Source organism: Oryzias latipes, chromosome 7 (genome assembly GCF_053564925.1).
Source record: "Oryzias latipes strain Hd-rR chromosome 7, Olatipes_Hd-rR_3.1".
NCBI classification, from domain to species: Eukaryota; Metazoa; Chordata; class Actinopteri; order Beloniformes; family Adrianichthyidae; genus Oryzias; species Oryzias latipes.
The window spans coordinates 2030811-2174989 of NC_136243.1; the positions used below are offsets into that span (position 1 = coordinate 2030811).

The 144179-nt window shown below is 43.6% G+C and overlaps 5 long non-coding RNA genes across 6 annotated transcripts; 2 read left to right on the plus strand and 3 right to left on the minus strand.

Annotated features, from left to right (window-relative positions):
- Positions 1-2334: 2334 nt before the first annotated feature.
- LOC110015399 (uncharacterized) lies at positions 2335-3716 on the minus strand. The gene is made up of 3 exons (XR_002873492.2): positions 3599-3716; positions 3160-3221; positions 2335-2528 (listed from the first exon to the last, which is right to left on the minus strand). It is a non-coding gene; the product is annotated as an uncharacterized LOC110015399 (long non-coding RNA).
- Positions 3717-9369: 5653 nt separating this feature from the next.
- LOC144993966 (uncharacterized) lies at positions 9370-78393 on the minus strand. Of its 2 annotated transcripts, none has more exons than XR_013657282.1 (2): positions 77487-78393; positions 9370-13731 (listed from the first exon to the last, which is right to left on the minus strand). It is a non-coding gene; the product is annotated as an uncharacterized LOC144993966 (long non-coding RNA). The 2 variants fall into 2 exon arrangements; XR_013657283.1 differs by lacking the exon at positions 77487-78393 and adding an exon at positions 13810-14630.
- A 13-nt stretch (positions 78394-78406) lies between these two features.
- Positions 78407-83793, plus strand: LOC144993965 (uncharacterized). Its single transcript, XR_013657281.1, has 2 exons — positions 78407-82266; positions 83601-83793. It is a non-coding gene; the product is annotated as an uncharacterized LOC144993965 (long non-coding RNA).
- Positions 83794-89689: 5896 nt separating this feature from the next.
- Positions 89690-95744, minus strand: LOC105354480 (uncharacterized). Its single transcript, XR_909090.4, has 3 exons — positions 94678-95744; positions 91243-94106; positions 89690-91159 (listed from the first exon to the last, which is right to left on the minus strand). It is a non-coding gene; the product is annotated as an uncharacterized LOC105354480 (long non-coding RNA).
- A 3542-nt stretch (positions 95745-99286) lies between these two features.
- LOC111947690 (uncharacterized) lies at positions 99287-106823 on the plus strand. Its single transcript, XR_013657289.1, has 2 exons — positions 99287-106634; positions 106710-106823. It is a non-coding gene; the product is annotated as an uncharacterized LOC111947690 (long non-coding RNA).
- The last annotated feature ends 37356 nt before the right edge of the window (positions 106824-144179 follow it).

Here is a 144179-nt window from a genome sequence, read left to right on the forward strand (position 1 = left end):
TCAAAAGGGGCCTCACCATTGCCGTTTTACAGGCAGCGGGGAAAACACCCGTCTGAAGAGAGCAATTTACAATGTTTAGAAGCACCAACTTAAAGATTCTAAGATGTCTATAAAAGTGACGTGGGGATAGGATCTAAAAGGCAGGTTGTTGGGTTAACTTGGGAAAAGACACCTTTAAAACATCTTTGCATCAACCAGGACTGCGTTCTCCAGGGTTTCCTCAGGTACAGTGCTTGTGATTTATTGGGATAATACTGTATTTGGGTACAGATAAATGGTTAGATTCTGTAGCATTGATTTTGCCTCCAAAGTGCTCTGCAAACTTTTCACATGCCACTTGTGAGTGTAGCATGACATACTAATTTAAAACTCTGTTAATTAAATAATCGTATGTTTTATTATCTGTGATGAGTTTTATGAAATAGAATGCCCTTGCCTGTCTGACAGAGGACTTGTAGAGTTTCAATTGGTCTTTAAAATAATTAGAATCTCCTCTTAATTTGTTTTTTCTTTTATTTTCTCTCTGCTCTCCTGTAGTTTCTTCTTAATTTTCTAATTACCTAATTTCTCCAGGGTGTTTTAAGCTTTGGCATAAAAGTTTTTGTTTTTAGGGGAGCTACTGACTCGATAGCAGACCTCAGTCTACTGTTAGAATAGTCAACAATAAAATCACATGGAGGTAATGTTTGTACAGGAGTTTGTTTAAGAGTATTAGTGAAACTTGCAGCCACTTCACAGATGATAGACCGTGTCCGCACAGTTCTCACCAAGGTCCTCTGCTGGATAAAGGCAGTCAAGGTATCCCTTGTTCTATCTTAGATGACCCACCCTTCCATTGACGTGTTCTCCCTACCATGACAAAGGTGGATAAAGGTGGAAAGATTTCATGTAATCCATGGACACCAGTGAAGATCACAAATCATTGAAGAAAAAAGGTTCAGAGCACTGTCTAGTGGGTCTAGATGACCCAACTCCCAACGTTAAAGTGCCTAGGATAGCACAAGGGTTAAAACATATACAGTAGAGGTTGGAGAGTGTAATGTCCACAACAAAGGGCACTTCAGCATACAGAGTAGGCTGTGTGACATGCTGCCTAAAACCCACAGTGCTTAAGAGACATAAAAATCATTCCTGTTGTCAACGTGTAGGTTAAGGTCACAAGTTTGTAAAATCTTATGTCTTAAAAGACCTATTGATAAAAACTCAAAAAATTCCTTCATGAAACAGGAGAGAGGATTTGGTGGTCTGTTAAATGTGGTTGATAAAATGTGTGGGCAGCTTAACAGGAAGGCATTATGCTGAAATGAAGAATAATCAGTCAATGTATTAACTTACATTTTTAAGGCATGTCGCCACGCGCCCAGGCCAAATACAGGGATCACTCCCCGGTTGACATTACTGACACCTATCCTGACCTTTACAGGTTTTCATCACAGTATTTGGATTACAAGTAGGTGTTAAACAAGGACAGGGCCACTTCCCCCTCCTCTCCATCCACCTTTTGACTGTGCCACCTATGTTGTTTTGGTAACGCTTTCTTTTACAGTACAGTACTTACAGTGTACTTAAGTGGTATTTACATGGTACTTATTGTGTAACTACTGGGTACTTTCAGGGTACTTACATGGTACTTTTTATGGAATTTACTGGGTACTTACAGTGTGTTTACATGGTACTTTACTGGGTACTTTCATGGTACTTTTTGTGTCTACTCTGTACTTACATGGTACTTACTGTGTATTTATATGGTACTATTTGGTTCATACCTATGTGGTACATACTGGGTATTTATAATATTCTTACTGGGTATTTACATGTTGTTTAAAGGTTTCTTTTATGGTACTTACCACATGTAAGAACAAGGTAAGTACAAATAAAGTACCTTGACCTTTAGGTCTGCACTCGCTGCATGTTTCATGGTATCTACCATGAATTTACCACAGAAACTACCCCTTAAGTACACTGAAACTGTACTGTAAAAGAAAGTCAGCCCTATTTCCACTCAACTACATGGCACTTTCATTACTAAATACCGGGTATGTTCACTTGAATATTACTTGGTACTTACCCCTTAAGTACAATGAAACTGTACTGTAAAAGAAAGTCAGCCCTATTTCCATTCTATTACATGGTACTTTCAGTAGTAAAGGCTGGGTATGTACACGTATTACCTTCCTGTGCAGTGTACATACATACACACTTGATCTTCTGACCTCACCAAATGAGACAATGCTAAATTGTTGGTAAAGGTCAAATAACTGCATTGTAAAAACATATTCTGGCCTGATTACTTCTTGTAACATGAGGCAAATTTAAAGAAAAACAAGACAGCAGTGAAAACAACAGTCTTTAATATGATACATGTTTGCAGCATACAGTGTCATCACAATGAAACATGTTTTACGTACAAAACAGTACAAAGGAGCATTCCAAAAAACACATTATTGGCCTGAGGGTCGTGCTTTTTGTCCATCCAAATTCTTTCAGCAGAGTTTGTTAGCGGTGCAGGACTTCTTCAGGGTTTGTAACTGCAAGAAAATTCACAATAAAAGCTCAAATGAAAATAAAAAGCATAACGACTTTGATGAAATACAAAATAAATTTTACTTATTTAATCATTTCTGTAATGAGTTTGATAAATCTCTGTGTAGTCTTTATCGCTTTGGCTGTAATACTTGAAATTAATCAATTATCCTCATTTATAAACATGATAGATTATTCACAACTTTAAATTTTAGTTATATAAACAAGAACAAAAAAGAAATCAAAGACAAAAAAATCAAAATTGCCATAAAAAAATATAATTTGTTTAGACAAAGAATGACAAAAGTAATGTTTTAATTGCCAATTGCTGTGTGTATTTCTTCTTTATAAATATTATTCGCACCTACAATTTGCATTAACATGAAAAACATGGCAGTGTAAAAGAAAAGGAAAAAGAAATAAATAGGCAATTTCAAATTCAACACAGTTATTCACAAAAATACGTTTTAATTTTCAAACAGTTACATTCACTTTTGGGTGGTATTGTTGTCTCTATCATATTTGAAAATAAATAAATAAATAAATAAAATAGAATAAAAACGGAGAAAGAAAAGAAAATGCAGTTAAACTCTTCATTAATGTAAATAATATGTCCACTTGGTGGATTTAACTTACTTTAGCTTACTCTCCTGTGGCTTCACGGATTCGTCTGGAATGTCTTCTTCACCATAGCTGATCTAAAGCGGGAAAAACACGGAAGTACGTCATCATTATTTTAAATGAACGCCTTTCTTTGATTTTCCCAGAAAGACGTGCGCTCAGTCAAAAGAGCACAGAACAACAGACTTTATCATTTAGGCTCCGTGCTTGTTTTACAGGTGCCCCTCTCCTGGTAAGTAACAACGTTTGTAGATTTTCATTACAAACTTTGAAAATTTAAACATTTTGAAATAACTGAAATTATTGCAGTAAGGTAGACATGCTCTTACGTCACGTTTTAAACACAGAGATAGCGGTTTGAAATCACGAGGTTAGCTTCTTTATAAAGTTTGATCAGTTTAAATATTTACATGTAATTTATCCAATATTTTAAAAAACACAAACACTGGCTTACCTGCCAGATGAAGAGAAATTCAAACTGTTGCGCACGCCTCGAGGCTCTCCGGATTAATGCACGCTCACTTTGGGGGTTGTTGTGCTGCATTCAAGTGCGCTGGTAATTTGCAACTTTACTTGCCCCGACCTACTTAACAAAAACACACACTCGGGGTGTTTTTAGTATTAAAAGTAAATATTTAGCCTTGTTGTTTTACATATTTTCCTGACATTATATATTAAAAAAGTTCGTTTTTAGAACAATATTTAAAAAAAGTTAAGTTTTGAATAATTTATTATCATGTTTATAAATGAGGATAATTGATTAATTTCAAGCATTACAGTCAAAGCGATAAATAATACACAGAGATTTATCAAACTCATTACAGAAATGATTAAATAAGTAAAATTTATTTTGTATTTCATCAAAGTCGTTATGCTTTTTATTTTCATTTGAGCTTTTATTGTTAATTTTCTTGCAGTTACAAACCCTGAAGAAGTCCTGCACCGTTACCAAACTCTGCTGAAGGAATTTTGACGGACAAAAAGCACGACCCTCAGGCCAATAATGTGTTTTTTGGAATGCTCCTTTGTACTGTTTTGTACTTAAAACATATTTCATTGTGATGAAACTTTGTATGCTGAAGACATGTATCATATTAAAGATTGTTGTTTTCACTGCTGTCTTGTTTCTCTTTAAACTTGTCTCATGTTACAAGAAGTAATCAGGCCAGAACATGTTTTTACAATGTAGTTACTTTACCCTTACCAACAAGTTACCATTGTCTCATTTGGTGAGGTCAGGAGACCAAGTGTGTATGTATGTACACTGCACAGGAAGGTAATACGTGTACATACCCAGCCTTTACTACTGAAAGTACCATGTAATAGAGTGGAAATAGGGCTGACTTTCTTTTACAGTACAGTTTCATTGTACTTAAGGGGTAGTTTCTGTGGTAAATTCATGGTAAATACCATGAAACATGCAGCGAGTGCAGACCTAAAGGTCAAGGTACTTTATTTGTACTTACCTTGTTCTTACATGTGGTAAGTACCATAAAAGAAACCTTTAAACAACATGTAAATACCCAGTAAGAATATTATAAATACCCAGTATGTACCACATAGGTATGAACCAAATAGTACCATATAAATACACAGTAAGTACCATGTAAGTACAGAGTAGACACAAAAAGTACCATGAAAGTACCCAGTAAAGTACCATGTAAACACACTGTAAGTACCCAGTAAATTCCATAAAAAGTACCATGTAAGTACCCTGAAAGTACCCAGTAGATACACAATAAGTACCATGTAAATACCACTTAAGTACACTGTAAGTACTGTACTGTAAAAGAAAGCGTTACCGTTGTTTTCTGTTGCGAGTGCTGTTGAGTGGGGGATTGGATTCTTATAAGCATAAGCTTCTTCCATTCCCCTTTCAAATCATATTGTCAAAGTCTTGCGTAGACTTATATTTCATTTCATGTAAATGTTGATTTGATTTGAAACAAATCTTGTACTACTACTACCTGGTACCAGTCCACCATGAAAAAGGTTGTATTCTCTCTCCAATTCTGAATGAAAGGACATTTATGCATACTGAATACTCAGAAATACAATTTCAATAAACATTACTTTTGTTTTGTCCAAGTTAACAGATAATTTGTTGCAATTCATCCATGTTTTATTTTATATAGCTCTCTACTTACGACAATATAAAGTTCCTTATTATAATCAGTTGAGTAAGATATATTAGTGTCATCAGCAAATAATATGAATTTTAATAGTAGTGGTATAGCAAACATGAAGCTGTGTCCATGATTTTGGTTCAGTTGCTTTTTCTGTTCCTCCTCTTGACCACGAGAGGCCCTCTCACGCTATTCTTCTATCCCGGCAGACTGACTGACAGCCGTGGAGGGAGACAGCAGAAGAGGCGCCGTTTGTTCCCTGATCTCTGCCTGAAAGGCCATGACAGCCGGAGAGAAGTCCTGCTGGCACCAGGCACCCCCATGGTGGTGACCTTGAGACCCTTTGGACCCCCTGCCCCACTTATTGATGTCTGCAGATGTGCCTGCCTGCATGATAATGGTCTCCATTGGGGGCGGCGTCCCCCACAGTGCCTATCAATAAATCAGGCAGGGGACGGAGTGAAACTACCCTTTCAGTGTGTTTGTGTGTGCATGTACTGGAGAGGTTCCATGTTGCATTATTGATGGTCCTGGGGAGTGGGAAGGGGCAATAGTAGCAGCAGTGTAAGGGGGGCTGCTAGATGCTGTGGGTGGGAGGGACCTGGCTTTCCCTCCTTAAAGTTTTACCTCAGCCTTAAAGTACATGTAGGTGTGCGTGTGGGGGGCTCCTTCGCTGAAGCCACAGAGGGTTTCAGGTAGTGAGAGTGACACTGGCATATCGTCTGGAACCTACAGAGACCTGACCAGGGCGCAAATTGGCAGATTAGGCTTCCGGTAGCCACTGCATCTGTGAAGCTTCATGCTAGTGACTGCTGTCAGAGACTGCATCCCCACCACCCCCAAGCCTGTTTATCGATCTTCTCTTAGTTGGATCAGCTCCTTTCCTGGACCTCCACAAAGTGATAATTCTAACCTGAGCAACGTCACATGTCCTCTGACTCACTTTGAGACCAAAGTCTGGTTGGTTTGTCTGCCATGGTTCTGTTCTGACTTTGTTGGGTGAACCGAGTCGAGGTCAGCTGGCAGAGTGATTGTATGTGGTTGCAGTTTGATCAGGGGAACAATAGTGTTTCAGTGGGGATTGTTGTGAGCTGACTGCGGTTCACAGAACCTCACAAAACCAAACATGTCGATACTGACGGAAACTGTTGCATGAACATTCATCATGGTGGTTTAATGATTTAACCCTTTCACACTGGACATATTGCAGACAACACCTATATAACACTTGCTCTTGAACATACTGTGACTCTTCGATTGCTCAAACGATCAACATGAATCTGTCTCAAAGAAAAGTGGCTTTTTATTTTGCCCTGTTGTGCAACGCTTTAAGTTAAGCTGGAATGCGCCAAAATGCAACACATAACTAGCTTAAAGTGTGACGTAATGAGCTGGAATTATGTCAGTTGTGTAAAACGACTGAAGAGTCACAGTAGCGGAAAGAATGAAAAGGTAAAGCAGCCCGTTGGTCAGACAACAGCAAAAAGACATCTGATCATTCCAGATTGAGGAACTGACCTCCTGGAAACCACTACTGGTGGAAAGGTCAAATTTACGAAGGGACTTTGATTTTTTTACTTATGCTTAGTCAAATTGTTTTATTTTACAAAAGCTGCTGATGCTGGAGAAACACAACAGAGGATGCGAGTCCAAGTGTCAATAGGATCCGTGTCTCAGGAACAGAGAAGCAGCAGCAGAGTAGCAACCAAAACTGTGTGCACAAACTTCAATTTTTCAAGTCAAATGCAAATCTCTATCTGCTAAATTAGTTTTTGACAGTTCATCTTTTTAATTGTTACGTCTCAGCGAAGATATTACAAATACAGTATTATATAGTTGCTGCGTTCCGTGGTCAGTTATGAACTAAAACCATCTGACTATATTTGCAAACATGACAATATCCCCATTTTCTCATATTTGTGTTTAGTCACTTTTATCAAAAGATACAAAAGACTAAAGCAAAACTCAGCTAGCCTATTGGCCTAAGAACTGTAGAGATCAGCAAAAAGAAACAATGCGTTGATGTCAACACAGTTTTCACAATCATTGTTTTATCTACCTTTTCCTCCCATCCACCACAGCTCCCCTATCAGTTGTGAGTATGGTTGCTGCTGCACACAGGCGTGTGGAGGACTCCAGGTGGAGAGCAGAGCACTGCTAGCTTCATGCTAACCTCTGCAGTTTCTGGTCGCAGAAGGATGCAGATGCAGTTTGCAGTTTGCACACTGCCAAAGAAAGAGTGGAGACTCCAGGTATTTACCTGCTGTCAAATGAGCATACTCATTTGCCGTGAGGGAAGCATCGGTGAGCCACCAGCAGAGGGGACCGGAGCTCCTTTCTTTCGTCTGCAGTGCTGAGACACGCCACAAGGCCCATTCTGCACACGCATGTAAAGCACACATGTATTCATCAGCTGGAAACTAAGCCACTTTGTGAACTGCCATCTCTGATGTAGTATGCTAATGTGTAACCTCAAGGGCGCTCAGAATAAAACCCAAACATGGAGACCCAGCTTTGAGCCCGTCCTCCGGGTTTCCTGCCTGCGCTGTCATTGAGCTTTATGCGAACATTCACAGTTCATGCTGAAAAGCGGACTTGAATGCGAGTTGTGCCGCATGAGGCTCTGCAGGGCGCTGAATGGGCCTGATTACACATTGAAATCTTCTTCTATATAACAGGTGGTGAATCAAAAATGGTGGAAGGAGATGACGTCTTCAAGGCAGTCCAGCGCTTTCTATGCTGAGACAAGAAGGAAACAGGACAACAGGTGACAGACAAAGGAGCCGACCCGCTGAAACAGAAGAAGTGAAGACATGAGAAAGGAATCCACATCCCACGAATGAGCTGTACTTTCTGTGTGCAACACAAGAATTTACACCATCTGAGACATTTGTAAGTGAAAAAACTCCTCAAAGATGGACGTCAATAATGAAAATGAAAATCTAATCATGAAAATGTTCAATATTGTAAGACAAACATGTAAACATGTTGTACAATCAATAATTTTCATGAAAGGAACAAATAAATAAAGGAAAATGAAATATGACTGTTGTTTAAGTCTTTTTTTATTTCCTGTTTTGATTGGAAAATCTGATGCGCAGCAACTGAACATTGTCATTCTGTTCAGTGTTGGTGTTTTCTCCTGAAGGCAAAAGAAATATCATGTGTCACATTTGACAGCAGAAAGTTCTGGATCCCTCATCCATCCAAATGTCGTCCATCTGTCTATCTTCTAGGTTAAGGTTGGTTTTACCAACCACAGCTCGTAGTTTTTGGTGAGAACATAGAGATTTGATGATTAGAAGTCTTTTTTGCCTTCAGAGTCTGCTCCTTTTCACATAGGACTGACGTGTTAAAAACACAACCCCAAGCTAACATTAGTGGAGCAACAAAAACAGCAAACGATATTGGAGCTATCCAGCTGTGCAGTTTAGATCTAGAGTCCAGCTCAGGCAGGGAAAACAAAGACGTTGATGGATCTTTTTGTCTGCAAGTGGATGCAGGGGAATGGAGCAGAGAAGGGAGACTTTGGCCTGTGGCAGTTAATGTGTCACAAACCCGAGCTTTTTCTAACCGCAGGTTTTTAACTGCTCCTGATTTATCATGATTTGCACATAAAAGACCATCCTTTTCTGTATTTTTTTGTTTTTTATTTTTTTTTAATTCTTATTCTCTTTTTACTTGTTCTGTCCATCAGCTGAGCAAACAGATTAGAGCTGAAGGCCTTTCGATCTGAACACAGCTTTAGACTGTTTTATGCAATTAACATTATTTTAACAGATTTGTCGCTAAAGCTCCACTATTAAATGGCCAAAACCCTAAAGAAGCTTCCATCCACAGGTGCTTTGGAGCTCTGAGCTGAGAATGAGGTGAACTGTCCATGTCACTCTTGAGTCCTGCTGTAATCCCACAGATTTATTCTGGAGTAGGTGGATCAAAATCCTGATTTTTTTTTCTTTTTTTTTTGTGTGGGGATTGGTTTTAGCCAAAAACCATTAGAAAAGTTCAGTTCAGTTCAAGGCTCGGGAGCTTTTAAAAGAGCGTTGGATAAAATAGATTTAAATTTGAGTGAATGATGACATTTTCTGGATAAAAGCAGTTGACTTCTGTAGGGATCAAACGGGTTTTGACATGGATCCACACTCCACAGAGGCTAGCCAAGAAGATAAAAGAGTGCGGCATCCAGAACCCCTTGTAGGAGATAACATTCATGTAGACACTACTGTCCCTGCTGGATACCTGACAAAATCCCCCCTCAGTATGATCATTCAGGATGGTTTGATTCCAGGATGGAGCATCCCTTCAGGCCCACACTCCGTCAGCTTGAATGCCTATAAATCCATGAGATCCGGTGAACAAACGTTTATGTCAGGAAAGAATGGACCTGCATTTGATGCTCTGCCAGAGGAGAGCTCCTACGCTGTTTGCATGACTCAAAGGCTGAAACAAAATCTGTGTGTGAAGCTCCAGCAAGTTCGTCTGTGATGGCGTCTTTTTTTAGCCAGGGATGCTTTCAGACTGTAATCCGGTGTATGGCTTCATGCTGCTCTGAACACCCCCGAAAGAACACCATATTCTCTGGCTTCTGTCTGGTTCCTCAGAGGGGTTTTGAGAAGATTTAGCACAGAACACGTGTGACCGACTTAGACCACAACAGTGGAAACAGGGTAAAAATGTCACTGGTTTACACCAACGTGTCAATTATTTTACCAATACAACAGTTTCTTCTTGACTAAAAAGTTCAAATAAAAACTCTGACCTGAATCACGTGGTTCTACTGAGAACATCTTAGCTCAATATATATATTAAACTGTGTTTTTAGTTTCTGCTACCAAGCCTGGTTGGCTGCTTATTGGATCCTACACCTCCAGTTCCTGACATCTCCAGTTCTTTGATTCCCTGGTAATTCTCCAGTTTGTCGTGCTCCTTCCGCTTTCCATCGCTTGGCACTGCCACATCCACAACGGCTTTTCTCTGTTCTTTATCCACCACTACAATGTCTGGTTGGTTCGCCATTACCATCCAATCAGTCTGGATCTGGAAGTCCCACAGGATCTTTGCCCTTTCATTCTCTACCACCTTCTGAGGTGTTTCCCATTTTGACCTTGGGGTTTATGTTTCATATTCTGCACACATTGTGCGGTATATTATTACAGCCACTTGATTGTGGCGTTCCATGTACAGTCAGGACCATAAAGATTTGGACAGAGACACATTCTTTCTAATTTAGTTCTAAAATTTACCACAGTGATTTTTATATAAAACAACTCAGATGTCATTGAAGTGCAGACTTTCAGCTTTTATTCCATGGGTTGAACAAAACAATTGCATAAAAATGTGAAAAACTAAAGTATTTTTTAAAAAAACAATCCCTTCATTTCATGGGCTCATAAGTAATTAGACAAATGAAATAACTGAAAACCAAATGGTAATTCCTAATATTTGGTTGAAAAGCCTTTGCTGGCAATGACAGCCTGAAGTCTTGAACTCATGGACATCAGCAGATGCTGGGTTTTCTCCTTCTGAATGCTCAGCCAGGCCTTTACTGCAGCGGCAAACAGTTGCTGTTTGTTTGTGGGCCTTTCTGTCTGAAGTTTAGTCTTCAACAAGTGAAATGCTGCTCAATTGGGTTAAGATCAGGTGACTGACTTGGAAATTCAAGAATATTCCACTTCTCTGCTTTAATAAACTCCTGAGCTGCTTTGGCTGTATGTTTTGGGTCGTTGTGCATCTGTATTATGAAACGCTGTCCAATCAGTTTGGCTGCATTCACCTGGATCTGTGCAGACAGTCTGTCTCTGAGCACCTCAGAATTCATTGGGCTGCTTCTGTCCCGTGTCACGTCATCAATAAACACTAGTGTCCCAGTGCCACTAGCAGCCATGCACGCCCAGACCATCACACTGCCTCCACCGTGTTTTACTGATGATGTAGTGTGCTTTGGATCAGGAGCTTCTCCACGCCTTCTCCATACTTTTCTCTTGCCATCATTCTGGTAGAAGTTGATTTTGGTTTCATCTGTCCAAAGAATGTTTTTCCAGAACTGTGCTGGCTTTTTTGGATGCTTTTTAGTAAAGTCCAATCTAGCCTTCCTATTCTTGAGGTTTATGAGTGGCTTGTATCTTGCAGTGTACCCTCTGTATCTACTTTCATGCAGTCTTCTTTTTATGGTAGACTTGGATATTGATCCGCCTACCTCCTGGAGAGTGTTGTTCACTTGGTTGGCTGTTGTGAACGGGTTCCTCTTCACCATGGAAATGATTCTGCCATCATCCACCACTGTTGTCCTCCATGGACGTCCAGGTCTTTTCTTGCGTTGCTGAGTTCACCAGTGCTTTCTTTCTTTCTCAGGATGTACCACACTGTTGATTTTGCCACTCCTAATACTGTAGAAATTTCAGGCATTTCTGTTTTCTCAGCTTAATGATGGCTCCTTTCACCTGCATGGAGAGCTCCTTTGACTGCATGTTGTCTTCTTCTTCTTACTGCCTTTTTATTTTTATTTTTTTAACTTGTCCTGTCCAACAGCTGGGCATACAGATGAGAGCTGAAGACCTCTTGTGTTGGACATATTTTACTTTTACAACAGGGGTTATGAATCTTCTGACAAACCAGAGGTATGTCTGAATAAACCCCTTTTGTAATCGAAGCCAGACTTTATTCATTTTAATTATTTTTTAAATTCTTATGTGTTGGACCGGACGGAAAAGGAAAGAAGGGAAGAAGAGAGAGGGATGTCAGAAAGAGGGGGGTGGGATAGGAGGGTGATCATAGGATGGGGGAGGGGGGTAAAACCATGAAGCAGCATAAAGCAACAAGCTATTGGATGTTTATCATTACGGCAAGGTACAGATAGAATACAAATCTCAAAGAGGCGGGGCCTGTCCACACACACACTCAAATGTTATAAACACACCTTTTAGCTGCAAAAATGACCACATGTCAACATGTACACAATACAGATAGTGTTCACACACGCATACTTATGCCTACTTGCCAACTAGTGCGAGATATTTCATTCATTCACGCAATTTGGTTCTTACTGCCTTTTACGCCTTGAGACGCTTAGGGCAGCAACGAAATCATTCCACTTCTGACGGTCGTGGGCCAGGGTGACGATGGTTCCCCAGGTGTGTCCAAATTCTTTCAGCCCGGTTTCTACTGTTCGGCGCCAGGTGATCTTCGGCCGTCCTTTTTTTTTCTTTTTCCATCTGGTGTCCAGTGTAGTGCTGTCTTTATTATTGTGTTGTCTTCACTCCTGAGTACATGTCCAATCCATGTCCAGCATCTTTTGAGGATTGATGAAATGTCTTCTTGATTGCTGCGGAAGAATAGATCTTCATTGGAGATCTTTTGGGGCCAGAAAATTCTTAACATCCTCCTTAAATTTTTGGTGTGGAAGGTCGAAAGTTTGGTCAAGTCCTGCTGTGTCATTTTCCAGCACTCTGCTCCATACAGTAATACTGACAGAACACAGCTGCTGTAGAGCTTCAGTTTTGTCTTAGTGCTGTACTGTGATGTCTTCCAAATATTGTTCATGCTTATGAATGCAACCCTTGCTTTATTAATCCTGTTCTGTATGTCCTTATTACTTCCTTCTTCTGATATGATGATGCATTCCAAGTAAGTAAAGGTTTCAGTAAATGGTAAATTCTGATCATTGACCTTGATGGGGGGCTGTGACGTAGTATTCAAGGTCAAAATCGCTGACTTGCTTTGGTTGATTTTGAGACCAACCTGGGATCCAAATCGGCTTAATCGGTCAGTCTTGTCTTGCATGTGTCTGTGAATATGAGAGATCAGTGCCAGATCGTCAGCAAACTCGAGATCCTCGTGGGTGGAGAAGAGTGTCCATCTGATGCCAGTTGGTCCTGCTTCAGTCGTGCGCCTCATCACCCAGTCTATCACTACGTTGAAGAGGAGAGCTGACATCACACATCCTTGACGGACTCCAGTTTTCACTTCAAACCAGATGTCACTTCCTCCCACACAGCATCTGTAGTTGTTATAGAAGCTTCTAATCAGTTTTATCATGTGGGTCGGTACTCCATAAGCCCTCAAGATTCGCCACAACATGACAACATGCAAGATCTTGGCGAATCTTGCATGTTGTCTGTTAACAGCAAAATCTTCAAAATGCAAGCACGAGTGTCATGATTCTGATGCGAGACAGACCCAGATGCTGGAACCCGGAAGGAACACACAGATAAGTGGAGAGGTAAGTAATGGTTTTATTTTCCGGTGTGGGAGTCTGGCAAGAGGTAGGTCTTTGCGTGGGCAGACTCTTGGCGTGGCTGGAGATCTTGGTGTGACGTCGCTGGAGATCTTGGACGTAGCGTGGCTGGAGATCTTGACGTGGCGTGGCTCGAGGTAGTAGCGCGGTAGTACTCAGGATTTCTTTGGGAATGCAGAAGCTGCTCGTGGTAACATCCGACTCAGGTGACACTCGTAGAACGAAGTCCTGGGACAGGGAAACAGGATTAGCATGGCACAAAGGATAAAGAGCAAACATAAGCTTGACACGACCAGGTATAGTCACCATAAGGGGCAACGAACTGGTGATGAATGCTGGAGCTGGGTCTCCTTAAGTAGAGCAGATTCTTGATGAGGTGAGTAGTCACAGCTGGTGGTCAGGAGCAGAGCAGAGCTGGGAGGGGGAGGAGAACTGACAGAGGCACCATGACAACAAGTCCTCTAATCAACTCCAGGCCCTTTATCTGCTTCACTCATAATGACATAACAAGGGAATTGCCCACACCTGCCCATGGAATAGCATGGAAGTCAATTGCTCATGAGCCCATGAAATGAAGGGATTGGGTTTAAAAATTGCTTTAGTTTTTTGACATTTTTATGCAATCTTTTTGTTCAACCCATGGAATAAAAGCTGAAAGTCTGCACTTCAATGGCATCTGAGTTGTTTTATTTAAAATTCACCGTGGTAAAGAAAAAAAATTAGAAAGAATGTGTCTCTGTCCAAATATTATGTGCTGGATTGTTTCAGGTGCCTCTTTGCACAGCCTACACCTTGGGTCTTGTCTGGTGTGGACAATCTGGGCCTCTATTGCTCTGGTGCTCAGGGCTTGTTCCTGAGCTTGGTGTCGCCTTGGTATTTGATGGACACTTTAGAGTCCTGTTGATGTTGTGTTGCATGGTATATATATATATTACAGAGGGAAGAGAGAGGGGGTAAAAGTGCGAAAAGAAGAGAAAAAAGGGGGCAGGTAAAATAGAAGAAAAAGAGATAGAAAGAGGAAGTGAGAGGATCCAAGTGCTCAGTTGCCATGATTGGAGATGGTTATGGTTTTGATACAAGCACAACCTTGGGCTAGGTTGGAGACTTCCTGGAGCTCAGCTTTAGTTTTTTTTTATTTCTTCATAAGGGTGCCCGAAGAAATAAAAACGTTTGTGAATCGGACTCTGAGCCAGTGTCTCATATGCAAAAAACCTTACTGCACACAACTGGTCTGTAGTGAAGGGATTTAACATCCAGACTTTACCTTAGATTTCTTGTCATCTCCAGGTTCCCACAATTCCATTTATATTTTTGTTTAACCCTCTGAGCCAAAAACCTTCTGGCAGCCTCTCCTTGTTCGTAATATTTCTGTTTACATTAAAACAATGCAGATTCTACCTTTTTCTGCAGTAAGGAATTCAATTCTAGTCCATTCCTGTGGTGACTTATGATTCTTTAAAGAAATAAACGAAATGCGAACTTCTGTCACTAGGGGGAGCAAAACAGGTGAAACAGCTTATCTCTGCACGTGCCAAAAGCAAAACCCAACAGCTCTGCCTCTGGGTAAGCTGCAGTTTGATTCCTCTTGAGCTTCACTGCTGTTACGTTTACGTTAAGGTTTTAACAGTACTACTACTGTTATTGATACTGCTTGTTGATCTGGTATTTTAACGATGCTCTTATCTATAGTTTTTGAGGACGAAAAAAAAAAATAACAAATTAAGAACATAAAGTGTTTTATTTCCTCATTGTGCAACAACATTGTTTTTTTTTTAACAAAACATTTTTCTTTATAGATTTTTCCTACTTGAAAGTAAAATACGTGAAAAAAGAAGTCATTAAAAGAAAAATATACAGCAATGTTTTAATAATAATAATAATACATTTTATTTCAAGCGCCTTTCAGGTCACCCAAGGTTGCTGTACAAGGTTAAAAATAAGAAAAACAGAATAAAACATCAATAAGAAATTATCAGAGTAAAACATGAGTAAACATAAAGACATAAAACAGGATAAAAACAGGGTAGAAAAACAGACAAGAGGTTGTGTTAACTGAATGGATTAACTGTATGATTGTTTGAAGAGATGAGTCTTGAGTTTGGATTTGAACAGTGGCAGCGAGTCGGTATTGCGTAGATTGGGAGGAAGAGAATTCCATAGCTGGGGGGCGGAGCGACTGAAAGCTCTGCCCCCCATGGTGGCAAGACGGGCAGGTGGGACTTGGAGTTGGAGAGAGGAAGTGGAGCAGAGAGATTGGGAGGGAATAGACATGTGAAGAAGATCAGAAATGTAGGGTGGAGCCAGGTTATGGAGTGCTTTGAAGGTTATGAGGAGAATACTGAAACTAACCCTTTGTTTTATAGGAAGCCAGTAAGTTTTGGAGAGCTGGTGTTATGTGGTGGGATGACGGGGTCCCGGTGATGATGTGGCCTGCAGAATTTTGGAGAAGCTGCAATTTCTTCAGAGTTTTTTGGGCAAACCAAACAGAAGGGAATAACAATAATCTATACGAGAAGTGACAAGACTATGAACAAGTACAGCAGTTGTATGAGGAGTGAGAGAAGGGCGGAGACGAGATATATTGCAGAGATGAAAGTAAGCAGAACGGTGATGTTATTGAAATGAGATTAGAAAGAAAGTGAGCCGTCGAGGATGACACCCAGACTCTCTACCTGAGGGGAAGGAAGAACAGAGAAGTCGTTGATAGAGATGGAGAAGCTATTGGATTTGGAAATAGTGGATGAAGTGCCTACAAGGAGGACTTCAGTTTTGGAACTGTTGAGTTGGAGAAAATTGGAAGAAAACCAGGAATGGATTTCTTGCAGACAGAGGGTAAGGGAGGAGGGAGGAAGTGATGAGGAGGGTTTAGTAGAAATGCAGAGCTGGGTATCGTCAGCATAGCAATGGAAATTAATGTTGTGTTTATGGAAGAGAGAACCAAGAGGGAGGATGTAAATGATGAAGAGAAGGGGACCTAGGACAGAGCCATGGGGAATACCAGCAGAGAGTTGTAGGTGTTTAACATATGAGGTTTAATCTGGATAAAATGCTTCTTATGAAGGAACTCCTTTGTTACCCGGGCAACGTGTGTTTGGGATCGTTGTCATGGTGAAAGACCCAGCCACATTTAATCTTCAATGCTGATGGACGGACGTTTTCACTCCAAATCTGATCAAACACAGCCCCATTCATTCTTTCCTTTACACAGATCAGTTGTTCTGGTCCCTTTGCTGAAAAACAGCCCTAAATCATGATGTTTCCACCCCCATGCTTTACAGTAGGTCTGGTGGTCTTTCGATGCAGCTCAGCATCCTTTCCCCTCCAAACACGACCAGTAGAGTTCTTACCAAAAAGTTCTGTACTGGTTTCATCTGACCATTGGACATTCTCCCAACCCTCTTCTGGATCATCCAAATGCTCTCTAGCAGACTGTAGACGGGCCTGCCCATATACTGGCTTTAGCAGGGGGACACGTCTGGCCCTGCAGGGTTTGAGTCCTTGGCAGCGTCGTGTGTTACTGATGGTAGCCTTTGTTACTTTGGTCCCAGCTCTCTGCAGGTCATTCTCTAGGTCCCCTTTGTGGTTCTGGGATCTTTGCTCACCATTCTTGTGATCACTTTAACCCCATGGGGTGAGATCTTGGGGGGAGCCCCAGATGGAGGGAGATAATCAGTGGTCTTGCATGTCTTCCATTTTCTCATAATTGCCCCCACAGGTGATTTCTTCACTCCAAGCTGCTTACCTGTTGCAGATTTAGTCTTTCAGCCTGGTGCAGGTCAACAGTTTGGTTTCTGGTGTACTTAGACAGCTCTTTGGTCTTAGCCATAGTGGAGTTTGGAGTCTGACTGTTTGAGGTTGTGTACAGATGTCTTTCTATAGATAACCAGTTCAAACAGGTGCCAATAATACAGGTAACCAGTGGAGGACAGAGGATCCTCTGCAGAATACGTTACAGGTCTGTGAGAGGCAGAAATCCTGCTTGTTTGTTGGTGACCAAATACTTATTTTCCAACATAATTTACATAATTTACTATGGGTTAATGAATTAACCCATAATTTACTAATGGTCTTTAAAAATCAGACCATGTGATTTTTTGAATTTTTTTATTTCACATTTTGTCTCTCATAGTTGATAAAAATTACAGGCCTCTCTTATCTTTTCAAGTGGGAGAACTTGTACAATCGGTGGTACACTAAATACTCTTTTGCCCCACTGTAACAGCCCCTTCCAGGAAGAGTCTGGGCTGCTAACACACCCCCACTCCCTCCACAGAGATAGCAGTGATTGGCTTAACACTTGAATTTTATACGCACAATATTCACATCCATCTTTGCAAAAAAGTTTTGACGTTTGTTTTTGGTGGGGAAACGCAGACACGCTGTCAAGGTCGGCTCTAGGTTGACGTCATCAAATGGGCGGCACCCACAAGGAACAAAAGTCGGTGCTTCAGAGATCGAGGCTTCTTATATTCTGGGTGGAAAAGAACTAATATTTAAAAAAAATTGGTCCTTTTGTGTTAATAAAGGTAATATATAATCAAATACATGGATATTGTTTAGTATAAAAGGCTTAAGAATAGCATGATATAGGTCTTTTAAAGGTTAAAATTGATTGTCTTTGTCTGAATGACAATTGTCTCTTTAGCTTGACCTGAAGACGGACCTGAACTACGTTTTTAAAGATTTCGCCCTGAGAAACAAAGTTCGTGGAGGAAAAGGTTCTGGAATGTTTGGTTGAACACAGAACTTTGACAAAGTTCAGAGGCGCTAAAATAAATGAATTAACTTAAAGTTTCTTTTCAAAACTCTTTCATATTTTGAGACCTAATAGGAAATGTTGTTTGAATCCAGGCAAAACCTTTACCAAGGCATTTGGGTCATGAAATATGAAAGGGGAAGAAAGGAACTCCTCTTTTTGGTTTCTTTTCCCCTCACACTATCTGCATTTTCAGTGTTGTTACTTTTTTGGGCTTTTGATGAAGAGAGAAATGTAAAGTTACAAGAGCATCATAAAAACCAGAAGGGTTTGTCTGTGTCCCACTCTGGCTTTGTGTTCGGTCATAAACACTCAGGGAAACCTTTTCAGGATTTGTTTCAGGAAAGAGAAGAGGCCAGTTTGAAGGTGTAAAACAGAAACACACTACTGAGGCACAAAAAGTCATCACAAACCACCCCCACGTCAGCGGGGCCACACCTTGGACTTTGGCATTTCTCACAGCCTCTTCCACATAATTTCCTGGTCATAATGAGTTCTCAGCCTTGGTCCAGGGTTCAGGTCACAGTATCAACTGGTCTTCAGCTGAACTTTTGCCCCAGCTTTGTTTTTCTCTTGTTTCATAAATCAAGCTTCCTCCACCCTGGTTCTCCAGACTAGCAGTCCCTGTTTTGTTTAATAGTCGGGTCAGATGAATCCAGGTTTTGGTTGAGGAAACACACCTGATCTAGCAGTTATTGGAGCAGGGGCCACCTGAAATCGGCCAGTTAGATCTCCAGGACTCTGTCATGGACGGTATGAGCTTTCCTGCTTCTGCTCCACCTGCTGGGGTTTCTAGACTCTGCTGTACTTTAAAACTGGAAATGCACTAGGTCCCTGATCTGGATAAATGACACAACATGCCCCCTCAGGCTGCACTGCAGACAAGTGCAGAAAGGACAAACAGCCTTAGGGAGGGGGTTAAAGCGCTGCTACATGCTGACATATTCTCAGATCATCATTTTTTATCACAGTGTTTGGGGGGGGCTTGCTCATATGATTACATCTTAAGTCTTGAACATTATCCTGCCTCGTTCTGCACAAACCCATCACAGACGGCTACACTACACAGCCAGTCTACCAGTTGACCACGATCTCACGGTCAACACAAGACAATAGTGCTGTTCTGCACTGCTGCATCTCAGCCAAAATAACAACCTTTTAAATTGACTTCATATTGCCTCTCTGGATTCATAAAACACAGGGCAAAACCAACAAATGCCAAAATACCAACTATCCACCAATTTCTTGGCTCGGCCAGTTTACCTGCACTTCTAGCTTAACCCTTGTGCTATCCTAGGCACTTTAACGTTGGGAGTTGGGTCATCTAGACCCACTAGACAGTGCTCTGAACCTTTTTTCTTCAATGATTTGTGATCTTCACTGGTGTCCATGGATTACATGAAATCTTTCCACCTTTATCCACCTTTGTCATGGTAGGGAGAACACGTCAATGGAAGGGGGGGGGGGGGGGGTCATCTAAGATAGCACAAGGGTTAAAGGAGCTTCAGGTCTTTCTCCTTGTTTTTTAAGATCACATCTGTAGTTTGTTAAAATGATTTTTGTCCTTACCCACCTCAGACTTCCCATAATACCCCACAAAATCATCAAGAGGAATAAAAGTAAGGTGGAAAAGACTTTGATTTGATTTAATTTGAAATAGTTTATTTCAAACAACTAAAGAAAGAATAGAGATAGATAGATAGATAGATAGATAGATAGATAGATAGATAGATAGATAGATAGATAGATAGATAGATAGATAGATAGATAGATAGATAGATAGATAGATAGATAGATAGATAGATAGATAGATAGATAGATAGATAGATAGATAGATAGATAGATAGATAGATAGATAGATAGATAGATTTTATATAATATATTTAAAGATTGCTTCAAAGGGAGTGGAAGGAAGTGAATTTATATAACCCACCCCTGTTCTACCGTAACCATTTTATTACATGATTTATAAATATCTGGTTCATAACTTCCTATCAGATATCAATGCCTTACCAACACTGTTTCAGGTCATTTAGAATGCTTATGTATCAATGCATCACATAACAATGATGAATTACTTAATAATTATTTAAAATAGACATAGCTATTTTGCATATTAACATACCACATACAGAACAATTATATGTATCGGTCTGACAGCGGATGCATCAGAATGGAGTAGTAGTAGTAGTAGCTTTTATGTCACTGCTAAAAGCTTGTTTTAATCTGCTCCTATTATTATTAAAGATTCTTAAAGTTGTTTGGGTCAGGACCAGGTTTTTTCAAAACTGGATAGAGGTGATTTTTAGAGAATGTGGAACAATAGCCGACATGAGAGAGGAGTGAATAGTGTTGGTTATTGATGGGAGAAGAGAAAGGAGACAGGATTTAACAAGAGATGAAGGAATGGGATCCAGTTGACAGGTGAAAGTTCACAGTTGGTAATGAGGTCAGAAATGGTTTGGACAGAAGGAAGGGAAAATCTTGAAAAGGTTGTCAGAACCGAGGAAGGAGTGAAGGTGTCCACTCCAGAGACTGTATCTTGGCTTGTGAGCTGTTGACGGATTGTAGGGATCTTTGAAACCAAGAAGGACAGCGTTACAAAAGTCAGGTGAGGAGAGATGATTAGGAAGAGAATCAGGGTTTTTTGTTATATTAGAAAGAAGTGAGTAAAGGGTCCTAGAGCTATGTCGGTTTGAGTGAATCAGGCCAGAGTAATATGAAGTTTTAGCAGAAGCTATAGAATATTTATAGAGGATAATGTGGTTTTTGTACATGTCCTTATGAATTGTGAGTCCAGTTTTATTTTGAAGTCTTTCCAGTTTTCTGCCTTTAGCTTTGATCTGACGTAGAGCAGGTGTGAACCATGGTGCAGAGCGGGTGAAGGAAACTGATCTTGTTTTGAGGGGTGCATGAGTATTTAGAAGTCACTGCAAGTCATTGTTATACTGTAAAACCAGCTCGTCAGGTGTGGCATCAGGATTTACTCTCGGAAGGTTGTTGATATCGGCTGAAAAACTACCAGTATTGATGGCTTGTGTCTTATGGAATGATATGATGCGTGGAAGTTTGAGTTTGGATAATGTGAGCAGGAGATTAAAGGTGATGAGCTTATGGTCAGTGAACAGGAGTGTGTGAAGTTTGCAATCAGAGGGAGTAAGTCCAGAGCAGCGCACTAAGTCCAGAGTGTCTCCTTTGCAGGGAGTTGGAAAATGAATAAATTGCTGCAATCCAAGGCTATCTAAACGGGATAAGAAGTCTTTGGCAAGAGGATTATTACAGTTATCCATGTGGAAATTAAAATCACCAAGAGTAACGATGTTCTGGAATTGAGAAGTGAAATGGGTCAGGAGATGCAAAAAGTCATTTAGAAAATCCTTGCTGTATTTGGGTGGACGGTAGACTATAGCAACTATTGTGGGGGCAGGACCAGGAAAAAGTAATGCAGTATATTCAAATGAGCAGTAAGTAGGAACAGAGACAGGAAGGACTTTCCAGGACTCACGATAGATCATCAGGACACCACCACCTCGTGCATGTGTGCGCAGCTCACTGGTACACAAATCCAGGTGGAGTTGCCTCATTGGGTGCAGTGAAATCCCCAGGTTGTTGCCAAGTCTCTGTGAGGCATAGAAAGTCCAGCTTTCGGTCGGCAAGAATGTCCTGGATCAGCTAGCCTTTATTGGTGAGCGAGCGGATGTTGAGGAGACCAAGGATGACTGTAGTGGAGTTAGTGGAACAGAGAGGATCTGGAGTAGAGCGGGGGAGAGAGGAGAGCACGCTGTGGTCAGCGCCTCTGGCCGGCGCCTCTGGGAGGCAGTGAATGTTTGTTTTTCTCCCCGCATGTCCCTTCACAGAAGACCTGACTGTAATAATAGTCCTAATGGGATAGACTGGGGGGGCAGCAGGTCTTGGAACGGAAGCAGTGATGATGGTTTGTTGGGGGATGTGGGAGGAAACCAAATCTAGTCAGTCACTTCCACAAACTGATGTCTGTACGGATGAAGAGGAGGTTTAGACTGGTGTGGGCATGATGGGGGCCGGTGATGTCTGGACAGAGTGTCTGATGTTGGCCGCTGAAACACTACTGCCCAGTGGACTGGGGTGAATCCCATCAGTTTTATAGAATGAGGTTCTGTTCCAAAACAGGTTAAAATTGTCAATAAAAACGAACTTGTTCAGACTGGAAGCAAACTGGAGCCAGGTGCTCAGGCTCAGCAGCCTGCTGAACCGGCTCTGGGACAGGGAGGGGAGGGGTCCCGAAAAAAACACAGTCAAAGGGCAGGTCTTTAAAAAATTAAAAAGTCTGATGAAAGCCTTTTTGTCACGGTGAGGTGGCTCGAGAGCCGGTTGGACCCAGATGCAGAGGCAGGAGGCAAGGATCAGGGCTAGTGGGTTTTAATGCACAAAAAGAACAAACAAAAAGCGCTGCAGAGCAGGATGACAAAACTAAGCAAAACTCACTGTGGCGTGGAACAAGAAACGAGGAACATGGCATGACAAGGACAACCAGGACAGGAATAATGGACCAACACAGGAGGAAGGCAGAGACAAGACTTAAATACAGACAGGGCAGACAAGACACAGGTGGACACGATCAGGGCTGATGGGGACCAAAGGAAGTAAAACTCAAGAAAACAGACAAGACAGGAGACTTTCAAAATAAAACAGGAAACAGAAACAAGACAGAACAAGGACCAAAAACAAGACAAGTTCAAATCATGACACTTTTTAATCGTTTCAGTCTCTCTATAGGAGGTGTCATGAAAACCGACGTGTAAAATCAGCCTCCTGACTGTGGAAGGGAAAGATCGCAGCAGGTCTGGGGTTTTTTCCAGAATATCCAGATCCGTGGCTCCCGGAAAACAGTGAGTGACCGCGTTGAAGAAGCGGACCTTCCTTATTATAGAATCAACGATTATCGCCATTGTCGGGGCAAACAGGGGAGGAGGAGACGCGGGCGAAGGTGCAGCGCCTACAGGCATGAAGATATGACGACAGACATGACGTCAGTGGCAGCCTCACCTTTCGGCCGGTAGTCTATCTGCAGCGGCGAGGCCGGGGCCTTGCTGGAGTGGAAGCGGACAGCTTCCCTCAGGATCTGACGGCGGGAGGAAGATGCTGGAGCCCGCGAGGAGGCGGGGAGCTCCAGCCGCAGACGCTCGTCTGATCCTGATGAGCCTTTAGCTGTAATCCTCGCGGCCCGAGCCGGGTTTCTGCATGCTGCGATGCTTCCTTCCTCCTCCAGGATCACTGTGGCGTCTCTCCGGAGAGCTGGGAAATCAACGGTGAAGCCCAAGTCTGGTGGAGTCTGTGCCGCTGTAATCGCTGAGGAAGGAGCGGGAGAATCCGCGGCCAGACTAGCAAAGCGGTTGGAGAGACTCAGGACAGGAGGCTTCCGGGTCTCATCAGAACTCTTTTAGTTGTTTTGCTTTTATCTAACTGGTCCGGCCCACTTGATCAGACGGGTTGAATGTGGCCCCCGGACCAAAATGACTTTGACACCCCTGCTATAGTGCGTTTGTGAAACCTCATGCATTGGACCCTCCGTGTTCCCCTGCCCCCCCATGTATAACTCAACTACGCCAACATGTGTAGCATGGGATTGATTTAACACTGAACTAGAAAATTACTTTTAAACATTTTGTTTATAGTTGTCCAAATAACCTTGGAAATAAAAAGAGCTATTGGTCCTTTCAATGTTAACAGTCTCAGAGAAAGAGAGGAGAGAAATGATTAAATAAATAAAATAGTAATAAAAAAAATTACACATCCTGAATTTTAACCCCTTCATCTTTCTCGGAAATAAAACATAAATGGAGAGGCTTATTAAAAATCTCTTTCTGTTACGAGGGGAAATGAGGGAAGCACCCAGGGGCAGAGAGGAGGGGTTGGCAGAAGGTTCCAGGAACAGGCTTTAATAACTAAACAAAAACTACAAACCAACACCACTGCTGAGCAGGCTAGAAAAACTCGGAACTGGAGACCCTCGAAAAAGGGGGGACATCAAACTATGGAGCAGCACAGGAGGAAAGGAAGGACAGGACTTAAATACATTCAGAACAGATGAGAGTTCACAGGAAGTGAACTCAAAACATGAAGAAACAAAAGAGAAGTAGAAAACAAAAGTAAAGAAACTAAAACCGTGACATTTTCTGCCCTCGGCAGATAAAACACCCTCTTTAAACATCCGTTTTCTGTTATTTCAAAAGGCATATTGACTCTCATATCAATCCGATGTGGAATACTCTTATCCTCAAAATACCAGTCGACCGTTATTTTTATCCATCTTCAAGGACCTGCTTGAGTAAGGCCCCCGCTACCTCAGGATAAGTGAAGGTGTGACAAATATTTTCCAGGACACACAGCATGGCCGGATGAAGCATTGAGTAGTGCACATTCTTCTACCTCAGACGTCTTTCACCCCGTCAAACTTTTTGCCCCCTTCCTGAGAGGGATCCTGGAAGATCATGATCTGCTTTCCTTGCGGTTCCAATCTGCCCTTCTCTCGAGCCGCTCAGAGATCTTCCTCCCGGGCTCTGAAAACCTCCTCCCGGGTTTAGAGAACCTCTTTCCGAGCTCAGAGAACCTCCTTCCGGGCTCTGAGAACCTCCTCCCGGGTTTAGAGAACCTCCTCCCGAGCTCAGATAACCTCCTCCTGGGTTTAGAGAACATCCTCCCGGGCTCAGAGAACCTCCTTCTGGGCCCTCTAAGAACCTCCTCCCAGGCTCAGAGAACCTCCTTCTGGGCTCTGAGAACATCCTTCCAGGCTCAGAGAACCTCCTCCCGGGGTCAGAGAACCTCCTCACGGGGTCAGAAAACCTCCTTCCGGGCTCAGAGAACCTCCTTCCGGGCTCAGAGAACCTCCTCCCAGGCTCAGAAAACATCCTCCCGGGCTCAGAGAACCTCCTCCCGGGCTCAGAGAACCTCCTCCCGGTGTCAGAGAATCTCCTTCCGGGCTCTAAGAACCTCCTCCCGGGTTTAGAGAACCTCTTTCCGAGCTCAGATAACCTCCTCCTGGGTTTAGAGAACATCCTCCCGGGCTCAGAGAATCTCCTTTTGGGCTCTAAGAACCTCTTCCCAGGCTCAGAGAACCTCCTTCCGGGCTCAGAGAACCTCCTCCCAGGCTCAGAAAACATCCTCCCGGGGTCAGAGAACCTCCTCCCGGGGTCAGAGAACCTCCTCCCGGGCTCAGAGAACCTCCTCCCAGGCTCAGAGAACATCCTCCCGGGGTCAGAGAACCTCCTCCCGGGCTTAGAGAACCTCCTCCCGGGCTCAGAGAACGTCCTCACGGGGTCAGAAAACCTCCTTCCGGGCTCAGAGAACCTCCTTCCGGGCTCAGAGAACCTCCTCCCAGGCTCAGAAAACATCCTCCCGGGCTCAGAGAACCTCCTCCCGGGCTCAGAGAACCTCCTCCCGGTGTCAGAGAATCTCCTTCCGGGCTCTAAGAACCTCTTCCCGGGCTCAGAGAACCTCCTTCTGGGCTCAGAGAAGCTCCTTCCGGGCTCTGAGAACCTCCTCCCGGGCTCAAATAACCTCTTCCTGGGCCCAGAGAACCTCCTTCCGGGCTCAAAGAATCTCCTTCCGGGCTCAGAGAACCTCCTCCCAGGCTCAGAGAACATCCTCCCGGGGTCAGAGAACCTCCTTCCGGGTTCTGAGAACATCCTCCCGGGCTTAGAGAACCTCCTTCCGGGCTCAGAGAACGTCCTCACGGGGTCAGAAAACCTCCTTCCGGGCTCAGAGAACCTCCTTCCGGGCTCAGAGAACCTCCTCCCAGGCTCAGAAAACATCCTCCCGGGCTCAGAGAACCTCCTCCCGGGCTCAGAGAACCTCCTCCCGGTGTCAGAGAATCTCCTTCCGGGCTCTAAGAACCTCTTCCCGGGCTCAGAGAACCTCCTTCTGGGCTCAGAGAAGCTCCTTCCGGGCTCTGAGAACCTCCTCCCGGGCTCAAATAACCTCTTCCTGGGCCCAGAGAACCTCCTTCCGGGCTCAAAGAATCTCCTTCCGGGCTCAGAGAACCTCCTCCCAGGCTCAGAGAACATCCTCCCGGGGTCAGAGAACCTCCTTCCGGGTTCTGAGAACATCCTCCCGGGCTTAGAGAACCTCCTTCCGGGCTCAGAGAACCTCCTCCCGGGCTCAGAGAACCTCCTTCTGGGCTCAGAGAACCTCCTCCCAGGCTCAGAGAACATCCTCCCGGGCTTAGAGAACCTCCTCCCGGGCTCTGAGAACATCCTCCCGGGCTCAGAGAACCTCCTCCCGGGCTCAGAGAATCTCCTTCTGGGCTCAGAGAACCTCCTCCCAGGCTCAGAGAACATCCTCCCGGGCTTAGAAAACCTTCTCCCGGGCTCAGAGAACCTCCTCCCGGGCTCAGAGAACCTCCTCCCGGGTTCAGAGAACCTCCTTCCGGGCTCTAAGAACCTCCTTCCGGGCTCAGAGAACCTCCTTCTGGGCTCAGAGAAGCTCCTCCCGGGTTCAGAGAACCTCCTTCCGGGCTCTAAGAACCTCCTTCCGGGCTCAGAGAACCTCCTTCCGGGCTCAGAGAAGCTCCTCCCGGGTTCAGAGAACCTCCTTCCGGGCTCAGAGAACCTCCTCCCCGGCTCAGAGAACATCCTCCCGGGCTCTAAGAACCTCCTTCCGGGCTCAGAGAACCTCCTTCTGGGCTCAGAGAAGCTCCTCCCGGGTTCAGAGAACCTCCTTCCGGGCTCAGAGAACCTCCTCCCCGGCTCAGAGAACATCCTCCCGGGCCCAGAGAACCTCCTTCCTGGCTCAGAGAACCTCCTCCCGGGCTCAGAGAACCTCCTTCCGGGCTCAGAGAACCTCCTCCCGGGCTCAGAGAACCTCCTCCCGGGGTCAGAGAACCTCCTTCCGGGTTCTGAGAACATCCTCCCGGGCTTAGAGAACCTCCTTCCGGGCTCAAAGAACCTCCTCCCAGGCTCAGAGAAACCTCCTTCTGGGCTCAGAGAACCTCCTCCCAGGCTCAGAGAACATCCTCCCGGGCTTAGAGAACCTCCTCCCGGGCTCAGAGAACCTCCTCCCGGGCTCAGAAAACCTCCTTCTGGGCTCAGAGAACCTCCTCCCAGGCTCAGAGAACATCCTCCCGGGCTTAGAAAACCTCCTCCCGGGCTCAGAGAACCTCCTCCCGGGCTCAGAAAACCTCCTTCTGGGCTCAGAGAACCTCCTCCCAGACTCAGAGAACCTCCTCCCGGGCTCAGAGAACCTCCTCCCGGGTTCAGAGAACCTCCTTCCGGGCTCTAAGAACCTCCTTCCGGGCTCAGAGAACCTCCTTCTGGGCTCAGAGAAGCTCCTCCCGGGCTCAGAGAACCTCCTCCCGGGCTTAGAAAACCTCCTCCCGGGCTCAGAGAACCTCCTCCCGGGCTCAGAAAACCTCCTTCTGGGCTCAGAGAACCTCCTCCCAGGCTCAGAGAACCTCCTCCCGGGCTCAGAGAACCTCCTCCCGGGCTCAGAGAACCTCTTCCCGGGTTCAGAGAACCTCCTTCCGGGCTCTAAGAACCTCCTTCCGGGCTAAGAGAACCTCCTTCTGGGCTCAGAGAAGCTCCTCCCCGGCTCAGAGAACATCCTCCCGGGCTTAGAGAACCTCCTTCCTGGCTCAGAGAACCTCCTCCCGGGCTCAGAGAACATCCTCCCGGGGTCAGAGAACATCCTCCCGGGCTCTGAGCTTTACAAATCGCACAACAATGTGGCGGTTTCCGCTGCGGCTCAGTCTGACTCTGTAGGAGTGCTTGATTTCAAAGTCCAGCATAACATCTATATTGAGTGTTTTAGAAATATATTTTCTTATCGATGTGTTTAAATCGTTGCCTTCAGCTCCTTCCTCCACAACGATGTGAATGTTGTTGTGTCGTCTTGTGTCTTCCAGACAAGCCACTCTCTCCTGGAGCTGCCTTACGGTTGCCGCCACGGCCTCCGACGCGCTGCCTCTCTTTTGGCCCTCATCTTCCTGAGCAGAAATTCGAGTTTCCATGGTTGTCTGTACTGCATCCATACCTGACTTTAACTCGCTCAAATCCGAGGCAACACCCTGTAATAGAGCCTTAATGTGGCTCGTTCTGCTGCTACACCCGCTTGTGATGGATCCTCCGCCGCCATGCTTCCCTCCTTGTCGTTGGAAGCCTTTCGCTGATTATGGCTTCTCAGGCCATGTTGTTGTAAGGTTTTCTACCTGCTGCATTTTCTTATGTTAATACGTTATCACACACAATTCGAGAATATTTTGAATAAAAATCACACATTTTTAGGGGGGGCGCTGAGAACGGTTGTGGATAAAACTTTTATACAGCCATCTTTGTTGCCTAGTACCCCACTCCACTGGAAGTCATGATTTTACATTTTTTACTAATAAATACAGTAAATAAAAGCATGTATGGTCTGAGTAAATAACATTACTCTGTTGTTGAAAAGAACTTTCAATATTCAATGACTTCAAGGTGACTTGAGACTGGTTGTGCCTTGACTTGGGATGCAGCTTGGACATGACCAGCTTTTGACTCGACTCAGGACTTGAGGACAAAGACTTGAGAATTGTAAAACAATGACAATGATAATTTTAGAAAGAGTTTTCACGTTGAAAAGTTCATCAAAGAGGTAACTAGTTCTAGTAGTTTAAGGTCATTTTTATTGTATTTAAACATTTTAGTAATTATAGATTTAAATTGCTGATATTCCAAGAAGTTATTTATTCCATGTTTGTGTTGTAGTTCCTTTGGTGTTATGAATCTTCTATCAATAATTAAGTGCTCTAGTAGTGTAACGCCCCCTGCTTGCCAAGCTGGGAAATGTATTATTTTTTTGTTTATAAGGATGTCTGGATTGTTCCAGATGGGTGTCATTTTGCACTGTGGAAGTGAAGAGTCTGATACTTTGACAAATTCCCACCAGGCTGTTAAAGTGGTGTTTATATTAATACTTTGGAAACAGTACTGTTTTTTTTAAATGTTTGACTCAGTGGCAGTTCTATTACTCTCCAAGCAAGACCCCCCCCCGCAGGCATCCCAACACACAAACGTCAACCACATCGTTTTGGCTTCACTATTTAATTTGGCCAATAATTTTGGCTGAACAGGATAAACATTTAGTGAACACACTAAACTAACTTTTTGAACATACATTGGAATAAAAACAGACAGGAATAATAATCCAGATTAAATCAATTTAAATAAGGTATTTTGTGCTTTTCAACAAAAACAAATCGTATCATTCTGTTTTCTTTGCTCTTTTATCAATGTTTCAGAGCTGGCGTCCTGGCATTATAGTTTAGCATCAAGTTCATTTCTGTTAGGTGTGTGAGGTCCTGTGTCTTTGTGAAATGTATCAGAGTGATTTGATTTGGAAAAACCTGTTATTGTGTGTCAGGACAGAATTCAGGGCTGGACTCAGATGCAGAGTTTAGACCCTTCAACCTCAGATAAAGGCTTTTGCTGTGGCACAAGATAAGACCAAACACACTGGCACAGGACAAAGGGAGACTCACGATGTAACCCTTGTGCTATCTTAGATGAGCCCATCCTTACATTGACGTGTTCTCCCTACCATGACAAAGATGGATAAAGGTGGAAAGATTTCATGTAATCCATGGACACCAGTGAAGATCACAAATCATTGAAGAAAAAAGGTTCAGAGCACTGTCTAGTGGGTCTAGATGACCCAACTCCCAATGTTAAAGTGTCTTGGATAGCACAAGGGTTACGACATGAGGGAGGGAATCCCAGGTGGAAACAACAACAAACAGAGAAGATTAGACAGTAACACCTATAGGGAAACACACTAGGGCAGGAAGTAACAAGGCTTGAAATGAGAGGAGAGTTAATGTTTCAAAATAAAACAGGAAGTGGAACACGAGACAACACAGGTGACAGACACTGACCGAAAGTACACAACTCAGGACAAAACATAAGACTGACAAGACATGACATTGTGAGTATCATATTTAGGTCTTGTAAAATATTAAAAGCTAAAACATTTAACTCATTACTCAGATTAATCCAAAAATATCTGTTTTTTTCCAAATTAATAATAAAAATCCTCAAAAAAATTCTATACATTCATAAACAAATGATCTATTGTTTATTTATCATCTCAAAAAGCGCAGCTGCTTAACTGCCTGCATTACCTGTTGTCATTAAATCAAATAGGTTACTATCACCCAATAAATGACAGGCAAACATAAATACATTTTTATGAAAAAAAGGACATGTAATAAAAATGTCTACAATAGTTAATAAAGTATGATGACATTATTAGCATAAGCTGAGTAAACGAAAGGCACCCGATGACACTTGACACAAATTTATAAGATTTAAAATTACGACTTTCTTTTCGTTAAATTTAACTTTAAAGTTGAGAGATGAAAAAAAAATTCTGTTTCTAAACTGGCCCTAAAACTCCGTCGTAGAAAGCAAGGCTGGAAAAACAAAACAAAAAAGTTCAAAATACAAATCAACATTATTTTTTTTATTTGGCAACAGTTTTAGGTTTTAATTTTACTTTTCATAATTTATAATTAATTTTTCCAATATTTTTTCAAGTTTATAATTTTTTTTCTAATTTACAAATTTATTTTCAAATTTGTAATAATTCCTTAAAGCTTGCAATGTGCACTTTTGAGTTTAAAACTGTTTTAAAATCTTCTGGTTTTGTTTTCAAATTTACAATCTAGTTTTTCATGCACTTTAAGATGATCCTAATTTGACCCCATAGCCGGCTCCATGAAATCTATTAAACTGGTATGCAGCGGGCAGGGTTAATTACTTTGGGGGAGTGATCAGAGACTAATCTAATCTAATGATGCCCTTTGCCCCCCCTCATCTAAGGCTAATGAGACAGTGCTGCTGTGGGATTGCTGAGGGTTCTGCATGTGAAAATGTGTTTCAAAGAGCCTCCATGTTTCTCCCTGGAAACTCAAAGCAAAGAAGTTGTTATGAAAGAAAATCTAGCATCGCATCTCAGTCCTGCTGATGTCATGAAACGTCTTTCCACAGGAGGTTCGATGGCCAAGATAAAGGAGACTGAAATGAACCATGCCCAGCGAGGCCTTTCTAGAAGCTGAGGATTGGCCGGTCAGTGTTTTCAGAGCCTACCGAATCCCTTTGGGGGTCGCAATGGTGCTGTAGCCCACCCCGCTACTGTTGGCCAAATGGGGGGGTACACCCTGAACAGGTCGTCAGTTTGTCATAAGGCGAACCCTCACACTTGGCCTCTCACATGTTTTTGGACAAAACTAACGAGCTGAGTATTTGGTTTAAAAATATATAAAGACATTTTCTAAGTAAAGTTTTGTGTGACCATCGACCTGCGTCAGCGCCACAACTCCTGCCGACGTGTAATGCCAACCACGTTCCAACCCAGGTAGGACAACGATGGAGAACTTAGAGGAAACTGAAGTTCCTGAAGAACACACATTATAAGACTGTATGATTGTTCTGATTTGTCTTAGTTTGTATGATGGATACTTTGATTTTAATTGTTCTGCAGAGCAGGAACCTGCTGAAAACCCGTTTTTAAACTGAGTCAAGCCCAATTTTTTTTTGTCTTTTCCTGTTGAATGAATGAATACATGAAGAAATGAATAAATGAAAGTATGCCGAAAAGGAATACTTTATTATTTTTTTTATACATTCTCGGCATTTGTATGACAAGTCCTCACTTTTCATTCGATAGGGAATGTATGGCAGCCAAGGTGCAGTGGTAGAGCGGTCGACCTCTGATCGGATGATTACAGGTTCTGTCACGGTTTTAGGTTCTTTGCCTTTATGTTCTAGTTGTTTTATGTTCGGGCCTGTTTGAGTTACTTCCTGTTTTATTTTGTAGCATTTCCTGTTTTGTTGTTGTCTCAAGTTTTACCTTTCCCCATCAGTCCTGAGTGTTTCCACCTGTGTCTTGTTCCCTTGTATGTATTTAAGTCTTGTCTTTCCTTTCCTCCTGTGCTGGTCCATATTGTGCTGTTCCCTGGTTTCGAGCGTTGTGTATTTTCAAGTTTCGAGTTTCTAGCCTGCTAAGCAGTGGATTTTGGTTTGTATTCATTTGTTATTATTAAAGCCCCGTTCCCCTGCAACCTCCTGCCTCCTCTCCTCTCTGCGCCTGGGTACTCCCTCTTCCTTCCTCTCCCCGTAACAATATGGACCAGCCATACCAGTACCCAGCAGAGGGGACCTGTCTCTGGTGGACCCCTGGGTCTTCCCAGGTCTACAAGGACTTTAAGGGGAGTCGCCTGGCCGTAAGAGGGGGTCGTCGTCATCACCGCCGCCCCCATTCTGAGTCCTCCCCTGTTTCCTGGATGGAGAAGGACGTTCTCCGGCATAGGTCCTTCCTGGACCCCCTGGACCAGGACCTATGGCTCTGGGAGGACTTGTTTCTGGAGGAGGAGGGGGCCGCGACTCAGTGGACCTCGGAGTGTTTTCAGCTGAAAACCTCGGCTGAGTGTTTTCAGCCGTTTTAGTTCCGGAGGTGGACCTGGAAGCACCACGACCCGTTCCTGCGTCCAGGAGGGTGCCGGACCCACCACGACCCGTTCCTGCGTCCAGGAGGGTGCCGGACCCACCGCGACCCGTTCCTGCGTCCAGGAGGGTACCGGACCCACCACGACCCGTTCCGGCTCCGAGGTGGGTGCCGGACCCACCACGACCCGTTCCTGCTCCCAGGAGGCTCCTGGTGAGGGGGAAGGCAGACCGGAGGGAACTGGAAACGCCTCAACCCCTTCCTGCACCGGGCGTCTGGCCCGAGCCCCCTGCACCGGACGTCTGGCCCGAGCCCCCTGCACCGGACGTCTGGCCCGAGCCCCCTGCCCCGGACGTCTGGCCCGAGCCCCCTGCCCCGGACGTCTGGCCCGAGCCCCCTGCCCCGGACGTCTGGCCCGAGCCCCCTGCCCCGGACGTCTGACCCGAGCCCCCTGCCCCGGACGTCTGGCCCGAGCCCCCTGCCGCGGTCCTCGAGCCGCCTGCCGCGGTCCCCGAGCCGCGAGCCGCGGTCCCCGAGCCCGAGCCGCGGTCCCCGAGCCCGAGCCGCCTGCCGCGGTCCCCGAGCCTGAGCTGCCTGCCGCGGACCCCGAGCCTGAGCTGCCAGCCGTTTGCTGGTCGGACAATCAAGGCCGGATGGCGCGTGCTCCCGGCTGCCCTCCGGACCCGCCTCGACGGACAGAGCGGCCTCATGGCCGTCCCCCGGACCCGCCCCGCCTGACTCCGTGGCTGTCCGGCCGTCCTCCGGACCTGTCTCGCCGGACAGAGCGGTCTCCGGGCCGTCCTCCTGAACCTCCTCGCCGGACAGAGCGGTCTCCGGGCCGTCCCCCGGACTCCCTGAACTCTGTTGACCCATGCAGTTGGTCCTCAGGGCCCCCCCTCCTCTTTGGTTTACTTTGGAACCTCGGAGCGGTTCCTTGAGGGGGGGGTTATGTCACGGTTTTAGGTTCTTTGCCTTTATGTTCTAGTTGTTTTATGTTCGGGCCTGTTTGAGTTACTTCCTGTTTTATTTTGTAGCATTTCCTGTTTTGTTGTTGTCTCAAGTTTTACCTTTCCCCATCAGTCCTGAGTGTTTCCACCTGTGTCTTGTTCCCTTGTATGTATTTAAGTCTTGTCTTTCCCTTCCTCCTGTGCTGGTCCATATTGTGCTGTTCCCTGGTTTCGAGCGTTGTGTATTTTCAAGTTTCGAGTTTCTAGCCTGCTAAGCAGTGGATTTTGGTTTGTAGTCATTTGTTATTATTAAAGCCCCGTTCCCCTGCAACCTCCTGCCTCCTCTCCTCTCTGCGCCTGGGTACTCCCTCTTCCTTCCTCTCCCCGTAACAGGTTCGGTTTCCACTCTGCCTGCCCGTGTGAATCCCACTGAACCCCATGTCGCTCCTGGTGGTTATAGGTCGGTGCCAGTGTTTGGCAGCGGAGCCGCCATCAGTGTGTGAATGTGTGTGTTCATGGGTTAATGGGACTGAGACTTTAGCACTTTGGAGCTTCTAAGACAGTAGCAAAGATCTGTATAAGTATTTCCTGTTTACTTTGTGTTTGTTGTTTATTCAGTGTGCAGATCTGACGTAAAGCTGTGCTGAAAAGACAGAATGAGGAAGGAAAACTACTGAACTTTTTGTGATATTATTATAAAACCAACAGATCTTTTGTTTTATAAATGTATTTATATATTTTTGGTAGGATTTTTACTGTTGGTGTTGCATAAAATTTACTTAACACCAAATACTTTTTGTTTACTTGCATTTTCCACGTTTGTCTGTTTGTCGGAGTCTAGCTTGAATTTGAAAGATGTGGAACATTTTGAGAAGCTTTATTTCCGGACAGGTTTCGAAAAGAAAGAAATTCTAAATCTTTTGGTGACTCAAAATTAAATTATGGTTAGTTTGGCCGGCTTTCCAGGGTTCAGAAAAAAGCAAAATCATGAGATTTTAAGTCGTGAATTTACGAGAAAAAAGTCTTACATTTACAAGTTTTTTCTGGTAAATTTACAACTTTAAATCTCGTAGTTTTACGTGATTTTTCTTTTTGGTGGCCGTAAAACTCCACCATACTTTCAGTTCTCAGTTTTCAGTTTTAAATCAGGTTTCCATGCCGAGCTGATCCTATTTTTACGTGGGGGCGGGGCTTTGAGTTCATTGGCTGCCAGGACAAGCGAGCCAACTCTGCCAGCCCCCAGGCTGCTAGCTGGCTGGCAGACAGAGAGCTGTCGGCAAAACAATCCCCGATTCACTTCTGTTGTGGATTCACTTCCACTCTAGCTTTCTTTTGTATACAGCAACTTTTTTTATGTGATCGCTTATGGCGGTTATAATTTCCAGTATTTCTTTTTCATTTGCAGATAGTTTTTTTGTTTGCATAGTTGCCATTTTTGTTTGCAGTTGATTTTTTTTTTTTTTTTCTTGCTGTAGTGGCATTCTCGGCCACCGCAGCAAAATTTTTTTTTTTTTTCCCCCCAGGACCAGATAAAAAAAAGTATGACTTTTAGCTCCAGCAGCTCTGATGGTTTCATTACAATATTATGAAGGTGGATGGAGTCCATCATTTTGATTATGTTAGGGTTCTGGGATAATCACTAACTAAAACTGAAGTGATGTCAAAAACACCACCTGCCTCAAGCAAAAATCTGAATTTGCTTTTCTCACTCATGTTTGAAGAAAGGTTCTTCCCCTGAAGCATGAATGTCAAAACGGCTCGTTACAGACTCTAATCAGAAGAAAGAAGTTTCATGAGCTGACCTGATCTTTTTTTGGGTAAACCGAGCCTCACCTTTGGGTGTGGTGACCTTCGGCTTCTTGCATTGCTGTGCCTGCGGTCAGATCTCACTCTTCCTGATCATCCTGGCGTATTGATCTGCCTCGCTCACAGATCCACTCTGACATGAGCAGCAGAAGCAGATGCTGGGCTAAGTGGTATCAGCAGCCATGAATATCACATAGCCACGGGCTAATGCTCAACCTTATTGCTGCCTAATGAACCGCTAAGAGACAATCAGTGCCGTTTGCCCACCTCTCTGCTTCCAGGATGAATCATAAGCTGCCAGCCAGCGTTCAGCGCAGCAAACTGACTCACACAGAAGGTCAGAGTGGTTCTGCAGAAAGACTGCGCTCCCTGCAGAGCGGCACATGTAATTAAAGGTACACCACAAGCAAAAACAAGCATGCACTCACTTTGCACAATGACTTGCTGAGCTAGATGAGATAATGAGGCCAATTGTGTAAATGGAGGAGGCAGGTTTGGGCACATTCAGCCCCGTGTGGTGCACGCTTTGCTAACATGGCGGGCTAATTGGCTGGAGCAGCAGGATGCACAGAAACTAATGTGAGCTATGGGAGCACTTCGAGACCTGCCGAGGAGGCGCAGTAACCTCTGCGTCAACGCCTTTATGACTAAGGACAGAATGCGTTTTGGCAGGCAGCGTTTCATTTGAAAATTAACAGGCCGTGGAAATTTTTCTACCACTTAAGACAATTTGCGGGGTTACCCTCTGTCCTGCCCTCTCCTCTGGTTGAGCTTTACGAGCCGGCCTTTGCACACGCAGCAGTAAATACAAGCTAATTTGATCAGAAGCTGCAGCGTCCTTGCAGGCGGTCAGACAGAGAGGAGCCTAAGAGCATCCTGGAGAACGGCTCGTAGCGCTGGCCCACAGTGACCAAAGGGTCAGCAGCAGTCTGCTCATTACACTGGCCTTTCCTTCACACACTCTGCTGACATTTGAGCAAAGCTCAACTTTAGGAAGAAAATGAAAGTAGAAACACTGGAGTGGGTCAGCGACAGAGAACAGCTTCAACTGTCAGATTTCTCGATAAGTGAGCAGGAAAAAGGTGAAGAGCACTAATTGTTGTTCCCGTTATAATGAAAGTAATAGAAATGAATTTTAACTTCAGAAATAGCGTCCAAATAATAGATGCAATGTAGCAACAAAAACTTTTTTACCTTCTTTCACTAAATGTTGATGAACATGGAAACAAACTTTCTTCCTCTGACTAGAAACATAAAATTATCCTGAAAAAAAAGATAAATTCTATTCAAATCAAACTGTATGAATAATGTAATCAACTCCAAACTACACAACATCTCACTCAGAGAAACTCAGGAAACGCTGGAATGGTCTAAACCTCAGGAAACAGATGCTTTATCCCTTGTGCTATCTTAGATGACCCCCCCCCTTCCATTGACGTGTTCTCCCTACCATGACAAAGGTGGATAAAGGTGGAAAGATTTCATGTAATCCATGGACACCAGTGAAGATCACAAATCATTGAAGAAAAAAGCTTCAGAGCACTGTCTAGTGGGTCTAGATGACCCAACTCCCAATGGTAAAGTGCCTAGGATAGCACAAGGGTTAATAGCTTTGTGTCTTTTGTAAAACTGTATCTTGATATTTTTAAAACCTCCAGATAATTTCAAAATGTTTCTGTTTTTTAAAAGTTTAGGTCGGAAAAATTTCTATACCATCTCAGAAAAACAGACAGTTGGAGACCTGCAGCTACATGTCAGTTAATGAGCATATTTTATGTCAGGCACAGCAAGCATGTTCCTCTGCATGCAGGTACTGTCATAACTGGAGTTCTCAGCTGGACTTTCATCTCATGTTACCACCTGAAGGGGTTTCTCCACTCTGTAACTCTGTCAGCATCTTCATATCATAAATTCAAATGCTCATTCATTCATCTTCTGCTGTTTTATCCCTTTGGGGGCTGCAACCACACAATCAAACACCATTGTTGTTCTGTTTCAGGTCCCCCAGCTGGGACTTGAACCAGGGGCCTTCTTGCTGTAAGGCAAGGGCGCTAACCACTGCGCCACCATGCGGCCCCTTTTCACACACTCATTGTCTCAAACATTTAGCCAAAGAAAGCTTGTTGGAACAGAACCCACCTCAAAGCTCCAAAGGCCGACTGCATGTTACAGAGTCTGCTGTGAGTGTCAGACAGTAGTAACCAGTGCTGAACTTCCAGCAGCCCCCACCCTCCATGCCTTCATCACACTGCATTATTTCCAATTCTCTGTCAGGATCTGATTCTTGCAAGGAGCTAATAGGTGCTGACATTAGAATTAGAAAAATGGGTTTTCATATTTAGTAAGAAGTGTTGGGGGGGGCTTGACCACCTTTTTGCCATCTCTCACGGCTGGAGGCTCTGCGCTCTTAGATAAAGAGGATAAATGCAGCGCTTTGCTTTCATTTGTTCCAAACCTCTGACAGCCAGAAGAATCTTTCAAGTCTGCTACTTGACACTTGCATGCAGCCCTGCTAAGGGCCACTCCCACCTCTCATGCAAACATGAGTTTGCTGCACTCTGGTCCTCTGCTTTTAATGGAATGTTTTCCAATGGTCCATCAATTTCCAGACAGTTTTTAGCCATCAAAGACCAAAATACGAGGAGAAACCTTTCTGCTTGATGCTATTTCTAATCACTTTTCATTTCCTATAATAGAACAATTAATTGCTGAATGTGCTGCCTGTCTATCTGCCCACTCAGCCAGAATGGCAGAGACGAGAGTCTTTGTGTGTGCTCACCTGCAGCCTCTCAAAGGAGGACGCAGGGACTCATTCTGACATCCAGCTGCACCTCTGCACAGCATGAATTATGCAGGATACACTGAGCCTTTCCCAAAATGATCCTGCACCACAGAGAAGGACTGCTGGTCTGAGCTGAAGATATTTCTCCCATCAAAGCGGTGAGCATGAAGGATGCTCGTTAACCACGACAATCAGATACAAAGGAGTCTTTATGAATAAGAGCATCATCCTTTCTTGAGAACTGCATCAGTCACTTCTGGTTGCTCAGCTGGAACAAACTAAATGATGGATGCCTTCATTTCTCTGAAGCAGCTGCTGCCTCCAATGGCGCCACCAGCTTCCAGTACTGTACAGGGATTGGTTTGAGCTTTAGGTAAACAGGATAGTCCAACAACCAGCCTGTTCAACCCACCCCCTCCCCACCACCACTAACCCCCACCCAGCCTGTACATGTCAGACTGCTTTTTCTCCCTCTGTAGTGAAGTTCTGGAATTCTGAAGGCAATGCACCTCCAGCTAGGGAGAGTCTGGGTTGAAATTACACTTCTAGGCGCTGCCAGTCTGGTTTTCTGTCTGCCAGCTGTGATCTTGAGTGTTCTGACAGGGAGGTGGCTTTCATGGTCTAAAAAAATCCTGGGAAGTTGAATTCAGTTCCTCGGATCTGAGCAGAAAATTTCTCCGGGTGATATTCATGTCAGATGTCAGAACCTCCTCCACTGGAATCTGTGAATGTGAAGGAGTAAAGTCAGGGAAGGCCAAGTTTTGAATAGTTTTTATTCTTTTTTGCATGGTTTTGCTTTTATATTGTTTGTGGTGCATTTTTCCAGAGTACAAGTCGCGTTTTTCTACATAGGTTGGCAGGGATGCGACCTTTAGTCAGGTGCGACTTATATGTGATATATGATTATTGATGCTTTCAGAGAGCTCTACAAAAGTAATAAACGTAATCTCACAACATCATTTGTAACTTCTGTGCCCGATAAACCAGATATGCAGTCAAAGCCTGCATGTAGTGATGAGGCTAAAACCTTCAGACAGTAGCTTCTCCACATGGAATGGGAGTGTCTAGTTGATGAACACATTTCTGGACAAGCATTGAGCATTAATTTTGACCTTGATCAAAAGAGGCAGCAGACAGGAATTTTACACATAAAGTGTGTTTGTTGTGAACACAGCATTACTTGGCTAATTTGTTAATTAACCAGAGCTATCCCCCAGAGCTAGGAGGAAACGGGCCCCCAGTGTCCTAGGAAAGGTTATGTCAAACTGGGGCCCTGTGATGAACAGCTTCCTTCTGGTGCTATACCTGTAGTTGCACCACGTAGAATGCAAAAAAGGGCAGTTAGACTGTCCAATCAAAATCTAGTTGGTATCCCTTGCAAGAAGGTTTTGACCAGTCCCAAGGAAACTAATCTCAAACTTGCTCCACTCAATGTCAGATCTTTATGCAACAAATCATTTTTAATCAATAATCTTATCTCTTCTTTTAATCTTAATTTTATGTCATTAACTGAAACATGGCTTGACAAAAACACAGGAAACATAGTTCTAGTCGAATCAACTCCCCCCAACTACAAACATGAATCAGAAATACGAGAAAATAAAAAGGGTGGAGGCGTTTCTGCACTGTTTAGAGATTATATTGCAACCCGCAGACTATCATTTGGTGTGTTCTCATCATTTGAGTATGTGTCCTTTAAGATTGAGTTAAAACAAACTCCTCCCTTACTCTGCATAGTCATGTACAAACCTCCTCAGCACAGCCAAAGTTTCATTGATGATTTCACTGAAATGCTCTCAGTTGTGTGCACAGACTTTGATGGTCTAGTCATTACAGGTGATTTTAATGTTCATGTTGATAATGTCAATGACAGAAATGCAAAAGAGCTCAATGCTGTCCTTGAAACCTTTGATCTAATTCAGCATGTGAGTTGCCCCACCCACAGCAGAGGGCACACTCTGGACCTGCTCATCACAAAGGGGGTTAATATTTACAATGTCAGTGTGGTTGATGTCGCCCTCTCTGATCATTTCTGTGTATTCTTTGACCTGTCTGTTGCTCCCAAACAACCCCCTGGCCCTGCAGTTGTCCAAAGGAGACAAATAAATGAGAGCACTAGGGCACAGTTTGTAGAAATGATAAACCCTGAAAACGCCTCTGGTGCCAATGTTGATGAAATGCTTAATTCTGTTACTTCTAGCATCTTGAATGTTCTAGATGCCATTGCCCCTATGAAGGTTAAATTGAGAAAACATAGACAGAAAGCTCCCTGGAGGAACGATGATCTAGTCAGGGCACAGAAACAACAGTGCCGCAGAGCTGAGCGAAAGTGGCGCAAGTCAAAACTCCAGGTTCATTATGAAATGTATAAGGGGGAGTTGTACGCTTACAACCAGATCTTATGCAGAACAAGGGAAAGGTACTTCTCTGAAATCATTGGAAGTTGCAGCAGCAACTCTCGTGTCCTGTTCACAACAGTAAACAGATTAACTAACCCTCCAACCCAGCTACCAATAGAACTGGTTTGCACACCTAAATGTAATGAGTTTGCTGTATTTTTTAATGACAAGGTTCAGGGCATTAAAAAAGCCATCAACTCCACAACACATATAACTATCCAACGGCCACCTACTCACTCTAAGCTGACTCACTTTGTACCTGTCACTGACCAAACTGTCCAAGAGACCATCACCCGTCTGAGCTCGTCTACATGCTGCCTTGATGTGCTACCCTCTAGATTTTTAAAGTCTGTCCTGAATAGTGTGTTGCCATCAATTACTCAAATAGTTAACATGTCTTTTCAATCTGGAATATTTCCAGAGGCCTTGAAACTGCAGTCATTAAACCTCTCCTGAAGAAGAGTGGTCTTGATCCCACTGTACTGAATAATTACAGACCTATCTCTAATCTGCCATTTTTAGGAAAAGTCCTTGAAAAAGTTGTCTACCAACAGCTCATTGATTTTCTCTTATTAAACAATTCATTTGATGTTTTCCAGTCAGGTTTTAGACCCCATCATAGCACAGAAACTGCTCTTATCAAGGTAACCAACGACATCCGCCTGAACACTGATGATGGCAAAGTCTCTGTCTTAATCCTGCTAGACCTGAGTGCTGCCTTTGATACTGTTGATCATGGGATCCTTTTGCACAGACTCCAAGACTGGGTTGGAATCTCTGGATCTGCCCTAAGTTGGCTCAAGTCTTATCTAGAAGACAGGAAATATTTTGTTGAAATTGGGAGTTGTGTCTCAGACTACATGGCCTTGACTTGTGGTGTGCCCCAGGGATCGATCCTGGGACCCCTTCTGTTCAACCTCTACATGCTGCCACTATGGCAGTTAACAAGCAGTAATAACATATCTTATCACAACTATGCAGATGATACTCAGATCTATGTGTCACTGACAACAGGTGAATATGGGCCGGTGGATTCACTCAGCCACTGCCTCCAACAGATCAGTGCGTGGATGCAGAACAACTTTCTCCAGCTAAACTCAAACAAGACCGAAGTTATTATTTTTGGCCCACAGAAACAAAGAGAAAGTGTCAGCAACTACCTTCATTCTCTGTCTCTTAAACCCTCAAATCAAGTCAGAAATCTAGGGGTAATTATGGACTCTGACCTGAACTTTAACAGCCACATCAAGTCAGTAACATCAGCGGCATTTTACCATCTGAAAAACATTGCCAAAATCAAAAACATAGTGTCAAAGCCAGACCTGGAGATACTTATTCATGCATTTGTCTCCAGTAGGTTAGACTACTGTAACGGCCCGCTCACCGGCCTCTCCAAACGAGCTGTAAAACACTGTAAAACTTGAAGTCGTAAGAGAGGCCTCTTCTGTGTTCATGTTCAAATCTAGACTTAAAACATTTCTGTTTAGACGTGTATATGACTGAAAGGTCCTATCTGCACTTTTCGTTCCTTTCCTTCCTTTATTTTTAAATCAATTTTCAAATTTTTTCTTTTCTTTTAAAGTAAATTTTACGTTGATTATTTCTATGATGTATTGTGATTTTAATGCATTTTTCTGTTTTGTGAAGCACCTTGAATTACTTTGTGTACGAATTGTGCCATACAAATAAACTTGCCTTGCCTTGCATTGTTAATAAATGTTTGACTTTTCTATTAAATGTGTGACTTACACTCCAGGGCAACATATACATATATATATATATATATATATATATATATATATATATATATATATATATATATATATATATATATATATATATATATATGTTTTATCTTCTTTGCTATGCATTTTTTGGCTCCCGTAATTTATACTCCAGAGCGACTTATTTTCCAGAAAATACAGTAGTTTTAGTGCCTTTTTTATTGTTTGCAAGGCATTTTCAATTGTTTTTGCGACTCTGGCCATGAACATCAAGATGATGAGTCTCAGCTGTGAGCAGACCAACCAGCTCACCATGCTTTAGGACACCCCCAGGAACCGGAAGAGGGACCAAGTAAAAGGAGTTCAAAGGGGCAACCTGGGAAGGAAGCGGGAGAGGGCCCAGATGAAGACGTCTTCTGCTGTTCAGTCACTAAGAATCAGTAGATCATGGCAGCGGCTGCAGACGGAGGTACAGTCAGTCAGCTGATCACTTTGCGGGTGAAGTGATTGTGGCAACCACTGTGGATGGGGGCAGCAGTAAGCAAGGAGACCCGAACGTCACGTGCAAACACCTCAACGGCAGGGTATGATCCCGGCCGTGTGTGTGAGTATTCTGCTAGAGACGTTCAGGCGAACATGTGTCTAGGACGAAGTACTGGCCTCCGCTTTCACTGTCTGTGTAGGATCGACCGCACCGGGCAGGGCCAACCAGACAACCGCTGCTGCGACCGGGGACACAAAGTAATGTGCTCTGGGCCTGTCTCACCACCAAACTCTCAACGGACCTTTGGCGGCTACTCTGTCATGGACCTTTGGTATTTTTTTAATTATTCTTCTATGGAATTATCACATTATTCTTTAATGGAACTAGCAGAGCTGAAAACAGGCATAGATTCTCTGAAAGGCCTTATTGCAGAGATAGCACAGATGCAGCCAGGGCCAAATGCACCCTACCTCCAACCACCAGTTCTGCAGCCTGTTTAAGTCCAAAAGCACTTATCTTGATACATGCCACTGTCAGTAGCAACCTGTATACTTTACTCTGTCCATGTTTTCCCCTGTTTTTACTTGGCTTACTTGCCAGGGGCCTCATTTATAAAACTTTGCGTAGTATTTGCGTCAGAAGTGGCGTACGGATGAAACATAGGACGTGCGTACGCTCAGAAATATTCGGATTTATAAAACCGTGCGCACGCACATCCTACGCATCTTTCCCTTAATAAATCACAACCAATTCTAAATGCTGCGCAGCTTTTGCGGCCTCATGACACGCCCATAGTTGCCCATAAATAGTCCGTGAAACGCCCACAAATGAATATTCATTGATTGCGAAACCATGCCAAACACGGAGAGAAAATCAAAAAAACGTAACTTCACTCAATGTGAAGTAGAAGTTATCGTTGGCAAGGTGGAAAAGAGGAGAATAATGTTGTTTGGAGGGCACAGTGTGGGCATTACTAATGCCAAAAAGGCACGTGAGTGGCAGACGGCGGCAGACGCAGAAAATGCTGTAGTCTCACAACCTCGGACCGTGGCCGAAATAAAAAAGAAAAAGGTCGGACATCAAAGTCAAGGCTAAAAAACGTCTAGCGCTGAACCCCCCCCCACACACACACACACCCGTGTCTGCCACGGGTGTGGGGGGGGGACACCGGAGCTGACCCCTCTTGATGAGAGACTGGCGGCAATAATTGGGGAATCCCTTTTAAGTGGAGTGGTGACTGAGCCGCAGGGGGACACCGACGCGCCAGATGCACCGGGTGACACACCCCCAAAAGCCCGCAGAGGAAGTCGGAACCGGCTCATAAGCCAGTCGTCCTCGTTTGCCAGCATGTCTTCTTGCTGTCTAAAGATGCGTTCACTCCGAATTCTTCCATTTGCCACATCTTCTAAGAGCGTAAGATCAGCCATTGTGCGTCATTACGCATTGTGATGGGGCATTTTATTTCCATCCATTTAATTACATCTGACAAGCTACAGATGTCGGTAATAATCGACGTGGAAATGGGAAATTGATCAGCGCAAATGTAATTTCTTGTTGCTTTCTGAATGGTTGAGACATACGCCATACATTGTTTTATCAAAAATAAAACAAACTAAAGGCATATGCATGAATACCATAATTCCGTACCTTATGAAGAAATGTTTTACTATGTAAACAACTTTCCCCAGTAGACAATTAATGCATCTCTCTCTATCTATCCATCTGTCTGTCTGTCTGCACCTATATCTGCTCCGCCAGACGGACACATTGACGGGAATGTCAGTTTTGTACATTATTTCGTTCTGTTAAATATATTATTTATGAAGATGAATTGCACAACATGCCAATATTGCAGAACATATTTCACTTTTCTTTCTGCAAATATGTATTCATTTGAATTTCTGTTGTAATTGTCGTTTGATTTTTTTTTGTTTGTTTCACTGCTGATCGATCAAACGGGTGTTCGTGTAGGCTGTTAATTGTAAGACTTTCTTTGTGAAGTCTTCATGTTATTTCTGAGAGGCAGTATTGTCATTTTCACTTTCACGTGTTTCTTCCATCTGCCGACGGTGTCGCCGTTTCTCCTTTCACCCGTTTTTGTGCGTACGCCTGGGTCAGAGCTTGCGTGAAGGACCGCACATTTTCCCGTCAAGTTTGCTTTTTATAAATCTCAACTATTGCGTAGAGAGTGGCGTACGCCTTCTTTTGTGCGTACGCAACGTTTATAAATGAGGCCCCAGGTCCTCATTGTAAATGAGAATTTGTTCTCATCCTCCAAGCAAAAATAAAGGTTAAATAAAAATGAAAAAACAGATATGTCCGTCACAGCACAGTGAGAATCAGCTGAAGTGTCAATCAAGGCTGTACTAACACAAAAGCACACAGCACACAGACTGGCAGATTTTCAGGGAGGCAGCATTGCATGAGGGAGAGGTGGACCTGGAAGAATACACATCAGATGTCCTCAGGTACATCAGGAAGTGCACGGAGGACGTCATCAGCACCAGGACTGCAACGGATTACCTTAACCCTTGTGCTGTCCTTGATGACCCCACCCTTGCATTGACGTGTAATTCCTACCATGATAAAGGTGGATAAAGGTGGAAAGATTTCATGTAATCCATGGAAACCAGTGAAGATCACAAATCATTGAAGAAAAAAGGTTCAGAGCACTGTCTAGTGGGTCTAGATGACCCCACTCCCAACGTTGAAGTGCTTAGGATAGCACAAGGGTTAACCAGAAACCCTGGCTGAATGCAGAGGTGCGCTCTCTCCTGAAAGCCAGGAATGGTGCCACCTCGTCTCTTGAGGAGGTGGCATTTAGAGCAGCAAGAAGGGAGCTGCACACTGGAGTGAAGAGGGTGGAAGCTGCATGTGCTCAGAGGATCCAGAAACATTTTACATCCAATAATCCCCAGAGTATGTTGAGAGGCATCGAGAACATGACAGACTACATCACCATAGATTCATGACAAAGCTGGCCGATTGATTACTATGCCAGTCTGCTGTGGTTCTCCTGAAGGGCTACAATGGGAAAAGGAGAGGAGGCGGAGCTTCAGAGGAGTTTCCTGAGTAACCTGGAGCTTGAGGAGCTGCAGACAGCGATGAACTTCCTCTTCTACGATGAAACCAGCAGCACATGGCCCACATCCCGTCTGCTTAGATGTCTTTAACTCCTCAATCAGAGCTGGGCAGATATCTAGGATAGTTTTTCTGCAGTTATATGTTCTCAGACACTTTATTGAAGTAGCTTTTTACAAAATAAAGTTCAATAATTGCTTTATTTTTTATAAAGATTATGGAAAATTGGTCTTTAGTACAAACAATTACACCATCATTATAAAAATCCAGGAAGACATAAAAAATAACTTCAACATCAGGGAGCGTGTAGCTTCTGGAAGTCAACGTTGGTCTTTGGGTTCAGTGGTTTTTGACTTTCTCACCACTGATTCTGTGTTCAGGTGATGCAGCAATGACACAGTAGAGAGGCTGGATGGGTTCAAAGGAAGTCAGAGTCCATGGAATATTGTCCAGAGACGGCATCAGATTTCTGGTTCTTGGTTCCAGTTCTGAAGGAAACAGGAAAAGGGAAGCGGTAGAGAAACAAAGACCCTCTGGCTTGCCGGGGATTTAGGCGTTTCCCGTCTTTCAGGTAAGAGAGGTTCTTATGATCAGTCCAGATTGTGAATGGCTGTTCCACGCCTAGAGCCAAAGCCTGCTTTCTTCAAGCATCAGTTTACTGGCTAGTAGCTCCTTGTCCCTTATGCTGTAGATTTTACAGATGAGGTCAGTTTGCTGGAGAAGAAAGCACATGACTGTTATCAGAGTCAGAAAATGATGAGAGCACAGAACCCACAGCAGATTCTGATGCGTCCACTTCTACACCAAATGGCTTTTCAGGGTCAGCGTGGGTCAGAATTGGTGCAGGAGAGAACTTGTTTTTGAATGTTTCAGTGACCAATATGTATCCAAGAAAGCTGATTAAAGGAGAGTGGAACTCACATTTTTATCCTTTAATATGCCAAGAGTTCCTGGAGGAAATCAACATCAAGGTATACAAGAACAAAGCGCTACAAGAAGCCATGAAGATTCTTAGGTTGACATAAGCGTTGATCCAGCTTTCTGGTTGCAGTGCTCATCTTTTCATGTATCAAAGTCCAAATATTTGGCAGAGCACCGTAGGGAATCGAACCCTAACGTGCTAAAGCAGGCATACCATTATCAGTCTCTTTATTTTTTGACCAAACATGAAAAGAACCTTTTGAGTTGGTGATGACTTTTGTTTAGGACATGGAAACTGGATCTTTGCTGTTTCTGTTTTTCTGAGGATCTTTTGAATCGGCCTTAGTCCTGCCTGAAATCTCCCAGGAGCGACACTGCCATGATGGGGCATTTGTCCTGCAGGAGTAGGGCAAATGCACCTGACAACATTGCTCCAGGGGGTACATTCAGGCACTCAAACCCCTCCACCACGATAAGGTGGCGATTCAGGGAGGGGAAAATGTAGTTTGTTAGCCAATTACTAATAATTTGTGTGGGAAAACCGAAGTTCTCGGAGGAAACCCACAGGCCTGCTCAACCTCTTTTCATTTGTTACCAATCATTTTGGGTGACTGTTTTTTTTGTCTGTAGATAAATTTAGTTTGTCAACTCAAGTAAATTTGGATGAGTGGGGGAAACCGAAGTCCTCAGAGGAAACCCACACAGACAAAGGTCTGTCTGTCACAATCTCTGTGTACTTAGCTTCTGAAATCCTTAATCTAACCCAATGTTTACTGTGGTGACATGTATCTGTACCTGACAAGTGATTCAGTTGTCTCAACAAATCAACGCGCCGCCCTGTTTTTTCACACACCCACAGCCCCATAGTGATCAGTCTTTCTTTTTTTTCCCCTTTTTTAGTTATTTTTCCCACAATTGTAAAAAACTTTGCCTTTGTGTGTTTTATCATCTATAATGATCTAAAAAGATATCCAGTGGACCAGGATTGAGCAGGCCTGATTTACAGTATTTTCAAAGTACACACCTTTCTTTGCAGCCCTAATTGTCTAAAACCCTAACCAATAGTTGGGTTGTAACCATGACAACCCAACCATTTACAGCTGAATGACCTCCAGTCATTTCAACCCTAACCCCCTGTAACCATAACAACCCAACCATTTACAGCTGAATGACCTACAGTCATTTCAACCCTAACCCCCTGTAACCATGACAACCCACACCATTTACAGCTGAATGACATCCAGTCATTTCAACCCTAACCCCCTGTAACCATGACAACCCACACCATTTACAGCTGAATGACCTACAGTCATTTCAACTCTAACCCCCCATAACACAACCCAATTATTCACAGCTGAACCCATCCAGTAGTTTGGTGAGCTCAATTACTTGCTCTTGAAGCATTTTTGTTTCCTTTTCCTGCAGCTTCAACTTGGTTTTCAGGTCCAGATTGGATATCACCAACTCATCAAGTTGTGAATTGAGATTTTTTAAGTCTTCAACTTCCCCAAAGTCATCAAGCTCATTCAAACACAGAATTTTCTTTCCTTTCTTGAGTTTGGATTGAGTAGGTTGAACTTCTTTGGTAAATTCAACCTCATGACTCTGGAAATCACCAATGACCTGTTTATGTTTGGAGATTTCCTTCTCCAAAACCTGCCCACGTTCATGCTCCACCTGGAACTCTTTTTCCATTTGTGCCAATACTGGGATGTACAGGTCCAAATCTATCTGAGCTGAACTTCTCCTCTGTTCTTCCAGATCCAGAAACATTTCCTTCTTCTGCAGTTTTTCTTTCAATGTCTCGATCTGTTTGTGGAGGTCATTCTCTGTTTCCATTTTCTTCTGAGGCGGATATACCTCTTTTTTGGTCCAATATTCCACATGTTTAGTGTTGTTTTTAGTGTAGTGATTGCTCCCTTCTGGGGCTGTCCTGAGCAAGTTCCTGTTCTCAGATGTTGACATGAAACTATACACTACTTTATTGGCATTATTGAAGACCTTTTTCTTCTTTTTGACCTCTCCGTTATTGACCTGGATTGGAACATTGGCGTCTGTCTTTTTTGGAGACCGTTTTTCCACTCTTTCAGTCTTTTGAACGGACACCTTAGGGTTCACCTTTTTGGAATCTGTGTTCACAGACATTGTTGGTGTCTTAAAGTGGGTGTTGGTGAAGACCCGACTCTGTGTTGCCTCTCCGTTCTTTGTCTGGGTTGGAACGTTGGTGGCTGTCTTTGTTGTGTGGTTGGACATCTTTGGGCTCTCGTCCAGCTTTTTTCACGTGCTCATTCAGAACTGTTAGAAGGTTGAAAGCACACGTATACAAGAGTTTTCTTGGAAGCCTTCTGAGTTCAAATGATGTCATTGTGTGATGTCAAATGAAATCTGATGACATTTGATGACATCAGATGTCATCAGACATGATGACATCAGATGTCATCAGACATGATGACATCAGATGTCATGATGTCAAATGAAATCATAACATCTGATGACATCATGATGACATCATTCATGCTAACAGAGTCCACTGGTTTATGTTCTGGGAGCAATGACATAATTCACTACTTAAGCTCACTAGTTATAACAATAAATTATTTATTTATCCTACTTTAAGTTTTTCATATAGTCTTGTTGTTTTATCCATTGTTCTAATGTTTTTTTCTATATCCTATCGTATGTATATTTTAAATAAAATGTATGTATTAAATGAATTAGAACTATTTAGTAAGTGAATATTGGCTATTGAAAAAAAATTAACTGTGAAGAAGACATTGCCTTTGAGTTTTTAGCTGGAGGCCTTAAAGACAGACTTCAGTGAAAATGGTGTTTTGGTGTTTTTAACATGTTAGAAGCTTTTCACTCCTGATGGAAGACATATATAAAAGAATTTCAGATTTAAACTGCATTTCTGAGTATTTCATTATTCAAATCATGATCAATCAGGAGCAGATGAAAACCTGCGGTTAGAAAAAGCTCGGGTTTGTTACACATTAACTGCCACAGGCAGTTGTCAATGTCTCCCTAAATTTCCTAAATTTGGACATCCTTCAGATTTATCAGCATTCACACTTCGAGATTCCATTGAAATGTAAAATATCTCTAAAAAGTTGTTGTATTTTTAACTAGACTAAAAGTTTAGTTTTAGTGTGTTCAATAAATGTTTTCCTCTTAGTGAAAACTGTCTTTGCCAAACATTTTAAAAACTAAAATAGCGAACTTGTTCGCCTTTCCGGCAGCCAAAACTCAGCAGTCTCTTCCCCCCTAGGGCGGTAGCTAATTAACTCACCTGTTCAGCGTTCTATTTAAGTCCAGGTGTGCAGCAGTTTATTCCCTTTCTTACCGCAGCACTGCATTCGTCGCTGCTGCTCCATGCCCGCTGGTCACCTCCTCTTCGGCATCTTGGTGTATTCCCCCGTTCTTCTGGATGGTGATCCCACTTTTTTCTGATGTGGGGGTTTTCGTTTCGCCGCGTCTGTCTCTCCTGCCGCAGCAATTTGGCGGGCGGGTGTGGCGTTTTTTTTTTTATGTCTGTTTGTTAATTAGGAGCCGATTGTGACTCTTGAGTGTCTTTATTCGACGCTGGCTTTATTATTTTGGCGTCTCTCTTTGTTTTGTGTTTCTGTCGTGGCTGCTGTGCATTTTGTGGTTTAATCTGCGTTTGGTTTGATCTTTGTTGGACCCCTCTCTCCTCTGTGGATTTTACTTATGATTTGTATCTTTTATGCAACATCTGTGGCTTGTTTTAATTCACTCGGCGGTCCTCGTTCGTCAACTCCGGCCGCTTACGGTCTGGTTCGTTTTCAAAGCCGCCACTGAGGGTGGGCCCTCGGGAGTGTTCATGTTGATGGAACTTGTTTTGGACCTGTTGGCGCCTCGTGGTTCATCTTCTGGGCGTCGGTGGCCTGATTCCTCATGCGCCTTCCGGATTAGTTCGTTCTTACTTCGGCTGCCCATGCCTTCTCCACGTTTTACTCCGAACGTGATATGTGGCTGGGGATGTCTGTTATCACTGATGTTCGCACTGTCCTGCCTCTGTGCCTCCCGGTGGCGTCTCATGGCATTCAGTCGGCGCTCGACATGTTTATCGGTTTACCTTTCAGCTGTAATGGCAGTCCCCATGCTATTGACTGTCTTATCACAAGCCCTGTACTGGCCTTATGTAGGCTATGGGCTCCGCTTCATTTTTTGCGTGTTATTGATGATTTCTCGGTGGTCAATGTTCCTCTGTATGCCTGGTCTTTTGCATCTCTGTGGCTAAGATTCAATTTCGAATTTGGGTTACCGCGTTGTCTACGACGCATGGTTTACCCGTCCGGATTTATTTTCTTCTTATGGATCTGGATGGTTCATTGGTGCATGCCTCTCTCATTATGTCATCACTCGCTTTTGTGGGCATGTACTTTATTTCATTCTTTGGTGGATGACTCTTTGTTCAATGATTGGGCCACCCGACTTTTGCTGTGGCTTTGGTCCCACGGTCACCCGTTCGTCTTGTGTTCTTGTTCCGGGTAGTTTGATCCTGGGCCTCGTGTTCCTGTTCTGGATATTCATGTCTTGCGTTTTTTTTTGGACTGTCCTTCTCAATGCTTGGAGTGGTTTTGTTATAATGATGCCTGTCGTGTCTTCAGTCTCCCTCCACTTGTTCTTCGGTGGCTGGGTCCTCTGGTTTTTGGGGAGAAAGTTTTATGAAGAGTGGTTTGTGTACGTCCGGCCGCCAGAATCCACGGCTCTAATGGTTTTTATGGGATCGTGTGGTTATGAGAATTTAGCCATGGAGATTATATTAAGGCTCTTTAAAGAGTGAGATAATAGTATTGTGTCATCGGTTGTCTTGGTTGGTGTTTAAATAACACCATGAGCAATTAACCCAAACTTCTTCATTTACGCTCTCAAGTTCAAGAGTTAATTCTTGTGTCCACAAGCCAGTCTTCTATCTGCCCTGCTTAAGCAGATGAGACTCGGCTAGATGCATTTATATTTAGAGGCTGTTATGCTCTGCCTCTACAATCTTAAGGTTCAGTCTAGCTATCAAAACCTAAGATCCCTTGCGGATTTCCAGACGCCCTCGACAAAAATTTCAGCTTTCAGCAGTCTGTGTTTTGTTGTCCCCCTATTTGAGAACCACTAATATCAAATATGAGAATCAAATTTCAGCCGAGCTGCAATCCATTGCTACGTGGGACATTGACCCTCCTCATCTACAATCTCCTTGGCCCTCGGTTACCCTTCCCATCACCTGATTCTCGATGACCTTCTGAAGGTGTGTCCCTCTCGAACTGTCAAAGGTTACTTGTCTTACAATTGGTGTATATATAAAATTGATGTTAAGATATCGTGCAGGTTCTGTATTTCACTATCAATTCACTGTTGGAATTTATGATACTGGTGGTTTCTATGGTGCAACGAATCCACAATGGGACTTTTCCTTAACTTTCTACTTAATTTAACTTTCTCAGATTGTTTTCTAAAAGCGTTGTTATTCCATTTATCTCAATCATTGTAAAAAAAAAAAACTAATCAGTTTCTGTGTTAAATATATTCTTTGCTGAGACTAATACTGGTTTGAATTTTATCTATGCACCGCATCCTGAGCCTGCAAGTCCCTGCTCCCTGGCCTGCTTCTCCGTTTCTGGCGAATGATGACACCCCTACATTCCTTGATCTGGTGTTGCAACGATGACTGCTCGATGTACCTATTGCTGAACTGAAAGCTGATGGGGCAGTGGACCTCCTCTCTGTTCCCATGACACTTCTGACTTAAATCAATCAATATGTCAGCAGTAGAATGAATGTAAAATTTTGGATTATAGATGTTTAAAGAAAAAATTGCCAGGTGGAAGCCTCAAAAATTTAGGCTGTTCTAAAGCATATTATAGTATATGATGGAGCTCAAATTTGGTTTCTTAAGCTCAATTACGCCAATGAAGCATCGGAAATATGGCCGTTGAGGTTGTTCTTGATACTAGATGGAAAAATTCGAATAAATGGATGTTCTGAGCTCGTATTATGGTATGCCAAATGGGGAAACATTATGGCAGTAAAGATCGTTCTTAGTCCTGTCGGTGGAAGCTTCGAATTATGGATGTTACTTACCCTCGTTTAAATAGTATATCAAATGGAAGAACGTTTATAGCCGTTAAGCTCGTTCTTAGTATTTGATGGAAGCTATGAATAATGGATGGTACTTAAGCATGTCATAGCATGCCTTTTGAAGCTTGGATTGGATGTTAGGTAGTGCCTTCATACGGGTTGTTCTTGGCGGTTCAAATTACAGTTCCTTACAGCGTTTTGCGGACGTGGGTTTATGTTCTAAAAAAATCAGGTATGAGTGATTCTTATGTTGGCTCCCTGCTTTGTTTTGTTTCGTTTTCTTTGTTTGGCTCTCTCTCTCTCTTTGCAGATAGTATGTTCCCCTAGTGGTTCCACGAACGGGAGCGGCCCTACGGTCAAAGGTGTCATACATAACAGTTCAATTGGATAGTGTGTCCCCTTCGTGGCGCTGTTCTCGAATGGGGGCGGCCCACCGGTCAAAGGTGCCGGGTCACACATAGCAGATTCACTAGATAGTATGTCCCCTTCGTAGCGCTGTACTCGAATAAAAGAAATGAAAAGAAGGGGGCGGCCCAACGGTCAAAGGTGCTGGGTTACACATAGCAGTCTTACTTGGAAATGGAATGCCGCCGAAACACACCTCATCTTATGACACACTGATTATACATTTACATTCTTTCTTCTTGATGATCTTTGGTTTTGGGGGTTTCTTACCCTAAAGTTCATGGAAATTGTCTCATGGAATTGTACGGAGCCTTATGCCAATCAAAGTTTGTTAATGCCAACTAAGATGTAAATTAAGTATGTGAAAATAAATGTATTCTACTGCAAGAGTTTTGTCTGACTGAAAATATCATTTTCATATTCAAACATTTGTGTCACGGTGGAGGGAGGCTCGAGAGCCGGTTGGACCCAGACGCAGAGGCGGAGGCATGAGGATCAGGGCTAGTGGGTTTAATTCACAAAAAAAACAAAAAGCGCTGCAGAGCAGGATGTCAGAACAAAAACCAAAACTCACTGTGGCGTGGCGTGGCGTGGCGTGACGAGAAACATGGAACATGGCATGACATGAACACCAGACAGGAATAATGGACCAACACAGGAGGAAGGCAGAGACAAGACTTATATACAGACAGGGCAGACAAGACACAGGTGACCCCGTTTAGGGCAGATAGGGACCAAAGGAAGTAAAACTCAAGAAACAAGACAGGAAACCTTTCAAAATAAAAAAGGAAAGAGAACCAAACAAGACAGGACAAGAACTAAAGCGAAAAACAAGACACAACAAACTGAAACCATGACAATTTGGTCTAACATCCAATTTTACTCTGCTTGAAGAGTTGTATTATGTTTTTAATCCACTTTTTCAAAATTGTTTTCAGCAGTTTTAATTATGTAAGCTTTTAATGTACAGCGGTTGGTTAACTATTTCACTTGTGTTAAAGTGATCATCAACAATAAAGGTGTTTTTAACATTAATATTAAATAATTTCTGCTGTGGAATGTAAACCACATGAAGCCAACAGATCAGAGTCCCAGGACATTTGTGTGTTTGTCCTGCTGACACAAAAAGCTCAACACACCTGTGTGTTTCTGCAGCTCACTTGGATGGACGGATGGACGGACGGATGGATGGATTCTCTCAGCTACACCTTTGATCAGTTGAGCTGTAAAGTTTGGTCAGGGGAGGAAAAATGACTAAATTTGAACGATCTTTTATTCTGAAGAAAGTTGGTTTTGAAAATCGACAGGAATCTGTTGGTTACATTTCAGTCACTTGAGCGCTAAAAGTAGTTTGGCGGCATGCTACACGAGAAAGGTTGCATGTGGAACGTTTCCTTTCAAATGGATAAGGGATTAGTGCAGGGACAGAAGAACAGATGGAAGAACAGACAACGATTTCAAGACAAAGAAATAACCACCAGGAGTCCTGCTTAAATATGGATTTATTCCAACAGGTGATTTCCCAATCAGAGCCTGTTTACATCAAACTCACAACATTCATTGGCAGAATATGTTACTAGAGATTGATGTTCCACAGCTTTTATCTGTTTTTATCATTATCATTTTGCTTTTATTATTTTTGTGTTTTTTGTGATGATCAGAGGTCTCCCCCGGCAATCCCCACCGCTTTCCGCCGGGCAGCGGTAAAATCCGCAGGGGTTGACCGGTCCACAGCCACATAAAGGTTGGGGAACACTGCTCTAAGGCATGTAGACACGGTCCAGACGATCTGCTGCAGTTCAAACCAAGCATCAGAATGGAAAAGAAAGGTCGGCTGGCCTGAGGATTTCAGAAACTGCTGATCTACTGGGATTTTCACCTTCAACCATCTCTAGGGTTTACAGAGAATAGTTCAGTAAAGTTCATAAAATGAAACTTATGGATAGGGAGAAAGTGAGATGAGACATAACACATGTGAAACAGCTTATATTTTCATTTACTACTTAGACAGTTTTGTTTGCAATGTGCTGTCATTAATGTAACTTTATACTTTGGCGTCTCTGAGAAATTCTCTCCAGAAAATGTATCCTCAGCTATGACAAAGTTCAACCAGGCAGAGACCAGCGTTCACAAAAAACATGCCATTGTTTCTAGCCAAATCTTTCCAGTTGGTTGAGTTTTGGACACTCATCCTCTGATGACTGACAGCTCTGCGCTCTCGATCATTTCTCATGTTTATAGGCCTCGTATCGACTTCCAGTAAATGGACTCCATTTACGCAGCACTTTTCTGGTCTTATTGACCGGTCGGAGCACTTTACAGAACACAACACTTCATCCTGGCCAAACATCACATCTTCTTCTCTGACTGCCATTTGCTCACTGATGAGATCAGGAGATGCACGGATCCAGACCCAGCAGCACATTAGGCCTCTCTACTCCTTCCTTCATTTCAAACTTTACTTTTGTAGGTCACAGAGTATGGGGAGCAGCTTAAAGTGAATGAAAAACCACATTGTAAATAAAAACAAAAACATTGGAAACTCTTTTAACTAGGGATGTGTGGCTGATGTGTGGCCCAGTTAGCTGCTGTAGGACAGGTACGTGGAAAATCTCTGCTGTGTAAATCAGTGAAAGCTGATTGGCTGTGGCAACCCTTGATGGGATATGCAGAAAGGTAAACAAGTTTTCACTAGAGGTGTAATGATTAATCAATGCATCGATTTATCCAACCAGATTGATCTGCTGCATGGGAGAAGGGGCATTCCATGACAACGAGGGCATTTATCTAAAATAATAAGATGGAGTTAAAGCCAGGAGCGGCATTGTATGGCCCCAGGCGCTACATGCCCCCGCCGCCCACCTCTACGCGCCACCGCTGCCCTTGCCGTCCGCCTCTACACACCACTGCCGCTCTCAGCACCCACCTTTGACACGACCTCACTTGCTAAGCAACCACTACAGACACCTGACTCCCCCTTCTCTTTCTGTAAGGCTGCCTGAGCTGCATGTGACTGCATGGAGCTAAAAGTGCTACCATTGTGATCAGCATCATTAGCTGTCCCAAAAAACACATTGCTTCAGATGCCATTCACGGAAGCACTGCCATTTACGATAACAGTCAATACAACATGGTGGCACTATTGTGCTATTGTTAAGAATGCCCCTCAGTCAATAACTGTTAACATACAGCTATTGACGGTGTGTTTAAATAAGCCATGCCAAATGGAGGCCTCAGTAACTCCACCCTGTTGTTTCTGTCAAGCTGGTCAGAGCTACATTTGACAAGTTGATGGAAAACTACTTTTTTCAAAAGTGTTAGTTTATCTCCATAGCAACCATTTAATGTTTTGCTTGCCTGGGAGTTTCAGATGGATTGATGTAAGTTTCAGAGGAATTTGCAAATAATGGGGGGGTTCCAAAGGTTTCCTTAGAAATGGAGCTTATATGCTTGATTTTGTTGTTGAATTAGGATTTTTTTTCTGAAGTCCCATTGGAGGTTTTTGCCCCATTTATTGTTTTTACCATTTCACCCGCTATGATGTCTTCATTTTGTGGAGAAGTTCACTATACATTTTTATTTCATCTAGTACTAGGTGTGTTTACATTTTGGTGAGTTTTCCTGCATGTGGCTGGTGACAAATTTTTGCTCAAAGCCACAGAAATGCTGCTAAAAAGAATTATGTTCTTGCAATCAGTAACTGCTGCGGACCATAAATATATAGTTCCGATCAAAATCAAAACAAAACTAAATATCCATCCCCTCAGGATACAGCATCAGATTCCGATCAAGTCTGAAACTACATGATCCGGTCCAATTTCTAATCACACAATTATTATTTGTATTTGTTTAGTTGTAAAATGGTTGTCTTCTATCTTGTGTTGAACTCTCTCAGTCTCAGTGTGTTTAGCTGCATGCTTCTCCAGGCCTTCAGTTGTCCCTCAATAAACGTTCAGTGCTGGCAGTTCTGTTCTGGGTGTCTCAGCCTTCTCCTTGTCTAACTAGTTTCCCAGCTTTTAAACGCATTGCAGCTGCACAGTAGAGCGCCATCCCGAAGGTTGATCTCATTTAAGGCCCTGCACGGTACATTCACTGCTGAGTTAGCAGGCTAGCATTACTTGTTATGTTGTGGACTGAACGTTGCACCTTTAGATCAACTACAGCCGTCAGAAGCCTCATTTCTTTCAGTTCAGTTCAATCTTAAACACGAGGGCCTTTCTCACTGCGGTTTGATGTGTTTCACCTGAGCTGACTTTCAGGAAATGTCCTATTTGGGAGCCACACGGCTAACAAAAATATGAACGAAAGGCTCAGCATCCACGCTGTCATGCAGCACCTGAGTGTCTGAGGGCGCCTCTGAACCTCGCCAACAACTGAAGGCATCTCTGATGATTTATTCATGCCCAGACGCATCATTTATTCAAGCTTCCACAGTTTATTAATCCCTGAGCTGAACTGAGGGATGTGGTCCTAAATTGATTCAGTCTGGTCTAGTGGAGTGTTCCTTTGAGGAGTTCATCGCAGGCACCTAATTAGCCTGCTGCAAGAAGAAAGTGCTGCTGGAATCATAGAAAAGGCCCTCCGATGTTATTCTGCTAATTATACCTGATCCTGATTGTTATGGATCTGTCTTTTTTTAACAGCTCCTCTCCATGTTTAATGAACCTTTGGGATTTAAACCAATTAAGCTAAAAAGGTGAGCTGAACAAAGCAGAGCGCCATTACATTCTGGCTGACTGCAGTACCTTTTCTCACCCTCTTCACCCCCACCTCCCACCCACAATGCTGCAAAGACACACCAGGTGTGAACGGAAAAATGACATCGCTTTAATAGGCGTCCCCATTAAAAAGCCCAACCAGGAGGCAGAGGCCTAAATCGCTGCGGGTGGCTGGATCGCCTGAGTGGGGGGGGGGGCAAACTTTTATTTGACACAAGTTAATTAGACATGTTTGTCTCTTTCACGGGGGCCACCTTTCTGCACCAGGCTGCCATAACTCCATCCAGGATAAAGGCAACACGCAGGCGCTTTGGCACCAGTGTCAATCACCCACATGGCTGCGCGCTTTTGTTGCAGCTTTTTATTCAGTAGACATCACTCTTGTAAAGAAGCGCAGAAAGGTCCCGCAAATTAATTGGATCAACGATTAAGTAGGAGGCATCCACCCCCCCACTGAGCAGAGACAGCAGCGGAAGAAAAGGGGGACACAGGCGCTGGCTGAAAAGTGACACTTGAATCAGATCATGAAGAATAGAGGGCAGAATAAAGGCGGAGGGGCCGGTCCGTGTGGGGTCTTCATGGAGGTCCAGCCGTCTCCGCTGGGACCTGAGGGGCTTTGAATTCACTCAGTCTGCTGGTTTGACATCAGAGTCCTGAAACTGTGCTCATATTTCACCTGAACACAAAGCAAGGGCTTGAAAACAGGAGTTGGTGTTTAAAGGAAGGTCGTGCTGACGGGAATTGGGTTATGATGGATGTCCAGAGCTGACAGCGTCACATGAGCGCAAACTCATTTCTGTTTCATTAAACCCACAAACCCCAGAGGCAGCAGAGAGCTATGCAGCCGGACGCATCTTCATGCAGAAATACTAGGCCAAAACGTCATGCAAACACTTTTCTATTATATTTTTCATTTTTTCTGCAGTTTTTAGCTCTCGCTATAATTTCTTCAATAATGTAATCTCTAACTGTTTTCAGACTTTTTTAGGAAGAGAACGTAAATAAGTGCAAACATTTACACATAGAGAAGGGGTGGAGTGTCTCCTGAGACTGGGAGACTGTGGGTTAGAACCTCCAGTCAGGTCATACCAAAGACTGAACATTGTTGAACTCTCAGAATGACTGAAATGGGTTCGAGTTTAGCACTCTGCTCCCTCAGACATGGGTTTGCACATACACCACATTTTGAAATGCTGCTAGTTTAATAGTGAATGTTTAGCTATGGTAAAAGATATCTGTGCAAATTCTCCTTCAGGTAATTTTCTCACAGTGTTCTTTTCTTCCAAGCTGCTGGACTTTAAAGGTTAATCTAGAAGAAATTCAGAGTCTCTTCAGTTCTAACGGCTGATGGAGAATTGAGGTTCTTGATGCTCTGACAGCGTGATCAACTCTATGGGAAGGAGATGTGAGGCACTGTGAGGAAAATGGTGGTCACACCTAAAACTGACCGGTTTGCTGAGCCCCCAGAACCCCATTAACGCAAAATGTCACGTCAGAGTGGCCTTTTATCATGGCCGGTCTAAGGCACACCTGTGCAATACTCATGCTGTCCAATCAGCATCTTGATATGGCCCAGCTGTGAGGTGGGATGGATTATCTCAACAAGTGCTCACAATAACAGATTTAGACACATTTGTGAACAATATTTCAGAGAAGTTGTTATTTTGTGTTTTAGAAAATGTTTCAGATATTTGAGCATGTCATAAAAGATAGGACTAAAAACAGAAGGGTTGCATTTATATTTCTGTTCACCGTATGACCAGATGCATATGACTCCAGGCAGAAGTATCATCAGAGGTTGATGCAGGAACCAAATCCAAAAACAATACGGAGAGTCTAAAACTGCCAGGCAAATGTAGAACATGGTCACAAGGCATGACAGGAGCAGATGAATACAAATCAGTGGCAGACAGAGAAAGGAGCGCACATTATATGAACACTGGAATACAACGTTGTAAGGACCAGAACAGCAGGTGAGGATAAAGGTGGGCCAGAATCCTGACACTGTCCGGAAATGTTGTGGCTCTTCTGTGCAAAGGTTTGTGCACACTCTGACCATGGTACGAATACGAGGGAAGGTCCTTAGAGGTTTGAGGATTGTGCTGCTGACACATAGAACAGAATAGATCAAAAGGTATTTGTCGTTTGTATAGCACAATCACATGACCATAAAGTGATTATGGTGGTAGCTTTAGATCCGCTCTGATTTACAGTCTGACTGTAGATTGAGTTCACTGCTTCTGTTAGGGAGGACCCTGTCCTGAGCTCCTCCTGCACTGAGCTATGGACATCTACACGACTTTGCTGGTCTTCCTGATTAATTTGTTAAAAGTTTCCTGCCTGCTGCTAAATACATTGTTGAACTAACAGCACACACACACACGCACACACACACACACACACACACACACACAGGTCTTCACAGAGTCTTAACTGGGGTCCTCAGTTCTTCAGAACAACCTTAATCTCCTCAGTGGAATAAATCTGCTTTCTGTGGAGTGCATGGCCTGTGTTATCAGACCAGTCTGGTTAGTATTGCAGAGAATCCCCCAGTGGAGAAAGGATTTTTGACTGTTTAAAGGGAACCAGATCTTCGGGATCCGCTCAATTCAAAGAACCATTCAAAAGACTGGCTCATTTGTCTCCTTTTAAAATATTTACGGTACTTCAAAGAAGCCAGCCAGGAGTGACAGCTATGAAGCTCCATGCAAAAGCTTTTGGTGAAACTTTTTTTAACACAACAACTCACAACAACAACCCTCCTGCTGCTGTTCACTGCACTCACTGCTGACTGTGCACAACTTATGACATTTGCATATGTAATAAGGAGGAGCTGGTTTGAGCATCTTCATACAAAAGGTATGAACTCAGGGGAGAAAAAGAGGGAAAAAAGAACTCTGTTCTCATTGTTCATGTTAACGAGCTTTTCAAAAAGTTTGATTTGTTTTTTTTTAATGTCACAACCCATCCAAACACTGATCTAGCAAAAACCCACACGCATTCACAAGTCCTTAGTTTTTCCACTGAGGGGGGTGGAGGGTAATTAGGTTCACAAGGTCCCAGACAAGTTCTCTGTACTTTGGCCTCATCTGAGTCATCAGACCGAGTCATCAGAAAACATCTGCACATTCCAGAAACCTGCAGTCTGCAGGAATAGAGACAACCATGTCAGACACACAAGCTCCCACAGACCCAGGATCATTGTCCACCACGAAAACCACTACGATCACATGATTGTGCAGCACAAATCAAACTAGTGAGGTGTTGGTCCACCTACATTTGTCCTTCAGAATTGTGGGTTGGATGGTGGTAATTTTCATCCAAATATCAAGGAGCTCTTTAACCCTTGTGCTATCTTAGATGACCCCCCCCCCCCCCCCCCTTCCGTTGACGTGTTCTCCCTACCATGACAAAGGTGGATAAAGGGGGAAAGATTTCATGTAATCCATGGACACCAGTGAAGATCACAAATCATTGAAGAAAAAAGGTTCAGAGCACTGTCTAGTGGGTCTAGATGACCCAACTCCCAATGTTAAAGTGCCTAGGATAGCACCCTTGTGCTATCCTTTGGGGAGGGAGAACATGTCAATGTAAGGATGGGGTCATCTAAGATAGCACAAGGGTTAAGGAGATCCCACCATCTTCATCTCCAATGCTTAGCTGGTTGGCAAACTAGAGTGGCTTTGTCAGTCTGTGAAAACTCTTATCTCTAATTCCTTGCTGTTTGACTGACTGACTGACTGACTGACTGACTGACTGACTGACTGACTTTAATGACCCCTCAAGTGGCCCAGCTGCCCAGACTTAAAAACACAAGCATTCCTAAAACAAATAGAAACGCAATAAATAGATACAAAGATAAAAGGATAAAAATCAAATATGAACAATCACCTGAAATTAAGTCAAGTTTCCCAGAACTTCAGTCTAATAAAAAATAAAAAAAAAAGTAAAAGCTCTCAACACAGTGTTGTGCAGTCTGATGGCTCGTGGGACAAAAGACTTTCTGTCCGTGGTGCAGCGTTGGGACAAAAATCTGCTGCTGAAGCTGCTCTTCCTCTTACTGAAGGCCTCATGCAGAGGGTGTGTCACATTGTCCATGATTGCCTGAAGTCTGGACAATGTCCGTTGTTCGGCCACCTCCTCCACTGTGGCCAGCTTCAGTCCCACAACAGTGCCAGCCCTCCTGATGATCTTTTTTAATCGAATCAGGTTTTCCTTGCTTGTGCTGCACCAGTACTCTACAGCGTACAGCAGAGCACTTTCGATGCCTGTTTGATAAAACATACAGAGAAGCTTGGTGGCGATGTTAAAAGATGCCAGCCTTCGCAGGAAGTACATCCTGGTTTGACATTTTTTACTGAGCAGGGTGGTGTTCCCGTTCAAGTCCGGTTTCTTGTTCAACACCACTCCCAGGTATTTATACGATGTGATCGTCTCCACCAGGTCACCGTCTATGGAGAGAGGGGGGTTGTCTTCTGAAGTCCAGGATGAGTTCTTTGGTTTTTCTGATGTTTAGCTGTAGCTTGGACCAAAAAACAAAATTCTGCACCAGCTGCCTGTACTCCACCTCCTCGTCCTCCTTAATGCATGGCCACAATGAGTTTGCGACTCTTGATGTCGTTGGTCTGTGATTTGCTGTTCTGCTGGTCTTCAGTTGTCTTCTCAGCTGTTTCTGCAGGTTCTCAGCTGCTCTTCATGTCCTGCTGGTCTGCTCTTTGAGCAAAGCCTTTACACCAGGATTGACCCAAGGCTGCTTAGAGGATCATGTGGCAGTCACACACACACAATTAGAAAGGCAACATTAATTTATACCTAATATCAAGGTGCTGGACACCTTAAGCCCCCACCCCCATCCCCACCACCTATCAGCAGAAATGTGTTTTTTTGTCATCTTCTTTATTTGTCTAGAGGGAAAATCATTTAAATGATCTCGTGACTTTGTTGAACCTAACAGGTTCTGAAAAGTGCATGAAATGGACGGAGGGTCACAGCATCTCCTGTTCTTTACTCCTGCAGGAGGTCTTAGTGAAGGAGGATCTGTGCCATGAAGTGAACCCCAGCAGAGCCACCACATAAAGGTTTCACTGATGATGCATCAGTACGAATGTTGCAGGATGACGTGACGCCTGCAGAAGAGCCGATGCAAACCTTCAAAGCATTCAGAGACTGAAGGAGTTGTTGAATGCTGAAGTGTTTAAGGGTCCTCGAGCGCCGTGGAAGTGTGGAAGTGTTTCTGCGATGGAGAACTGTGAGAACGAGCAATCAAAAACAAGCACTTGTTGACCCAAACCAGCAGGGAATCCACACTCCTCTTCAAGTGAAGATGATCAACAGAAGGTCTTTTTCAGACCACTCCACAAACACTTGCATTCCTACATTTGTAAACGAGGTGTACTTTTTTTGTCAAAAAGAAAACCAAAGACCACTTTGATGTACTTGGTTTAAGAGGAATTCGTAACCCTTGTGCTATCCTAGGCACTCTAACATTGGGAGTTGGGTCATCTTGACCCACTAGACAGTGTTCTGAACCTTTTTTCTTCAATGATTTGTGATCTTCACTGGTGTCCATGGATTACAGGAAATCTTTCCACCTTTATCCACCTTTGTCATGGTAGGGAGAACACGTCAATGGAAGGGGGGGGGGGTTAATCTAAGATAGCACAAGGGTTAAGCTGCTGTCACACTAAACGTGAGCCATTTCAGCATCACGTGGCAGTCTGGCAGCCACGCCTAACAGAACTTTCATCTCTGACATAGTGGACATGATCGCTGCAGCCACATGGACATTGCAACAGACTGGCGACCTGCACAAGGTGTACCAACAGTAGCTGAGACTGGCAGCCCTGAGGCCCAGAAAGGGATACAGTGGGTGAAGAAAATGGATGGATGGAAGTTCAGGACAAGGACCCTTGCATTGATCCTCCATTTTGGATTTGCACTCCACCCACTGGTTGAGTCAATAAACATGTCACATGCCCAAAACTTAGTCCCTGATTGGTTGACTAGATGTAGCAACCTAGCCAAAGAGTCAGCTCTTGTAACCCTTGTGTTATCCTATGGGGTCAAGATGACCATTGACGTGTTCTCCCTACCATGACAAAGGTGGATAAAGGTGGAAAGATTTCATGTAATCCATGGACACCAGTGAAGATCACAAATCATTGAAGAAAAAAGGTTCAGAGCACTGTCTAGTGGGTCTAGATGACCCTACTCCCAATGTTAAAGTGACTAGGATAGCACAAGTGAAGCTTGTCAGGACTATCAATCTATGAGTCAGCAAAATCTTTTAGCACATTTTATCTCTAATAAAACCTCAACAACTGATTTTAAATGTAAAAGCATGCCTTAGGATTGGCATAAATAAGCAAAAACATTAAAAAATGTAAAAAAGATTTTTAGAATTAAAACAGTAAATACCCTTGAATTGTCCAGTGTTTTCCCCACCTTTATCCTTTAGAGCGGGGTTGGCTCCAGTGACCAGTGGAGTGACCTGACCTCCAGTGGCCAGGTCAGCCCAGGTTTAGAAGAGAAATCTGATGTTTTGGTCAGTAAGAAATTGCTTTCTTCGGCAACCAGCCTTTAGTAGCTTGTGAAAAAATGGCAACATATGGTACTTCCTAGTTTTCTCCAAATTCAGAAACAGAAGGTAGGGGGTTGGTGTTACAGTGCTGTCTTAACTCCAGCCCCTGCTGCTCAATGTGATGCTGCACACTAACCATTGACTGCACATGAGGACTGGACTGACAGACCCCTCCCGCCTCGCATTCCAAATAGGAACTACCCGCTGGCCCAAAAAGCCTAAATCCCCCGAGGCCTCTACTGAGAAATAAACAGCTGTTACGCAATCATTCTATTTATTGGAATGAATATTCTTGCTCTGATACCTTTTTTAACATCTTCTTGACCATGCTCTTTTCTTAAGATCATTTTCCACAGCGCAAGTTATTCAAGTTATAAACTGGCTAATCAGACGCCTCAACAAAAGTAGGTGGTCTCACGTGGAACCATCAAAGTGTTTTTTTTTTAACTTGTCCTGTGCAACAGCTGGGCAAACAGATGAGAGCTGAGGGCCTCTTGTGTTGGACATATTTTACTTTAACAACAGGGGTTATTAATCTTCTGACAAACCAGAGGTATGTTTGAATAAACCCCTTTTGGAATCGAGGCCAAACTTTATTCATTTTAATCGTATTTGAAAATCTTTAGTGTTGGACCGGACGGAAAAGGAAAGAAGGGAAGAAGAGAGAGGGATATTAGAGAGAGGGGGGGTAGAAGGGTGATTATAAGGGGGGGGGGGTAAAACCATGGAGCAGCATAAAGCAACAAGTTGCTGGATGCTTATCATTACGGTCAGGTTCAGATGTAATACAAATCTACAAGGGGCGGGGCCTGTCCACACACACACTTAAATGTTATAGACACACCTGTTGGCTGCAAAAATGTCCACATCTCAACATGTACACAATACTGATAGTGTTCACACATGCATACTTATGCCTTCAGACCAACTATTGTGAAATATTTCATTCAATCACGCAAAGTGTTTGTGCAAAAGTGAGCTAACACCTGTGCTTAAGTGAGTGTTTATGGGTGAGTGTTTATGTTCTTCCAAAATGGATGGTGGTATGTGAAAAGAAGGAGGGAGAGTGGAGGGAACCATCGAAGTGTTTGATTGACAGAGTCTCCCAAGCTTGCTTTCAAGTGGTAGGGTATGGACTTCCAACAAGGCTGTCTCCTGATTGGTGAGACTAGTTACCATTGAAACGTTGATTCAGACTGGCTCTGACCAAGCACTGCTTACTGATGTCATCTGGCTCCAACATGTTGGCGCCGTACTGCAAAAAATGGTGACCAAATTTATTTGATTTCAATGGAACCAGAAGCATGTCATTTTCTATGCATCACACTCACTCAGCCCAGTTCTCATGTACAGTTAGTGACCCGCACAAGCACAATCCAAGCTGCTGTGCAAATAGAACTGCTACCAGACAGATGTTTACCAAAATGCTCAGACACACGTGTGGTTTCCCCTTAATGTCTACCTTAACTTTTTCCTTAACTGCTACGTGAAGTTGTGAATTGGAGGCTTCAGTGTTCATTGTTGAGCGTTTTTAATGTGGGAAATCTGACAGGTGTTTGTACTGTTCCATCACTTCCTGTTTCACATACATAAAAGTGCTGAAAAGGCAGAACTCATCCTTTCAGCAGTGAGATGAAAAAATTCCCTTTGAGGTAAAGACGTGAAAATAGCTTCACATAGTGATGGAAAAACCTGACGGTCGCTGGGTCTACCCCCTTCAAGGCCTTTGGATTCAAACTGTAACTGTGGGCGGGGCCTGAGCTCCAGGCAGCTTCACTCTCCAGTTTTCTTCCAGCTGGCCGGTCCACAGAGCAGTGGGTTCTCCGTGACTCCCCCTCCCTCCTGCTGTCATGTGTACTCAGTAAATGGAGCAGAGTAGGGGGTGGGGGGGTGACTGTGTCTCCTGGGCCCCCCCTTTACAAAAACATGTCTGTTTCTCTCTCATTTCCATTATCTCTGGAATTCACTGAGAAGGCTGCAGGGACTGGAAGCAGTGGACAGGGGGCGCTCCTGATGCCTGTTCAGCAGCAGTTCAGACTGAGCTGCATTTATTCAGAATGTTTGGGAAGACAGAGCCGCTTGAATCGGCCGCCCACCCTCAGCGCCGCTCTGCGCTCCTGCAGCTCTTTCAAAGAAAGCTCAGACCTGGGTGCTGAGCCGAGGCGGAGAGGCAAATTAATGGCATCAGACAGCCCGGTGACATGCAGCGCTTTCAGACGCCATTTCAATTGTATTAAATGAAATGAGATTACATGTGAAAACACCCCCACCTCAGCCAGCCATAAATGCCTCTTCTTTAAATGTGGGTCTCTCTGAGAAGCTTGGACAGCCCACGATCTCACTTCTTCATGCATAAACCGTACAGACAGACAAAACGCTGAGCACGCCATCAAAGGCACGAATACTGGATCCATTTGCTATCTGTGCTGATAGCGAATACGCAAAAGGAGGAAAGCGCCTTCACAATGATCTTATACCATGACCCTATTACAACCTCCAGACTCCAAAGATGAGTCAAAGCATTTTCTTCTGCTGGTTTATATTCTTTGAAACCCTTGACTTCTGGGAAACATTCAAACACTCTTAGCTATTAGAAGGTTACAGTCAGAATTTTAGTTTTTGTTCCCTGGAAACAGAAAAGAAACAAAAATCCTGTTTGAAGCGTGATACCGGATTACAGCGTCTGAAGCTGCGCTGGCATTTAGCCGTCACAGAATCCCTCAAGGAGACAAAAGAATCAGCAAACGCCAACTGTCGCTCATGCTTTGGGATCTCTTCACACAATTCCAGCCAAGAGGCATCACCAGCAGCCACAGGGGGTTTCTGAAGAACCATGAATTATCTTAGGTTTTAAGTATTTTTTATAAACACACATCCGCCTCTTACAATCCTTCTGTGTTTGATGGGCTTCAATCTGAGCATACAGTGATATCAGCAGTAGGTGGCAGCTTCCTATCTGTCTATTGGTTTACTATACAACATTCAAATGGTAAAGGGTAAATAGCATATACTTTCATAGCGCCTTTCTACCTTGCTTTAAGGCCCAAAGTGCTTTACAGTCACTGTTCCATTCACCCATAAACACGTCTCCAACACTGGCGCCAATTTATAACCACCAGGGCAATGTGGGGTTCTGTGTATTGCCCAATGACACTTTGACACATAGACGGAGTAGGCAGGGACCGAACCTTTAATCCTTCAAAAATTTCCACAGTGGCTTGTCTTCAGAGCTCTCAGTTGTTTGCAGTTTGGTTCACGTGTCATGGTTTTTAACAGGGGAGTGGGGGGGGGGGGGGGTACCTGACTGACCTCTGAGCTTTTGAGGACTGACAGGTTTGGCCATCGCAGCAGATCCAGAAAGTGTTCCACACTGAAAGCCTTGGGACAGAACACAAGGCTTTGTGTGGGGATGCTGCTGGGTTTGTTTTCTCAGGTAAAAACTGCTACACCTTGATGTACCTGAAAAGGCCTGCCCTGTCTGAAACTGAAAGAAGACCACAACAGGACAGGAAGGGCTGTAAGGAAGGCAAAAAGTTTTAGTAAAGTTAGTTGCCTGGGGTTCAGTCATTGCCACAGGCGTAGAAACTTTGGGTTTAGCTCCTCTGTGTAGGACTGAGGAGTGAGCCAGTTTCTCTGACTCACATGCAGATGTAGCCTCACAGATATGTAGCCTGTGAGCACCCAGACTCATCATGAAGCTCCATGTCTCCTTAAAGCACCTCTTCTTTTTATGGATTCTTCATTTGTCCACAAAGTGTATCCTCTGCTGCTCCAGCACTCACTTTCTCACACGTCTTTGATATTCAGGCCGAGCATGTGGTCCCTTTTGACTGGCAACCCAAAGCAAACGGCCCTGGAGGGCAGGAGCGTGAGAGCAGGTTCTTTTTGCTTCAAGCATAACATCCATCCTCTCCCCCAGCATTCCTGCGTACCCACGAGAGAAAGTCTCACATCCAACATAAATGAAGTCAGAGCTCACAGAGTTAAAGGTGGGGGAGCTGCTGTAATCACACACTGTACATATATGCTTCTTTGCAGCCCAACCTGGAGGGAGGGGGGACATTTCAACACAGAGCACTGGAATAACAGACGGACCATCCAACAACAATTCTCCTTTCCTTTCACTCTCTGCAGACCATAAAAACACGAATGTGTCCATCCACACGCTCAGAGGACAGAAAGGGTCGCGTTTTGAATCAACAGCTTTAGGACAAAAAAGCCTCGCTGCCGCTTGGGGCTCCTCTCGATGACAGACTGCACCTTCAAGCAACCCTCACCTCCTCTGTGAACAGGAAGTAAGCGGCATCTTTCTGCTGCTGCCTTCATCTCACCAAACTTCATTCTCCTCAAAGGTCACTCCAGGCTCAGCCTGGACCAAGCCCAAGCAGAGACCAGGTCCAAACGGTCAATCCTCTCTGACCCACATATCTATGACTCGACAAAACAGTTTTCCCCATTTTCTAGCAAAAGTAAGTTGGATGAAATAGAGAACAGATGGAAGAAAAACAAGTCCAAAGGATAAAACTGAATTGTTGAGGACTCCTCCATGTCTGTCTAGACAGGCGTGTTCACCTAAGGCGCAGAACCAGGACCGGGTTCTTTAATTAACCACTGCAATGAGAAATCTCTATCATTTTAAGTCTTAACTTGTAAAAGACGTGTCTCTTGTTTTTTGTTGAAGGCCCCAACGAGACCTGATATGGGGGGGAAACTGCACCTTAAATATTGACTGTGGGATCTTAACATACAGAGAGCTGCAGGGCTTTCACAGCAGACTGGACTTTGCTTCATTCTGCAACCCAGCAGGTTAAAAGAAACACAACTTGGACCTGATGCAGTCTGGTTCAAAAAGAGCACAAAAGAATTCGGTAACACTTTATATTAAGATTCCTTAACAAGCTCTGTTAACACATTAACAAGCATTATAAATGAATTTATAGGGGGTTAGTAAGACATTTATTAGTACAATAAGTCTAATAAGGTTTATTAAATTACTTAGTTAACACATTTACAAGCATTATTATTAGGATGTTTTTAAGATGCTAATGATGCATTTACTGATATTATAGGTGTCTAACAAATGTGTCAGTGTTAATAAGCTTAATAAGATTTATTAACAACCTTTGTTAACAAATTAAGAAGTATTATTATTGTTTGGGGTTCTAGTAAGATATTTATTAGCATTGTAGACGCCTGACACAAGCCGAAGTGTTCATAAGCTTAATAAGTTTTATTAATTAACTTAACAAATTAATAGGCTTTATTAATGTGTCAGATGCTAGTAATATATTTATTAGCATTATAGATGTCTTGCAAATATCTGAAAGTGTTAATAAGATTTATTAACATCTAAAGTCAGACCATTGTCTTCTAAATCCATATTACTAAACTGCTTATTAGCTTTACAAATGTATTAATTAACTTTGTTAATAGTTTATTAATTGTTTTGCAGCACCTCATCTAAAGTGTGGACGTATTTTACCACAAACAACCACAAAGCATAAAGATTGTAAAAAGAATTTTATGACATTAAAACAGACTAAACATACACAAATCGTTCTGTAAAAGATATATTAAATTTAATTCAGACAAATATTTTTTTTTAAAACATATATACTGGTGTTGGATGACTAGCATCATTAGCTAATAAGGATAAAGTATTAGCATCTATCCTGAGTGAAACATTCATTGCAAATCCCATCACCAGGAGACAATTCTCTGCATTCAATGCCAACTGCATTCAACCACTGTTGCCTTGCTTCAAAGTCCACAAGAAAGTTGCACAAGCCAGTAACTTTTGAAGACCGAAGACAATAAACCTACAGGAGCCATGCTAAAGCTAACACGCTAACCTGCCCATCTATGAATCAAAGATGGGCAGGTTAACTAATGTCACCATTGGCTAATGAATCTGTCTATCAAACTCATCAGCAAAACAGGCGTGCTCACTTTCAGCCAATTGAATGGCCTCTTAGACTTTGCTTTCACACAGGTGACGAAAAAAGCCCCGCCCATCTTTGATTCTGTACCGGTCGGTCGTTAGCGTGTTAGCTTTAGCATGGCTCCTGTAGGTTTATTGTCTTCGGTCTTCTAAAATGACTGGCTTGTGCAACTTTCTTGAGGACTTTGAAGCAAGGCAACAGTGGTTGAATGCAGTTGCAGTGAATGCAGAGAATTGTCTCCTGATGATGGGATTTGCAATGAATGTTTCACTCAGGATAGATGCTAATACTTTATCCTTATTAGCTATGATGCTAGTCATCCAACACCAGTATATATGTTTTAAAAAAAAAATTATTTGTCTGAATTAAATTATTATATATCTTTTACAGAACGATTTGTGTATGTTTAGTCTGTTTTAATGTCATAAAATTCTTTTTACAATCTTTATGCTTTGTGGTTGTTTGTGCTAAAAAACGTCCACACTTTAGATGAGGTGCTGCAAAACAATTAATAAACTATTAACAAAGTTAATTAATACATTTGTAAAGCTAATAAGAAGTTTAGTAATATGGATTTAGAAGACAATGGTCTGACTTTAGATGTTAATAAATCTTATTAACACTTTCAGGTATTTGCAAGACATCTATAATGCTAATAAATATATTACTAGCATCTGACACATTAATAAAGCCTATTAATTTGTTAAGTTAATTAATAAAACTTATTAAGCTTATGAACACTTCGGCTTGTGTCAGGCGTCTACAATGCTAATAAATATCTTACTAGAACCCCAAACAATAATAATACTTCTTAATTTGTTAACAAAGGTTGTTAATAAATCTTATTAAGCTTATTAACACTGACACATTTGTTAGGCACCTATAATATCAGTAAATGCATCATTAGCATCTTAAAAACATCCTAATAATAATGCTTGTAAATGTGTTAACTAAGTAATTTAATAAACCTTATTAGACTTATTGTACTAATAAATGTCTTACTAACACCCTATAAATTCATTTATAATGCTTGTTAATGTGTTAACAAAGCTTGTTAAGGAATCTTAATATAAAGTGTTACCAAGAATTCTTCCGACAACCAAACCATCAAGATTCCCCCGCCACCTAAAGACAAGGAGGTTATCATATCTGTTGTTAGTCTCTAAAGAATTTGAGGATCAAGTTTAAAGTTTTATTTCTGGACTCATTAAAAAATTAATATCAGGACAAAAAATTCTAGAGGAACTCAAGTTGAACAGTGAGGATCTAGGTAGCAGAGGTGAAGAAGTTGGAGGACTTAAAGAGCCACTTCAATGAAAATGGTGTTTTTAGTGATTTTATCATGTTCTTGTAGCATGTTTCTCATAATGGAAGACATAGATAAAGAAAATGAAGTTTAAACTTGCATTTCTGAGTATTTCTATATTTAAATCATTGTGAATCAGGAGCAGACAAAAAATGGCGTTTGAGAAAGCCTGTAGGTGACGTAGAAGCTATAACCACACGGTCACAAGCTGCCTGCTCCAGATGTGACGCATCCACTCACAGACAAATAGATCAGTGTAAGTCTTTGTTTTTATAGTCTGAGCTGGAATCTGGATAGCTCTGATATTGCTTGTCATCTTTGTTCCACTGCTAATGTTAGGATGGGGATGTGAGGAGCTGGAAGTTAGTGGGCGAAAGTGTAAACAAAGGGATGATGGGAAATGGGGATGGGCTTACGCCCACAACTCAGAGGCAAATTTCTGACGAACTCCTGCCGCTCTGCAGAAAGTATCTCCTAGAAAACGACACAGATTTTTTGATTTTGGCTAAAAAGGGCATTATATTAATTAAAAGAAAACAACATCCAGATTCAACTGAATTCTCCTGTTTTTCTAGTACCCGTGGTACACACTCTTGAATTGATTATTTTCTGATAGTGGACTTATGACAGCAATTAATAAGTCCTGGTATGATAGCATTGTCATAAATGACCATGCTGCTGTATCAATGGAACTCCATATAGGTTCATTAATTTATAAGTATAAACGGTGGAAATTTCCTGTTGAGCTATTACAGGACACAAAATTTACCCTATTGGTGGAAGAACGCATTAATACTTACTTTGAATTTAACTGTGACCAAACTGACGCATGTACTCGATGGGAGGCGTTTGAAGCATACATTCGAGGAGAAATTATCAGCTTCACAAAATCCAAAAGAAACAGACAACAAATGGAAATGGAAACAGTTGAGTAAAATACAATAAATTGTCGATGGACAAAGTTACGAAACATTTAATGTGGCTAAAACAATCTTACCATGATCAAGGGAAAAAATGTGGAAAATTATTGGTGTGGCGAATTGAGGAAACAACAATCGGACAGAACCATCAGCAGCATCAAAACATCTGGAGGTGACATAAGTACACATTTAGGAGCTTTTATGAGCTACTATATACATCTGAATGTTCAAATAATTGGCAAAATCAAAACTCATTTTTAAATAAGTTGAAATTCCAAACTTTATCAAAAAATCAATAATCAATAGCGTTAATTTTAAAACCTAATAAACCACCAAATGAATGCTCATCTTTTCGACCTATAAGCTTGATGGGTTCTGACATCAAAATACTGTGCGAAGCTTTGGCCAGAAGGTTGGAGTCACATCTTACAGATATTATTATTTATTATGGCCCGCAGCAGCAGTCACTGACTGCAAGGACTGTATTGTTTTCGCAGTTGGAACGACGACTTGCCGCCTTTCAGCGAGAATGTGACCCCCGCCGCATGCTCGAAAAGTCACCAAAACGTGCACACACCTGGGATAAATTGCAAATGAATTTTCCACAAAGTCAACGTCACCCCCCCGAAGACGATGACATCACGGCCAGCGATCCCGTCAAAAAAATTAAATGGGCCGAAAATCGCGTATGGGGTCGAACAAAATGTACTTCAGAATACAGTTGCGAAACCCAAACACACGTGTTGGGGATATCCCAAAAAAAGTTTTGAAATCATTACGGGACGGCCACACGCCATTTTGTGGCGAACTCTGAGAATTGGCCATTTTTGTGTTTTCCCCACGATATGGGAAAACGACACTTTTGTTTGAGCAATTTTCACGCAATTGCACACACTTGCTGCCAGCTCCAGTCTACAAACAGCACAGAAGTGTCGTTGACCTTTGACCTTGGGAAAAGGCCGCCATCCTGCATTTTTCTAAAAAAGCCCCTTTAGCGCCACATACAAACGAAAACTCGTCCTAGGGATTTTTTGCCATTGTCTCGTAATTTCTTAGGCATCCATAGCAAGCTAGCAAAGTGGCGCACTGTTATAACTCCCATGATTTTCAATGCAAAACAGTGAAATTTGAATGCATGCATCCATGTCAGGAACTGAACATAATGAAAAAAACTGGACATGGACATATGAGGAATGTGGGCGTGGTTAGCATAAAACCACTGTTGCTAAGGACAACAAAAAGTTTACTTTTACCGATTCGTCTGAAACTGATGGCAATCTGTTCGTAATCCCAAGGGGCCAGTTGTTCAAAAAGTTTAATCTGGATGAAAATGATACGGATTTGGAAATCACATTTTTTCCTATGCAGGATCAGGTAATCCGTCTTACTTTTATGTCGGTTTTTCAAAGCAACATTGGACTGGATCACCCTGATCCAGATATACAGTTTTCAAGATTACCAAATCCAGATTACCTGTGCTCTAAATGGGACAACATATCCCAACATGGGCTACCAGCTATGTGAATTACAGGTGGAAGAGCCAACTTGGGGTCACTGTGAGAGTTTGTTATTCTGAGACAAAACACAAAAATAACAAACATCCCTCATGAGAGGGATTGGGAGTACATCAACCGAAAGGGCAGGCGCAGCATCAACATCCAACTTGTGGGCGATGCTGACCACATCATCGTCACAAACTGTGTCGTGAAGTGGCCTGGGTCTGTTCATGATGCACGTATCCTGAGAGAGAGTGCTTTATACAGAGAGCTCCAAACCAACTGACCGGATGGCATAACATTAGGAGACAGTGCCTACCCATTCTACCATGGCTGATAACTCCTTTTCTTGCAGCATCCACACTAGCGCAGGCACGCTTCAACACTGCTATTAATCTTCAGACAAACCAGAGGTATGTCTGAATAAACCCCTTTTGTAATTAACATCTTACAGATAATATTAATAATGATCAGAACTGCTTCATTAAAAATAGATATGGATTTCATAACATTCGTCGTCTCCTAAACATAATTATTAGCAAAAAAGATTCTAAAGATGCAGCTATATTGTCACTAGATGCACGTCAAGCAGTCGACAGGATCGAGTTGGGGTTTTATTTTTAATGTACTTCCGCAGTACGGCATTGGAGAAAACTTCCTGAAATGATAAGACTTTTATATACAGATCCAACTGCTGAGATATTGACAAATAATAATATATATGTTCAGCAAAAACGATGAGAAAATCCGGTCAGTTCATCTTGATGAGTCTTCCTGGACACAGCATAGTTAATCATGGTTTAATCATGGTTCCGGGTTATACAGCAGGACGCATGGCGTGCCTCTCTGCGAATACAACTATCTTCAAATTACTTAAAAAGTTGATTTTTCTCCAAAAAAGAGAGCTGACCATGCCCCCGAAGAAACCCCAGGAATATGAAGAGCTCAAAAAGTCTCTTGACATTATTCAAGAAACGCTGAAAAGTTTTATGGATCAAGTGTCGGCTAAGCTAACACCGCTCTGGGAGATGATGGAAGAGTTCCGAAGATTTCGGGCTCAAAACGAGCAGCGAGAAAACCGGGTCGAGATTCTGGAGAAAAGACTGGACGATGTGGAACAGCAAGTAAGGATGAATAATGTCATTCTCACTGGAGTACCAATCAAGCCTCGAGCGAAGCTGAATGCAGCAGGAGCTAGCACTGCTAATGCTAGCGCTAGCGTAGCTAGCAGTTCTAATACGGAGTTCGGTGCAGCGTCGCTGGAACAGCAAATACTTTCATTTCTCACATCTAAAGGGATTTCCCTGGATCTCAATACCATCGAGACCTGCCACCTGCTCCCCAGGAGAAAGGAGACGGATAAACCAGCGATCCTCATCAGGTTTGTGAATCACAAACACAAGCTAGCTTTGATGAACCAAAGGAAACAACTGAAAGGTTCGGCTGTTTATCTGAACGACCATCTGACCAGAAGGAATGCTGAAATCTCAAAACATGCACGGCTTCTCAGGAAGCGTAAGCAGATTGAGAACACTTGGGTTAAAGGCTGCAGGATTTACGTCAAACCGCTCGGTCCAGAGGACCGGCCCAAGGTTCTGGTCGTGAACACCATGAAGGACTTTGAGAAGTGCTTGATTACGGTTGTCTGAAACAACGTGGAGTAATAAATCAAAGAGCCAAATAATTTCAAGAAATATGACACCTGGAATAATCACTTTCTCTGTATGCCTGACGTAACCTGAATAGCAGCAGAGTTCTGACCTGCAGACAACTTGACCTCAACTTTCACCGCAGCTGATATCAGCTGAAGAAGGATATGGACCTGAATCTAATGTCTGCAGACATAACATGGAAGAGAACTATAAACTCTGTTTTGAACCCAGGAGATCAGCTGTTATCAGTAAAAGAAGAAATACCAACCTTGGACAATTCGACAGTTTATGGACCCTTTTTATTTTTCCCCCACAGCATTACTTTATTATATAAAAAAAAGAAGAAAAAAAAGAAAAATACAAAAAAAAAAAATACAAAAAGAGTAAAACAAATGATTAATCACCTTTGAAAATTGTTAAATTGATTGACTTTTGATGATAGTACTTCACTAGCTCCTAAAATTGATAAATTGATTCAAAAATCTTTCCTAATGTAGCATAACTTTGCACATGTTTTTAACTTTTGATACTTGATGAAATTTTTGCTATGAAAATTCCTGAAACAGTGTTGTGTCTATTTTACTGATATAGTATTATGTTTTAACATAATTTTCATATATTTCAGATGCTGCATTTGCCATGTTGATTTCTAAAATAGTTATTTTTGACGTAGTACTTAAGTAATTCATCTTTGGCATGTGCTTTATTGATACCTTATGATTATTAATTCTGTCTGATAAAACCTAGGAACCGGATATTGATAAATCATGTAATAAAATGGTTATAGTATAACGGGGTGGGATTACATAAGTTGACTTCCTTCCACTCCCTTTCAAGCAATATTTATTAATTATGTCTAATTATCCTAAGTTTGATTAGTTACTGTATGAATGTATAACTGATGATTATATTGTTTTTGTGTATTATTTCTATTTGATTGCTTGAAATAAACCATTTCAAATCAAATCAAAACAGACTTCATGAAAGCAGTTAACCTCTGCTTTGAGTTAGACAGTTCAGGCTTCCGTATTGTCCGTTAATTTCGGAAAATGGACACTTCGTTGAGCATTATTCCTTATGTAGTACATAACTCTGTGCTTGGTCCAATCTTGTTTAGTCCAAGCACGCTGTGTCGCAGTAACTTTCAATCTAACCCTTAGCATTCCAGCAGCACAGCATATATATTAATTGTTGCTGATGTTCTTCCAAGAAACCAGGAAATGTTTCACTATCAGAACTCAAACCATGTCTGTAGGATTTACACAATTATGTTGAGAACCAGTGTTACAATTCTACAAGATAACTGAAGTAACATGACTGTGACAGGCGGAAATCAAAACAGAAGTGTCATGGTGGCCTCTGTCAGTGCTCCTCCCCTCCCCCCTCTCTCTGTGCACTTGAACATTGGAACCAGCTGTGGACACTCTGCTCATCACCTCTCTGCCTTCATAAGGAGATCCAGCCCAGCATTCATCGCCAGTCCGTTGCCTACCTTGGTTTCCAAATCCACGAGTGTCCACCTGGGAGATCTTCAGCTCGCTCCGCTCCAGTCTCGCCTCAAGTCACGCCACTTTCCTCGCTCGCCACGGGTCCCAAGACATCAGGCAGTGCGCAGTGATCCTCACCGCACGTTTCACTCCGCTCCAGCCACGCCATGCTCTCAGCTTAGTTCCCAAGACGCTACGAGCTGCTGCTACGTCGACACCCCTCCAGAGCTCCAAGCTAGCAAGAAGTAACAAACAACCTGAACTGTTTATTTCCTGCTTGGAAATTAAAGACTCTTTGCTTATCGCTACTTGCCTGAGTTTCCTTCCGGGGTTTTCAGCGTCTGGGTCTGCCTCGTCCAATTCGTCATGACAAGAAGAAAAGAAAAGTGTTTTTTTTTTTTTTTTTTTTTTTTAAAAAGAAAAGTGTTTGACATTTGTCAAACATCTGAACGATAGATGTCAAAAACATGTTTGTGGTGGTCCTCACTGTTGTGTGTGATGCTCCTCCGAGCTGTTCTACCCGGCAACAGACGAGTGAATCACACCAAGCTCCATCTGAGCAGTTGAATGTGTCACGCTGCGCCGAGCAGCAGCAAAATAACTCATCACCGCACCGTCCTCACAATGAGACGGGAGGCAGAGCGAAACAGCGGTGGCCACGCTAACATGCCTCATGGCTCCTCATTAACATGTCAACAACCTGGGACGGTGCGTCACCACCCGCCTGCTCCACCGTCTGCATGCTGCGGTCGTTTTCACGTGGATGTCAGACACGCTCGTTTGGTTTCTGTGTCAAAGTCAGTTCAGTTTAGGAGCTTCACAGTCGGGGTGGCTCCTCTGGTAAAGGGAACCTTCACATCCAGAACATTTATGCTGAAAAATGCTTGAGCTGGATCCTACAACCAGCTTCACACCAGAAACTGTTTATGGTAATCTCCACAAAGGTCAGAGGTCACATCTATACTAGTTATTTTCTTTTTCATGTAGAAAGAATCATCGTTCTGTTTCTGTCTTTAAAGCTTCTATGAAGTTTTGCATAATTTAGGGATAGAAAGGTTTATTAAAAAATTAATCATGGTTGGAACAAAAGTTTAGCTTGAGAACTATTTTTGACATCAAAGAACTTTGCTTAACAGAAGACGGGAAAACTTTAAATGAAGATGCTGTAGTGTGGCAAGAGTAGTCATTTCATGATGCCATTTCCTGTAATGAACTGTGGAACTGTCCAGGGTGGAGGCAGCCTTCACCTGCAAGTGCTGGGTTGGCTGCAGCTCCGTGACCCCAAATAGAAATGAGCAGGTGTAGAAGATAGGCGGATGGACAGGTGCCATTCTTTTATCTATATGCACAGGTGTCACCATATATGACCCTCTTTTTTGTGACTTTACTATGTTGTCATATGTTCACCTGTTTTAATTCAGACTTACATGATCCACATATTTGAGGACCCCCTGTCATGACGTCGTAGACGTAGCAGACCCAGATGCTGAAACCCGGCAGTAACTCGCTACAAGGAAATGCTTGAAATTGGTTTCTTTTAACAGAGTAGGATAAAGTTAATAGAAGAGTGTGATAGTCAGTTCCTTCATGGAATAATTCTGAAGTCCTTGGAGCTGATGTCGCTGAGGACAGCAGAGCCAGAGAGGGGAGACGCCAGGACGCGTCGGACCGTGGAACCAGATGGAGCGAGGCGTGGGCGCCAAGGACGGCGGGACCAACTTGAGGCGAGGCGTGGACGCCGAGGACGGCGTAACCAGCTTGAGGAGAGGCGTGGACGCCGAGGACGGCGTAATCAGCGTGGAGCGAGGAACCAGCGTGACCAATGGATGAAAAACCTGAAGGCGAGCACAAGACAAGACAAGACAAGAGACAAGACAAGACAAGACAAGACAAGACAAGACAAGACAAGACAAGAGGTACAAAGACTTGATAACTTGAGTAAAGACTAAAAGGCCAGGCATAAGCACCAGAGTGAGTATAACGAACTGGCGCTGGATTCTGGTGAGAAGCTCCCTTATGAAAACCGGCAGGGTGACGAGGAGATGAAGGTCAGCTGGTTCCAATCAGCAGAGTGGGAGAGCTGTGGGGGGGGGGGGGGGGTGACCCCCCCCCCCACACACACACACACACACACACCGCACACACTAATGAGACTACCGTAAAACTGCTAGTCTTTGTTTTAGATATCAGCTTCAATTGCAATTCAGCTAACTGGGTCATTATTTTGTGAAGGTCCAACCTCAGGGACAAACACCTTCAGTGGCTGGCAGTAAGTCAAGCCTTCCTCATTACCCCTCAGTGTACAATGGTGTTACTTCCCACTTGCATTTTGGGTCCACCCTTTTTTATGAAATCACAACCTTATCAATAATATATTATAATATATTAACAGAGCAGTTTTCAGCAGACATGGCTGAACAACAGTGCCTTCCAGCTCCTACCACAACTAAACTGGACAGTTTTCAGAATAAAACTGTATACAATTAAAAGCAGATTCAAATGAACGCAAAATGTTTTAAGATTGTGTCCTGTCATAAATAACACCCTAAAAAAAGTCACAAGAATTTGATTTGAAACACCAAACCACCCAAATACACCTGAGACATCTTTGTGGGCGGGGCTTCCTTTCTGTCTATCACAATTTTCACTCAAGCTAATGAAAAGTGTCTGGAGCCAGAGCTGTCCGATCCAGATCTACCCCCCTGCTTTTCCATGGTCCCACTCCTCCACCCCCTCTCCCTCTGTATGCAGGAGCGCCTGAGCTTAGGTGTCAGTGAGACGCGTGGAGGAATGAGAGAAGGCAGAGAGCCCCAAACGCTGCTCTCACAAGATCCATTAGCATAATGGAACTAATAAGACCCCTCTGCATTAATTCAGTGGAGCCAGCGAGGGAGGGGGGGTGCTTATAGAACGAGAGATATGGATTAGGCCCACACCTGCCTGACAGCACAGTGACAGGTGTGGCAGGAAGCCCCCATCACCACCTCAGCCTGCGGTGATTGAGCAGGTGTAAGCCCCCCACCCCTCAGAGCCGGGGGGTGCTGTGACAGCTGCAAAGTGCACCAAACTGCTTGTCTTACGTCTTTCTCGTGATGGAGCTCGAGGGGGGCAAAAGCTCAGACCAAAAGCTGCACCTGATGCAAGAAGGAGTCATTTCCCCATCAAGCCTTTTGGTCCTCTGATGAAGAGAAGCTTCTCTGTGCACTGCAGCGAGGCTGAGAGCAATGATGGAAAACACAACTCAAAATGAGGTGATCATCACACAGACATGCAGATGCTGCCTTTGTCTCTTGGGCTGATGGGAGGTTAGCTCTCACAGAGGATGTTTTCAGAGGATTGAAAACCTTCTCTGTTCCTTAAAGTTCAAAGTCTGAATACGTCTGCATGTTGCTTTGTGATGAAGCTCCAGTAAGGCTGTGGAGGACTTCAGTGTCTCCTAACAGTGAGCACAGTTTTTGTATGAATTCTGCCCAGTTCTGACCTGGCCGGGGGGAGTTTCCCTCTTGGAAAATAGGAAACGGTGGATCGGTGGTGGTTTTCCCTCAAGTCTCTTTTAGCCTCCAGATACAGTAGTTAACTTTAATTCAACTATTTCCGTCAGACAGGGGGGGCCGTAAACGTGCATGCCTCCCGCGCCTGCAGAGGTCCTTGGGGGGGAATAGGCCAGATCTCAGAAACTCACAGAAATAACACCTGAGCAGGTGAGAGTGCTGCAGACCCTCTTCATTCAGCTGCAAAATCAACCCCTAATTAGCAGTCAGTCTGTCTCCCCTCTCCTCCCCCCTTAACCGCGCTCCTCTGTCGCATGCTCTGCGGTTGCGGTGATTGCCTGAAGGCTGGTGAATGCAGAGCAGGGCTCCTTCAAGAGCCTTTCCTTGTTATTATCCTTAAACAAGCAATTACAACCGATTCCCCAAGTGCAGCAAAAACAGCGGACACACCCAAAGAAAACCTCTGGGTTTCTTAGACAAGCGCCGCTTTCTGGTCATTCCTTTTCTGGAGGGGGGAGGAAAGACGAGCCAGTGACTTGGCCAAAGGAAAATTTGCTGCAAATAGCAGCACAGAAAGCTGCAGCAACACAGAATCAGAATGTGAGCCTGTGATCTTCCTGTCGTCTGACTGTCACTCGGCAGCGAAGGTCTTAGAGGAGCAGCTGGGAGTTCCTGCAGAAACCCGTTTAAGGCAAGATAAGGAGGGAGACTGAAGCAGTTCTTCTGTTTCAGGGTGAAATATCTGCAGTTCTGGAACAGTGCTCCCCCATCTGGAAAGGTGGAAGTGGAGGTGGACAGTAACAGCGAAAGCCTGAAAGACTGTAGTCAGAAACTCCTACCTGCCTGACAAAACCTCCACGTCACCCCCCCTCTTCTCTTCGGGAGCAAAGGTCGTGTAGGTTTGTGGGTCACACTCAGCCTGCATAGACTTTGCCAAGGAGAGGTCATTTAGGTGTGTTTATGTTTCATATTGAAGGGGGGGGGTTCTGTCCTGACATGACGTTACCGGCATTACCTCACTGTACAGCATGGACCGGCCCAGACACAATCTCTGCCATGTTGCTATAGCATTGAGCTGTGCTGGCTCCGGTGGTTTCCATCGCTCATAAAACAGAGCCCCCCCTCAGCCCCCTCATCGCTGCAGTCGGGGCAGATTGCTTTTCAGGGGGAAGAGAGATGGATGGAACAGATGTGCTTCATTCATGTGGGTCCTGGGAACGCTCTGCGCTCAAAAAGGAGGGGGCACTTTCTGGAGGTTTGGACCTGAAGACATGAAGGAGATGTTCCACACAGCTCCACCAGGAACATCAGCTCATCAGATGGTGAGACCGTTGCTGTGGAAACCTGCTCATGTGTGGGAGGCTGGCGGTGGACTCTGTGTTTTAGAGGGGGGGTCCGTCCTTCCTTAGGAAGTTAATATCATGGAGAGTCAGTCGACACTGATCAGGATGAGATATCAAAAAGTGTCATGTTATAAAAGAGAACTGACAAAGTGAGCTCTTTGTGCTGGAACCGAACAGCAGGGGCGTCTCTGCAGGGTGCGGGAGCGGCCTGCCGCCCGGCTGAAGGCTCACAGGAACTGACCGATCCAGATGAAATCTGGAATGAAGTCTGAATGTTGGATGTGAGACTGAAGCATTATTTTTGTTGGAGTAGATGATGGGGTTGGAAAATGCTCTTCTGTCTTTTTCCTCTTGGCGTTGGGAAAACTGAGTGCATCAGATAGTTCTTGCGGTTCTGTGTGTTTTATCTCATTAACAACAATTCAGGACTCCTCTGTTTGTCCCAGCATCGATTTTTCCCTCTTCCAGTCAGCCGCTGCTTCTTCTTCATTCCAGTATGTATGGAAATGGATTTGAGAAAGAAGGAGCGTCCATCTTTGTTTGACTTTTCTTCCACATATGGTATTTTAATATGATTACCCCCCCCCCCCCCCCCCCCCCATACACACACTCACACAGACTGTGCAGCACAAAATGAAGTCCTGAGCTCCCACACAGACTGGCAGAGCTCGCAAGTGAAAAGAGTTGGACTTTTATCAATAAAAGACATTACCATGGTAACAACATGTTTTTAGAAACTGCAAGGATTCTGTGGTTTTGTTTGGTTCTTGGTCATGTTCTGAGTTGACCTCAGTCACACTGTTTCCCGGTCCATCATGATCCACAACTGTTGTTAGTTTAGTTAATTGCCCTCAGCCTAATTAACTGTCTCGGTCTCTATTCATCCTTTTCAGGTCATCTGCTCTTTTCTACTTTGCCACCTATTTTTTGCGCTGTGGATTTTGTCATGTTTTAGTTTGTTCATTAAACATTTTATTTTCTGTCACCATGCCTGGTCTCCTGCATTTTGGGTCCTCCACCACCAGTTCCTGACACCAAGTTTTACAGAGAAATAAACATTGATATTTGAAAGAATTCAACATGAAACAGAAAAGAGGGCTGGAGAAGTGGGGGTGGTGCTGACTTTGACTCAGTGGGATGAAAAGGAAAAGACTTAGACCTGTGGTGTAGAGACTCAACACTTTTATCTAGAGCAGGAGTTTTGATTAACCCCCCAGTATCCCAAAAGCAGAAGAAAAAATCGTTTACTATACAAAACATGAAAAACAAAAGACTTTAAAGTACCACTTAAGGAGTTTTTTTTTTTTTTGCAGAAACCAGCAGAACAGAGGGGGGAGACGGAGGAGAGGGATGGTCAACAACTTTCTGGACATTTAAAGGCGCTCCCAGTGGCCAGAACATGGTGTCTTCACTGCCTTGCCTTAGCTTTGTATTGCTTTTTATGCAGGAAGCAAATCATCTGTCCTTTCAGATTAAAGTAAAATATTTTTTTAAATTTGTATAAAAGGTCTTGGGTGTGTGTAGCTGTATGCCTTTTGGCCAGGACTCCCTTGGAAAAGAGGTTAGTATATCTCAATGTGACTTTCCTGGTTAAAAAATGGTAGATAAATAAATAAAAAGTGGACCTAAAATGACGACAGTCTCAAAACAACAGCAAGAAGACGTGCATGTAGTATAAATGAGCATCGCACATTTAAGGTGTATGGAAGAGGATCAGGGCCATGAAGAAAGAAAAAAAAAGAGCAAAGAAAATTCTGACTTTAATCTCAGAATTTTGAGTTTAAAGTCAGAATTTTCCATGCTCTTTTTCTTTTCTTTCCAGAACTTCGGAGGCCTGTGAGCTACTTTCTTCAGTTAGCTTTAGCAGCACTGTGGAGTCATACATGCCAAGTGGAACTAACGAAAATGCAGGGGGTGACATAGCCTAGAAATTTGCACTGGCCCACAGGGCCAGTAGTTTTTAAAGTTACTGGCCCTGCCTGAAAGTTACTGGCCCGACACCGCGCACAGCGCGACCCGCCACAGGCGGCACCCAAGGGACAGACGCCGAAACTTTAGGGCAGGGGTCGGGAACCTATGGCTCGCGAGCCATATATGGCTCTTTTGATGGTCACATGTGGCTCGCAGACAAATCTTTAATTATACTTTTTTTTTCATTAGACCAGTCCTTCTCGGGCGCGATGCGATGCCAGAGGCGCGCAGTAGTAGCGGTGCTTAGAGAGAAAATTCTGCGCCAGCACTATCACTTTACTATTATTTATTATTTCACAGAGTTTGTACCAGCCGGAAACCTGTGAATTGCCGTGCCTAAAACGGCGCGCTCCCGTCTCTGAGGAAGAGCGCGCAGTTGCGGGGACGGGATGTGTGAGGAAGGGGGGAGGGGGGGGGGGCAGCAGGTGAATCGCGCAGGGATGGTAAAAACGTAAACCCGCTGCCCGTCACTCACTGCAGCGTGTGAGTGTGTGTTTGGCCTCAGGTCTGCATGTGATCAGTCTGTCTCACATCTACAGAACATTCAGACCTACGATCACGTTTAAAGTCTCAACGCCTGCATGAAGCAGAAACTCACCACGTATCAACCAGACTAGACCATCAGCAAAACTACCACGAATCATTTATTAGCAACAGCATAACGATGTTATTAAAAAGAATCCACAGACTTATTGTACTTTAAAAGTGTTAAAATTACATCAAATGCACACATTCATTTGTATATTTAGTTTTAAACATATTGTCGCGGACTGAGTTTAACTTGGCTGTTGGGCCTCGTTAAAAGTTCTGGAGTTCATGGAACGCATCGATCAAGCAGTGATCTGATTGGCCCTCAGTTCTGTCGCTCAGCCTGTTGTTAGGGAGTTTGGACCAATGGGGTTCAGCTATGGGCCGAATAAGGGAAATGGGAGGGCTGACGCGGGAGCAGGGGAATAAAGTTGGGAGAAGCGCTCTCGTCTCGTCTCGGCGGGCGAGAATAAGGAGTTGCTGAATTAATTGTTCGGCGTTTGTTAGGGGTCTGCAGTAACCAGAATAAAGAACCTTAAAAGAGGTTTAGTCTCCGTGCCTCAGTGTGGGTAAGGGACGCTACATTATTGTATGGCTCTTTCAAAATTACATTTAAAAATATGTGGCGTTTATGGCTCTCTTGGCCAAAAAGGTTCCCGACCCCTGCTTTAGGGCATGCCCCCCGGAAAATTTTAATATGGTGCAATTTGGTGCATTCTGGTGACATCTAGCACTTATTTATACACTTTTCAATGACTGAAAATGGAGCATATCAAACTTAAATCTGCTCTAGTCTGTTTCAGATCTTTTGAAGAGAGCACTGCAGTGCAGTAACACTAGTAGTGTTGGTAACACTAGTTAAGAAGTTTTCATGCTGCTTCTAATCACTGCTATTTCACATTTGTTCCAAAGTTACATTTAATTTGTAGTTACTTTAGTTAATTAATTAAATTAAATAATTAAATAAAATTAAATTACTGATATCATTCAGCTTTTGACTAGAAATACTTACTGCTTACAGTGTTGTAAAGAAAAACAAAATGAAGTACTTTGACCTTATACTGCATGTGAGTCTGAGATTCAGGTATTTGGAGTTGCCTTTGATTCTTTGACATTCAGCTTAAAGCTTAGTGCATACAGTTTCATCTTTAATGCATTCATTAAATATCTTGCTCTCCATACTACTAACTCCACCCATTACTCCATCTTGGGGGGCTTTGAGAAACATCTTTGTGCGTTCGTTGTCTCTCTGTCCAACTTCCCAAGCTATTTTCGCGCCATTAAGTTGCTCCGACGGATGCGGAGAGTGAACAGTGTTCACAGTGTTCGCAATGTTCACAGTGTTCGCAACAGCAGTTTTACACTGTTCGCTGTTGCGGAGCGTGCGCACTACGTGACCAAAACAATCATGGCAGACGTCAAACTTTCAAAGCGATGAAGACGAGGTAAATCTACACGTTTTCGCAAAATATACTCTATTGAAAAAGGTGAAAAATATATTAACCGTTAGATATTTTAGTGGCCCGAGTGGACAAGTGAAAAATAAAGTCTTGTGGTCCGTACTGCTCGAGAAACAGGACCGGGCCAGCGGGCAAATGGTTGTGTCGAGCCCTGTAATGTCTTCTTTAAGTTTCTTGTTGCGTGCTTGAAGTTTACCAGAGGAGGCCACTGTGTTAACAACACAAAAGAAGGTGAGTAAAGAGAGATTTATGTATTTGGAATGTGTTAATGAAACAGCGACAGACTATGCTAGCATTTTGTAACTGTAAAACGTCTTTTCAAACCTATGTACGCTGTTGAAATATCAAGGTAAACATCTGTGACTGACAGTCTCACGGAGTTTCAGGTTGTGCATTTCTGCACATTGCAGTTTTGTTTGCAAGCAGCCTGTTTACATTCTGATGATCTCATTTCTGGAGATTTAAAGACGTTTAACGTTCTGAACATACTACTGGACTTGTTTTTATCCGACAGATTGTTGGGTTTTCTAAGTGAGGGTGATTGTAATGGCCAACAATCATCTTCTTTTTGACTTTATTATAATATTTAGCTCTCAGGCGTCCTGTCACGTCATTTTATATCTTTTTATTGTCTTAGTGGCCCACATGTAGAACGGTGTCCTGTTCAATAAGTATCTATTTTCATAACATTTAATACCAGACCACGCAGATTTGCTTCCTAAATTTGCATGAGTGTAAAGGAGGCGCAGGTGGCAGAAGTCACATGACACTTCGGAGTGGCGTTGCGTATCCAAGGCAACCGTCATCTCTTCCTTGGAGAGTACAGACAGAAAAAACAGCCATGTGATGATTATTTTTAACACCCACATTAGCGAAGCAAACATCACGTCTATCAACGCTGCTACAATGTTTAAAGAGAATATACTTTCATTTTTTGACAGGTGTAGTTTTGAGAGTTAGGGACAGTTTCAATGTGACGTCATCAGGTAGTTCTCCAAAATAAATCAGATAATTGACTCAATGTAGATCAGGATTTTCCAAGAATGCATTTTCACATTCTATTTACACTGACCAAAAATATAAACGCAACACTTTTGTTATTGCTCCCATTTTTTATGGTATGAACTCAAAGATGTGAAACATTTTCCACATACACAAAATAACCAGTTCTCTAAAATATTGTTCACAAATCTGTCTAAATCTGTGATAGTGAGCACTTCTCCTTTGCCAAGACAATCCATCCCACCTCACAGGTGTGCCATATCAAGATGCTGATTAGACAGCATGATTATTGCACAGGTGTGCCTTAGACTGGCCACAAGAAAAGGCCACTCTGAAATCTTCAGGTTTGTTTTATTGAGGGGGTCAGGGGACTCAAACAACCAGTCAGTATCTGGTGTGACCACCGTTTGCCTCATGAAGTGCGACACATCTCCTTCGCATAGAGTGCATCAGGTTGTCTATTGTGGCCTGTGGAATGTTGGTCCACTCTTCTTCAATGGCTGTGCGAAGTTGCTGGATATTGGCAGGAACTGGAACACGCTGTCTTATACGCCGATCCAGAGCATCCCAAACATGCTCACTGGGTGACATGTCTGGTGAGTATGCTGGCCATGCAAGAACTGGGATGTTTTCAGCTTCCAAGAATTATGTACAGATCCTTGCAACATGGGGCCGTGCATTATCATGCTGCAACATGAGGTGATGTTGCTGGATGTACGGCACAACGATGGGCCCCAGGATCTCGTCACGGTATCTTTGTGCATTCCAAATGCCATCAATGAAATGCACCTGTGTTCTTCGCCCATAACATACACCTGCCCATACCATAAACCCACCACCACCATGGGCTACTCGATCCACAACATTGACATCAGAAAACCGCTCACCCACACGACGCCACACACGCTGTCTGCCATCTGCCCTGAACAGTGTAAACCGGGATTCATCCAGACGCCATCGCATGTGAGCATTTGCCCACTCAAGTCGGTTACGACGACGAACTGGAGTGAGGTCGAGACCTCGATGAGGACGACGAGCATGCAGATGAACTTCCCTGAGACGTTTCTGACAGTTTGTGCAGAAATTCTGTGGTTATGCAAACCGATTGTTTCAGCAGCTGTCTGAGTGGCTGGTCTCAGACGATCCTGGAGGTGAACATGCTGGATGTGGAGGTCTTGGGCTGTTGTGGTTACACGTGGTCTGCAGTTGTGAGGCCGGTTGGATGTGCAGCCAAATTCTCTGAAAGGCCTTTGGAGATGGCTTATGGTGGAGAAATGGACATTCAATTCCCTAGCAACAGCTCTGGTGGACATTCCTGCTATCAGCATGCCAATTGCACGCTCCCTCAATACTTGCGACATCTGTGGCATTGTGCTGTGTGATACAACTGAAGATTTCAGAGAGGCCTTTTCTTGTGGCCAGTCTAAGGCACACGTGTGCAATAATCATGCTGTCTAATCAGCATCTTGACATGGCACACCTGCGAGGTGGGATGGATTGTCTTGGCAAAGGAGAAGTGCTCACTATCACAGATTTAGACAGATTTGTGAACAATATTTCAGAGAACTGGTTATTTTGTGTATGTGGAAAATGTTTCACATCTTTGAGTTCATACCATAAAAAATGGGAGCAATAAAAAAAGTGTTGCGTTCATATTTTTGGTCAGTGTAGATATACCTGATTTCTCCCTGGTGTCAAATGTTGTCAAAGGTTTGCACACATTTATCCAGGTGATGTCTTGATATTGAGTCTTGGCATCTGGATTTCAAATCTTTCTTTAAAAAACAGATGGAACTCCAGATGTCAAGACTTAATTTTAAGACAAAGAAGATATTTATTTTCTTATATTTCTGTGAATTTAAATAAAACACATTTACTTTTTTATAAAATTATTATTAATTCATTTTTCAGATTGACCGTGATGTCTTCTCTTTGGAGGATGATGCAGCTCTGGGACAGAGGCAACACACACAATCACCATTCGCACCCTTTACATTAATAAACTATGATGATGCAAGTTTTTTGGACTGATGGAAGCAGCTACAGAAAACCCACCCATGCATGCAGGAGAACATGCTAACTCCACACACAAAGGAACCTTTTGGGATTTGAACCAGAGCCCTCTTGCTATGAAGCACGCCTGCTAACCAGTACGTCAGAAAGCAGGTTATGCTATTTACCACAGTAAGTTTGAGGCTAAGGAAGTGGATAACCTCAGCGTTCGGTTCCAGAAATGGAGGTATGTTTCAGGGTGTGTCAAGTTGCCATAGCAACTCATGCTCTGAACATAACCTAGTCTGGAGCAGGTTTAGTTGAAGGTTAGTTTGTTTACAGAGAGGTGAAGCAGCATGGCGTGTCCATTTGAAGATGATTTAGTGGATGAAGAAGCTCAGATAATACTCTGTTATGGAAATACTGAGAATTAAAAGTAAGTAACAAAATAATGAGAAAAAATGTGTTTAATTATGCATATTTCTTCAAATTTCACTGAAGAAATTAGAGGACAGTATAGGCTCCAGCAGCCTTGTGACCCCAAAAGGGACAAAACGGGTTCAGAAGATGAATAGAAAATAAGAAATAAAGCAAAATTAGAAGGAAAAGTTATGTCAGTTATCTGCAGGTATTCGTAGATTGGTACTATCGCACATATAAATAAGAAAAAAATGACAATAAAAAAAAAATCAAGATGACAGCAGTGATGGCAGCAAACAAAAAAACAAAAGTTAGATAAAATGTATAAAATAGAACAGAATGAAAGAAAACTTGATTGATTCCATAAAAGTCAAATTATCTTGTTACCATAGCTCCAATAAAATGACAGATAAATAAAAATAAATAAAAATAAATGTGCTTAAAAATAATAACAAGAACACGTGTCCAGTGTCTGAGAGACAATGTAGAGTCTAGCATCTGATGGGAAGAAATCTCAGCAAAAGGACTTCTTTTCTGCAATGACGTGTTGCAGACTCCACAGTCAGGGATGTGAAGTGTCATGTCTGGATCCTCCCAAGTGATGACATCACTGTCATTCTGCACAAAAGAAAACATGACTTTTAAAAAATAATTAATGTGTTTTATTTGTCACAGGGAACATATAGAAAAATAAAAGTCCAGTAGTATTTTCAGAAGTGTAAATAAAAAAAGTGATAAATGGAGCTTCTTTCTTGCCGTCTGCAAACATTTGACATAAGTGTACTTGTTGGCCACTAAAACTAGACAACCATGCTTAATCAGGTGAATCCGAACGGACTATGAAAATGCAGCTGAGAGAAAATAGTAGACTACCAAAGAGTCAATCTGATTCTGCAGAACTACGTACATGATGACGTCACGTTCAAGTTTCCCGGTGTTTCAAAAGCCCCCACCCTGTAAAAAAATAAACTTTACCCTGTAAAGTTTGTAGCGGTGCCGATAGCTTCGCTAAGGTGGGTGCTATTGTGCTTTGAAAATAGTAAACCAATTGCTGCGGTTCTGTGTTTCACGAAGAAGAAACGGCGGTTGCCGTGGATACGCTATTCTGAGGTGTTACGTGACTTCCACCTCCTGAGCTTTATTTAAACTCGCGCAGATACAGAATAACAAAAACTGTGTCATGGCTACAGAACACTTTTTGACCCAGACGCTGGAACCCGGAAGAAACACAGAGGAGGACGAACGTGGCAGGTAAGGGGTTTTAATCAACAGGTAGGTGATAGAACGAGAGCAGGATCTTGAGTTCCCAACGAGTAAAGAGCAGACTTCGGTGGCGTCACTGGTGGATTCTTCCGCAGACCTTCGGAAGGAGTCGACGTCGGAGGAGGTCCGAGAAATGGCGGGAGACGGCAGAGGCTCGAGGTGTGACCAGCAGGAGAAGACAGAGGGAGGGCTCCAGACTGAGGCAAATCCTGGCCACCACTTGTGACAATGGATTCCTGGAGGTAAGTATAGACAGAAGTTAGGCGCAGGCTTGACGAAACAAAGCAACATGAACGAGACGTGATGACCAACTATGCACCATCAACGGATTGGCGAAGAATGATGATCCTGGAGCTCCTTAAGAAGGCAGGTGAGGCGATGAGGTACGTGGTCGCAGCTGGGATGAATCAGGAGCCAAGCGGAGAGGAAAGGGGGAGGAGTCTGACAGAGGCACCATATCAAACGGTGTTGTATTAAATGTTATGAAAGGGTATAATTCAGTGCAGACTGTTTGTTTGACAATGAGATAATAAAAAGAGAGAACGTGTTACGTGAAGAGAAGGCTGAAAACTGAATGTTATTGAATTGGAGAGTAAAGATTGGTGGGTCTCATGCATGGTAAAACATGACAATCTGTTAGACATACGTATGTAGAGAGTATTTTCTGAAGGCTATAAAAAAACGAGATTATAAGGTAGTTGTTGATATAAACGGGCACGACAATGGGGGGGCTAAACATATCTAGGCAAAGCCCTTTTTGCAGCAGCTATGCAAAGCCCTGCATGGCTGTTGCAAAATGCTATCATAGCCGGCTGCCCGTTCATTTACAAGATCCAGTTTAAAACAGTTTTTTTTAGTCTTTTTTACTTACCTTCTGTTCCTCCATTAGCGAAATGACCTCCTCCGGCAACCTTTGAGCACGCAAAAAGACACTTAACTTACAGACGTCAATTTAGTTGGTTTCACTCCTGCAGCTCCTCACATGCGCCAGTAGCGCGTAATTCAGAGATTAAAGTCAGAATTCAGAGATCAAAGTCAGAATTCAGAGATCAAAGTCAGAATTCTGAGATCAAAGTCAGAATTCTGAGATCAAAGTCAGAATTCAGAGATCAAAGTCAGAATTCAGAGATTAAAGTAAGAATTTTTCTGTCCTTTTTTTTTTTCTTTCTCCATGGCCCTTATCCTCTTCCATAAAGGGGGATGAACTGGTTTAGTTTAAAGGAAAAAAGTTTTACTTTTTATCAGAGTTGTATGAGTGAAACTTGTTTTAAAAAAAATGAAGTAACAGTTTCAATAAAATAGGAATTTGTCCATCACCATTACTCTGTGAGGCCGAGCGAATCAAAAGCTGTAGCAAACTCAGAAATTAACTGCAACATTTCTGTGGAAAGAGTCAGAAAGAACGGATAATATCCCATTCAGAGGCCATCAGAGCGTGCACAAATGCACATGTGCACGCTCAATTCGCGCTTAATAGAGGAACAGATGAACTCCTCAGTTCAGAGGTTAACTTCTTGCAGAGCTGGGCTGGCTCTGTCAGGTGCATTTGCATGTGCAGAGTGCAAGGACTATGATGAGTCAAATTGAGGGTTACTAATTATAGCCTGGGGGGAAGTTTTTCCTCTCTGCTCATCATCTGCAGGCTTTAGCAGAGAAAGGGAAGAAGCTGTTAACGGGCGTGAGGTGGGCGGCAGCTCCTTTCACCATACATCCGGCCTGTCTTCTTCCTCTGCCGTGCACGCCCACCGTGAACGCTCCCTACATCTGGACTTCTTCAGAAAAACCCCAGAGCTCCTTTTCTGAATCAGTTGTATTCTAGTTTCCATCAGCAGGAAGCTGAGACACAACTCTCAGCTCTTGCTGTCATTGTTTTCAGTAAAACATGAATGAATGAAAACAGAAAATCAAAGCTGCAGCTAAAGTCTCTGCACAGCTGAACTGAACTGCATCTGCAGTCAGGATGTCATTTTATTTTCACAATCAAGCCTCCCAAATGTTAGAAACAAAAGTCCAAATGAAGTTACCAGGAAAAAAGATTATGTCCCTGGTGTGAGGCACGGAGGAGGTTTTATTATGGTCTGGGCCGCCTTGAGGCTGCAAATTGGAAGCCCATCAGTCATTCTGGTTCTACCCAGTGTCAGAAAGCCTGCGTCAGTCTACATGGGTGTAAATGGTAAGTAGCAAATGCTTGTATAGCAAACTTGACGTGAAAGAACCAAAAAAAAAAAAAAATTCTACTGAACATCAGTTTGGAGTCCCTGTTTGGTTTGCATGTGTTGGTTTAAAGGTTTTTCCTTATTCCTGTAGTTTTTTTTAATGGTAAATGTCGTGTACCTGTATAGCACTTCTCTACCTTCCTCAAAGGCCCAAAGCGCTATACAGTCACTGTCCAATTCACACACATTTACACACTGATGGCGGCTCTGCTGCAGAGCACTGGCACCAACCTTCCACCAGAGGCAAGGTGTGGTTCAGTGTCTTGCCCAAGGACACTTTGACACATGGCAAGGCAGGAATCAAATCCGCAATCTTCTGATCAGCGGTTGCCCGCCCAACTACTGCTCCACAGCCCTACATTTAAAGTTGATTGTCTTCCCACACTAGCATTTAAACCAAACGCCTGAATGAACAGGTAACGTTCTCTGAGACAAAAGGTCTTGAGGTGAGAAAACACATTTTATACTAAAAAATTTGATGATATAAAAATATTTGCAGTAGACGGAGGCTGTGAAGGGCAGAGCTGCATGCTGGGAAGTGGAGGAGATGGTTTGTGTAGTGGAGAGGAGCTGTCCTAAAACTTGTTGGATGAGAATCTCATACTGAAATGGCTAAGAAATCCTTTCATCAAACATGTGTTTGGATGTTTTAATGAACAATGGAGCTAAATTTCATAACTCGCCAATTAACCTTCAGATTGGTTTTAATTTGAGTTCCAAGCCGGGGGGGCTGCACTGTTAGGAGACATCCGTCCATGTCATTATGAGTTCCTGTCTGTGGAACCGAAATGTGAAGCTTCCTTGCAGGACAAAGTCAGTGTGATTTCAAAGAAAAACATCTGTGATTTACGTTCAATCTTTCTGGTCCAGTAGCAGTGGTCGGTCGCTGGGCTGCAGCTGTCAGAAGCAAAGTCTGACTTTTCCAAAGGGACTTCCTGATGTGGTTATTTCTGGTTTTGTTCTTCTCCTGAGGATGAGGCAAGATTAAGCATTATCAACAATCTACCTTTGGAGAATTTCCTTGTCACCTCTAACCCTTGCAAGGATCAGATCTGCTGGGCCAAAAAGAAAAATGAAGACTTATTCCACCAGTGACACTTCAAGACCAAGAGATACGTAGGACAAAATCTTCAAGAAGCCCAAACTAGAATATGACTTCTTTCTCAGGGACAAACGAGACAAATTAAAGCTCAAGACATGTTTCAGAGTGAGGAGATGGAGGTGAAGCCTTTGATAGTTAACACCAGAGAACTGCTGACCCTGTCTGACACTGTGTTGGACTCTGGCGGATGCAGCTGAGACGTTTAAAAGCAAGACTGTTGACACTGAGTAAGCCAGCACTCATTTTCCCATGATCCCTTTGTATACACTCATCTCCTGTGTTTTGAGCCAGATGCCAGCTCAGATGAAGAAAACCGTGCATGGATCAGTACTAGGGGTGCAACGATTCATTTTAAAATAATTCAGATCATAACTTGTGGTCACTGATACAATTCCTTGTCGATATTTATTCATTTTGAACGATCCGATTCTCTGACCTGAAGTGGATCCAGATTATCTTCATCCAAACTTCCAGCAGTGAGACTCAGACAGAAATTCCTGCTACTGAACAGTGAAGTTTTCCAGATTCTTGGATTTCTTCCAGATCATCAAGTGGAAATGAAATCTGTGTCCAAACAAACAAGTAAACTAGAATGAATGTCAAATCCATTCACATGTTAGTTTCCTAAAGTTCACCACTGTTGTTTTTCCACATCCAGAGAATCCAAAGGGGAACATTCTTAGAACATTCTAGACACTGGATGGTCACATGACTTGCATGTCTTTCCAAGATTGATTCTATCATCATTTGTCTCATTTTGAAACAATTTTTTATTGGTTTAGGTCGATTCAATTCAATTTGGCCTGAGAAAGATCGATCTGGTTGGGTTGCAGGAATAGAAATCTATTTTTTTATTAATCGTTACACCCGCGGAGTAGGGACAGTGTAGTCTGCCAATTGTAAATTTTGCATAACAGCTTTTTTTTAACTGCATTTTTGTCATCTACTCCTGATTTACAACTGCGCAAATTGGATTTGCGATACTAAATTTGCCTAATGGAAACACAACAATTTCGAAAGAGACTCACATTGATCGAAAAAAAGTGTTTGTAGGAGGTGGTTTTTGAGGCATATTGAAATTGACTGGTTAGCGCTCTTGCCTCACAGCAAGAAGGCCCCCGGCTGGGGGACCTGAAACAGAACATCAATGGGGGACCTTTCTGTGTAGAGTTTGCATGTTCTCCCTGTGCATGCGTGGGTTCTCTCCGGGGTCTCCAGCTTCCTTCCACTGTCCAAAAACATGCTTCATAGGATAATTGGCAACTCTAAATTGTTCATAGGTGTGAGAGTGAATGGGTATGTGATTGTGGATACTCTACACTGTGACAGACTGGCGACCTGTCCAGGGTGTCCCCTGCCTTCGCCCACAAGTGCCTGGGATAGGCTCCAGCAGCCCCGTGACCCTGAAAGGGAAAAATGGATTAGAAGATGAATGAATGAATGAATGAGCCCCTTCCAGATAGAGTCTGTGCTGCCAGCTGCAGTGTGGTTCACCTTTCATGGACTCGCAGTGTTATAGATATTCTTTAGAGCAATTTTAAATGTTTTTTAAACATATATATATACACATATATAATCTAGCCGCAGGGGTTGCAAGCCAGTTGCCTCTGTGCCGGTCCCAAGCCCGGATAAATAGAGAGGGTTGCGTCAGGAAGGGCATCCGGCGTAAAAATTGCCAAAATAACCATGCGAATCATCCACAACACTTTACACATACCGGATCGGTCGAGGCCCGGGTTAACAACGACCGCCACCGATGCTGTTAACCTACAGGGTGTCGGTGGAAATTTGACTACTGTTGGTCGAAGAAAGAGGGGAGGCAGAAGGGTCCGTGGCCAGAGAGAGAAGGGAAAAGGCAGGAACATAGGTTTGAGAATAGGGACTCTTAACGTTGGCACAATGACAGGGAAAGGCAGAGAGCTGGCAGACATGATGGAGAGAAGGAAGGTAGATGTACTGTGTGTGCAGGAGACAAGGTGGAAGGGCAGCAAGGCACGTAGTATTGGAGGAGGATACAAACTGTTCTATCATGGTGTTGATAGGAAGAGAAACGGGGTAGGAGTGATTCTGAAGGGGGAGTTTGTAAACAGTGTTCTAGAGGTGAAAAGAGTCTCAGACAGGATGATGAGCCTAAAGTTAGAAATTGAAGGGGTGATGGTGAATGTAGTCAGTGGGTATGCGCCACAGGTTGGCTGTGAGTTAGAAGTGAAGGAGAGATTCTGGAGTGAGTTGGATGAGGTCATAGAGAGTATCCCCAGAGGAGAGAGAGTTGTTATTGGAGCAGACTTTAATGGACATGTTGGTGAGGGCAACAGAGGTGATGAGGAGGTGATGGGCAGGTTTGGTGTGAAGGAAAGGAATCTGGAGGGACAGATGGTGGTGGACTTTGCGAAGAGGATGGAAATGGCTGTAGTCAACACTTACTTCCAGAAGAGAGAGGAACATAGAGTGACATACAGAAGTGGAGGTAGGAGTACTCAGGTGGACTACATCCTATGCAGACGAGGTCATTTGAGAGAGGTTATTGACTGCAAAGTGGTGGTAGGAGAGAGTGTAGCCAGACAGCACCGCATGGTGGTGTGTAAGATGACTCTGGAGGTCAGGAAGAAGAAGAGAGGGAAAACAGAAAAGAAGACCAAGTGGTGGAAGCTGCAGAATGAAGAAACTTGTGAGGAATTTAGGCAGAAGTTGAGACAGGTCCTGGGTGGTCAGGATGAGCTTCCAGATGACTGGGAAACTACAGCAGAGATTATAAGGGAAACAGGTAGGAAGATGCTAGGTGTGTCATCTGGAAAGAGGAAAGACGGTAAAGAGACTTGGTGGTGGAATGAGGAAGTACAGGAATGCGTCCAGAGGAAGAGGTTGGCTAAAAGGAAGTGGGATGTAGAAAGGACTGAGGAAGGTAGACAGGAGTACAAGGAAGCGCAGCGTAGAGTGAAGAGAGAGGTGGCAAAGGCCAAACAGAAAGCTTACGATGAGCTATATGACAGGTTAGACACAAAGGAAGGAGAAAAGGACTTGTACAGGCTAGCCAGACAGAGAGACAGAGATGGGAAGGACGTGCAACAGATAAGGGTGATTAAGGACAGAGATGGAAAGGTGCTAACAACCCAGGAGAGTGTACAAAAAAGATGGAAGGAGTATTTTGAGGAGCTGATGAACGAGGAAAATGACAGGGAAAGAAGGGAGGAAGATGTGGTTGTTGTGGAGCAGGAAGTAGCAGAGATTGGAAAGGATGAGGTTAGAAAGGCTCTGAAAAGGATGAAGAGCGGAAAGGCCGTTGGTCCTGATGACGTACCTGTGGAGGTATGGAAGTGCTTAGGAGAGACAGCAGTGGAATTTCTAACGAGGTTGTTCAATAGGATTTTAGAGAGTGAGAAGATGCCTGAGGAATGGAGGAGAAGCGTTCTGGTCCCGATCTTTAAGAACAAGGGTGACACGCAGAACTGCAGCAACTATAGAGGAATAAAGTTGATGAGCCACACAATGAAGCTGTGGGAAAGAGTAGTGGAAGCCAGGCTTAGGAAAGAGGTGGAGATTTGTGAGCAGCAGTATGGTTTCATGCCCCGTAAGAGCACCACTGATGCCATTTTTGCTTTGAGAATGTTGATGGAAAAGTACAGAGAAGGTCAGAAGGAGCTGCATTGTGTGTTCGTAGATTTAGAGAAGGCGTATGACAGGGTGCCGAGGGAGGAGCTGTGGTACTGTATGAGGTCGTCTGGAGTGGCAGAGAAGTATGTCAGAGTAGTTCAGGACATGTATGAGAGAAGTATGACGGTGGTGAGATGTGCTGTAGGTCAGACAGAGGAGTTCAAGGTGGAGGTGGGACTACACCAAGGATCAGCTTTGAGTCCTTTTTTGTTTGCTATGCTGATGGACAGGCTGACAGACGAGGTAAGACAGGAATCTCCCTGGACAATGATGTTTGCGGATGACATTGTAATTTGCAGTGAGAGTAGAGAGCAGGTGGAGGAACAGCTAGAGAGGTGGAGGTTTGCTCTGGAAAGAAGAGGCATGAAGGTCAGTCGTAGTAAGACAGAATACATGTGTCTGAACGAGAGGGATCAAGGTAGAAGCGTTAGGTTACAGGGGGCTGAGGTGAAGAAGGTGCAGGAGTTTAAGTACTTGGGGTCAACAGTTCAGTGTGATGGGGATTGTGGAAAAGAGGTGAAGAGGCGAGTGCAGGCAGGTTGGAGTGGTTGGAGGAAAGTGTCAGGAGTGTTGTGTGACAGAAAAGTGCCAGCAAGACTCAAAGGAAAGGTGTACAAGACAGTGGTGAGACCAGCTCTGCTCTATGGGTTAGAGACGGTAGCAGTGAGACCGAGACAAGAGGCTGAGATGGAGGTAGCGGAGATGAAGATGTTGAGGTTCTCCTTAGGAGTGACCAGGTTAGACAGGATAAGGAACGAGTACATCAGAGGGACGGCTCATGTTGCCTGTGTTAGGGACAAAGTCAGAGAAGCCAGACTGAGATGGTTTGGACATGTTCAGAGGAGGGATAGTGGACATATTGGTAGAAGGATGTTGGAGATGGAGCTGCCTGGCAGGAGGGCGAGAGGACGGCCAAAGAGGAGATACATGGATGTCTTAACAGAGGACATGAAGTTGGCTAATGTTAGGGTAGAAGATGTCCATGATAGAGTGAGGTGGAAAAGGATGATTCGCTGTGGCGACCCCTGATGGGAAAAGCCGAAAGAGAAAGAAGATATATACACATATATATTTTTAGTTCATTGTGTTCTGCATCCTGATTGACTGTAGACCATCGTCGATCATTCTACATACCATGTCTCTAGTACAAAAATGCATTTAGCTTGCCAAATTTTCATAGGCAAAATTTTTGATCACTAGCTGTTTGACTCTGCAGTTCTGGACTTAATCTTTATGAAAGTTTGAACTTTTTGAGTCTAAAGAAGAGTGGAAAGTCTGAAAATGTTTATGTCTGTCTGAGAGAAGTGTAGAATGTGTGCAGTAAGGAGTTTTACAGCCTTAAACGACCCTTAACCCTTTCAGAGTTACATGTTTATGATAATATATTATGTAAATGCAGTTTAAATTTATATATTTTATTGAAGTTCATGGGTTGTGAAATGTTTAATATTTGGTGATTTAATTTTATTTCTTCGGAGTGTACAGTGAATTTTGTTTGAATTATGTTCAGAAGAATAGGATTATTCTCGCGAGAATTTGAGCCTTTTATGTTGGCCGCAGGTGAGCACGTCTTTTGCTCACGAGGTTGCAACAATTAAGAGTTCAAGCTGGGAGAAAGAGCTGCAAAAAGAAATACCTTGGACTCAAAGAGACTCTTTTTCTTGACAAGCGGAAACGAGGTATTTGTTATGCTTGTTTTTGTGTTATTTTGTATTGTTCATTTCTCCTGAAACGTGTATAATGTTTTGTTATAGTTTTCACGGCGTAATGAAGGCGTAATGAAGGCGTAATGAAAGCGAAGGCACGCAATGTCCCACAAGAAGTGTGATGACCTGCAGAAGTACAAATAAACGCCCGTTGTAAACCGACCTGTGTTGTCATGAGAAGAGTCATAGTGAAAACTCGACTGCTCCACACGGGGAGGAGACAGGAGACTGCAGCGTGAAGCCCGCTAAGCAGAGCCGAGAGGCACGAGGAAGCCGACGCCCATTTCCTTACCGCGTGCAGGCAAGCATATGAAAGGACTGTCGGAAGCGCAGCTGGTCCATTGAATCCCAGAAAGTTAATTTCCAAAAAGTAAAGAAATATTGTAAAAAGGGGATTTAAAGGTTGCAGCTAAGGAAATAAGTTATTTGTTATCTTTGGAATTCTAAGGCGTTTCTACTATATTGTTACATATCAAGAAAATGTTTTTGTGACTTATTTAAAAAGAAAAAAAAAAAAGTTCATTTAAGGGGTTAAAATATTTGAAAGCAAAGTTAATACTACAGTTCATCAGTATTATTATTGTTATTTTAAATGTTTTTCCATTGCAATTTAGGCTTGAAGTGTTTTTAAATTTCATTTATTTAATTTAGTGACAGATCATTTGACTTTCATGTTTAGATAAGCTTATTACATTTGAAAATTTAAACAAGTTAAAAATATTGTCTAAAATATATATTCCTAAATATTTGCACACTTACTCACTTGATAAGATGTCACATGCACAAACACACAATCAAGAGGAGCAAGCTGAGCCATCTGCCCAAGTTGAAAATGTTCACCTTACTCCTGAAGAAGAAGCAAAAACACTACGAAGAAGTGAAAGAATTCGAAGCTTGACTGAAAAAGGAGAAGAACTCCAAAAAGAAAAACTGAAAGCAATGGAACGCAAGTACAAAATGACATATGAAAAGTGGAGATATCATGCAAGAATCAGTAAAGAAATTTTATCAGATAAAGTTTCCAAGGAGGAGCTAAATGAAATAATTGAGGACCTTCAAGTTACCTCTTCTGCTGTACAGGGAATGTACGATGAGCTGCGCCAAGTATGTACGCCTGAGTCAGACCTGCGGCGCAAGGTTGATACCTGTATGTCACTGTCAAGATTTATTATCCAAAGGGCTAAAAGACAGCTTCAAGGGTCACCAGCAGATGAAGATGAGGAACCTTGGCCAGATGTTGGATCAATCTTAAATTCAACAGTTTCGTCATCTCAGTCAATGTCTGATCGGTCAAAGTGTGATTCTTTTCACTCAAGTGTCCAATCAGCTAAAAGAAGAGAAGCTGCTGCAGAAGCTGCTGCATGTCAAGAGGTTTTGGCAGTGTTGGAGGAACAAGAAAAGGAAGCAGTTGAACTTCAAAGGCTGGAGGCTGAAGATAAAGAGCGTCTTGTTCAGTTTGAATCAGAGAAACAAGCTAGACTTCAGGCTATACAAGACAAACGTAGAAAACTTGAACGACTCGAAGAAGTCAAAAAGCTAAATGCTGCTAAAGCTAGAGTAGAAGTCTACGACCAAGCAGAAGTTTCCCTCATACAAGGTAACACTGAAAGAGTAAGTACTTCTCAAAAATTTCCCTTTGACAAAGTCATCATCTATGCTTCAAAGACCAAGACCTCCTGTGATTCCTAAGTCTTTTCCAGCCCCTGTTCAAACACTTGATGCCTCAAGTCCTCCATTTATTCCACAAGCAATCACATACCAAATGACGACACCCCTAACAACCACGACTCATATGCAAGACAGTGCAAACTTTGTTAGTATTTTAGCAGAAGCCATAAGTGCTAATCGTCTTCCAACACCTGTGCCCGCAGTTTTTACTGGAAATCCTTTGAAATTCAAAGATTGGCAAGTGTCTTTTCAGACACTAATAGACAAAAAAAATATACCAAAGAATGAAAAGCTGTTCTACCTTCAAAGGTACGTAGGCGGTTCTGCAAAAAAGGCTGTAGAAGGATTTTTCATGCTCGGAACAGAGGCTGCATATGACTCAGCGTGGCAGATTTTGGAAAAACGATTTGGTGATCCATTCATCATAGGGAAGTCTTTCAGGGATAAACTCTACAGTTGGCCAAAAATAAGTTCAAAGGATGCACATGAACTTAGAGAATTTGCAGACTTCCTCCAGAGCTGTGAAAAGGCTATGTCACATGTAAAGACCTTGGAAGTTCTCAATGACTGCAATGAGTGCCAAAAGATCTTGCTTAAACTTCCAGATCGGTTAGTTTCCAGTTGGAACCGCAAGGTTATGGAAACCAGAGAAACCTTTCACACGTATCCAAGGTTTAAAGAACTAGTGGACTTCCTCTCAAGAGAAGCAGATCTTGCTTGTGATCCTGTATTTTCAGTACAAGCATTAAAGAGTGTGGAAGGAGAAAAACCCAAACAACCAAAATATATACCAGTTCAAGCTAAGACTCTGTTCACAAACACAACAGAAAGAAGTAACCCACCATGTGCATTTTGTAAACATTCAGGACATTTCATCGCAGAATGTAAAAAGTTCTGTGAAAAGAATTTGCAAGACCGTGTTAAGTTTGTGCAAGCAGAAAAGCTCTGTTTTGGCTGTTTGAAGGCTGGCCACCAGTCAAAAAGGTGCTACAAAAGAAGTACATGTGGAAAATGTCAGAAGAAGCATCCCACCTGTTTGCACAATGATGACTTTAAAGAGCAGCAAAGGTCAACACTTCAAAATCCAAAGGATAAAATAACAGAAAATGAAAACACGAAGAAAACCACTGAAGCAGCAACATCAAACAGAGTGATACAAGAAAGTCAAATTTCACAAACCTCCTCCATAGTACCAGTTTGGGTATCATCCTCAAAGGAACCAGATCGAGAGATTCTTGTTTACGCATTATTAGACACCCAAAGTGATACTACTTTCATTTTAGATGAAGTAGCACAAGATCTCAACACCCACAAGGAAAATGTAAGTCTGCGTTTGTCCACAATGTCATCCAAGTTAGCAAGTATTTCATGTCAAAGGCTAACAAACCTACAAGTAAGAGGATACAACTTGGAAAGAAGAATCTCACTGCCACCAGTCTTCACACGAGAATATATTCCAGCAAATAGATCACACATCCCAACATCAGCTACTGCTCTAAAGTGGACTCATCTGGAAAAGTTGGCTGACAAGATCCCACCTTTGCTGTCTTGTGAAGTCGGCCTTCTTATTGGGTATAACTGCCACCAAGCCCTTCAACCAAAGGAGATTCTGCCTGGTAAAGAAACTCAGCCATATGGTCAACGAACTGATCTGGGCTGGAGCATTGTTGGCTGCTCACAATCCTCAAGTGATTGCGTTGACTCTATAGGAGTCAGCCACAGAATAATAGTCTGCCAAGTAACACCGTCTGCACAGTCATCAGTTGAACTCAGGAGAGAAGTAAGCTTTGTATGTCAAACTCAAATAAGAGAAATCACTTCAACAGAAATTATCAGAGCATTAGAGTCAGATTTCTCAGATCAAGCATCAGATGTTAATCAAGTCTCTCAAGATGACCTTCTCTTCTTGTCAAAGGTAAAGGCAGGCATCAGGCAGAAAGAAGATGGCCACTATGAACTCCCACTGCCATTCAGGGAGGACAAGCCTGAGCTTCCAGATAACAAAGGTTATGCACTGCACAGGTTAGCCTCATTAGAGCGACGGCTGCGAAAGAATGAACAGTACTTCAAAGATTATGTTCATTTTATGAATGACATAATATCAAGAGGAGATGCTGAAAAGGTTCCACATTCTGAGTTGGATAACCAGCCTGTATGGTACATTCCACACCATGGGATTTACCATCCACACAAGCCAAGTAAGATCCGTGTGGTGTTTGACTGCTCAGCTAGATACAAAGATGCCTCTCTAAATGACCATCTTCTTACTGGGCCAGATCTCACAAACACCTTAGTTGGTGTGCTTTGCCGGTTCAGAAAAGGTCCAATAGCTATCATGTGTGATGTTGAACGGATGTTCCATCAATTTCATGTTTTAAGTGACCATCAAGACTACCTCAGGTTCTTGTGGTGGGAAAATGGAAATCTAAGCTCCGAACCTGCAGTGTATAGAATGAGAGTACACCTGTTTGGAGCTGCCTCATCGCCAGGCTGTTCTAATTTTGGACTCAAATATTTGGCATCACAGGGCCACGGAACCTTTAGCAAAGAGGCTATCAATTTCATTCAACGAAGCTTCTATGTTGATGATGGCCTAATAAGCTGTGAAACTCCATCTGAAGCCATACATCTGGTGAATGAGGCAAGAGCTCTATGTAAAACTGGGAATCTTCGTCTCCACAAGTTTGTCTCTAACCATCCAGAAGTCTGTGCTGCAATACCACCTGCAGAACGTGCACAGAGTGAAGACATAAACATGGCTCTTGGTGAACTTTACATCGAGCGTGCTTTAGGTGTCCAGTGGTGTGTTGAAGTTGATGAATTCCAGTTCAGAGTTATTGTCAAGGACAAGCCCATGACAAGAAGAGGGGTTCTTTCAACAGTTGCTTCAGTCTTTGATCCCTTGGGATTTGTAGCTCCTTACATATTGCTTGGGAAGCAAATTCTTCAAGAGCTCTGTAAAGAGAAAGTGAGCTGGGACGAAGACCTCCCAGAGCAAATCAAGTCTCGATGGGAGTCATGGCTGAGAGACTTATCCCAACTGCCAACAATCAGGATACCAAGGTGCTACATATCTTCAAGCTTTGGCAAGTTCATACAGTATGAACTCCACAACTTTTCAGATGCAAGTTGTAATGGATACGGATCCTGTTCATATCTCCGAGCAGTAAGTGAATCAGGAAAGGTGTGTTGTTCACTTGTAATGGGAAAGGCAAGGGTGGCCCCCACCAAGCAGATGACCATACCAAGACTGGAGCTGTCAGCTGCAGTAACCTCAGCTCGGAACAGTGATACTGTCAAAGAGGAACTTGAGATTGAAAATTTGGATGTGTACTTCTGGACAGACTCAAAGGTTGTTCTTGCATATGTGAACAATGATGCAAAGAGGTTCCACACCTTTGTAGCCAACCGCATTCAGCGCATAAGGTCGAGCTCAGAACCAAAGCAATGGCATTATGTCAGTTCAGAAAACAATCCAGCTGACCATGCCTCAAGGGGGTTAACTGCATCACAGTTAAGAGAATCTAACTGGCTAACGGGTCCAGATTATCTCTGGCAACAGACACTTGAAATGCAAGTTGGTGAAGAAGAGATGGTGGGAGTTTTGGAAATATCAGACCCAGAGCTTCGCAAGTCTTGTGTCAACACTGTGAAAACAGAAACGGATTCAGTTGTGAACCGCTTCACCAAGTTTTCAGACTGGTCTAGAGTTGTGAAAGCTGTTGCCAGGCTGAGAAGATTTGTCCAAGAACGTAAGGGAGTACAACCAAGATCAAATGAGACAAGCAGTCTTGAGGAAAGGCGACAAGCCGAACTGCTTATAATTAAGTTGGAACAAAGAGAAGCCTTCGCAGAAGACATAAGGAAATTAAAACAAGGAAAAGTCAACTCTCTTAACAAACACAATCAATTACACCGTTTAAATGTTTTTCTTGATGACGACGGAGTCCTCAGAGTTGGAGGAAGGCTTTCCAGATCAACCCTGGACTATAGTGTAAAACATCCAGCTATACTTCCCAAAAGGTCTCATGTATCATCCTTGCTTGTGAAGCACTATCATGAGCGTGTTTGTCACCAGGGCAGAGGAATGACCATGAATGAACTGCGTGCGAATGGGATATGGATAATTGGATGTGGAAACATGGTCTCCTCACACATTTACAAATGTGTGAAATGTAGGAGATACAGGAGAAATACAGAAGTTCAGAAGATGGCTGATGCTTTCATAAATGCATTTCGAACCTTTGTGGCAATCAGAGGACCAGTTCGCCAACTAAGGTGTGATCAAGGCACCAATTTCATGGGAGCCAGGAAAGAGTTTTCTGAGTTGCTCAAGAAAGTGGAACCAGAACGTCAAAGAGCTCTTGGTTGTGAGTTTGTGGCAAATTTTCCATCTTCAAGTCATATGGGTGGAGTTTGGGAGCGCCAAATAAGAACAATCCGAAGTATTCTTGCAGTCATGCTTGACAAGACAGGCAACAGACTTGACACTACATCTCTGAGAACTTTTCTCTATGAAACAATGGCTATAATCAACAGCAGACCATTAACTGTGGAGCACCTGCATGATCCCACCGGACCAGAGCCTCTTACACCAAACCATATACTGACTATGAAATCTTCAGTCATACTGCCTCCTCCTGGACAGTTTTGCAGAGAAGATTTATATCTGCATAAAAGATGGAGAAGAGTGCAATTCCTGGCCAATGAATTTTGGCAAAGATGGAAGCGAGAGTATTTGCTAAACCTTCAACAACGTCAGAAATGGCAAAACTCAACACGAAACCTGAAAGTGAATGATATTGTGATTCTACAAGATGACAGCACACCAAGAAATGAGTGGAAGCTTGCTAGAGTCTTAAAAACCTATCCTAGTGAAGATGGCATCGTACGAAAGTTAACTCTACTTGTCAGTGAGACTACACAGAATAAAGGACATTCACACACTAGACTACTGCATTTAGATAGACCTGTTCATAAGGTTGTAACGCTTGTAGAAGCAGAGTGAGTAACCAAAGCAGTAGTGGTTTGACATGAAAATCCCATTTATTCTTCATAGGAGTGATTTTGGTGGGAGTGTAAATGCAGTTTAAATTTATATATTTTATTGAAGTTCATGGGTTGTGAAATGTTTAATATTTGGTGATTTAATTTTATTTCTTCGGAGTGTACAGTGAATTTTGTTTGAATTATGTTCAGAAGAATAGGATTATTCTCGCGAGAATTTGAGCCTTTTATGTTGGCCGCAGGTGAGCACGTCTTTTGCTCACGAGGTTGCAGCAATTAAGAGTTCAAGCTGGGAGAAAGAGCTGCAAAAAAGATTACTTTGGACTCAAAGAGACTCTTTTTCTTGACAAGCGGAAACGAGGTATTTGTTATGCTTGTTTTTGTGTTATTTTGTATTGTTCATTTCTCCTGAAACGTGTATAATGTTTTGTTATAGTTTTCACGGCGTAATGAAGGCGTAATGAAGGCGTAATGAAAGCGAAGGCACGCAATGTCCCACAAGAAGTGTGATGACCTGCAGAAGTACAAATAAACGCCCGTTGTAAACCGACCTGTGTTGTCATGAGAAGAGTCACATATTACCTTTGGCACACTAAAGAATGAATTTTATATGAAATATTTGTTATTTTCGCAGTTAATTTTCCTACCAGGAAGTAAGAAGACTCGATCTCTGAGGCACCGTGTTTCACTCCGTGTGGGTGCCGCCCATTTCATGATGACAACCTTGAGTCGGCCTTGGCAGCGTGTCTGCGTTTCAGCCATGAAAACAAACAACATCCAAACTTTGCAAAGATGCTAGTTCTGTGGAGAAAGTGTGTGTGTGTGGGTGTGTGGGTGTGTGTGTGTGTGTGTGTGTTTGTGTGTGTGTGTTTGTGTGTATGTTTGTGTGTGTGTGGGTGTGTGTGTGTGTGTGTGTGTATGCATGGGGGCTGTGCTGGCAGCACAAACCCTTCCTGGAAGGGGCTGCTCTTCACTGAAAGGATTTCTATTTGGACCCCAATGAGCACAAGCACGAAAGAATTATAGAAGGGTTATATTTGGCTCAGGCAGGACGAGGAAATCTGGCGGGACAAGAAGGAGTAACAACCGCTGGTGAACGGGGGTCACACAGGGATGGAGAGACTGTTAGGGACGCATGCAGGAGGTTCCACACAATCAGGCAGGAATGCGTGTTAATCTTACTTGGCGGTGATAACTTGTGAATGTTGATCAGCTGATGAAGTCGAAGCAGAGGTGGAGCGAGTGCACAACAGAGGGCTGACGTTGAGGATGGCGAGTGAGAATCTCCTTCGGGCTGTCTGAGTTGGTCAGGGGGTCCAAAGCAGGGGATTGGTCTGAGACAGAAACACAGGTCTGTAGTTCAAGAGTCTGCATGAACAGGGCACTTGCAAGTCGAGACAAACTGACACTGACTGCAGGCCAGCAGCTCCCAATAAAGACAGGTGTCATTAATCACCTGATTTTCTCCCACACTGACTGCGTGGATGAGGGAGGAGCGCGGCCATGACACTCACTGTCTGATGTCACAATGTGAGGAGCCACTCGTTTTCATGGACTTTGAAAGATATCTGCCCTTTAAAACATCTGTCATCATTGTTATAGATAAATATGACTATGTGGATTTTCCACAGTACTAGAAACGAGTTCTGAAATGGGCACAATCTCAAAACAAATCATATCAATTTTAATATAGCAAAAGAATTTCAATACATTTGAATTTAAAGAAACATTTGTAAAAGCAGCGGTTGTTTAGAGTGTTAAAGCATTTAAGCAATCAACATAAATTCTGATTCTATTGAATTGACTGAAACACTGAAAGAGCCAGCAGAAATCTGCAGGAGCAGCTGAGCGTTTTAGAGCAGACAGGCTGAACGAGCTGAAAGATGAAGAAGGCTGAAAATTCTGAAGATATGGCTCATGTGAAGCATTTTCAGCATTTGGATGTTGACTGACAGTTGTGGGTCTGTTTTTCTTCAAACCCACATCAGTGGAGGCTTTAAAAGTGAGAGTGTCTGGTCCACAGGGGCACACAGATGTTCTCACCGCCTTTGCTTGTTCTCAGGACCCTTGTGTGATTTTGGAGGGTGAGGGGGGTTGGACATGGAGTGTAGAAGGATTTGGACTTTTATAATACTAGGCCTGATTTCAGAGTATCCTCCAGATGCCAAAGAAGCCATCTTCCTGCTTCCCGTGTGAGTGGAAATCCAAGTCCAGGCTCCATCTTAAGGACCCCCACACACACACTCACAAACCCCAGCAGACCAGGGCACTCGTCAGGCTCCTCCACCATCCCGTCTCCTCCTCTGCTTTCCCCCATGGCCCCTAATAGCTCTTAAGCCTTCATTCTCACAGTGTGAGAAGCTTGACAATGAACATAAACCAAATTCCAGAGCAGCAGTGGGATATGGAAAAAAGCACATGTGGAAGTGGTTTGCCAGCCCCTCTGGAGGAGAAACTGTAGCACTGTAACTGTACTTTTATTCTGAGCTTCTTAGGATGTCATTGTTCTGCTGGTTTGGGTTAGGCCTGCTTTTTACCATGCATGCAGGGATTTAGGTATTCAGCTCACTCCATCTGTCCTTCTATGTGAACCACATTCATGGAGACAAAGCTTTCTGCAGCAACAGACATGCTGCACTGAGAGGCTACAGCAGTCCAAACCTGCATGGTCCAGTGAGAAAAGCTACAGAGGGTTCTTTTGACAAGCTTAGACCAGATCCTTCTCAACATTATATCAAGAAATGACTTTAGTTGAGTCTGTCAAAGAGAAGCTGCTGAAACATCTCAACATTGTGCTGCCCCCCAGAGGAATTCTAAACCAATGAGAACAAGACTGTAGCATTGCCACATATGTAAATATATATTTGGAGTTGTCTATTTACTGAAAAAAAAAGAGAAAATTCAGTATTGACTTTCCTGTGTTGACCCTGGTTAATATGGTCCTGGCTATATGTTTATTTCGTTTGGAGTTTATGTTGGATAACAGGGGTATAGAAACTACATGATCAGGAGACTCTGGACTACAAATATGGCTACCTGGGGACTTCCTGGGACCAGGTGAAACACAAATTAAGAGGAGGTGAAACGGAAAGACAGGGAGTTGACAGCCGCAGGACACGTACATGCAGAGGATTACCGTGACGTCGGAGAGAGGTCCAACCGCATCGGTGGAATTTTCGGGGATTTATTCCTGCAATCGGGTGAGACCTCCACATGCTTGGAATGACTGAAAACCCTATCAACGGTGGACAGAGCCGGTAAGCCACGTACGTTCATCCCACGGACGGAACATCGACATCCCGCGGGGCATTTGGATCTCCGATTTCAAATGGAGGGCGGAGGACGCCAAGATAGGCGGTGACTTTGGTGACTTTGTAAATAACGAACTAATATTAAAAAAAACTGGGGTGTATTGGGTAAAAAAGCTGGGGAAGCTTGTGTGGGGTTGAATACCTGAGACTGTTTAAAAACACTTGAGTCATATTGGTTGTGTTTTTTTTTGTTTTTGTTTGTTTGTTGTGTGTAATACTTTGATAAATTGAAGAGTGTTACATAATGGTGGCCAGTATGGGGACATACTACAAGATGAGGATCAGGTCTTTGTACACGATGCGGAAGCGCTAAATATTGAAGGTGGGCATGATAGTGATGCGGATGAAGATGCACAGTTAGAACGGGGGAGACAGTTTGAGGAACTTGTACCACCAAATGAGGATAGTGTGAACTTAGAACTCACTGCTTTAAAACAACAGGTGGAAGGAATGGAGAAAAAATTTAAAGACTCTCTAATAAGCTCCCTGAATAGAGAGAGTAGTTTCAGAGAGTATGTGGATGCTAGTTTCGCCAAGTTGGAACGACAGTTTACGTGTGCTGTAGAAAAATTAGAAAAGGACATGGTAAACTGTATGCTTCGTCGAGATGAAAAATGGAAACAACAGTTAGCGACACTTAGATCTGCTAGTACCCCAGTAGCAAAAAAAAACATAGCTATTTCCACAGATGTTAGTACCATTGCTCCATCACCTCAAACCTACTCCCATCTCTCACGTCTGTCTGGTGCAACCCCATATTACAATAAACCTCCGGTTCGACTGGATTTCCCTACGTTTGGTGACAAAAGTGATTCTGATCCAATTAACTTCATAGAACAATGCGAGAATTACCTGGACCTGAGGCCTTTACCAAATCATGAGTTAATGGGAACTTTGTCTGCAGTCTTGAAGGGTTCGGCTTTGAGTTGGTGGAAAGCCACAAAGGCCGAGGTGCAGGATTGGTTGTCATTCAAAGAAGCTTTTCTGTCTGCATTCCTCCCCACTGATTACTTAAGTGAGGTAGAAGAGAAATTACGAGTCACGGTCCAACAACCAGACCAATGTATCAGGGATTTTGCATACGATTACCGGGCATTATGTCTAAAATGGAAACAGGATATGCCTGAAGAAGAAATAGTCCGTAGAATTCTTAACAACATAAACCCAAGAGTGGCGGGATGTCTACGTGGAACAGTTTCATCTGTTGCCCAGTTGGTAAAAATTGGATCCATGGTTGAGAGAGACTGTATACGTGTTAAAGAATATTGGCAGAAAATAAATGCCAACACCGATCGACCTACACGAAGACCAGGTGACAAGAAAAATATACCAAAAGGAACTATGGGTGTAACAATGTCCCAACCAAACCACCAAGAATACCAGGACCCGAAGCTTTTGATAGTGCCCATTACTCTTAGGGGAATAAAGTGTGAAGCTGTGTTAGACACCGGCAGCACGTTCACTTTGATGAAAGCCAGTCTATGGAGGGCTGTCTCTGATACGGACGACACAGTGCAACCAGTTACAAGTATAGGTTTTGTGATGGCAGACGGAACTGTTCACCAGGCTTTAGGGAAGAAAACAATAAAGGTGGAGTGGCACGGAAAACAATGGTCATTAGATATAAACATCATGGAGGATGTCCATCTGGCTTTCCCTCTGATCTTGGGTTTGGATTTTCTGACGAAGACTGGTGCTATTCTTAACCTAGCCAAATGCAGCTACGGTCTCAAAACCGATCAGGGTTATATATTCCATGCTTTCCTTCCACCAAAAGACCCTCCTTCGATACAGATGAACCCTGGATTTCATCCAACTTTTCCAGTTGTTCACTTGTATTATGCTTGGCAGCCGGACTTTCCTCATTGTTGGACTGCTACCCCTAGTGAATCTGGAGGTCCGTTATACAACTCTGGTTGTCCCGAGTTACTCCAACAGCTGGTTAAAGAGTGGCCGACAGTCACCTCCGGTGTGTTGGGAAGAACTCACCTCGAACAACATACAATCTTTTTACAGGATGAGGTCCCTGTAAGAGCTCGAGCATACAGAGTCTCTCCCCTAAAAAAGAAAATCATTGAAGAGCATATTGATAAAATGTTAAAAGAAGACATCATTGAACCATCCCAATCTGCTTGGTCATCCCCTGTGGTCCTGGTGAAAAAGCCAGATGACTCTTACCGATTTTGTGTGGACTACCGACGTGTAAATGCTAAGACCCTGCCTGATGCATATCCAATGCCAATAATACATGACATCTTGGAGTCACTTGAAGGTGCCTCCTGGTTTATTTCTCTAGACTTAAAGTCGGGATACTGGCAGGTCGAAATGGCAAAAAACAGCATCCCACAAACGGCATTCACCACGCACATGGGCCTATTTCAGTTAAAATGTATGCCATTCGGACTAAAAAAATGCGGCTGCAACATTCCAACGGCTAATGGAAAGAGTCTTGGGTGAGCTGAGAGGAAAGATATGTTTTGTATATATCGATGACATTATAGTGTACTCTAAGACGGAGGAAGCCCACATGGAAGACCTGACAGCTGTGTTTAAGAGACTCAAGGCCGCCGGCCTAAGCTTGAATATGTCTAAATGCCACTTTTTTAGGAGAGAACTGCGGTTCTTAGGACACTTGGTGTCCGAAAAAGGGGTAGAGGTGGACCCGGAGAAAACACAAGCAGTGACTGATTTTCCCACACCCACTGATATCAAGGCACTCCAACGATTTTTAGGTCTAGCTGGATGGTATAAGTTCATTCCTCATTTCGCTGACATTACAGCTCCTTTGAACCACCTGAAGAAGAAAGGAGTGGAGTGGAACTGGACCAAAGAATGCCAACAGAGCGTAGAAATGTTGAAGGAGGCCTTAAAAACTTCTCCGATCTTATCACAACCAGATGTTTCTCTGGCATTTCAGGTCCATACCGATGCCAGTGAAGTGGGGCTGGGAGCCATACTAACCCAAGATACACCACAAGGAGAGTGTGTCATAGCCTATGCTTCCAGGGCGCTGCGGGGTCCCGAAAAGAATTATTCCACCTCAGAAAAGGAGTGTTTGGCAGTCGTGTGGGCCGTAGAGAAGTGGCGGCACTATTTGGAAGGACAGGAGTCTACGGTTTACACAGACCATGCAGCTCTGTCATGGGCCTTTAATTGCCCAAAAACGTCATCGCGATTAACTCGTTGGATTTTACGGCTCCAACAGTTTTGTTTTAAGGTTCACTACAGAAAGGGGTGCCTCAATACGGGCCCCGATGCACTCTCACGGGTAGTTGAGCCGCTCGTCATCAGACCTGGGCCACAAACGTATTCACACCACAATTCGGCTCCATGTCTGAAAATTTCAGTCAAACCTTTTTCTGACTTACCCGCCACATTAGCCGAAATCGCACAAGAACAAGATAAAGATCCAGTTGTTAGTGATCTACGCCAATCCCACCTTATATCCACCCCTTCGGGACGCATAGGTTTTGAGACACACCAGGGTGTGTTGTATCGAAGGGCGCCATTGAAAGACCAAGGTGTAAAATATCAGTTGGTAGTTCCCAAGACCCTTATATCTGAGTTTATCAAATATTTCCATGACAACCAACTAGGGGGCCATCTAGGTCAACTGAAGACACTCTTACGGGTCTTGGAGGTCGCTTGGTGGCCAAGCGTAAGAAAGGATGTGTGGGATCACACAAAGAACTGCCAAATTTGTCAAAGACTAAAAGCAGACAACCGTAAGCCATCCGGTTTAATGCAGACCACCTCGCTGACCGCTCCAGGAGAAATGTTGGGGATTGATATTATGGGACCATTTCCTAGGAGTAAGAAATCCAACACTGTTTTAGTGGTGATAGTGGACTATTTTTCAAAGTGGGTTGAAATGTTTCCACTGAAAGACAGTACTACTCGACGTCTGATTAAAATCTTGAGGGAGGAGATCTTTACTCGCTGGGGCGTTCCCAAGTATTTAGTCTCTGACAGGGGTCCCCAGTTTACTAGTCACCTGATCAAGGAACTATGTAATACATGGGGGGTCATTCACAAGTTGACTACCAGTTATCATCCTCAGACTAATCTAACGGAGAGATTTAACAGAACCATCAAAGTCATGATAGCCTCGTTTGTTGGCCAATACCACAACACGTGGGATCAATGGCTTCCTGAATTCCGTTTTGCTGTTAATACTGCCCAACAAGAGACCACTGGGAAGACACCTGCAGAGTTAGCTTTAGGATGGAAAATATATGGACCACTACAGAGACTCATACATAAACCTCCTTCCCCCGAACATTCATCTGCATACAGTTTATTGGAACGACAGCAAAGGATGTTTGAGGATGTTCAAAGGAGAGTGGGGTTGCACCAGTCCAGACAAGCTAGGTATTACAATAACCGGAGGAGAGATGCGCACTTCCTGCCGGGTAACCTAGTCTGGGTCAGGTCGCATCCACTGTCCAAAGCAAGTGAGAAGTTTTCTGCGAAACTAGCGCCTAAGTGGGAAGGTCCAGTAAAGATCATAAAAAGACTGGTAGGACCGGTTAACTATAAAGTCGGTTGGGGCAACCCACAGAAAGAAGATGTGGTACATGTGATGAATTTAAAGACGTATCATGGGTCAATTCCTGGGCAGCCGTTGGCTGGGGGGGGGGGGGGGGGGGGGGGGGGGGGGGGGGGCTATGTACCATTGCCACATATGTAAATATATATTTGGAGTTGTCTATTTACTGAAAAAAAAAGAGAAAATTCAGTATTGACTTTCCTGTGTTAACCCTGGTTATACCATGGTCCGGTTGAATACTCGATTGTGATTGGCTGCTGGGTATGTGTTAAAACCTGATAACCGCACGGTGAAAAAAGATGTTCCGGTCGGCTAGCTTAAATGACTTGTATCACTGCGCCGGCTTCTGTAAAACAACCTTTTGCTTCATCATCTGGGCAAAAACAAGCGGTAAGCGATTAATTTTCCCTCTAAATTGATGCTTTATTCAACCCATCGGGACGATCAGCATATATATATCGCATAATCTTGACTGCAGCGGTGGTGCTGCGCGACGCGGACTATATGTTACGTGATGCGGCGCGATGCGCCGCATCACGTAACATATAGTACGCTGTTTATGAGAAAAGTGATCCAAATCGAAAGAAAAACAAGAATTAAGGACTAAAACCTGGTTAATATGTATTGCTTTTGTAAGTGACTATGGTATAAGCGCGTCGGACGGTTCAGGCTTCCACGGCGTGCGTTAAAAAGTAGTAACTGCACACTTCGTCGGCCATTAACCCTTACTTAATATGGTCCTGGCTATATGTTTATTTCGTTTGGAGTTTATGTTGGATAACAGGGGTATAGAAACTACATGATCAGGAGACTCTGGACTACAAATATGGCTACCTGGGGACTTCCTGGGACCAGGTGAAACACAAATTAAGAGGAGGTGAAACGGAAAGACAGGGAGTTGACAGCCGCAGGACACGTACATGCAGAGGATTACCGTGACGTCGGAGAGAAGTCCAACCGCATCGGTGGAATTTTCGGGGATTTATTCCTGCAATCGGGTGAGACCTCCACATGCTTGGAATGACTGAAAACCCTATCAACGGTGGACAGAGCCGGTAAGCCACGTACGTTCATCCTACGGACGGAACATCGACATCCCGCGGGGCATTTGGATCTCCGATTTCATATGGAGGGCGGAGGACGCCAAGATAGGCGGTGACTTTGGTGACTTTGTAAATAACGAACTAATATTAAAAAAACTGGGGTGTATTGGGTAAAAAAGCTGGGGAAGCTTGTGTGGGGTTGAATACCTGAGACTGTTTAAAAACACTTGAGTCATATTGGTTGTGTTTTCTTTTGTTTTTGTTTGTTTGTTGTGTGTAATACTTTGATAAATTGAAGAGTGTTACAAGACATTATTGTAGCTTTGGCTCTCCAGGAGACCACAGTGAGGACAAGCAAGAGAAGGTGTGAGCGACATACAGTAAATGAGTCCAAGAACACAACAAGGATCACAGCTCAAACAATCACCAAATCTTGGTATTGGTCCTGCCAATAGCATACGCTTGCTTTAAAGATTAAGCCCAATAAATAAATACTAATAATAAAACTGAGCGCCTTATGTGGAGTTTTTCTTCCTTGTGGAGTGTAATTTCTCTTTTTTTCATCTTCAGAAAGGCCAGAGCATTTCATGTCAGACTCCTAACAATAGATCCACCTGCCAATGCTTTTTTTCACCAGGCTTTCTCCAGTTCTTCTCTGAGTCCCTGGTATTTATGCGTGGGTTCTCTCCGGGGTCTCCAGCTTCCTTCCACTGTCCAAAAACATGCTTCATAGGATAATTGGCAACTCTAAATTGTTCATAGGTGTGAGAGTGAATGGGTGTTTGATTGTGGACACTCTACACTGTGACAGACTGGCGACCTGTCCAGGGTGTCCCCTGCCTTCGCCCACCAGTGGTCGGGATAGGCTCCAGCAGCCCCGTGACCCGAAAGGGAACAAACGGAAGAAGATGAATGAATGAACGTTCCTTCTTGGAAATGTAATTTTACGTAAAAAGAACTTAGCAACTCCTAAGCTACTGCAGAGAAAAAAATCCTGCAGCCGCCTTTGCTTTTAGGTCAATCAGTGACCAAATTGTTCTTTAGGTTTAAATGCAAGTGTGTGTGGTTGTGTGTCTCTACGTGGCCTTCCATGGACTGGAGGTTTATCCAGGATGGACCTTCATTCACCAGCAGATGGGTAAGCTGCTGCATCCCTGTGACCCCGAACTGAAATTAGCAGGTATGGAGAATGGATGTCTGACTCAATTCAAGTTTCATAACCTGCATTTAGAATCCTCATAAACAGAGATTGTCATCCAGTTCATCAATATCTGGTTGAAGTACACCATTTTTCCAAAAGTATTGGCTGTCTTGAGTCTCGTATAAACTGAAGTGACAAAAGTTGATTCAGTTTTTCTTGAGATGCACAAATAAACAGAAAGAAGCAAAGATATGATTTAAAAATAAAATAAAATGGTAAGAAGCTAATAATTCTGTGAGTGCGCAGTAAAGTATAAAAGGGTGTGGGAGTGCCAGATGAGAGTCATTTTGAACAAGGACATAATTTTATAATTTTTTTACTATGACCACTCTTATTTGCTAAATCCACCTTCCCGATCCAGTTACTGCTTTTGCACAAATCCACAATGAGCCAAAGGATTTCATCACTCTTTCATCAGCACTCTTTAACATCAAAAACCGCTCGACAGCAGGTGACAGGAACTAGTCCAGGCTGCAGAAATATGGGCGTCCGTGTGGGCTGACAGATTATTATTGCTATGACATCCCGCAACAGTTTACCGTTGTTAGAACAGCAGCGTGAAAGCACTGATGAGGATTAACAGGATAGCTTCTGCTAACACTGCCAGTCGTCTGATGAGTCCTCTGACCTGCTTTCACACATTTCCTCCAGCACTTCTGTTTGGTGTTGTTTGACAACAGTCAAACTCAGCTCATATTACTGAAACTGGGAGGTAAGTGTGTGTGTGTGTGTGTGTGGGGGGGGGGGGGTATGTTGGGGTGTGTGCATATGTCTGTTTGGGTTTTTGCATTTTTCTCTGCATATGTGTATGTGTGTTTGTGGGTATATTTGTGTTTGTTTAGTTGTGCATGTGTGTGTATTTTACTGTTTGTGTTTCGTATGTTTTTCTTGTTTATAGGGCTGTTCTGGTCCGCATGCATGGTGAGGTTCTGGCTGTTCTGGCCGTGCTCATCTGCTTCCACTCGGGAAAGTTTGGTGTCTGTCCTGAGTCGTTCGTCTGGGAACAACAGGGATTTTAATTTAACATTTGAAACCTCCTCGGTGGTGTCAAGCAACAAAAACCAGCATCAATTCTGACTTCACTGGTTGGTTTTCTCGGTAAGCCTGTTGTGATCCAAAAACGTTCCCTTGAATCCCATGAGTTTCCCAGGAACTCTTTCCTAACCTTGAGCAACCACACTAATGAGAGTAATGCAACTTTATTGTTGCTTTTCTCTCTTACTGCTTCATAGCATTATCCATATTCCTCTTCAGAGTCATCTGGGGGTTCAGCTGCAGCAACACTCGTATCAACAATCCCCATCAACATTCAACCAATACATTTGTTTTACCTAAAGCAGCTTTAGGCTGATTCTGAAAACAAGACCAAACCAGATGAACATGTTAGTGTAGAAAAACGTAAGAGTTCAAACATGAACCATAGAAGTGTTTTTGTTCAATTTGCTGGAATTGGTGAGAATGCTGGCTTGGGCTAACGGGTGTGCTTGCACTGCCTTCATTGTGTCGAAAAGCAGGCATCCTTCGTAGCCCTGCAGCAACTAGACAGACTCTGATAATGACGAAAGGAAACCAGACGTGTTTGATAGAAATTTAGTAAGAATGTTTGTTTCAGATATAGAAGATGAGGAGTTTAAAGGATTTTTGGATGCTGTTTTCTGACAAAAAAAATAAAAAATAAATCACAACCAACTTAAATTTGCTGTTTTTTTTAAACACACCCTGTTTGTGTGTGTCCTGAAGTTGTTGTCTTCGCTAGCTAGCGCGTATGAAAGAAGGAGAGGTGGAGACACTTGGTGCAAGTGAGTGTGTGAGCATTCAGCTTGTGTTACTCAGTTAAGAGAGAACATCCATCCATTAATCTTCCTCTGCATATGCAGAACCAGGTTGCAGTGGCAGCAGTCCCAGCAAAGATGCCCAGACTTCCCTTGCCCCTGCCACTTCCTCCAGCTCCTCTGGGGGACTCCGAGCCATTCCCAGGCCAGCCGAGAGACGTAATCTCTCCAGTCCTGGGTCTTCACCGGGGCCTCCGCTCAGTGGGGCATGCCCGGAACACCTCCTGGAGGCATCCGGACTAGATGCCCGAGCCACCTTAACTGGCTCCTTTCAATATGGATGAGAAGTGGTTCTACTCCGAGCTCTCCGCAGGTGACCGAGCTTCTCACCTTATCTCTAAGGAGCGCCCAGCCACCCTACAGAGGAAGCTCATTTCAGCCACTTGTATTCGGTACCTCGTTCTTTCTGTCACGACCCAGAGCTCATGACCATAGGTGAGTACTGGAATGATAATCGATCGGTAAATTGAGAGCTTTGCTTTTGGCTCAGCTCTCTCTTCACCACAACGGACCGATACAGCGACCGCATAACTACGGACGCTGCTCATCCCAGCTGCTTCACACTCGGCCGCAAACTGCCCCAATGCACGCTGGAGGTCCTGGCTCGATGAAACTAACAGGACAACATCATCTGCAAAGAGCAGGAAGGAAATCCTGTCGTCCCCAAACCAGACCCCTCCGGTCCCTGGCTGCGCCTAGAAATTCTGTCCATAAAAACTATGAACAGAACCGGTGATAAAGGGTAGCCCTGCCGGATTCCAACATGCACCGGGAACAAGTCTGACTTACTGCCGGCTATGCCAACCAAGCTCTTGCTCCGGTCATTCAGAGACCGGACAGCCCTCAGTAAGGCTTCACACTCCCAGAGCACCCTCCACAAGATACCATGGGGGACGCGGTCGAACGCCTTCTCCAAATCCACAAAACACACATGAACTGGATGAGCGAACTCCCATGAATCCTCCAGCACCCTAAAGAGGGACAGGGTCAACAGGTATCTAATTAGAGAGACAGACATATCTGCTTGAACCACTCATGTTTTGCTGTATTTGTCCTTGCTATTTTTATTTTTAAATGAAAAATAAAATTTAATGGTATCCATGGCATTATTCAGTTTTCAAATTCTTAGAGATACAACAGTTAGACTGAAGACCCCACAGTAGTTTGGCCTTTTCAGCTATAAAGGTTGAGCACTTGGTAAGGCTTGCAGCAGACTGTAAATAGACTCACCTGTGGTTGTGCTACACATCTGTGTAAAGCTGCCCCCCCCCCCTCCATCTGTGGGGTTGCAACGCTGTGAGTGGCCTGCACATTCATCTTTGCACAGATGGCCCAACAGCGAAAACAAACAGTGCATCTAATTCCTCCCAGCCACCATTACGAGAGGAGCATCTCCCTCTCACATTCCCAAATCTGGACTGTGTTAACATTCTTGACACACTCGCTCTCAGCTGTGCACAGACCAGCCATGCCGCCATTTACTGTCAGCGGCTGCTGTTAGCAGCGTTTTTTCAGCCTCCAGTTCATGACTAAACACACATCTACAAGCAGCTCCTCTAGTGAATCAAGCATTTTTTAAACACAGCTCCACAGGAGTTCGACAGTCATCATGCCTGAAAATCAGCTCTGAACTCATTGTTTGTAAAACAAAGAAAATAAATTCATAAGCATTTTTTAAACTACTCCAAAGAAGGGTTAGCACATTAATTCAGTCCAGCATGCAGCAGCTTCTGCTGAGGGAGGCTTTATGTTCCTGCTTCCACCGCATGACTTGAAACTTTGATCTTTGCATTAAATATTCAATATTTTGCTAAATATTTTATTATCAAGAGTTGCTTCAGAAGAATGGCTTTGATGTTTAAGGTGCTTGCTAGTTCTTTAGCTGCACCTGTGGCGACAGTGCCTTTCCTTCTTGGCCTGACAGAAGAATTCAGCTGACGGAGCAAAACTCCCAACGTGCTCCAACTCTTCGCAGACTCTGAGTCACGGCGGGGCAATCAATGCCTGCAGCCAACCCCAAACTTCTTACCTGCACATCAAGCAGATCCTGGGGTTGAATGTTGTGCTTCCCACGTAGACACAAAGGCATTAAGTTCACCGCTAATGCCAATGTGCTTGTTATCCTGTTAAATTCTTTTGTTTTACTAAGTCGAGTAGTTTTTCCAAACATCCACTAACATCTGATGACTTGACGATGATTTTCCTTTTTACGTCAAACTTTTAGGCCAGTGGTTCTCAAACTGTGGGGCGCCTTCCTTGAGGGGGTGGAGGCATCTCAGGGGGGTCACATGTCACCCAGTGGGACAAGGCAGGGAAGTGGTGGGGTGGACTAATGTTTGGACGTCCTGATTTTTTTCGTGGTGGAACATAAACAAACCGCGCTTCATGAACGCTTTTCCGTGGGTATTGCCTCACTTACATTAACCTAATCCTAACTGAGACATTTAAAGACGTCATCATTGTTGTTAACGGGTTTCAATTTCTTAAAAGAAAAGTAATGCCGCCCGGACGTTGACGCATTTCGCACATGCAACCGGTACGGATTGGATACCTACACCTGCCTTTCTCTGCGACTGTTGTCAGATTTGTTGAAGAATGGAGAAAAGCATGTGTTGTGGGATGAGTGTGTGTATGTGTGCGTGCGTGCTACACCTCCGCCTTGAGGAAGCACAGGGCACAGAGAATATACTCTTTAAATGGTTGTAAATTGTAGTTCTCTTTTTAAATGTTCATTTTGTCTGTCTTATCTTATGGACCTGTGAATTTTTATTTTTATTCTTTTACTTGTCCTGTCCAATAGATGAGCAAACAGATGAGAGCTGAAGGCCTCTTGTGTTGGACATATTTTACTTTAACAACTGGGGTTATGAATCTTCATACAAACCAGAGGTGTGTCTGAATAAACCCCCTTTTGTAATCGAGGCCAAACTTTATTCATTTTAAATATATATGAAAATGTATGTTTTGGACTGGATGGAAAAGGAAAGGAGGGAAGAAGAGAGAGGGATGTTGGGGGGGGACAAAACCATAGTAGCATAAAGCAACAAGTTGCTGGATGTTTATAATCATTACGGTCAGGTTTACAAGTGGTAGTAACATCTAGAAGGGGCGAGGCATGTCCAAACACACACTCAAATGTTATAAACATACCTTTTGCTACAAAAATGTTCACATACAAACATGTACACAACACAACTAATGTTCACACACACATACTTATGCCTTCAGACCAACACATGTGAAGCATTTCATTCAGTCACGCTGAAGAAAGACTCCTTCCAGGCCTGGGTGGCTTGTGGGACTCCAGAGGCAGCTGACAGGTACCAGCAGTCTAAGCAAGCTGCTGCCCGGACTGTTGTAGAGGCAAAAACGCAGTCCTGGGAGAAGTTCCCTGAGGCCATGGAGAGGGACTATCGGTTGGCCTCGAAGAGATTCTGGCAAACCGTCTGGCGCCTCAGAAGGGGAAAGCAGTTCTCCGTGTACCATTTTCAGGGCAGGTGGGGAGCTGTTGACTTCGACCAGGGACACTGTCCTGCAGTAGAATGAATACTTCGAGGATCTCCTCGATCCCACTGACATGCCTTCTTTTGAGGAAGCAGAGAATGAAGACTTTGGGGTGAGGCTGTCTATCACCCGAGCTGAAGTCACTGAGTGTAGTCAATGAGCTCCTCAGTGGCAAGGCACCGGGAGTGGATGAAGTCCGCCCTGAGTTCCTCAAGTCTGTGGATGCTGTGAGAGTGCCTTGACTGATATGTCCCTGCAGCATCGCATGGCAGTCGGAAACTGTACCACCTGATTGACAGACAGGGGTGGTGGTTCCCATTTTTGAGAAGAGGGACCGGAGGGTGTTACGGCCCGACAGGCAAACCTGTCACAGTCTAGGGGAAAAAAATCACAAAGAGACCATAACATATGGAAACTGGACACCAAGAAGTTGAGGAACACAGTTTATTGGGAGAAAGAACCTGTGTCCTGTAAAGCAAGAATAAAGAAATTACTGTGCTGGTTCCAACTGGTTCCAACGAAAGACAAAACGAAGCGATTGGAACCTTGGCCAAACATAAAATAAGTTAGGGAGACAACTGACCCAGTCACGTTGTCTATTGGAGACAGCAGCTCCCTGCTGAGGCTACCTAACAGAATCTAACTAATGAAAAGAAATAAACAAAGCCAGCAAATAAAGACTACCGAGGTCCAACCCCAAACCAAAATAACAAAACCCAGCAGTATAAGACTGCTGAGGACGAAAAGGGAATAAAAAGAGAACCAAACCAACCAACCAACCAACACAGCTCCAACTCAAAACCCAAATGCTCCTCAGCCTCCTGCTCTGCTCTCTCTGCATGCCTGCCCCCTGGATGAGGCCTCCTCTGACTTAAATACCTGGCAGGTGCTGATCAAGATCATTGGCCACACCTGCCAGGTGAGCAAGGCATCAGCAAGACGTAACACCTCCACCCATAAACTTGTTAACATGGGGCCCAATTTCCTGCAAGTAGAAAAAGAAGAAATAAGAAAAAAAGACGTGTGAACAAGCAATACAGTCGGACAAGGGTTTGTTCCTTTTAGAGGCAACTTTGAGGTCTTGTTGATCTTTTGCAGTGGAATAACTTAAACCCTGTGGGGCCGAATACAAATGGTCCAGAATTCTCAGGTTCATCATCACAGAGCCACCTTTCCTGTAAAAGGTTTGCCTTGGTAGTGTGTGAATTGTGGATGGCTTCTGTGAAGTTAGATAATAGATGCATGTTGTTTAAAAGAAACCAATGTTTACCTTCAGTGCATGGCAATGGGTTGTTGTCCCCAGTGACCTGATCAGATTGTTCTTTCATTACCAGAAACTGGCACTGAAGACCATTCCTGCTTTGGTTCCTTGGAGCACCTATTACTAAAAAGGAATGGGGTGTTAATGAAGAGTCAAACATTTGTTTTAAGGCCAGTTTCTTCAGGGAATACTGTTAGTCCCTTTAAAGCAGTCCCAGAAAATGGTAAACATTCAAGCAAAGAAGGATCAAAGACTCTAGCCTCATGGCCACCAATGTGAACATGAAATTCGACTGGCTGCAGGCCAGGTGCTTCAAGAAGAGATATGAAGTTGTCACTCGGGTCTATAAAGTCCTTTTCTGTAGTTTCATCCTGCTTCTGCCTTTTGGCTTGGGCAGGAAAAACGTCAGGATTTTTTACAACTAAATCAGAAACTGATCAACAGAGACGGGAACGACATGTTGGTTTGGCAGGGCTTTGTCCACAGCTAAATCATTTGTTTTCCTGAGACATCCAATATCTCCTCCACAAACGGCATAAACCTTGTGCTATCCTATGGGTCAAGATGACCCCACCCTTGCATTGATGTGTTCTCCCTACCATGACAAAGGTGGAGAGGATTTCATGTAATCCATGGACACCAGTGAAGATCATGAATCATTAAAGAAAAAAGGTTCAGAGCACTGTCTAGTGGGTCTAGATGACCCAACTCCAAATGTTAAAGTGCCTAGGATAGCACAAGGGTTAAGCGCATATGCATGTAGCATCAAAGCCTTCACCTTCTCATAGTCCAGACTCGCAGTGGTTGGCAAGGATACCAGTGCTTCCTGTCTCTTCCCAGTAAGGACTCCCTGCAACAAAAGTTGCCAAACAGTTTTAGGATACAGCAAAGCAGCAGCAAGACTTAACAGGGGATGTGTTCCAACTACCAGGGAATCACACTCCTCAGCCTCTCTGGAAAAGTCCATCCGATAGTCGAACCTCAGATCCAGGAACAACAGTGCGGTTTCTGTCCTGGTTGTGGAACAGTGAACCAGCTCTACACCCAATTTTGGGTGCTGCAGGGTTCGTCCATATCCATATGTGTTTTGTGGATTTGGAGAAGACGTTCGACCGCGTCCCCCGTGGCATCCTATGGATGGTGCTCTGGGAGTATGGGGACCGGGTAGCCTTACAGAGGGCTGTCCAGTCTCTGTATGACCGGAGCAAGACCTTGGTTTGCATAGTAAGTCAGACTTGTTCCCTGTGCATGTTGGACTCCGGCAGGGCTGCCCTTTATCACCGGTTCTGTTCATAGTTTTCATGGACAGAATTTCTAGGCGCAGCCAGGGGCTGGAGGGGGTCTGGTTTGGGAACCACAGTATTTCCTCTCTTCTCGTTGCAGATGATGTTGTCCTGTTGGCTTCATCAAGCGTGCATTGGGGCGCTTTGTGGCAGAGTGGGAAGCGGCTTGGATGAGGGTCAGCACCGCTAAATCTGAGGCCATGGATTTGGACCAGAGAAAGGTTGTTTGCCATCTCTGCCACCAGTCTGAGATTATTCCAGCTTTATGACATGCCGCCTTATACTGCTGGAAGTCAGATGTTGGGACACTGTGGTCAGAAGGGATGGACATAGTCAGCAACAATACTCAGGCAGAATGTGGTGTAAGAACCATGCTCAACAAAGTGTGCAAAGAAAATATCCCCACACCATGACACCACCACCAGCAGCCTGAGCTGTTGATACAACGCAGGATGGATCCATGATTTCACGTTGTTGACGCCAAATTCTGACCCTACCATTCGGACTATTTGATACGTGGTATGACACTTTGTCATGGTAACAGCCTCGACTGTGGCGGTAAAGGAAAAGCAATATGCTGATCGTCATAATAGGTTAAAAAAAGCTGCATGGTTCTGGACCGGAGAAAGGTAGTTGTCCATCTCTCTGTGGGTGCAAAAACGCGAAACTCTCAATTTACCGGTCGATCTTCGTTCGAATGATCACCTATGAGGTCATGAGTAGGGATGGGTATCGTTAAGGTTTTAACGGTACTACTACTCTTAACCCTTGTGCTATCCTAGGCACTTTAACATTGGGAGTTGGGTCATCTAGACCCACTAGACAGTGCTCTGAACCTTTTTTCTTTAATGATTTATGATCTTCACTGGTGTCCATGGATTACATGAAATCTTTCCACCTTTATCCACCTTTGTCATGGTAGGGAGAACACTTCAATGCAAGGGTGGGGTCATCTTGACCCATAGGATAGCACAAGGGTTATTGATACTGCTTATTGATCCGTCATTTTAACGTTACTCTTATCAATACTTTTTGAGGCCGAAAAAATAAATAAATAACAAATTAAGAACATGAAGTGTTTTATTTCCTCATTATGGAACATTGTTTTTTTCAACAAAACATTTAACTTTATACATGATAATGTTACAAGACAAACCTGGAATGCACATGGATGTGTTAGACCAGGGGTCAGCAACCTGAACCTCTCAAAGAGCCATTTGGATCAGTTTCCCACTGAGATAAAAGCACAGGCAGCCACAACACCAGACGTGTTAGAAAAAAGGTTTTTCGTCCTTGGCCCTTGTCTTGGTGTCCGGCGCCCGGTGACCCCCATGGCTGCCGCCTGGTACGGCTAAGCGCTCCTGTCTTGTGGCCTGGGGGCCGGACGCCGGGTTCGCTTATGCCTTTGGGCATTGAGGGAGCCCCTGTAGGGGGGCCTTCTCTGCGCCTGGCTGAGTGGGTGGGCGCTCCCCTCCTCCCCCCCTCCCGGGCTGCCTGGGTCCGGATGCCAGGGGGGCTCCTGGCCTGGGGGTCTCTCATCCCCTCTCCTGGTCTGGCTGGTCTGGCTGTGTAGGATCTGGTTCCCCTTATGAACACACGGTTCACTTCGGCAGCATGCATGTATCTCCACCCCCATGTGCACACTGCCACACTGCTCCCTGTCTGCTTCATCCCTCCTCCTAACCCACAGTGTATTGATGGACAGATATTTTCCGCTCATCCTCGTGTCAGAATTTCACCTTTGATGTCATATTTGTCTTTCCAGCAGATCTGGTATAATCGTTACAGCTTAAAATAACTTATTCAAATCAGTGCTTGTATCCCCCACCTTTTCACCTTTCTTCCTTTTACTCTCTTCCACCCCCCCCTTCACATTCTTCCCCTCTCCCTCCCCACACACACTAAGCGTAACAAATAAATAAAAAAAATAATACAACAAAAAGGGGTTTATACAAATCTATACTCTGGTTTGTCGAAGCTTTACAACCTCTTTTTGTGATAGTAAAACCTGTCCAACACAAAAGGCCTTCAGCTCTAATCTGTTTGCTCAGCTGTTGGACAGAACAAGTTAAGAGGAAAAAAAAGAAGAAAAAAAACTTTTTACCGATATATCATGATAGTTCATTAGGCAATGCTTGTATTGATTCAAAATGCTGTCAGGATATTTATTTAATTATTTCATCTAATTATTTTGATTCTTTATGAGCGTGATGTTTTCTTTGATCTTTTGTCCATTTTCCACAACCTTCAATAGATTTTCTGTCTGTCAAACATCAGAGTTAAGATGAATGAGATGATGGAAACAGATTCACTTTGATGCAGACTCCTTTCTATTTTTTTTTAAATCCAGTAAACCCAATAAATTAATTAATTTTATGGATGACAACTATTTTTTATTAGGAAGCAGCTGTTAGTTTGTCTGGAATCATAAGCGGTAAGTCTAAGCCCTGCCCCCACCTCTCTACCTGTTTGCTGTTTTTTTCTTCCGCATGCAACACCCCCCCCCCCCCCCCCCCCCTTCAGTGTGTTCTACACAAACAGCAAACACAAACATACAGTCATCGTAGCAGCAAGGTGACAGGATAGTAGGGGCGCCCTGACACAAATTTAATTAATTTTACGCGGAAATAGGTGGTTTTATTCTAGGGGATAATTTCTTTTTTGGGCGCTCACGTGTCCCCTACGAGATCGCCACTGACTGTCTTTCCAGAAAAACTTTCCACCCCATAACAGACTCTGGTCGGCGTTCACAGCTGCAGACATGCTCCCTCCGCGCATTCACGCTGCTCTTTCGCTCTACCTGACAGTGTTGAAGGCACCACGACAATCTGAGACCATGATAGTTATTTTACTAAACCACAGAGAGCCGCAGCATTTTGGACCGTTTAGCTCTTTCCGCATCTTTGGTAGCGTTCCTGTGTGTGCGAGTCGTGTACTGTCTGAACAACAGCCCCGCCCCCAGTGCACACAATAACCACACAGACCTCCCCTCTTCATTAATTATAGGAAAATTTACTGACTTGGTGCAGATGACGTTTATATGTTGTGGGACACAAAAAAATGAGACTTCTCTAGTAGCGATAGCAGAACCGTTGAGGTCAGATCTTAACGATACTGTGGTCTTGAAGAATGTTGCCCCGGGGCTCGTTCAATACTGGGGCTCGGTACCCATCCCTAGTCATGAGCTCTGGGTCATGACCGAAAGAACGAGGTCCCGAATAGAAGCGGCTGAAATGAGCTTCCTCTGTAGGGTGGCTGGGCACTCCCTTAGAGAAAGGGGGAGGAGCTCCGTCAGCCGGAGAGAGCTCGGAGTAGAACGACTTCTCCTCCACATCCAGAGGAGCCAGCTGAGGTGGCTCGCGCATCTAGTCCGGATGCCTCCTGGACGCCTCCCTGGGGTGGTGTTCCGGGCACGTCCCACTGGGTGGAGGCCGCGGGGTAGACCCAGGACATGCTGGAGGCACTGCGCTTCTCAGCTGGCCTAGGTACGCCTCGGGGTCCCCCAGAGGACCTGGAAGAAGTGGCAGGAGCGAGGGAAGTCTGGGCATCTTTGCTTATCCAGTCCCGGATAAGCGGAGGAAGATGGATGGAGGAAAAGAAAAACAGAAGGAAACAAACATAACAAAAAGACAACAGAAAAAATGAGAGGGAAGAGAAATTAAACTGCTTCAATGAGATGGAAGTGTGGATGGTTGATGAGCTGGGTTTCCATTTATTTAAATATGTTTAGCCGGTGCCTTTAGCGCAGCATGGATATCAGGTCTTCAGCGCAGTCCGGGGAGATCTCTTGGTCCTGGAAAAGCCAGCCATCCACGAACAGCTTGTCCACAGCAAAAACAGCTCAGGACCCGGTGGTGAGGTGTTTTTTCCTCAGCGGAAAAGGGATCAGGGCTGCAGCTATCGATTCTTTTTGTAATCGATTAATCTAGCACTTAATCGATCGATTAATCGAGTAATCGGATAAAACGATTTGTGTGTGTTTTTGAACGACCAAAACAAATAATGCACAACAAAAATGATGTGGTCGTAAAATGAACAAGCATTTGATTTTAAAGATCCGCTCTGATGCAAATGTTACTTTTGGTGTTTTTAAGTTGGTCTTGAGAAGTGGCGGAGCTAGAACATTTTGTATGGGGGGGGACAGAAGACTTTGAAAGGGTGGCACAACACCAAAGTGGAAGGCCATTAAAAATAAAAGAATCCGAAAAACATATTTGATCATTATCAATGTTTATATTTCGTGTAAAAATAATGCTTTTGTCATTTTTGCAATGCTTAAAGAAGCCTCGCGGTCCGCCGAAAGGCGAGCTACCGCCTGTCCCAGCCCCTGCCTCTCGGCGCCCCCTCGATGCTCTTAGCTGAGTTTCCCGCGGGGTCCGAAGCGTTTTTACTTTGAAAAGATTAGAGTGTTCAAAGCAGGCCCGGTCACCTGAATACCGCAGCTAGGGGCTCTCGCCGCCCGCCGCCCCTCGCTCGCTGCCAGCGGCAGGCGCGGGATGCGCCTATGGCGTTGGGGTTCCAGCGGTCGCGCAGATCAGATGTCTTCTGTTCAGATGCTGAATGGAAGATGTGCTGTTGTGGTATGCCAGCTCTATTTACTGCACCTTGTTCTCTTCTTTATTAAGTGTGTAATGATCCCACACTTTAGACAATTTCTGCCGTTTATTTATAGATCTATTCTCCGCCAACGCGCCAACTAAATTCAAAAGGTCCGTGTGAATAAACGGTCCGTGTGACACAATTAAATCCCTGCGCCGCGCGTATAGTGCGCGTCAGGAATTTAACGAGGCTTCGAGGCAGAGTTTTTGCCTCGAGGAATTTTTGTAATCGAGTAACTCGAGGAATCGTTTCAGCCCTAAAAGGGATCTTTCGGCGCCGCAGAATCTCAACCAGAAACTGATTGTTAACACTGTAGTGCGTTCCCTTCAGCTCCCAGCCATGGCTCTTCACCTGCTCTTTTTGTTTGAAATGCTCGAATTTCGCAGCAATTGGTCATGGGCACCCAGTTCTTCCTCCGAGCTGGTGAACCCTATGGAAAGCGATCTTCTGCACTTCCTCCTTGGGGAGTTTCAGGTGGGCCTCCATGAAGAACTTCACTGTCCTTCATGGAAGCGCCCAGCTTCACTGTTGTCTTCTCCTGCCTCCTCTGGAATCACCAGGTTGTCTCTCATGCTCCTCGTCTGAAGATCCAGGAGGGTTTCCTTGATGAAGCTGTTCTCCTCAGAAAGATGAGCGGTGTCACAGCTCAGGGTCTTAACTGTCTCTCTGAGGGCCTGGTTCTCCGCTGCCAGCTCCTGCACCTGCTGCTGGCTGAACTCCAAGGACTCCTGCAGGACTTGGAATTCTCTGTGGAGGATCTCCAGTAAATTCAGGCTACAATCAAGGCTGGAGAGCTTAATATCTAAGGAATCCAAAGTGGCACTGATCCCGCTACTTGGAGAGGAGGCGGCCCCAGGGGAAACTTCAGGTAGGCCATGTTTGGAGGAAGGTGAAGTAGTGCTGGACTTCCCCATAACCAAGGTATTGTAGCAGCCGTCTATGTAGTTCTCCAGGTCCTCCAGGCTGTTAAAGGCTTTTTAAACTTTTTCAGATGTTGTTAGTTTTTCAGCTGAGTTTAATATGGCAGTAAAATGAAATAACACCAAAATGTTTGTTGAAATATTTACTGTGGGAAGTAGTTCACGCCTACTAATTATGAGGCTGCAGCCAACCCACTTGTGTTGATTTGGTGGTGTTGCTTTAAAATCCCTCCTACTCCCCTTTCTGACACTAACTCTTGTTGTTTCCATACATCGAGTCATCAGAAAGTGGAACGGGAGTTGGCAGGCAGGTAAGCCAGGCTTTGAGTTGTCCAAGCTGAAACAGGGAGTGGGAACTTACGAGCAGACTCGTTCACAGTTCCCTGTACACGAGCAATCAGCCGGGTTTTGGCACATCTGCGGCGTGGTGACTGTAGCCTGCAAGCGTGACGTGGACTGTTTTGCCTAAATCCGCCCTCCTCTCAGTGACCGGTATGTTAAGCTGGCCTTCCTCCTGGACTTAACAATCAATGCTCCTGAAATTTATGCATTTCCTCTCTGCAGAAACGTGTTTTGGCTGCACGCCCTTCTTGTCTCCCTGTAAATAGGGGATTAAAGCTGCAGCTTTGCCTTTACTGTTTTTTATTGTGATTCATGTACGAGCTCCCACCTCCGACACAGCGGGACAGTTTGGATCGGATACGCCCAGCTGCACGACCTCTTTTTGCTGTGGCGTCTCACTGGACTGTGGACGGCTCCCACCAGCTGATCGGTGGCGGTCGGGCGGCTTACCCGGCACCCCTGAACATTGATAACTTTTTATCTTTAGTGTTTAATTGTGTGAGTTTTATTGTGTGTTAATTTTATTCTTGTTTCAGGAAGTGGGAGGCCGAGGTGGTGGACCGATGTTTCTAGTGGTGGGTCCCAGTGTGCTGTGTGGTTTCCCCATCACGTGTGCAGTGCTTTACAACAAGGGTGTTTGTTTTTGTTTTCATGTTGTTTTAACCAGCTCGTTGAGCTCTTCCTCCAGAATATTTCTACTGACTTTTATCAATGTTTGCTATATTGATTTTCTTAACATTGTTTTTAACTAAAATCTAATACATTATATTTTAAAGAACCACAGCCTGTGCCTTAATAGGACCTACACCTGCCTTTCTGACATCTTTTCCCGGGGCTGAGAAGCCCCAGGTGGAGTTGTCGAACCTTTTCATCATGCAGCCACATTACGCACCGCCAAGTTGAGGTGCCACACTGGTCTCTTGGGTCTCATGATACTACAGCTTCTCTCCGCCCCTAAACAAAATGTTTTCAATATGTGTGTATGTGTGACGGTGTGGCACCGTCAGATGACGAGGGGGGGCCACGCCGTGTTTTATTGTTTGTGTGTTGATGTATTTTTCATTTAATGATTACTACCTGTGGTGCCACCTGGATGGAATGGAGAGCAACGCCCCGTGGGCGTGGCGTCCCATTTAAGAGGGAGCACTGCAGGTGGTGTAATGAGAGAGGAGTGACAGAGTGCTATGTGCTGCGTGGCCCTGCGCGGCCCTGCGTGGTGCTCACAGTGTCGGAAATAAAGACAGATCCTCCTCACCTTGGCTCCTCTGCATCCTTTCTCGGCGGGACCCCGCCACAGTATGTCTCTGAATGTTCTTGGATGAGCCCATCATGTCTGCTGCTCACATCCAGGGCAAATAGTTAGGAATGAAAGGATGCTGTGGCTCTGATGCCACACTCATATAAGAGAAACATGTTAAGAATCTCAGAGTTTGAGACTGTTTTCCTGGCCCAGCTTGGCATCCCATCAGGTCTGCTCTGAGTGCTTGGACTTAAGACGGCAGCGGCCAGTGCTCTCAGCAGGAAACAGCAGCTGGCTCTGGGCCAGCAGACACACGGATGTTGGTTTGTTTCAGGACTGTGGTTAAATAGTTGGATGGGGCAGCAGCAACCAAGGAGGAGAGAACGAACCGTGAAGAGTGCAGCTGCAGGGAAGAGAGGAGGCAAACATGGAAATGCTGAATAAAAAGGATGTTAAGCAGCATGGTATCCTCGTCATCGTTCTAATGCGAGCCCCCAGCAGACACAGAAGTCCATCATCATTATCTCAGGAAATTCCCAATTTCAGCAAAACTTACAAACCTAACAGGAGGATTGTGGAAAATTTGACTGGATTCCACTTTTCTCTAAATAATGCAGTAACTGCAGTGAAGAAGGAGAAGTTCTAGATTAGATGTGTCCCTACACTCACCTATGGAGACCTTCCCATAGTGATAAGGTGACATGCAATGTCACTTACAAGGCAGACACATGGCATAGTAGGACATATTCAAAACACCAGCTGGCCTCTCTTGAAGTGGAGAAGCAACAGCTTTAAACTAAGAGGAGGTTCTGAAGAAGACTTAGGACACACTGAACAGACTACACCTTGGCTAAAGGGGGTCGGACCCCCTTTAGCAGAGCTGTCCACTGATCACTACCTGATGGTGAGTTGGATTCACTGGCGGGGAAGGAGGCCGGAAAGACTTGGGAGACCCAAACGCACTGTGAGGGTCTGCTGGGAAGGTCTGGCTGACCCATGTTAGGGATGTATTTGACTCCCACATCTGGGAGAACTTCCAACAGGTACAGAGGGAGGTTGGGGACATTGAGTCCGAGTGGACCATGTTTTCCACTTCCATTGTCTCTGCTGCTGCTCGGAGCTGTGGTCGCAAGGTCTCTGGTGCCTGTCGCGGCGGTAACACCAGGACCCGGTGGTGGACACCAGAAGTAAGGGATGCCGTCACGCGGAAGAAAGAGTCCTACCAGGCCTGGCTGGCTTGCGGGACTCCAGAGGCAGCTGACAGGCAGTCTAAACGAGCTGCGGCCCGGACTGTTGCGGAGGCAAAAACTTGGTCCTGGGAGGAGTTCGGGCACTGTTTTCACTGCAGGTGGGGGGCTGTTGACTTTGACTGGGGACATTTTCGGGCGGTGGACGGAATACTTCGAGGATCTCCTCAATCCCACTGACACGCCTTCTTTTGAAGAAGCAGAGAAATAGGACTTTGGGGTGAGGCTGTCTGTTACCCAAGCTGAAGTCACTGAGGTAGTCAACGAGCTCCTCAGTGGCAGGGCTCCGGGAGTGGAGGAAGTCTGCCCTGAGTACCTCAAGTCCCTGGATGCTGTGTGAGTGTCTTGGCTGACACGTCTCTGCAGCATCGCGTGCCAGTCAGGAACTGTACCACTGGACTGGCAGACAGGGGTGGTGGTTCCCCTCTGTAACCCTTGTGCTATCCTAGGCACTTTAACATTGGGGTTGGGTCATCTAGACCCACTAGACAGTGCGCTGAACCTTTTTTCTTCAATGATTTGTGATCTTCACTGATGTCCATGGATTACATGAAATCTTTCCACCTTTATCCTCCTTTGTCATGGTAGGGAGAACACGTCAATGGAAGGGGGGGGTCATCTAATATAGCACAAGGGTTAAGAAGGGGGACTGGAGGGTGTGTTCCAACTACAGGAGAATTACACTCCTCAGCCTCCCTAGGAATCGTCCGATAGTCGAACCTCAGATTCAGGAACAACAATGCGGTTTCCGTCCTGCTCATGGAACAGTGGACCAGCTCTACACCCTCTTTAGGGTGCTGGAGGGATTGTGGGAGTTCACTCATCCAGTCCATACGTGTTTTGTGGATTTGGAGATGGCGTTGGACCGTGTCCCCCCTGGGATCCTGTGGAGTGTACTCTGGGAGTATATGGTCCGGGGAGCCTTACTGAGGGCTGTCCGGTCTCTGTATGACCGGAGCAAGAGTTTGCTTCGCATGGCCAGCAGTAAGTCAGACCTGTTCCCGGTGCGCGTTGGACTCCAACAGGGCTGCCCTTTATCACCGGTTCTGTTCATAGTTTTTATGGACAGAATTTCTAGGCGCAGCCAGGGGCCGGAAGGGTCTGGTTTGGGGACCACAGGATTTCCTCTCTGCTCTTTACAGATGATGTTGTCCTGTTGGCTTCATTGGGCCAGGACCTCCAGTGTCATTGGGGCAGTTTGCAGCAGAGTGTGAAGCGGCTGGGATCAGGGTCAACACCAGTGAATCTGAGGCCATGGTTCTTGACCGGAGAAAGGTAGTTTGCCATCTCTCGGTGGAGTGTCCCTGCCCCAGCTTAAATATATTGGGGTCTTGTTCACAAGTGAGGCAAGACCGGAGCGTGAGATTCACAGGCGGATCGGAGCAGCGTCCTTAGTTATGCGGTCGCTGTATCGGTCCGTCGTGGTGAAGAGAGAGCTGAGCCAAAAAGCAAAGCTCTCAATTTACCGGGCGATCTTCATTCCAACACTCACCTATGGTCATGAGCTATGGGTCATGACCGAAAGAACGAGGTCCCGAATACAAGCGGCTGGAATGATCTTCATCCGTAGGGTGGCTTGGTGCTCCTTAGAGATAGGGGGAGAAGCTTGGTCACCCGTAGAGAGCTCGGAGTAGAACCACTTCCACATCAAAAGGAGCCAGTTGAGGTGACTCTGGCATATAGTCCCCTGCCTGGGGAAGTGTACCGCGCATGTCCCACTGAGCTGAGGCCCTGGGGAAGACCTAGGACTGGAGGGACTGTGTCTGTCGGATAAGCGGAGGAAGATGGATGGATGGATGGGTCTTATAAATATCCTGTTATAAACACATTACTAATGCTTATTTATGTTTTAAAACTAGATTATTAAAGAATCTCAATATGAAGAGTTTTCGAAATCTTTGTTTCTTCAGAAAGAAAAATGAGATAAAGCTAACTGCTTTTCCAGCAAATGAGCTACAACAATTTTTAGATTTTCACAAAAGAAAAAAGTTAGATTTAGCATGTTTGCATTGTTTCTTTTTTATATATTTTAGTACAAGTGTACCAAGTAACAGTTAAACACACGACAAAAAAGGTTTTCTTGTGATATGGGGACACAGTTGTTGCAAAATTATTTTTTCTTATGTTTGATTTTAAATGACCCGTATTATGTAAGATGATCGTAATCGTTCATCACAATTAACTCAAAATCTTCAGTTCCTTCCTTACTTTCTAACACTTTCAGCAAAAAATGCAGTGTTGAGCATTTAATTCAGCCACTTTAGCAGTCTGCTGCAGCGTTTCAGATGTTGGCACTTGCTGTTTTCTGGATGGAGTTTGCAAGTTCTCCCCGTGCATGTGGGTTTTCTCTGAGCATGCCGGTTTCCTGCCACAATCCAGAATCATGCTTCACAGGTTAACTGTAGACTGTAAATTGAACCTGGGTGTGGATGTGTGTGTGGTCTTGGGATGGACTGTTGTGAGCTGTCCAGGATCTACGCTGCTTTTTTTCTGAAGAAGCTGGGATAGACTCCAGCAACCCCATGCCCCCTTCATAGGACAAAGCAGGAATAAAAGATGAATAGATTGAATGTTAGCACTGCTCAGTGATGAACAGCAGAGATGACTTTATAAAAAATTGTTATGTCTTTTTCTTACTTTTTATGTTATCATTTAGGATCGCCTAGAATCACCTACATTTTAGGTGGTTACCTGGTATGGGGGAATGGAAACACTGTGAGGATGACCCATGCTGGTCTAAACGAGATCATCTGCACGAGATGATATCAGCTTGTCTTCTCCTCCCTCCACTCTTATGCGTCTCCCAATGCCCCTCTCTGTTCTGAAACAGTCTTTGTCACAGACACTTCTTCCTCTCAATTCAATAACTTTATTGTCATTGTACATTATACAAGTGCAGTACAGTTTTCTTCCGGTGCATTTATTTATAAATAATATATAAATAAAATAAAGTAGACCAAATACACACATCCATACATCCAGCCAATTCATGGCTCCTAATATTTTGCAAGCAAGTTAAAAAAAATTGCGTTAGAGGCCACTTAAAATCTAGCAGCATTTAAAATGTGATGGCTCCTGGATAAATTTTGTCAATTTGTCCTTGATTTAATTGATCTGTTTCTTCTCCCCAAAGGCAGCCGTGTAAACAGAGAATGTCTGCAGTGGGATGAATCCTGGGAACTATATAGTTCTTCCACAGATGGGAGAGGGCGACCATGATCTTCTGTTTAGTGGAGGTGACCCTCTGGAGCGCTTTACTGTCCGCTGCTGTGCAGCTGGAAAGCCTGCACAAACACAGTGTGTTCACATCCCTTTAGAAATACCCTGGATCTCCTTATCCCTTTTCTTCCAGAATTTCTCCTTCTTTAGCTCACATCCTACCTGGAGGTCATAACAACATTCACCATCAGACCATTAACATCCAGCTGCAGACTCACTATCCTCTCCAGAACATCCTCCTTCAGAATCTCCCTCTCAACTCCTCAGTCCACCCACACCATGAATGAACATCTTGAAGCTGCTTCCACTCTTTGCATCTGTTCTCTTGAACACACGGGGATCCACCTTCCCTATTTCCATCATGATGAACAACTCTTTAGTTTTCCTGTCAAAGTCTGTACATTCAAAGTTTCTTCTTTAATCCCTCACTCTTGTCTTTCCTTTTCTCCCTGATGAAGAACATGCCTTCATTATCTCCTTTCATCCAGTTTACATCAGAACCCTGTAGGTCAACAGCGGTTGTTGTCAATCCAGACTACGACCAGTCCGGTGTAAAGGTTCTGGTTGTGATTCCCATGTGGATTTTGGTTTGACTTGACGTTCGATGTCCTTCCTGACATAAATCTTTTAGGACATTAGACCATGAAAGGACTGGATTGTGCCCCTCTTGTATCTTTTGTGTCGTATATTATCGAGCAGCACAGTCTTTTATTTTTCATGTTTCAATAATTTGTTGAATTCCATAAAGTGCTGGAATACAGAGGAGCATAGGAATACATGTAGAGTGGAGGGAGGACCACACATGTTGGTTTCCTCTTGTGCAGAGGATGTGATCTGAAAGAAATCAGTGACTGTAGAGTGGTAGCTGGAGAGAAGGTAGCCAAACAGAGTAGGATAATGGTGTGAGGATGACTCTAGTGGTGAAGGTCAGAGCAAAGGATCAAATGGTAAAAATGAAAAATGCAAGAGTGCTGTGCAGGTTTTAGTTGAAACAGATTTTGGGATCTCAGAAGGTTAAAATTGAGCAAATTCTGGGTATTTATGCGCACGTGCGGTTAGTAGACATGCTAGATTTACCAGCCTACAGTAAAACAGTGATAAGGTTCCCAGCATTTTGTGATGTGATGTGATTGCTAACTAATGGAGAGTCAAACATGATTCTACTTTCTGGACAACTTTAATGTGTGTGAAGATGCAGAAAAAGATGAGTTGTCAAAACTCGGGCTATGGTTAATGAAACTATGCCAACAGACAGTCTTAGTCTTCACAGGGTGGAGGTCTACATTTGCAGGATGATTCCGTCCATGCTCTTAGACTCAGAAGTGTTGCGAGATCAGTTCAAGTCCTAGAGGCCAAAAGTGGAGGAGCATCAGTAAAAAGCCCAGATTCAGCCAGGAGATTGGGTTCTGTGCTGCATTTCAGTGCTGTGTTCCAAGCAGTGAAATTAATGTCAAATGAATACAATATTGTTCCCAAGAAGTGCAAAATGAGAATAGGGATCCCTGAGACAAAGCTCTGGGGGGAATTCATGGGATCCAAAATATTACCTCTTAATTTTTGTACTTCTGCTGAGCTTTTTATTCAGAAATGTTTTTAAATTACCTGATGACTGTATTGTCCGAAACACAAACGTTTATGATGCTCCATAAACAAAGAAATAATCCTGAGTATTTATTATATGAACAAACCACAATTCTGCTGCTTCAAGCTGAAATTAAAATAGAACTTCTGTGTTTTTATTCTACTTTTACTTGTTACGTGTTAAAGAAAGAAATTTGGAAAAAGAATCAGAAGACAGAAAACAGAAGTTTGAGATGGAGGTCAACAAAAGCACAAAAATGGTTCAAAAATATGTTCATTTTTTTACAATATATGCAAAGTTTGGGGTGAAAATAAAATGAGATATTTTCCTAAAGACGAATATTGGCCTCCGGGGAGGAAAGAGGAAGGACAGAAGAAGTCCACCAGCTTTTGCATAAAAAGCTCTTTGAAGTCACTGATCATGAGATACAAGTGGAGATGAAGGAGGAGGGGAGAGGAGCTGAGGATGCTGGGAGCTCTGGCTGATTCCGCCTCTTTGGCCCTCGGGGGACTGGGCTCTTCTTGCATGCTTAGTGTTTCACCTCCTCGCTCTCCTCCTCACCTTCTCCCTCCACGAGAGTACAGATTGCGGTTCAGCCTTCAGTTCGGTTCTAAGCAACCTTGATCTCCTCAGACAGCCAGCGTGAGAGCTGCATCCTCAAACAGAAGGGCCCCTGAAGGATCCTTTCAAGTCCACAACGTCCACGGTTAAAGCCAATTAGCTTGCAGGTCTGGCTGCACTCTGTCTAAGAGCATGTGAGGTTAAATCTGAGGATGACCAGCAAAGTTTTCACTAAAGAAAATTCCAGATTTTTCTCAGAAAGAGAAGACTACAGCTCTAATCAGAGAAGAAAAACTTTTGGTCTCAAACAAGGACTTTATACTTTGCTAAAGAAGAAGATTGCTGTGAAGGGTTTTGTCAGACATTTGATGTTTGTGATGTCATACCTTGCTGTGGTCACAACTCTGACATTTCTAAACCACCAGCAGAGGGCAGCACTTTGTCCTTACTGTGACCTTTCCATTACAAAGGTTCCTGAAAAAGAAATGAAAGCAGCCTTGGTTATACCTCCATGTAAAGACGTCAAATTCAACCTATTATCGATTTTCTAAACCTGTTTTGTGCCTTTGGGGGTCACGGGGCTGCCATAGCCTAACCTGCTCACTACTGTGCAAAGGTTTGCCACAATCTCACATACACTTAGGGACAATACCCAATTAACCCATGAAGCATGTTTTTGGACACTAGGAGAAGACCCACACATGTACGGGGCAACATGCACTCTTCACACAGAAAGGTCCACCATTGGCGATTCTGTTTAAGGTCCCCCAGCCGGGACTTGAACCAGGGCAAGAGCGCTAACTACTGCACCACTGTGTAGCCCTTTTGCCCTACTTAATAACAATAAATCCAATGTTTTTGAAAGCACCTTTCAAAAACCTCAAACACACTGTACATACAAGCAAAAGCCAATAACTTCACTGAAATATACATTAAAAGCACAATAATTCCAGCTGACAGAAGATTTACAGTAAAATCTGAGAGAAAGGTTTGGATTTCACCCTTGTGCTATCCTAGGCACTTTAACATTGGGAGTTGGGTCATCTAGACCCACTAGACGGTGCATAGAACCTTTTTTCTTCAATGATTTGTGATCTTGTCTCCAGTTCCATCAGACCTTCATTTCTCCTCACTCAGGTCTGCACTTCTGAAGCCTTCTACCTTTCTACCTTTTCTCTAAAGTCATCCAGGCTGATTGCTGCTCCCTCTTATTAGAAGCATTTAACTCTTTAATGCTGGAGATGTTTCCAGCAACACCTAAAGAACTTAGGCTCCTTGACATACCGTAACTCTCCGACTGTTTGTGAGATTAACTGATTCGGCTTTGCATAGCGACTATACGCCGGTATGCGTTATGACACAAAGCTGCTTCTCCATGCTTCTGTCTGCTGGAATTACGCTAACTGTTTAGGAGTTTCGATAGTTGAAAGAATGTAACCACTGGAGCTAAAGCTCTGGGGCCTCATTTATAAAACTTTGCGTAGGATTTCCGTCAGAAGTGGCGTACTAATGAAACATAGGACGTGCGTACGCTCAGAAATATTCGGATTTATAAAACCGTGCGCACGCACATCCTACGCATCTTTCCCGTAATAGATCACAACCAATTCTAAATGCTGCGCAGCTTTTGCGGCTTAGTGAAACGCCCATAGTTGCCCATAAATAGTCGGTGAAACGCCCACAAATGAATATTCATTGATTGCGAAACCATGGCAAACACCGAGAGGAAATGAAAAAAACGTAACTTCACTCAATGTGAAGTAGAAGTTATCGTTGGCGAGGTGGAAAAGAGGAGAAAAGTGTTGTTTGGAGGGCACAGTGTGGGCATTACTAATGCCAAAAAGGCACGTGAGCGGCAGACGGTGGCAGACGCCGTAAATGCTGTAGCCTCACAACCTCGGACCGTGGCCGAAATAAAAAAGAAATGGTCGGACATCAAAGTCGAGGCGAAAAAACGTCTAGCGCTGCATCGCCAGAGTATGTCTGCCACGGGTGGGGGGGGACTGGCACCGGAGCTGACCCCTCTTGATGAGAGACTGGCGGCAATTATTGGGGAATCCCTATTAAGTGGAGTGGTGACTGAGGCGCGGGGGGAACACCGACGCGCCAGATGCACCGGGTGACACCCCCCCAAAAGCCCGCAGATGTCCAACAGGACGGCTGGAGGAAGTCGGAACCGGCTCATAAGCCACTCGTCCTCGTTTGTCAGCAAGTCTTCTTGCTGTCTAAAGATGCGTTCACTCCGAATTCTTCCATTTGCCACATCTTCTAAGAGCGCAAGATCAGCCATTGTGCGTCATTACGCATTGTGATGGGGCATTTTATTTCCATCCATTTAATTACATCTGACAAGCTACAGATGTCGGTAATAATCGACGTGGAAATGGGAAATTGTTCAGCGCAAATGTAATTTCTTGTTGCTTTCTGAATGGTTGAGACATACGCCATACATTGTTTTATCAAAAATAAAACAAACTGAAGGCTTATGCATGAATATCATAATTCTGTAGCTTATGAAGAAATGTTTTACTATGAAAACAACTTTCCCCAGTGGACAATTAGTACATCTATCTGTCTGTCTGTCTGTCTGTCTGTCTAATTGCACCTATATCTGCTCCGCCAAATAGACACACTGACGGGAATATCAGTTTTGTACATTATTTCGTTCTGTTAACTATATTATTTATGAAGATGAATTGCACAACATGCCAATATTGCAGAACATATTTCACTTTTCTTTCTGCAAATAAGTGTTCATTTGAATTTCTGTTGTAATTTTCGTTTGATCTTTTTTGTTTGTTTCACTGCTGATCGATCAAACGGGTGTTCATGTAAGCTGTTAATTGTAAGACTTGCTTTGTGAAGTCTTCATGTTATTTATGAGAGGCAGTTTTGTCATTGTCACTTTCACGTGTTTCTTCCATCTGCCGACGGCGTCGCCGTTTCTCATTTCACCCGTTTTTGTGCGTACGCCTGGGTCAGAGCTTGCGTGAAGGACCGCACATTTTCCCGTCAAGTTTGCTTTTTATAAATATCAACTATTGCGTAGAGAGTGGCGTACGCCTTCTTTTGTGCGTACGCAACGTTTATAAATGAGGCCCCTGGTCTTAAAGAGTTAACCATCACAGAGCCGTGTTCTGCAGGAACTGTACATTTGAGCACATGTGCAGCATCCATTACTCTTGTTTTCTTTTGAGAGCAGCTACATTTTCACCTCACCTTACCTCACGTTTTGACCTCCAGCGTTCTCAGCCTAGTGTACCTTTGGTACAAGGCTGTTGTGCAGCACTTTGAATGGACACACAGGACGGGGTTTACTCCCCCCAACTGTCAGCATGAATCAGCGCATCTTTACCATTCCAAGATGGCCGCCCATTGAGGTAATTCCCTCCTTAGCTCTGCATTGCTGCGTCCACTTCTTTGCAGCTCCAGTATTTTTAACCTCACAGTTTAGAGAAAGGCATATTATGGTTGTGGTGGTGGTGAAAGGGGCCTCTCACCGTGGTTGCATCTTCTGGGAAAGTGGGGGGGTTTGTTTAATATATAGGATACCAGTCGGTCGGAGCCAGAGGAGTGTGGTCCCTGATGCGTGGATGCGTGTGGCCAAGCAGAGGCGGTGGACAGAGATGGCAGAGCCACAGCCATTGCGGGCTCTCATCGGGCGAGAACCAGCAAACCACTTGCTTAGAGGCGGATCAGCTGAGTAGGTGGGAGGCGGCGCGTCCTCAGGAAGAGGACCCCGTACACCGGCATTTGGGGACACAGAGGGGTGAACAAAGTTACGTGTGATAGCTGCACCCAAGATCTTTATTATAGGGTTTGTGCGGTCATGAAATTTTTTTTTTAAAATATAGAATATCTTAAGTGGCTGAAATTCAACCTCACACTATCTGTGATGGAAGTTTACGTTGTAGTCCTAAAGCGAGGAGATAAGGACGTGTCTAAAACTTTAGACTCGAACATGCTGGTTCACTTTAAGAGAAAGAGGAAGAGGAATGATAATAGGGATTTCTGTGGATTTTATTGTAGCAATAGTACTTGTAATGATTTTGAGATTATTTAGGGTGAGTTAATGAGAAACTGCTATTGTTTGTCTGGGCTCTTGTACTTCATTGACGGTCCCTGCCTGCCTCTGCAGCTTCACATCAAGGCAAACTCCGGCTGTAACTCAATTTCTGCATCACCAGGGACAAATATTTTTAGTTCATACTGGTCAGTAGAACTACATCCAATGTTTTGCTCAGTAATGTTTGTGGATAAAGTCAGTAGGAAGGTGATTTCATGAAGAGTACATAAACTAAACAGATCATGTCTATGACACGGACACATAGTGGCTTTGCTACTTTGCATTGCAGCTCATTTTATAGTTTTCATGAGCAGATGAGGTTAGAAAGTTTGTAGTTCACTGATTCTTGAGTTGGGACAAAACATGTCCGACATAAAAAAGTATTTTTATGGATGAAAATCATTCATTTAAAATGGATTGACTTACTTTTACTATGTCAGATCTAAAGGAATTGTGAACACTGGTGTTGTCTTTTAGCCTAGATAATTACTTTTATTTAAGATTTATTTGCTCAAATGCATAGTGATTAAGCGCACTTTGTTATTTCTCTTGTCATCTGCATTAGGACACAATAGTCACCAGCTTTGAAAAACATCAAGTGTTTAACATTTATATCAAATTACAGATGAGGGTTAAAAATGTATAAAACAATAAATATTAAAAAAAATCAAAACCTTTTTTTAACAGCAAATAGAACAGATTCAGTTTTCCTAAAAGTCTTTTGTCCCGACTCTCAAGACTGAAAAATAATTGGAAGAATTAAAATTAAGAATTAAATTAAAAGAATTAGAACAAAAATCACAAAAAAAATTAGAACAAAGAAAATCCATTTTTTGTTTTTTTTTAATTAAATGCAGTTAGCTTCCATACGTTACTGCAGTTTCCTCCACACCAACAGAAACAGCTGCAGTTTAACTGCAAGGCGGACAAACTTGGACGTATCTAGATAAGATGACATAAGATAAGATTAGTGTCAGAGTCCGCTCGGCAGAGATTAAGCCACAGGACAAAAAAGATCTTCAAATCGGGGTTTTATTTTACCCAACACAAAAATGACATGGGCCTAAATTAAAATGGGGTCAACAAAATGTAACTGAGAGAATCAATAACAAAAGCTCAAACTGACTGAACCAAAACTGACCCCCCAACAGGAAACATGAGGGAGATTTTATACTGGTTGATCAGAACAATGACACAATAGAGACGGAATCACAAATACAAAACATTCAAAACCTAAATATTAACTAAAGTAGTAAATTATTAGTAATTTAACGCTTTAACCAAGAAACTGAACTTATACTTCAAAACAAGTTTAACATATTCAGAAAAATAGTCCAACATAAGAATAAACTTTGTCTTCCCCCTCCATCTTACCCAGATGGAAGTGTTCAGGAACATATTCAGCTCCTCCCAGAATAGAATTACTCAAAACAAAATTAACTAAATGTGTGCATAAGTCAATAAGTAAATTTTGTTATGTAATGTGTGAAATAAAATGAAATGGTTTATTCAACAAAGAAATAAAACAAATGAACTTAACTGTAGGGCAATGGGTTCTGCCCTCACAATAAGATAAGATAAGATAAGATAAGATAAGATAAGATAAGATAAGATAAGATAAGATAAGATAAGATAAGATAAGATAAGATAAGATAAGATAAGATAAGATAAGATAAGATAAGATAAGACTTTGTTTTTTTTTAACTTGTCCTGTCCAACAGCTGGGCAGGCAGATGAGAACTGAAGGCCTCTTGTGTTGGACATATTTTACTTTAACAACAGGGGTTATTAATCTTCAGACAAACCAGAGGTATGTCTGAATAAACCCCTTTTGTAATTGAGGCCAAACTTTATTCATTTTAATCATATTTGAAATCTTTGGTGTTGGAAAAGGAGGTAAGGTTTACGGTACGGTTCAAATGTAGTACAAAAAGGGCGGGGCCTGTCCACACACACACTCCAATGTTATCAACACACCTGCTAGCTCCAAAAATGTCCACATGTCGACATGTACACAAAACAGATAGTGTTCACACACGCATACTTATGCCTTAAAACCAACTAGTGTTAAATATTTCATTCATTCAATCATGCAAACTATTAGTGCAAAGGTGAGCTAACACCTGTGCACAGGTGGGTGTTCATG